The 137,761-nt window shown below is 43.7% G+C and overlaps 2 protein-coding genes and 2 pseudogenes across 5 annotated transcripts; 3 read left to right on the top strand and 1 right to left on the bottom strand.

Moving 5' to 3' along the window:
- The first annotated feature begins 17,256 nt into the window (after nucleotides 1-17,256).
- On the top strand, nucleotides 17,257-34,901 carry MDM2 (MDM2 proto-oncogene). Of its 4 annotated transcripts, XM_028156475.2 has the most exons (12): nucleotides 17,259-17,321; nucleotides 17,911-17,990; nucleotides 18,094-18,178; nucleotides 20,191-20,265; nucleotides 20,590-20,723; nucleotides 22,578-22,627; nucleotides 26,076-26,143; nucleotides 26,267-26,363; nucleotides 27,311-27,471; nucleotides 29,314-29,469; nucleotides 30,303-30,380; nucleotides 34,299-34,901. In XM_028156475.2, the coding sequence occupies exons 3-12, from the start codon at nucleotides 18,098-18,100 to the stop codon at nucleotides 34,869-34,871; spliced, it is 1,473 nt and encodes a 490-aa protein (XP_028012276.1). In that variant the 5' UTR covers nucleotides 17,259-17,321; nucleotides 17,911-17,990; nucleotides 18,094-18,097; the 3' UTR covers nucleotides 34,872-34,901. The 4 variants fall into 4 exon arrangements, with proteins under 4 accessions (XP_008147000.1, XP_008147001.1, XP_028012280.1 ...); XM_008148778.3 differs by lacking the exon at nucleotides 17,911-17,990 and having other exon boundaries at nucleotides 17,257-17,321; XM_008148779.3 differs by lacking the exons at nucleotides 17,911-17,990; nucleotides 20,191-20,265 and having other exon boundaries at nucleotides 17,257-17,321.
- Nucleotides 24,604-24,720, top strand: LOC114234192 (U2 spliceosomal RNA; annotated as a pseudogene).
- An 11,428-nt stretch (nucleotides 34,902-46,329) lies between the features above and the next one.
- CPM (carboxypeptidase M) lies at nucleotides 46,330-130,136 on the bottom strand. Its single transcript, XM_008148783.3, has 9 exons — nucleotides 130,120-130,136; nucleotides 129,635-129,797; nucleotides 78,678-78,775; nucleotides 67,171-67,343; nucleotides 65,209-65,393; nucleotides 63,974-64,144; nucleotides 60,662-60,814; nucleotides 52,445-52,593; nucleotides 46,330-50,315 (listed from the first exon to the last, which is right to left on the bottom strand). The coding sequence occupies exons 2-9, from the start codon at nucleotides 129,792-129,794 to the stop codon at nucleotides 50,073-50,075; spliced, it is 1,332 nt and encodes a 443-aa protein (XP_008147005.2). The 5' UTR covers nucleotides 129,795-129,797; nucleotides 130,120-130,136; the 3' UTR covers nucleotides 46,330-50,072.
- A 5,853-nt stretch (nucleotides 130,137-135,989) lies between these two features.
- LOC129149914 (U1 spliceosomal RNA) lies at nucleotides 135,990-136,178 on the top strand (annotated as a pseudogene).
- Nucleotides 136,179-137,761: the final 1,583 nt, after the last annotated feature.

Below are 137,761 nucleotides of genomic sequence, written 5' to 3'. Positions count from 1 at the left end.
TATGTGAATTGCCCACGCATACTAGATTTTCTCCTGTTAATGTGTCTCTGTTAATTTTGTATTAGCCCAGCCAGAAGAACTAGAAGGTGGGAGGAAAAGTATTCATATTTTATAGCCCCCACACATTATAGCTAAGGACAAATCCCCTTCAAGCCCCACCTCGTTCCCCCAGAGGAAATCTGGGGTATCAATTAGGTTAGCAGTGCTTCTTTCAACATTTACATATATTTACATGTGTCCCTTCCAAAATATGTAATTTCACTCTGTAGTGTCCTTTATTTTCTTTTTACATGGAAAGTAATATAACTATAACTTGCTTTTTCACCCAGCTGGATGCTTTGAAGAGCTATCCAGTTTTGACACAGGCCTACCACATTCTTTTAACTCCTCATACCACTGCATACATAGTTTGAATGCACCCTTTCTTAGTCATTCGTCTATTCGTGGTTCAGTTTTTCCAGTTTCTCCTTATGAGGAACTCTGCAATGGACATGCTTGTACATGTTTCCTTGTGCAAAAGGTCAGTGTTTTTCAAAAGTAGACACTGATATCTGGAATTGCTGGATCGTAACCTACTTGTACTTTTATTTTACTCAATATTGCTAAATTGCCCTTTAACATGGCTATATCAATTTTATATTCCCATTAGCAGTGTGTGCATGCTTTCCCACACCCATGTCAATATTTTATTAATGTGTTTCATTTTTGCCAAAGTAATGGTTGAAAATTACCTCAGTGTTCTAAATATAATCACTTTTTCCCTGGCGGGGTAGCTCAGTTGGTTAGAGTATTGTCTCCCCACTCTATGGTTTTGGGTTTGATCCCCAGTCAGGGCACATACAAGAATCAAGAATCAATCAATGAATGCATAAGTAAGTGGAACAACACATCAATGTTTCTCTCTCCCCACCTTTCTCTCTCTCAAAATCAATAAATAAGCATTTAAAAAATATATAATCAATCAATTTTCTTGATAATTGGTGAGGATCAGCTATCATATGTTCATTGTTCATTTGCCAATTGTATTTATTTTCCTATAAATAACATCCTATTATTTTTCCATATTTCCATTGGTTTGAGTTTTTTTTATTTTTATTTTGTAAGAGTGCTTTATAGATCTAAATACTAGACCTTTCTGTATTATACATGTGGCAAATATTATCTCCTAATCTGTCACTTGTCTTTTAACTTTGCTTAAACATGTTGTTCGTGTTGTTGAAATTTATCAATCTAGTAACTTTGCTTATGATGCCTTTTGTAGTAGAGAAGTGTTACATGCTGTTCAAATATATCAGTCTTAATGGAGTCAAACTTATCTCATTCCTTTATGTCTTTTGCATTTAGGGTCTGATTTATAATGACTTCGAGTTTCTCAAAGCCATAAACATAGTCTCCTATATTTTTTTCTGATATATTTAGGATTTTGTACTTTATGTTTGGGTCTTTAATCTTTCCAGCATTTATTTTTGAAACAGTGTTAGGTAGAGAATCTAACTTTATTTTTACCGAACAAATGATCAATTGTTCCAATGCCATTTACTGAATTGTGAGTATTTCCCTAACTTGGGTGAACTAGCCATCTTCAGGAATCACCCACTAAGAAAGGGCACACACATAGAGTGCTGAAATTAGACAAATACCCCAGACTTATCTAAGTGAGCAGGATGTGTCTTTAAAATGAAAATTGTAACTGTTATTTTAGAGCTTGTATAGAATAATATATAGTAAAGGCGGGTTATGTTTATATATAGGAAGTATGTAAAAAGGGAAATTAAACAGTAAGAATTTGATCATGATTGTCTGGCATGGGAATAATCAATTCATAAGAGAAATACATAAAAATTCCCAGGCTTTTCTGTGGCTTGAAAGAAATAGCTTTTTATATTAGTAGTGGGGGTTAAAATTGCAAGTATTTGGAAGTTCTAAGCAGGAGGTCTAAAAGGAAGGGAAAACCAAGCTATTTGTACTCAGAAATAAGAGAAGACCAGCAGTCGTTAACTGGCGAGGTGCATTGCCTTCAGGGTTTCGCCTATCCGAGTGAGCTTCAGGTGTTAAGTACAAAGTAAAAACCCCAGGCCTTTCCAGAAAACTGGGGAATCACAAAGATTACCGGACCAAGAACTATCGGACATTTAGGTGATTTCCAATTTTTTGCTGTTATCAATAGTTCTGGGATAAACTTCCCTGGACAAAAACCCTTGTGTACATCTTACCTTCCCTACAACCAGTTCCTTCCTACCAGTGGATTCTCTGGATCAAAGAAAGGGTATGCCAATTTACGGTACAATCAGCTACAATTGATGTAAGGGGTTACTTGTTTTACCATAACCTTGGGTATACTAAATTGGAAAGATATGGGTTTATAGGTCTTCATGAAAAATAAAATGTTTAACAATTTTATAGGTTAAACATTCCCATTTCAGGGCTGTTTTAGACAGAAAAACTTGTGGGTTGTGTTTCCACAGAAAGGAATGAGCTTTGCATTATATTGTAGTTACCACTGGGGTCCAAGTAGAGAGTGTTCGCCAGTGCTTTAACTGGCGAGCTTAAGGAAGAGGTGTGACAGAGGGAAAAAGAGTGGCAGAAAAGGTTAAGAAAAAAAAGGTAATATGATAAGAAATGATGGCAAAAGGACAGGAGGAAGGAAAATGGAGGAACAAGAGGGCGCAGACTCCTGCCCTTGTCTCTGCCCCGGCTTGTCCCTTTTCTTGTGTAATTGTCCTGTTTGATGTTTTTCAACTCAAACGTTTAGCAACTGCAGCTTCCTTTATCATCAGAGGAGGAAATTAAAGGGCAAGCACAATTATAGGCTGAGAAGTAATTACTGGGGTCAAAATGAGAAATCAGTACAGAATGTTTCTTTGTGTTGTGTTGTGTGTTTTTTTTTAGGGAAAAATCCATGTGTTGCAATTTGCTAATTCACCACGATCTTAAGGCTCTGACCCTGAGAGGTTAGTCATCCTTCCTTGTGAAAGGTTCTCTCCCTCGTTTGCTAACGGGTGGGACGTCCTGTTAGTGAACACAGCAGGCCCTTTAAACCTATCTGAAAAAATCTAAAACTAAATTCAAATTCTAATAGGCAGCGTTCCTGTATTTTATAATGTTAGTCAATCGACTACTTTTTTTTTACTTCTTTCTACATCTTAGGGTCGTTGCCATTTAAGGGAAGTCACTGAGCTAAAATCTAATTGAAATACTTTCAAGAGGCTTTGGTTTTAAGAAAACACAGAGAATTTTCTCTATAAATAAGTTTTTAAGATTTAGGAAGCCAGTGGTAGCAATGGCTCCCTCTAAAGACCAGAATATGGCGCAATCTAACTGTGGTTTTGTTTTCAAGCTTGGAGGCTGTGTTCTGTTTTTAAATATCTCAGTAAAGAATAGATGTTTTCTCTACCTTACCTTCAAGTGTTCTCATCATATGTAAGGTATTTAAAGACATAAACCCACAAATACACCACATTAAAATAGGAACAAAAATTAATGGGGTTGGTTTTTTAAATTAAATGATTGTGGGGGTTTTAAAGTAGGACTGGGGCCATTGGAGAGTTGGTCAAAGGGTAAGAACTTGCAGTTAGAAGATGCATAAGTTCTGGAGCTCGAAGGCACAGCACAGTGATTGCAATCAACAGTGCTGTATTACGTACTTCAAAGTTGCTAAGAGACTTGATATTCTATGTTCACATCACAAAAGAAAAAAGATAATTATGTGAGGCGATGGCTAGCCAACACTATGGTGGTCATCATATTGCAATATATAAATGTGTTAAACCCACACGCTGTATACCTTAAACTTACACAATGTTATATGTCATTTATATCTCAATAAAAAGAAAAGTAAAAAAAAAAAAAACACCCAATGATATTTATTTAATATATAATTTTATAATTTGCTTAATTTGTGATATGTGTTCTAAGTCAGTGGATCTTTAAAATTTTTTTTCTAAAATTTTAGTAAAGCCAATACCACTTAAATGTGGAAATAAATCATTTAAATTTTAAATACCAATTTTGAAAAGCAAACTAGAGTCTTTATCACAATTATAAACAAACAAACAAACAAGATGTCTTTGCCCAGCATACGTGAAAACAGTCATTTAGCTCAATGTAGAAGGATAAATCCTGTGCGACCCGTCACATGGGGAGTTTCTTGCAATACCACTGCAGTCTTCTCAGACAGGTATCAGGGTATCTAAAGCCGGACGATGGCTGTGATTCTTTCCCTCCCCCACCACCTCCCCCCACCCCAGATGCAGGAGCTGCCCTGTTTCTGACTCTCTTGGGGAGGTGAGATGCGTATCCCCAGAGGGGGACGGGCAGGTGCGGGAGGAGAACGGAACAAGATATTCTGAGAAGGTACATCTTTCTGAGCAGGCCAATTTAAGTGACTTTACAACTATAAAGGATATTAAACATACAAGTTTCGATCTGGACCCAAATTACTATGGTGTTCTTGGTGTGAATGTTTCTCCATTACTTCAACATTTTCAGAAATTTCACATCTGACTGTGTCAGAAAATTCAAGAATTCCAAGAAAGGCCTTTGCCGCCTGGAAGGAGCCCCTCCCTCCACTGCTCAGGTCAGGAGGCCCGGGAGGCAGAGGGGCTTCCCGAATGGGGCAGACCTGGTGACTGCGCCCCCGCCTCCCACCCAGAGCTTCCTTCCTCTCTGCCTGGCCACCCCAGGCTCGGAGCTCCCTGGGCTGGTGGCCCTTCTCCACAGGACACATGGCCTTCCATGGCTCCCCATTGCTCAGGGCAGATCCCAGGCTTGTCTACTCCTGGGCAGGTCCGGCTTGGAAAGGGGCGGAGATAGTGCGAGGGTGGCTCTCTCCTGCCTCTCCTGCTCCAGCCTGACTCTGAGCTCAGGCCGATTGGCTGGGGAAGGGGGTACCTCTGGGAACCAGGCAGGCCCTGGGTGAGGGAGCACGGAGTGACCAGGGCACAGCTGTGGGGGTGGGGACAAAGGGGTCTTCAGGGACACCTGAGCTGAGGTCACCCAGAGACCTGGGGCACCTGGGCTGCCGTGGCAGCGGTCACTCCCACAGGAAGTGCACAGACCAGATGGTCTGTTCTTTGGCTGCAGCCCACACAGGGGGTTCAGCTGCCAGCATGGCCAGGAGCCAGAAGAGGTGACAGCAGACAGCGGTGGCTGCCAGCACGGTGATGATCCTCGGTGGTTGGATACCTTGGTGCTGGTGAGGCCCCAGAAAGGGAAGATGATGATGGCTGCCTTGATGCTGATGAGGCCCAGGAAGTGGTGAAGATGATGACCCGAGAGCGAAGGAGTGCGCCCGCCGTCCTGGCGGGGCGCGGGGCTCCCAGAACGGTGCCGGGCCAGCTGCAGATCTGGCTGTGATCCTTAATTCATATCTTTAACAAATATTTATTGGCACAGTGCAAGGCAATTGAAAGACAGACTGATCAAAAAAAAAAAAAAAGTCTTCCTGTTTTTGGAGCTTGTAGTTTAGTAAAGTAGACTAGAAACAAACAAAAAAATTGTAATTGCAAATTGTATTTTTCCGAAGGAAATACAATTTGTGTTTTGTTGTGTTTTTTTTTTTTTTCAGAAGGAAAAGAACTGGGTTCTTGAAAGACAGACTAACAGGGGCATGTAGACACAGATATAGACACAGACTCTGAGAGCTCAGCACGAGAGGCGTTATCGTGGCAGAGGGTGGGGTGAGCTTGGGGAGCAGACGGAAACTCTGACAGACACATTATGAGTAATGATCACTGAATTACTCAGAGAGCTTCAGTGTTTTGGTTCAGCTGTTGATATATTAATATTTTCTTGTTCATTGAATGTGTCATTGCATGACAGTTTAGTATTTTGCACCCAGCTGTGTTCTCTGGACTTGAGACTGAGGGCTCTGTGATGAAAGGAAATGTGTTCCATTTCTTTCCACTTCTCTGGGGTTAGTACAGTTATATGCAGAGGACTCGAGTCATTCTACCAACTGAATAAAGAACTATTTCTTTGACTTTACCTAGTTGGGAAAGACCCCTTGGTTAGATTATTTCACCCAGGGGTTTTGTACTCCTAGCATCTAACTGAGTATCTGTCATAATAAGTGCTCAGTAAATATTTGTGGAAGAGTGAATAAAAAACCAAGTGAATAAATAATTTTTTACTACACATATGTCTGTTTTCATGTGTCCAGTTAAGCACTCATTTAAGCATTCAGTCATTCAACAGATAATCATTGAAAACATGCTGCATGCCAGGCACTGTGTCTGTCCTGGCGGTACAAAGGTGAGCAGAAGCAGACAAGACCTAGCCCTTGTGGAGCTTATAGTCTCTATCAAGTATAACAAAAGTCAGAGGTAGAAAATTGATCAAGCATGTCTGTACTATATCTTCTTTATTGTCAGGACAGAAGGGGAATGGGGCGGGGGTGGGGAGGTGAGAGGGAGGGAAAACAGGGATCCGAATGAAGCTGAAATTATGCCTCAACTCAGAACATCCCACCAACAAACATTCCAATGCCATGATCAAATAGAACTCCTGCTGCCGCCAAGATTCTATTACCAAAGCCATGGCCCTCTTTGGGACTACCAGCAAAATTCCTTCAACCCTTGCCATTTTCTGCAGGAAACTCTAGCAACCTCTCTCTACCGAAGGAGGGTGGAGGCTACCCAACCTCACTTGTCTTTTCTGCCAGTTAATTAGCTCAGCAACTTTCATACAAGATATGATTGTTACAGAACAGAAAGAGTTCATTCATCTTGCGCTAGCAAAGCCAAACAGTAAACACTAAGAATTGCAGTGGAGAAATAATTGCAGTGGGACCCCTCATGCACAGGTGGGGTCCCTCAGCCTGGCCAGCAATCGAGGCCGATTGGGGGTGCTGGCCTGCCGGGGGAAGGGATTGTGTGAGGTTGGCCCCAGCAGCAAGCTAACCAACAGCCAATTCCACAAGGAATTGGGCTCCCTCCTCCCTCCTGTCTGGGTCTGGGGTGTGGGTGAACCAGATTTGGGGCTGTCAGGGCCCCAGCAGCAAGGTCTGGGTCAGTGTGTGTCATAGCTACCAGCCGGTCATGTGCTCGTTCCGGTCGTTTCAGTCATTTGGTCATAATGGTTGCTTAGGCTTTTATATATATAGATGGCACCACCCAGGAGAAAAGGAAGCTGATGCTCGAAGTCCAAACTCTCTGGTCCAGGGTTTGGGCAGGAATTTAAAGTGTTTCAGTGGAACACTATGATATGTGGAAGCATTGGTGAGGCAAGTTTTATCAGAGGACTTTGGAGCTTGGCCATTTACGGTAAGGAGCACCAACACAGGATCTTCCTGGACAACCAGACCCTCTGCTTCCAAAAGCGTTCTGGTGTTCAAGGTCTGGTTATACCCTGGTCCTTTGGTTCCATGTGTGGGGGTATAGGGGGTGAAGTGGAGGGTGGTGAAGCAAGACTTTGGTTCCCGGCTGCTGGAGATCAAAGATCTCTCCCCTGCAGATGCTTTAGCTGCATGGCTTGAAGTTTTGGTCTGTTGTCCCCAAAAAGCAACTCAGTGTTTCATTAATCAGTGTTTCATTTGGTCTGTTGTCCCCAAAAAGCAACTCAGTGTTTCATTAACATTTGAGCTGGTTCTGAGGTTACATGATTACAAGTGTCAGACTTGGTTGGGGGATGTGGAGGCTATAAACTCCTTATTCCTCCAAAAGGTGACCTATATTGCTCCTGGTCCTCCCTTAAGACTTTCCGTGGTAAAAGTTATCAAACTGGTTGAGTTTATAGTACCCTTGTGGGAACCAGAGTGTCAGATCAAGAATTTGGCTTTATTTTGAACTTAATTTTGAAGAATAGAGTAACTGTTTTCAACAGGACAATATCCCCAAAGAAATCCCTGAAATATTTGGTAACCTCTAAGGATAGGATATGATATCAATTATGCTCCATATCATTCTATTACCTTATTAGAGGCCCGGTGCACGAAATTCGTGCACGGAGGGGGGATTGTCCCTCAGCCCAGCCTGTACCCTCTCCAATCTGGGACCCCTCAAGGGGTGTCCGTTTAGGCCCGATCCCGGTGGGCAGTCGGATCCTTAAAAGGGCAGTCGGACATCCTTCTCACAATCCAGGACTGCTGGCTCCCAACTGCTTGCCTGCCTGCCTTCCTGATTGCCCCTAACCGCTTCTGCCTACCAGCCTGATCACCCCCTAACCACTCTGCTGCCAGCCTGTTTGCCCCCAACTTCCCTCCTCTGCCAGTCTGGTCACCCCTAACTGCCCTCTCCTGCAGGGTTGATCACCTCCAACTGCCCTCCCTTGAAGGCTTGCTCCCTCTCAACTGCCCTCCCTTGCAGGCCAGGTGCCTCCCAACTACCCTCTCCTGCTGGCCATCTTGTGGTGGCCATCTTGTGTCCATATGGGGGCAGGATCTTTGACCACATGGGGGCAGCTATATTGTGTGTTGCAGTGATGATCAATCTGCATATTTCTCTTTTATTAGATAGGATAGAGGCCTGGTACAGGGGTGGGGGCCAGCTGGTTTGCCCTGAAGGGCGTCCCGGATCAGGTGGGGTTTCCCTTGGGGTGTGGGGCGGCCTAAGCGAGGGGCCTGTGGTGGTTTGCAGGCCGGCCATGCCCCCTGGCAACGCAAGAGGAGGCCCTGGTATCTGGAATTTATTTTCCTTCTACAATTGAAACTTTGTAGCCTGGAGCGGAGCCAAGCCTGGGGCTCCCTCCGAGGCCAGCAGCCATTTGTGTTGGGGTTATAATTGAAACTTTGTTGCCTTAAGTGGGTGGGCCCGGCCAGGGTGTGCGGAAAGCTTTGCTTACCCTGTTGCCGGCAGCAACCCTGGCCTGCTCTCTCAAGCTCCATCCTGCCGCCATTTGTTTGAATTTGTTTACCTTCTATAATTGAAACTTTGTAGCTTGAGTGGAGGCTTAGGCCTGGCAAGGGCAGGCAGAAAGCTTGGCTTCCTCTGTTACCTAGGAAACCTTGCTCTCTCTGGCTGTAGCCATCTTGGTTTGGGTTAATTTGCATGCTTGCTCTGATTGGATGGTGGGTGTGGCTTGTGGGCGTGTCGGAGGTATGGTCAATTTGCATATTTGTCTATTATTAGATAGGATTCTGTTAAAAATTTGATTCATCAGTATCTTAAAAAACAACAACCACTCATTATAACTAAGTAGAGTTTATTACAGTAAATACAGGATGGTTCAATATTATAAAACCTGTCACTATAATCTTAGGATATTAACAGATTAAGGAGAAAAGCCACATGATCATCTCCACATGCATAAAAAAGCATTAGATAAAACTGAACACTTACTCATATATATTTTTTTATATTTGATTGATTTATTACAGAGAGGAAGGGAGAGGGATAAAGAGTTAGAAACATCGATGAGAGAGAAACAACGATCAGCTGCCTCCTGCACACCCGCTACTGGGGCTGTGCCTGCAACCAAAGTACATGCCCTTGACTGGAATCGAACCTGGGAGCCTTCAGTCTGCAGGCCGACGCTCTATCCACTGAGCCAAACCAGTCAGGGCCTTACTCATATTTTTAAAATTTCAAAGAAATAGGAATAGAAGGGAACTTATATCCTATCTAATAAAGAGGGAATATGCTAATTGACCATCATGCCCTCATAAAGATGGAGGCACCCACAGCCAATAAGTAAAGAATATGCTAATTGAATGCCACGCCCTCAAAGATGGTGATGCCAACAGCCACAAATGGTGGTGCCCAGTCCCCTCAGCCCGCCTGGGTGGCAGGCGCACAGCACACCGGGCCCGCCCCCAGGCGGGTCAGGCCGCTCCATGCACCTGCCTCCGGAGTCCCCCCAGTCCATTCAGCCCCCCAGCCACTCAAGGCTGGCCTGAGGCACAGACAAGCCTCGGATGTTGGCTGCCCAACCACCCAGGGCCACCCAAGGCTCAGGTAACCAGGGCCAGCCGAGGCTTGCACTGCTGGCAGTGGCAGCCGCAGAGGTGTGATGGGGCGTTGCCTTCCCATGATCACTGGGTTGCCTTCTGCCCCTGAAAGCTCCCAGACTGTGAGAGAGGGCAGGCCGGGATGAGGGACCCACCCCTCCAGTGCATGAATTTTCATGCACAGGCCTCTAGTAATGTAATAAAAGGCATCTACCAAAAACCTACAGCAAATATGAAACTTTAAAAGCATTTTTATTAAAGATGCCCAGTATCTTTTACAACAAAGATGCCCACTATCATTGCTACTATTCCACAAAATAATCATTGTACTAATGGTTATAAGACAAGAAAATGAAATAAGATATAAGAAAGGGAAAGACAAATTGATTTTTTAAGTCCTCACCCAAAGCTATGTTTTATTGATTTTGGAGAGAGAGGAAGGTAGAGAGAAAGTGAAGGTATGTGAGGTCAAGTTCCTCCTTGAACCCTGCTTGCTAGTCTAAGTGTTGGAAGCACTCACTGCTCCATCCTACCTACTAATCCCAAGTGTGGGAGCACAGGTCCTGATCCTGCCCTACTATGCCAACTGTCGAGTCTGAGCCCTTCTGCCAGGGACTGGACCTTCTTGGACGCTGGGTGGTAGATGGAGAAGCCATGAGAAGTCATAAGTGTATAGGAAAGTCTTTATTGTAGAAGCTAGTGGCCATGTAGCCATTGCTAACAATGAGCCATTAAATAAAACAGTTCTCCAAACTAAAGTCCCATACAGTAGGTAGCTGTACACTGGCTAGGTAACAATACATCTTTCCCACACAACAGCAGCCTCTGTCACCACAGCCATTATCTGAGCAGCCATGTACTGCCTCTGGACCCATAGCCTGTCATACTAGCCACGTCTGAGCTCACCCTCTCAGGCTCTCCAGCACCCCGGCTGGTCATAACATGTATTATACTACTTAGACAAAAGAGGCTTCTTGCAAATAGTGACATCAATATTTTGGGTTATAGAAGGGCATGCCTGCACAGTGTGCCGTGAAATCGTTGCGCCCTTGCACCTGCATATAGTTCCTGATTAAGTTTCCCATGCTCAGAGTGGCCTTGGACATCCAGAGTACTTTGAACAAGGCCTTCATACTCTAATTGGCCTTGGCCATTGGGCGTACTCTGGCATGGTTCCCACAGGGGAGCATGAACATCAGATGTGAGAGAGAAACACCCATCGGCCACCTCCTGCACGCCCCCTTCTAGGAATCAACCCCAAACCAGGGTGTGTGTCCTGACCAAGAATTGAACTGGCAACCTCCTGGTGCATGGGTCAACACTCAACCAACTGAGCCACACCAGCTGGGCAGTCTGACTTGTTTCAATTAACATAATGCCCTCAAGATTCATCCATGTCACAAATGGCAAGATTTCATTCTTTTTTATGGCTGAATTATCTCATGAATATATATATGTAAAGTCCAAAGTAAAGTATATATACATGAATATCTCACATTTTCTTTACCATTCATCCATTGATGGATACTCAGGTTTTTTAGGTTTTTCCCATAACTTGGCTATTATAAATAACTAGTGGCCCGGTGCATGAAATTTGTGCACATTAAAAGGGAATTAATTAGCCCTGACCAGTTTGGCTCGGTGGATAGAGCGTCGGCCTACAGACTGAAGGGTCCCAGGTTCAATTCCGGTCAAGGGCACGTACCTTGGTTGTGGGCACATCCCCAGTATGTGCAGGAGGCAGCTGATCGATGTTTCTCTCTCATCGATGTTTCTAGCTCTCTATCCCTCTCCCTTCCTCTCTGTAAAAAATCAATGAAATGTAATTAAAAATAAATAAATAAATAAAAGGGAATTAATTAGAAGAAATATTTTAATATTGCTATTTGCCCTTTCTCTATAATAGAAGTGTCAGAGATGAAAGAAAATTAGTAAAATGTATATAAAATCTCCCTCTTGTCAGAGTCTGGGGCGTGCCACGGGACCAAAAGTCAAGTCCCTGCCACCACTCGCACACACTTTGAAAACGCAGGAGACCCAGACCTGGCCGGCCCCACCCCAGTCAAGCCCCTCCAGGCGGGGGGCACAGCCTCAGGTCCCCCAGCCTGGCGCTGGGTGGGGGGCACAGCCTCAGGTCCCCCAGCCCGGCGCTGGGGGGGGGTGGGCACAGCCTCAGGTTCCCTGGCCTGGTGCTGGGGCAGGGGGGTGCAGCCTGAGGTCCCCCTTCAAGCCCTGCTGGGTGGGGGGTGCAGCCTGAGGTCCCCCGTCAAGCCCAGGCCCACCCCCCCCCCAGCCTTCCCTTCACAGCGTCACGTCAGTGCTGAACGGGGATGCCCACAGGCAGTGTCACATCCCTAGCCGGGGATGCAGGCAGGCAGCTTCACCTCAGCTCCAGCCGGAGCTTCAGTACCACATTTTCTAGCTCTGAACTCTTCCTTCTGCAGTGCACCCTCCAAAACTCCAACATCAACCAACTTTTCAACTTCTCCAGACTTTCTGTCAGCAGTATTATCATTCTGTTTGGGTGGAATATGAACAGTCATCCTGCTAGGTTCTATGATAGCATAGAGTATGGACATCTTGTTCACCGCTTGGGGCCTCAGGTGGTGCTTGATACACAGGGTAAATTTTCTTTCTTTTTAAAAAAATATATTTTTATAGATTTCAGAGAGGAAGGGAGAGGGAGAGAGATAGAAACATTAATGATGAGAGAGAATCATTGATTGGCTGTCTCCTGCACACCCCACGCCAGGAATCAAGCCCACAACCCGGGCATGTGCCCTGACGAGGAATTGAACCATGACCTCCTGATTCACAGGTTGATGCTCAACCACTGAGCCACGCCGGCCAGGCTCTTTCTTTTTTAATTGAAGTTGTTGGGGTGCTATTGGTTAATACAATTTTCAATATTGTTAAAAAATATTTTAACTTACACGGCTGAAAGTGGTTTTGTTTTGTTATTTTGTTTTTTAAAGAAAAGGTTTATTAGGCCATTGCTAGCAAAAAAGAAGACCCGTCTTGGCGCGTGGAGTCGAAACCACCAGCAGCCTGGCCAGGTAGGAAAGACAACCTGTCTGATTCCGGAGGACTTGGCCAGTGTTTTTTATACACTAAGTAGCAGGGAGAAAGCCTCGCTGAAAGGATTTACATTATCTGTAAACAAAGAGGCAGGAGAGGGTGAATCGGATCTAGTTCTGGGACTGGGGCAGCAGAGTCTGTAAAACTCCTGTGTAAACAAGAAGCAGAGGCTCCTTGGGTTCCATGGTGCCCGGCTAGCCTTGCCTTTCAGATAATTTCAGAACCAGCCACCTGCAGGTTAATTTAACAATTCACACATACATTAAGGAGTGTTGGCAGTCTTCTGTTGCTTTTGCACTGCAGTTGTTAGTGACTAACCAACCCCTTTTTGTCTCTTCCTTCCACCCTCTGTCCTGCTATAATTTAATTTAGGACATCTCAGAATTTTCTCCTTGTCAACACCAATTCCTCCAAAGAGAGAATCCTTGCCTCATCCATGTCTCTTTCCCCAACGCTCTGAATACGATCACTTCTTCCTTCATTTTTGGTTCCACCACTAGAAAAGCACTAGTCCTATCCGTTCTGCCCTTTGTTTCTGCTTCTACAAAACTTTTTGAACAGAATTTTTTCAAAACACAGTGCTAATGAGAAGGGGGGAAGTTGGTCCAGAGAGGGCTGGCTAGATTATTCAGAGCTTGAATTTGTTTATGGTGGTCTTTTAAGAAACACAATTGGTGGGGGAGATAAGAGATCAATCAAAGGACTTGTATGCATGCATATAAGCATAACCAAAGGATGCAAAACTCTGGGGGGTGAGGGCATATATGGGAGTGGGGTGTGGGGTGGCAATGGTAAGATATGTACACATATAATACCTTAATAAAAAAAAAAAAAAGAAACACAATTGGAAGCAATTCCCCTGTTTACATTCCCCCAACCTGTCTATTACCTTCCCTGTCCAAAGCCCGCATTCCCTTGCTTTGAATTTAAAGGAGCCTCCGGGTTCTTAAAACTTTTTTTTCTTGACTTTTGTGTAAGTCAAGTTCATTTATTGTTTCACCAACAGCTCTTTACACTTTCGTTTCTGGACTTGTTAAATAATATTTTTCTTGTGCCTATAATATTCTCCTCTGTTTTAAGTCTTACGATCCTTCAAAGCACAAAATACTCTGATCCTTTCTGAGGCCTTTGTGACTACCCGGATATTCACTGATCAATCCTGACTTTGAACTCTTCATCACACACCTGTTTCTTCATTTAACAAATGCCAACTTGTGTAATTTATATTTTTATGCTTATTTTTCTTCATCTCTTGTGATTTTCTCTTATCTTGTGTCAAGCACATGCTCTCACAATCAGAAACTTCATTATATTTGTTGTGATAAAGGTCAGAGTTTGTAAAATTTTTTAAAATTTCTTTTTTTATTGTTTAAAGTATTACATATGTCTTCTCCCCCCCCCCCCCCTCCGCCACCATCGACCCCTCCCTGGCCAGTCCCACCCTCCAGGACAAGCCCCCACCACCCCAGAGTCCGTGTCCACTAGTTATGCTAATATGCATGCATACAAGTCCTTCGGTTGATCTCTTACATCACTCTCCCCATCCTTCCCACTGAGATTTGACAGTCCGTTCAGTGCTGCTTCTCTGTCTCTGGATCCATTCTTGTTCATCAGTCTATGTTGTTCATCATATTCCACAAATGAGTGAGATCATGTGATATTTATCTTTCTCCGACTGGCTTATTTTCCTTAGCATAATGCTCTCCAGGTCCATCCATGCTGTTGCAAATGGTAAAAGTTCCTTCTTTTTTATAGCAGCATAGTATTCCATTGTGTAGATGTACCACAGTTTTTTAATCCATTCATCTGCTGATGGGCACTTAGGCTGTTTCCAAATCTTAGCTATGGTGAATTGTGCTGCTATGAACATAGGGGTGCATATATCCTTTCTGATTGGTGTTTCTAGTTTCTTGGGATATATTCCTAGAAGTGGGATTACTGGGTCAAATGGGAGTTCCATTTTCAGTTTTTTGAGGAAACTCCATACTGTTCTCCACAGTGGCTGCACCAGTCTGCATTCCCACCAGCAGTGCACGAGGGTTCCTTTTTCTCCGCATCCTCGCCAGCACTTGTCGTTTGTTGATTTGTTGATGATAGCTATTCTGACAGGTGTGAGATGCTATCTCATTGTTGTTTTGATTTGCATCTCTCGGATAATTAGTGACTTTGAGCATGTTTTCATGTGTCTCTTGGCTTTCTGTATGTCCTCTTTCGAAAAGTGTCTATTTAGGTCCTTTGCCCATTTTTTGATTGGATTGTTTATCTTCCTTTTGTTAAATTGTGTGAGTTCCCTGGTTGGTACTTTGTTGGTAAATGTTGGAGATTAAACCCTTATCGGAAATAACATTGACAAATATGTTCTCCCATGCAGTGGGCTTTCTTGTTGTTTTGTTGATGGTTTCTTTTGCTGTGTAGAGGCCTTTGATTTTGATATAGTCCCATTTGTTTATTTTCTCAAGTTTGTAATTTTTTTAATAAAAAAGTTTTTAAAAAATAACTTTTATTTTTCAATTACAGCTGACATACAATATTACCTTAGTTTCAGGTGTACCATACAGTGATTAAGACTTACGAAGCGATCAGCCCGGGAAGTCTAATACACATCTGACACCATACAAAGTTATTACAACATTATTGACTATATTCCATATGCTGTAGTGTACATCCCTGTGACTATTTTAATAACTGGTAATTTGTACTTCGTAATCTCTTTCACCTTTTTCACACACACTCCCCAATCCGGGGACTACCCATTTGTTCCTTGTATGAGTTTTGTTTGTTTATTCGTTCATTGTTTATTTTTATTTTATCCTCATCTGAGAATATGTTTTTATTGATGAAAGAGAGAGGGAGAGACAGACAGACAGAGACAGAGAGGTTGGCTGCCTCCAGGACATGCCCGGACCAAGGATGGAACCGACACCCTAGGTATGTGCCCTGACCTGGAGTCCAGCCACAACCTTGCAACCTTTCTGGTGTCTGGGACATGCTCCAACCAACTAAGCAACCGGCTGGGTCTTTGTTTATTTTTATTCTAGTTTTTTTTTTTTTTTTTAAACCAAACCCAATCATCCTTGAATAATGCTGATTAAATCAACTGAGTGGCCACTACGTGTAAGGAAGATTCTTTTCTAGAAGAAGGGAAAGATATAAAAGGTCCTTGTTCACAAGCAACTAGTCGCTGCTGGCCAAAGAAGAAGCTGGTCTTTGCCAATGATGGTGCTTTCCAGGCTGAACCCACTCAGTTCTTATGTCCTTGTTCATTTTTGAGATGGCCACGTCTGTGTGCCCCAAAGGGGCAGGTCGGTGAGTCAGTATCGAGTGCTTAACACATTTATATATATATATTTTTTTTAAATATATTTTAAAATATATTTTATTGATTTTTTTACAGAGAGGAAGAGAGAGGGATAGAGAGTGAGGAACATCGATGAGAGAGAATCATCCATCAGCTGCCTCCTGCACACTCCCCTACTGGGGATGTGCCTGCAACCAAGGCACAAGCCCTTGACCGGAATCGAACCCTGGGACCCTTGAGTCCGCAGGCCGACGCTCTATCACTGAGCCAAACCGGTTTCGGCCACATTTATATTTTTAATGGGTACGAACGCATATATTATATACACAAAGCCAAATATTCTAGAAGCATAAAATGAGCAGTCCCCGCTCTTCCTCCTCCCGCCAGTCTCTTATTTCTGTAACCAGGACGTTTGTATGTCTCCGTGGTTCAAGCCCACATCGTGCTAATTTTAGTCGTACTTTTGAAAAAACCCAAGTCTCGAAATAACTCCTCTGTGCACGGCTCCGGCGGCTGGCGGTGAAGGCTTAATATAGCGCACAGCTGTTCCTTTTGGTTTCCTTTTTGGTAACGGCACTAAGCTGCGCACTTGCCCGTAGTTTCCACCCCGGTCGGGAGGGGTAAACACGAGAAATACAAAAAAATAGCAAAACAAACACGTCCCAAGAGCCTCGCGCCAAACCGGGCGGCGGCGGACACAGAGCGTCCGGGGGTGCCGTTCGCGGGCGCCCAGCGCCCCTTCCCCACCTGCCGGGGGCGCGCAGAGGCCGCCGCCCGCCCTCGCGGAGGCCCCGCCCCGGCCCGGCCCCCATTGGCGGAGGCGGCGGGTCCGGGACGCGCGCAGAAAGGCCCGGATGGGCCGCGGTTTCCGGCGCGGTGCCCTCGGGCGGTAGGGGTCGCGATTTCGGTGCCCCTTGTCCCGCTTCGCTCCGCCTGGGGCATGTGCGGGCTTGCGTTTCCAGAAGGAAAATGGAGCCAGAAGCCGAGCCCGAGGGGCAGGCCTAAGCCCTCTGACCGAGGCCCTGCCGCTTCCTACGTCAGGGGCCTCCTCCTCCGGACATAGTAAGTTCAGCGGCCGCGGCCCGCGAGTGGAAGCCCTGGGGGGAGGGCTGCCACGCGCCCGGGAAGGGCCCCGGGTCCCCTTGGGGAAGCGCCCACCCCGCTCCAGGCGCGGAAAACCCGGCTTGGTGGGGAGCAGGTATCGGCTGGGAAGCGCGCGGGCAGTGGTGGGCTTGCGCCGTGGCTTGGGGCTCGCTGCGGTCGTGGCCGGCCTTCTCCCGTGCACGCGGGCTTTGTGCACTTTGTGGCGGGGGGTGCAGAGCACGCGGGCCCGTGGAGGTCTTGTGGGAAGGAGGCGGGCTGGGTGCCACCTGGGTTTCAGGCCGCGCGCGCTCCCGGCGGGCGGGCGGGCGGAGGGCTGTGCGGACGGCGGGGCGGCGGTCACGTGGGCGGGGGGCGCTGCGGCGCCGGGGCCCGGGGTGGGAATGGTGACAGGTGCCGGTGCCGCGGCCCGCCGGCAGCAGCGGCGCGGAGTCTGGGCGAGAGTGGGCGGGGTCTCGGGCAGGTTGACTCAGCTGTTGGCTGGGGCTGGTCAAGTTCGGACACGTTCCGAGTCCGCGGCCCCGGGAGCTAAGCCCCGACTTGTCTGCAGCTGGGGATTTAAACCGTGACCTCTGCCAGCTGTGCTCACTTGGGCATCAGGCTCGCAGCGCTCGTTCTCTGGCGATCCAGGTAAGGACCCGCTTGCAGGTGCCTTTAGTTTCTGTAAACGCATTGCTGTTGAGAGGTATTGTTTTAAGAATTGATGGCGTTTTATCTTCTTCCCTCCTCTTAGGCAGATGTGCAACACCAGTATGTCTGTGTCTACTGAGGGTGCTGTGAGCACCTCACAGATTCCAGCTTCTGAACAAGAGACCCTGGTTGGTATTTTGTCTCAGGGTGTAACTTTTAAGAATATTTTACTTTATGATGTGATCAGCTAAATTATGTTGACCCCACCCAATCATAGCATGGCTCTTTAAGAGTGAAATTCTGTGTACATAGCTTAAGTTCTGCTACCTGGGCATCACTGTGTGGAGTCAGAGTTACTGTAAGAAACAGTCTTTTCTTTGCCCTTTACCACCCTGGATGTAAAGGTGAGTTCCATGGCATGCTTGGGCATGGGTGCTGACGTTTATTATGTGACAGAGGTTTTTTCTGTTTTGACTCGTTAGTATTTAACTTTTTAAGTGGTTCCCAGAAGTCACAAAAGTAATTCATGCATTGGCAGAAATGAAGAAAGTCACAACTGAAAATTTTAGTCTTTTGACTATGTCTTTTAGATGTTTTTAAGTGTATATAACCACATATATATGTGCACACGTGAATTTTGATGGTACTGTTCTGTTCTAGTAAGATGAGATCAAGCTAGAGGTACATCCATGTCAAATACAGAGTTGTTTTTAACGGCTGTATAGTATTTCATAACAGTATGCCATTTAAAAAATTTATGCCTTTACTGTGTTTTAATTGCCTTTTAGTTTTTGAGTGTTACACATAGTGCTGCTTTGTGTTAGGATACATTTAATGAACAGGTTATGATTTATTTTTGAATATTTCTGTAAAAACATTTTGTAGGAGAACTCATGGGCCTGGAATTATATACCTATTTGATTGTGAGGCTAAAAAATATTAATACGTTTCTTCCCACCTTCTAAGTTCTTGTGGCTGGGCTAATTAACAGACAGATTAACAGGAGAAAATCAAAGTTTTAATACATGGGCATGGGTATGAAAGTTCCAAAGGCAACTTGGGGTGTATAAGACATTTTTGGACGAAGGAGAAAATGGGAGATGGAGTATTGGATTTCAGAAGTGAGAACGGGCCATTTATAAGTAGTTGAGGAAGAGTGGAACATACTTATTTCCCTTACTTTGACGGAAAATTCTTGCTAGGCAACGCAGAAACAGTGGGGCACAGCGGGCAGCTAGCTAACCGGCCCCTGCCTAAAGCCCCTTATTACCGTACTCGGTTCAACTGAGGCTAAGGCGACTTCCTGTGATCTTCCTGAAGCAGGTTTTTCTTTCTGGATCTCTTGGGAAGGGAAGGGGGAGGGTCAGAAAGTCTCCCTGAATCTTTTGTTTCTTAATAAACAGCTTAAAATCAGTAACCCCAAAAGCAGCTTCAGGGTAGCAAAACTTTGGTTCCCTTCAGTGTAGTTGACTGGTCCCTGGAATACAGGTCATATGTTTTCCTTTTTTTTTTTTTTTTTTTAGCCATTACCTGTCACTGTTTGGTGCATGGTAGAAACTCAGTAAATATTTATCAAGTAGATAATTGAAATGGAGACCAACTAAGAGGCAGCATGATATAGTCGGAAGAAAATGGTGGCTTGTAATTGAGGGGCATAAGTGGCAGTCTCAGATCTGCTCTTAATTACCTTGTCACCTTGGTTTGGTTATTTAAATTCTCCATTCTTCAGGAACCTAATCTGTAGAAGGAAAAGATTGGAAAAAGGCCCCACACTAAAGGTTTATTTATTTTTTTCTTGGATTTTGTAATTTAGTTTACAGTAAGCTCATAGGGGTATTCCATTTATGGCTGAGTTTGTAAGATAATAAGCAGATGACAGAAATAGCTGGAGGGAAAAAACATAATTTTCACTGCATTGACATGGATACCTGTTTTGATGACAACTGGTAATAGTTGAGAAGTCTGACTGCGTAATAATTCGGTCCCAGCATTTTTTTTCAAACTCCTGAGACAGTTTGGTATTCAGTTTAAATAGTCTATTACATTTAGTGAAAACATTATGGCTTGTTTTTTGAAGTATAACCTTGTAAGATTGTTAAATGTAGTGTCTGCTACCTTTATTGAAACTATGGTCATGTTTGCAGTGGAGCTTATAGTTCTGTAATAAATTTGGAAGTATAATAGCAACTCTTTTTCATAGGTTAGACCAAAGCCATTGCTTTTGAAGTTGTTAAAATCTGTTGGTGCACAAAAAGACACTTATACTATGAAAGAGGTAAGCTGAACTAAGAGTTAATGCGATAACTAATATCTTACAAGCATTTTGCTGCCTTTTCCTTTCCTGATGTGTAATACCTAGATATCTGGGCAGTTAAGGTCTGAAAAAATACATTTTAAAGTTTTATTTAACTAAATCAGAAGCAATGTCTCTGCATCCATCAAATTAAAAGGAAAATATTTAAAAGCAGCTTTTTATAGGGTTGTTATTTTCGATGGTTGTGAATGTGGTTGCTCATAAATGATGATAAATGATGATATTGAATGTATTTGAAACACATTTAATTTTCATTAATCCTCAGAAATCATATTTCTATTTCAGGTTATATTTTATCTTGGCCAGTATATTATGAAGAAGCGATTATATGATGAGAAGCAACAGCATATTGTATATTGTTCAAATGATCTTCTAGGGGATTTGTTTGGAGTGCCAAGTTTCTCTGTGAAAGAACACAGGTAAATTTTTCAGTTTAGTTTATTGTAAAAAAAAAAAAAAAAAGCTGGGTAAATGTTTCAGTTCCCTGCACCCTCATTTTTGTCAGAGAAAAATTACACTAATAAAAGAGAAAGATGCAAATTGACCATACCTTTGTGACGTCCACCAGCCAATCAGGAGCAAGTATGCAAATTAACCCAACAAAGATGGTGGGTTAATTTGCATACACAGGCACCAAGCAGCCATGGTGACAATGCAGGCATTCTGCACTGCCCCAGCCGCTCTGGGCCTCTGGGCAGCATGGGAAGGCGGAAAGGTGGCTCCAGGCCAGAGCAAAGGTGGTGTCAGCAGCCAGGGGAAGGAAGGCCCATTCTTGCACTAATCTTCATGCATCGGGCATCTAGTTATATATAAAAGATGCTAAATTTTAATTTCTTAGCAATCCTTACTAATAAGAGCCTAAGTAGTCGTCACGCTGTGATGCCCTCACGCTGTCACAAGATAGTTGCACACATAGCGAGCACATGCAGGTGGGCGGGGCTGGGCTTGATGCTGTGTGTGCTGCACGGAGCCTGCCTGGGAGTCCCGCCTCCGCGAGGCGAGGCCTGCCTGGGCATCTGGCGAGGCCTGCCTGGGGGTCCTGGCTCCATGCAGCAAGGCCTGCCTGGGGGTCCTGCCAGCTCTGTGCGGTATGGAGGCGGGACCCCTGGTTCCGGCCTACCTCTTTGGGGCAGTCCATCGAGGCTCCCCGGATGGGTGGACGGGGCCTACCTCTTTGGGGTGATCGATTGCGGGGCTCCTGCATTGTGACAGGGCACAGGCAAGGGTGGAGGACCGTCCCTCCCCCTGATTGCATGAATTTCGTGCACCGGGCCTTAGTTACAGCATATAGGGTGGGGCAAAAGTAGGTTTATAGTTGTGAGTACAAGAAACACAGTTTATTCTTGTATAATTATTTGGAGATGTAATTTCTGGTATTAAAGTTATCTCTGACTTGAATTCTGATATGTTGAGAGGTTACATACTGGGGAAATTGCTGACTTAGAAAAAGGATGTGAAAAGGAATGTTGACTTGTGAGTTTAAGGAGCTGTATCATCAGTCCGAAGGGTAAAAAGAAATAGTTGGATTTGGCACTTCTCTCTTAACCTTGAGAATTAGAAATGATGTCTTTTGACCAAAAACATTCTCTAAAACCTTTGGTTAGAAAAGCACACTATGACATCAGTGAAGACTGGAATAAGTGAATTGTCTTCCTATTAAGATGTAAGTTCAGTGAGAGCAGAGATTTGTGGTTTTTTTGTATTCTTTCCTCCTAGTTTCTAGAACAGTGATTGGTACATAGTAGGTTCTCAGTCTGTATTTATGAAATGAATGAATAATGTTTTATCTTCAACACATTTTAAGGTCAAGAAAAGCCATTAGATGACTGGTCAAGGGTTGATGAAAGTCAAAATTATAATCAAGTTCCTATAGTGGGCTTTTTATAACACACTACTTTTTTTAGGTAGTCTATTTCTAAACACAGAGCCAGAAAATTTCTCTTTCAAAATAAATACATATGTTAACCCGCTTTCTGCATTTATACCTTTACTCTGGGATTGTTTGGTAAAGTCCAAACAAGGCACATTTCAAGAAATGGAAACAAAATCTTTCAAACACAGAGACTTTAGTGATTGTAAAAGGTAGTTGTATGTAATCATTCTACAACTAATTATGTGCTTTTTAAGACCTAGAACATTGATATAATATGAATTCAGTGATTTAAAGTTTGGTCTTTGTGCACTTAAATATAATAATCTTTTAAAAGTCTGGTTAAGGCCAGTTTGATACACTTATTTTAAAATGTACATTTCTTATTTTTTCTCCCTACAAGGAAAATATACACAATGATCTACAGAAACTTGGTAATAGTCAATCAGCCGGGTAAGTTAAATTTTGGATACCATAAACATATACCATGAAAATATTTTCAGACATTTTGTGTATGTTTAGTCATTTTGTAATTGTGATTCTCTTTAAAAGTTGCTTTAGTGATATGTTTAATTGTAATAAAAGAATATGATAAATTTAATGGGAAGAACTACATTTGAATTAAAACAGCAGTCCCCAACCTTCGGACCTCACGTACCACCAGTGGTCTGCGGACCACCGGTTGTCGACTGCTGAACTAAACAACATAACACTAAGGCTCTAATGCAGATTTATGATATGTAAGTTTAAATGTCTTGTTACCTCTGTTTAGGCCTTGGGATATGAGGGTTAGTATTTGTTTTGAAAGGTAGATAATTTCAAAAGTTACTGCTTAGTAGAGATGTGATCAAACCTGAAATGTATTGAAAGGCTTTGGGAAGTAATATATATTCCTAGGTAGGACCATTTGAAAGGATGGGTATTTTTCTGTGTGTGTTTGTTGTTTTTTTTTACTTTTATAATAGACGAAGCTTTGTTTACCAATTGTACTTTCTTGCCTTTAGACGTGTTGTTCTTAACAGGTTATTTTTGGGTCACTTAGCCCTTAAATAATCTGACAAAAGCAACTGGATTCTCATTCTAGAAAAATATACATATATAGTGGTACGCTGGTAAGTGTTTAATAATCTACTCTCCAGGGGAAAAGGCCTGGTTTATAGTGGTTGCTGGTTTCCATGGTGTAAATACTCCCACCATGTCCATTTTTGGAATACAAACACAGAATTGGGAAGAGAGGTGCACAGTCTGGGTTTGAGTGATGGTAGGAGCTGGATTTCTTTTTTTTTTTTTTTAATATATTTTATTGATTTTTTTTTACAGAGAGGAAGGGAGAGGGATAGAAAGCTAGAAACATAGATGAGAGAGAAACATCGACCAGCTGCCTCCTGCATGCCCCCTACCAGGGATGTGCCCGCAACCAATGTACATGCCCTTGACCGGAATCGAACCTGGGACCTTTCAGTCCGCAGACCGATGCTCTATCCACAGAGCCAAACCGGTTTTGGCACACCACGGATTTCTTAGAGCCCATCCTAGAAAGTCAGTTAAGAACTCTTCTCAAAAAACAAAAAATTGGCCGAAGCCGGTTTGGCTCAGTGGATAGAGCGTCGGCCTGTGGACTGAAAGGTCCCGGGTTCGATTCCGGTCAAGGGCATGTATCTTGGTTGCGGGCACATCCCCAGTAGGGGGTGTGCAGGAGGCAGCTGATCGATGTTTCTCGCTCATCGATGTTTCTAACTCTCTATCTCTCTCCCTTTCTCTCTGTAAAAAATCAATAAAATATATATATAAAAAAAAACAAAAAATTGTTCTCGGAAGCTTATTTCCCAGGATGAACAGACCATTCCTTTGTGCTCCTACTATTCTGTACTTAAATTTTATTGATATGTTGCTTTTTATAATTGTTTATATTGCTTTCTTATGTCCTGTTCAGGTCTACATTCTGCAGCACACACACAATACAGTGTTTTATTAATATGGTGTTTAATAAATGTGTTGAATACTTATTCTTCCAAAGTTATGATTTAAGACCCAGAAAAGGGCATCACCATCCTATGTGGAATAGAGGTGATTAGTAGTCTGGTGACTTTATTGTTTTACAAAGCTCTTTATGAAATCAAATGAAGGCAAATAAACAACTATAGGTAGTGTTTTCAGTTTTCTGAAGTATTGTCTCTGATGTATTTATTCATGTAATTAATCTTGGTAGGCCCGGCCATTGTGGTTCAGTGGTTGAGCTTCCATCTGTGAACCAGGATGTCAGTCGATTCTTAATCCAGGCACATGCCTGGGTTGCAGGCTCAACCCCCAGTAGGGGGCGTGCAGGAGGCAGCTGACCAGTGGTTCTCTGTCATCATTAATGTTTCTATCTCTCCTCTCCCTCTCTGAAATCCATAAAAATATACATATTTTTAAAAATTAACCTTGGGATCGCTTCTCGGCTTTTTGGCTAAGATTAAGTGTAGTATCTGTTCTTATCAGTTTAATATCTGATACATCCTCTATCCAAGGACAATTAAAAAAAAATTAACCTTGGTAGAATTTTGAAAAGAATAAAAAGTAAATAAAACTTGGTGGATTACTAGCAAAATTATGTTAATGAGATGGTAATTTGTAAGTTTCTTACGTTATTTCCATTCTGAGTTTGTTTCAGGTTTCAGTTTAGTGGCATTAGCTTTAGAACTCAGTGTTCTAAACCTTGTCATACATAGTGCTTCCTTTTTTTTACATCTGCTTTGTAATGCCTGTTATACTAAAAATGTACATGTACAACTTAAGTATAATACCTTGCTCATAATATAAAGAAGAAATAAACTGTTAGGACATTGTATATAATTTCAAATTGTTAATGCTCAGGCCTGACTTCCCTACTAAGGTGAAAATGTCTCAGGGAGCAGTAAAGCGCATTTGATTATGATGTTTGGTAATTTCTATAACTGAAACTGACTTTTTGAGCTCCATGTCTACACATCCAATTAAAAACTAAACTTACCTACTTGAGTGAGTTTCATCCCCTTTAGTGCTCTGTCTTCCCATCCAAATCTATTCATGTGCAGTTTCTGTCTTGGTGAATGGCACCACCCATTTATCCACCCAGGGTAGAATCTTGGAATCCTTAACTCCTTTCTCGCTTTGCCTTGTGTGTCAGACACCCTGGTTTTCACCTTTTTAATTTCTCTGGAATTCTTCTTTTTTCCATGGCTTAGTTTAGATTTTAATACTTTTTTATATGTATTACTGCAGTTGCTGTCCAATACTGGTTTTCCTGCCTCTGCTGTCTTTTCCTTATATTTTGCCCAAGTGATTTGTCACTCCTGTGCATAAAAAGACCATTTAGGCCCAGCTGGCATTGCTCAGTGGTTGAGCTATAACCAGGAGGTCACAGTTTGATTCCCAGTGGGGTGGGAGGGACACATGCCTGGGTTTTGGGCTTGATCCTCAGTGTGGGGTGTGCAGGAGGCAGCCAATCAATGATTCTCTCTCATCATTGTTGTTTCTTTCTCTCTCTCCCTACCTTTTCCTTCCTTTCTGAAATTAATAAAAATTTAAAAATTTATAAAAAGACCATTTAGGGAAGGATTCCTTATTGCTTGCTGGATAAAATACTTGTTGTGCACTAGCAAGTCAGTTTTTAAAAAAATACTTTTTAGTTTTTAATATGTATATTTTTTATTGATCCTCACTGGGAGTCGAGCCCAAAACCTGGGCATGTGCCCTGACCGGGAATCGAACCATGACCAGGTTCATAGTTTGACTCTCAACCACTGAGCCATGCCAGCCAGGCTGGGAGACACGTGATTAATATTTGTTGAAAGGTTAAATTGTGTGAGCATTTTGTCCTGGACTATATATTGAGTAGCCCTTTCTTAGTTTATGTTTTTCTGTTTTTATTTCCCACCAGAACCATCAGATTCAGGCACATCTGTGAGTGAAAACAGATGTCACCTTGAAGGTGGGAGTGATCAAAAGGTAATTTTGAAATTAACTCATTCTAGTATAATTCTTGAAAATAGGAAAGTTTATTACAGTGGGGAATTAGCTTTCTGATGTTACAAGTTAAGTTTGTGTGTCTTTTCCCCCTTGAATTCTTAGGACTCTGTACAAGAGCTGCAGGAAGAGAAACCTTCATCTTCAGATTTGGTTTCTAGACCATCTACCTCATCTAGAAGGAGAACAATTAGTGAGACAGGTATATGTGAATATTCAATTGTCATTTTCAAACAGCTTTTTAGTGTTCATTTTCTTAGGAAATTAGTACATTTAGGCTTAATGAAATTGTGCTTTTTTGGTTTAGATGAAGTATTTTCTGAGTTTTAGTCTCAGTTTTATGTGATTTATTTGATTTAAAAAATTGCTTTCTGAGCAACATTTTTCTGGTTGACTGCAGTAGACACAGTTTACTTTACGCCCCCCCTGGATTTTATAGTTAGCCAGTTTTCTATTCCAGATAATAGAGGACAAAGATATAAACTCTGTTTTACTCATTATTCTTAGTCACCTTAGCAGTTAAAGTATTTTAATTGTTTTTAATAAATGATAAAATATCAGTGAGTTTAAAAATGGTAAATAGCGTCTTAGAAATAAAAACAAGATAAAGAAAATAGCTGAATAGTTTTGCAGCTAAAAGATAGTGGAGGAGGAGGCTGTTGCCTAATCAAAAGTCATTATAACCAAAAGTATATGAACCAGGTGAAAGAGGATCAATGAAATAGTTAAACCCAGATCAAAATCTTGTATGTGAGGGCAGTAAGGGCAGAGGAGTCATTAAGTATATGGGACTGGAACAAAAGGTTAGTTATTTTGGGGGGAGAGAATCAGTTTATATTTGTATTTATGCTGAAGTGAATTCCAGATGTACCTTCTAAGTATATTGACTTATGACAGAGAAATCCTAGATTGTTTAATACAAGCTAGGGATAGATTAAATTGTGATTTAATGGAGATAACATTCTGAAAGAAGCTTTAAAAGCTTTTAAAAATAGTATTCTGGACAGATCCAGTGAAAATGTTAACTGTTGAAACAGAGGTTTAATTTCAGTGGAACTAAATTTCAGTACAAACAGGTACTCATGACAGCTCAATTTCTAAATAAACTGTGTAGCAATTTAATTAATTTGTTTTCCCTTACATATCCAGAAGGAAACTCAGATGAATTATCTTGTGAACGTCAAAGAAAGCGCCACAGATCTGATAGTATTTCCTTTTCCTTTGATGAAAGCCTCGCTCTGTGTGTAATAAGGGAGATACGCTGTGAAAGAAGCAGTAGCAGTGAATCAACAGGGACTTCATCAAATCCGGTAACCTTCTTGCTTAAGTAAAAAATGACTTCATAAGACTTGTTTTTTAAATTTGATTTTGGCAGTTCTAATAAGCATTCAGGTAGGATGTACATGTATGATACACGATTACTACTATACAGTGGTAATTTATTTTTAAAAAATTTTTATGAGTTTGTTTAAGCCAAACTGGTGACATATGCCAGGGAGCAAGATCTCAAATGCTCCCGGTAAGTTTTTGTTGTTGTTGTTTTTTTCAAATAAACAAGTATAGATCTTCCCACCCCAACCCCAGGTTTAGGGAGAATGGTATAGGATAGCAGAGTAGCATTGAGGTGTGTTGGTAAAATTAGTACCAATATTAATAGTTATTAATGTCATCCTATATATTAGAGAATCTTGTAGGCCATTGCACCAATAGTAAGTTCAAATAAATTGGAATATAGGGTAGTCTGAGAATTTAGAATTTTTTTTTAATATGGGAACAATTTGGCTGGTGTGGCCCAGTGGTTGAGTATCAACCTATGAACCAGGAGGTCACAGTTCGATATCCAATCCGGGCACATACCCAGGTTGTGGGCTCGATCCCTAGTGTGGGGCATGCAGCAGGCAGCTGATCAATAATTCTCTCATCATTTAAAAAATATATATATTTTTATTAATTTCAGAGAGGAAGGGAGAGGGAAAGAGAGATAAAAACATCAATGTTAAGAGAGAATCATTGATTGGCTGCCTCCTGCACGCCCTCTACTGGGGATAGAGCCCGCAACCTGGACATGTGTCCTTGACTGGAATCAAACCCAGGACCCTTCAATCTGCAGGCTGACGCTCTATCCACTGAGCCAAACCAGCTAGGGCTCTTTCTCATCATTGATGTTTCTGTCTCTCTCCCTCTCCTGTCCTCTCTGAAATCAATAAAAAAAAATAAAAATTAAAGTAAGGGAACAAAAATGGAAATTTGATTCAGTTAGGTATTTTAGTATTCTAAGGCAAATTTGTGTTAAATATTTAGAATAATTTTTTTTTTTTTTACTATAGTTATCAGCAAGTAAATTGGCAGAGTCTGAACTCTGGGATATGTAGGTATAGACATTGAGAAGGTCTGATACAAATGCTATGAAATAGGTGTAATATTACATGGATGACAGATATCAGTACATTTTGATTGATAAAAATTCCAAAGTATTAGCCAGGAATAAAATTCTTAAGAGATGTCACTGAAAGAAGTTTTGTAAAGAAGTTTTTGCTAGCAAGAGTACTTGAAAAATGGAATATTTTCTTGTCATTTAACATGGTCTTTAAAATGTAATTAAAATTAGAACATTTATTTGTGATATGACAGTGCCTCCTGATCACTATTCTGGATCCAAATGATCATTTTTTAGTTCTCTAGAGTATATAAGGGACTGATCCAATTATGTTATTAACCCTGTTCTTGTTGCTTGTATTTGTTTTTCTCTTCCAAAGCAGTGATTTTATGGATACAGATGTGAACTTTACAGTTAGTATCTCAAAGAGCTGTTACTTATGTAGGCCACTAGATGGCATGAGTAGAACAAGTTTATTCAGTAGATATTTAAGTGTCTTCTATTCCAGGTTTTATTTGACACTAGAGATGCAGTAGTCAAGGTAGATATGATACCTGTCCTCATGCGGAGATAGACCATCTTGGTTCCTGGGTCGACACTCAATTGCTAAGCTCCACTGGCTGGGGGATCCAGAATCTTAATTTAGTGTCAGTGTGCAGAATAGAATTAAGGAAAAGTTAGGGGCATAGGGAAGATTTAGGAAGCTGTTATAGAGGCCAACAACCAACAAGTAATGTGCAATGTCACTCCCCCCCCCACCCCCTCCTGATTTTAGGATCTTGATGCTGGTGTAAGTGAACAATCAGGTGATTGGTTGGATCAAGATTCAGTTTCAGATCGATTCAGTGTAGAATTTGAAGTTGAGTCTTTCAATTCAGAAGATTATAACCTCAGTGAAGAAGGACAAGAACTCTCAGATGAAGATGATGAGGTAGTTTTATTTTCTCTAATTATATTCTAAAATTTTTTTCATTTGTTGACTGATGAGATTGAAAGAATGTATTCAGAATTCACTTGAAATACTTGAGCTTGATTTATTCAAACTGGAATATTGTTATGTGGAATTGAGGCTTTGTAGTTCCTTGTCTGATTTATATTTTTATAAATATGCCAAGAAGTATATAGGCCTTAATGAGCATTGTTATAATAGTCTGCTCACTAAAAATATTTAACTCAGTTCTCCTCTATTAATACTAATTTAATTTTTATAAAAGTGACACATGGCCCTGGCCGGTTGGGCTCAGTGGATAGAGCATCGGCCTGCGGACTGAAGGGTCCCAGGTTCGATTCCGGTCAAGGCACATGTACCTTGGTTGCGGGCACCTACCCAGTAGGGAGTGTGCAGGAGGCAGCTGGTTGATGTTTCTAATTCTCTATCCCTCTCCCTTCCTCTCTGTAAAAAATCAATAAAAAATATTAAAAAAAAAGTGACACATGCATGCAGTTATATAAGGTCACATAGTATCTCTAGATCTGTTGTCTACATTTTTAGCTGTTTCATTGTTATTTAATACCTCCATATTTATAAAATAAGATGCTTGTACTGCATATTTTGCTTCATTCATTTTATATATCTTATCTGAGTTTTTACCATATTGGCTCAGGATTTCACTGATCTCCATTTCTCCCCCTTTACACTCACTCATTCCATTTGACCTTTGTCTCAGAATTTCTAATATATAGTAGCACATGCTATTCATTTAGGACTTACCATTAAGAAACCTTTCTGGTTGAAAAAAAAAAATAATGGATTTATTTTATTAGGTATATCAAGTTACTGTGTATCACGCAGGGGAAAGTGATACCGACTCATTTGAAGATGATCCTGAAATTTCCTTAGCTGTAAGTATACATCTATTTTTAAGGTGTCAAAAAATAACATTGAATCAAGATTAGAATATACCTAGTCTATTTCCTGACGAAGCAATTTTTATAAAGTTAAAATCTTTAAAATTTTAGTTATTTAAAATGTTTTGTTCTTTTATTTGTTGGGTTGGGATATGTTGCTACATTTTTTAGCTTTTTGAGTTGAAACTTTTAAAGAATATTATTATGAAAGGTGATCCAAGATGGTGGTGGAATAGGTGGAAGGTACACCCACCTCCTCCCAGGACCAAACAATTAAAATATAGAGCAATCAACCTGAATAACCAACTGAAGACCAGCTGAAGAGAAGTCTTATAACCAAGGATTTACAGAAGAGTCCACGTTAAGACTCGAGACTTGTAGGAAGTGCGGAGAGCAAAAGGACTGACCCTGCTCCCACAGGCGGCAGTTGAGGTTCCAGGGGAGTATCTCAGCTGCAGGGGGATTCCCTGATAACTATGGGGTCTTAAGCCCAAGCCAGGCTCCCCAGCCCAGAGCACCAGAGCCTGGAAGAGCTGCCCATATAACATCTGGCTATGAAAAGCAGCGGGATTACTGTCTGCCAGGGAGAGGCAGGATTCCACTAGAAACAGGCAAATTTTGTTGCGTGGCTCTCGGACAGGGGAAATTTTTTCCTCACGTCCAACTGGTGGAGAGCCTTCCTTCCACAGGGCCAAATCTTGTCTTGTTTAGGCCTGATAAACTCTGCTGGCCTCACCCTGACGACTCCCTGAGACCCTGCCCACCATGAAGGTGTGCGAGCACCCAGCAGGTGCAGCTAGACTTGGTGTACCCTGGGACATTTGCTGAGTGTTCTTAGACCCAGCTCTGGCACCATGATTGGACGCAGATAGATATGGAGAACACCTCTCACCTTGTCACTAAGAACCTGTTGCATGCAACTCGAGTATTGCTAGAGGCCCTTTCAGTGACTGAGCCTAAGGTGGAGGCAGACCTCGAGGTTCCTAGGGACTTTCGCTGACTGGCCCCTAGGTACAGTGTTGGTATAAGTAAGCCTTGGTGCACAGTTTAATCCTTCCCGAGCACGCCAAGTCCAGCAGAGACAGCCACAAATTGTGAATCACTTTGCAGCTTTAAACAGGTTGCCCTGGGCCAGTCATTGGCAGCGTCTGACATTGACCTGTACCAGAGTCTGTCCCAAGAGGCCCCGGATCCAGTACACCCAGTGGTCAGTGTCAGACATCAGAGCAGGATCCAGTTAGCTTCACAAGCAGCATATCCAAGGAAGATCTCAGCAGGTACCAGATTCTACTGAGGCAAATTCCACTCAGCACCTACACAGCAGCTCATGCTCTGTGGTCAGGATCGATCCTCACAGCCAGCCTAAGGGTTGACCCCACACATGAATGGGCCAATAGCAATCAAGAGACAGTTACAACAGGAGGGCCCACATAATACATACAAGGGACATTTCTGGAGCACCCAGCTCAGGTGATCAAGTACTCTGTGCCACAGGATCCCACAGGACACCTAGTAGAGAAGGCCACCCTACCAAGACAGAGTCATAGCAGGTCTACCTAATATGTAGATGCAAACACAAAGTGGCAGCTATAATGGGGAGACAAAGAAACATGCCCAAAATGAAAGAACAGGAGAAATCCCCAGAAAAAAAGCTAAATGAAATGGAGGCAAGCAATTTATCAGATACAGAGTTCAAAATGGCTATAAGAATGCACAAGGGACTTAGGAGAAGAATGGATGAAATCAATTAGGACGTAACCTAAAAGATAGTAAACATAAAAAGGCACACAGAAACCATAAAAAAGAACCAGTTAGAAATGAAGAATACACTAGAAGAAATAAACAGTAGGTTGGATGATGAAGAGGATCAAAGCAATTTGGAAGACAACGTAGAAGAAAACACCCAATCAGCAGCAAAAGAACACTATTATAGAAAATTTTAAGTATGTACAGCATATAAAAATATCTCAAGTGTGCTTACCACCAACTTCTAATAGTTACCAACATTTTGCCAATCTTGTTGAATATAAACATTTTGGTATTAGAATGTAGTAGGATATGCATTAAAGAAATCAGGACTTGCCTGGCCAGCATGTCTCAGTGGTTGAGTGTCAATCTTTGAACCAGGAGGTTTGATTCCTGGTCAGGGCACATGCCCAAGTTACAGGCTCGATCCCCAGTGGGGGTGTGTGTGGGAGGCAGCTGATCAGTGATTCTCATCATTGATGTTTCTATCCCTCTCCCTTCCTCTCTGAAATCAATAAAAATATATTTTCTGAAAAGAAAAAATCAGGACTTAAATATTGCATGCTTTACTGGGTTCCTGAGGTATTTTTAACTGAATATTTGCTTTAATTTCTGTTAATGTTGCCTTTTCTGTTTGAAAAGGATATCTCATTTTTCTTTTCTGGGTTGAAATAATTACCCAGATGCAAAAGTAAAGTTTTTTTGTTATATTCTATATAATAAAAGCCTACTATGCTAAGTGTCCAGTCGACTGGTCAGCTGTTCAACCAATCAAAGTGTAAAATGCTAACGATATGCTAAGGCTGCTCAACCGCTTGCTATGATGCACACTGACCACCAGGGGGCAGACAGTTGACCAGTCGATATGACATGCACTGACCACCAGGGGGCAGATGCTCCGACCCTTAGGTTAGCTTGCTGCTGGGTTCTGGCAGATCGGGACTGAGCGAGATGGGCCGGACATGCCCTGGAACCCTCCCACAGTCCCTCCCCGACTGGCCAACCTCCTGCATTCCTCCCTGGCCTGATCATGCACCTGTGGGGTCCCTCGGCCTGGCCTGCACCCTCTTGCAATCTGGGACCCCTGGGGGGATGTCAGAGAACCAGTTTCGGCCCGATCCCGCAGGCCAGGCTGCAGGACCTCACTGGTGCATGAATTCGTGCACGGATCTCTAGTTAGAAAATAATTCAAGTAACTAAACTCATTTGATATCAAGTTGAGTGAAATAGACATAGATCTTGCAAATTTTTGGACTTTCTGAAGCACTCCAGCCCCTGATATTACAAAACCTTTGTCATTGGTTTTATCCGTTATAAGAATCCTACTTTAACAACTTGAAAGAACCAATGTGGGAGAATGAACATTCTCCACCCTTCTTGCTAATGTATTATGTCATTTGTTAGGCAATTTAGAAATGGTACATTATTCATGGCAAGATAGGCAGAACCTTTTGTGGCAGGTGTTACATATACAGGGTCCTCAGGGAAAACCGTGCTTCAGTTAAGATAGGGAGATAAGGATATGTTCAGTGAAGAGGCTGAAGATGGTGGAAAGTTTTGGGAAATAAGTTGGGATAAAGAAAAAGCAATAAGCAATTACAGAGTGAGAACACAGGAAAGGATAAACAAGTAAAGGGCATACATTTTGGATAGTGACAATGATGACAGATTTTAGCTAACAGTGATTATTGAAGAATGTTTCTGCATTGCTTTTGTGGGTGAAGTTGGGGAACACTCAGCTGAGCCCTGAGTTTTAGAGCACTGCTGAGGGAGTCCATGGCAGATTGAGAGATAGTTTCATCTAGATTATGGATGGACTCTGGCACAGTATCCAGGATTGAGCCTTTAAGGGAGTGGAGTGGTTACAGGTCTCATTACAGATGGTAGTTGATGCCGTGGCACTTGTTTCAACTCAGAACCAACTGTGTATCTGTGTCCTCCAACAGATAATTTGAGGTGCATGGTTAAGAGGTTAGCTGGAAAAAAAAAAAAAGTACTTAAAATCTCATACTTGAGGAAAGACTTTAAATTTTGAATGTTTTCTATAAAACATGAAATGCTGAAAATTAGGCCTTGTGATACATTTTACCTAGACATATTAAAGTTAGTGTTAAAGTGACTAGTCATTAGAGGGTAACAGAGACTAACTGTCTTATTTCATTGAAGGACTATTGGAAGTGTACTTCATGCAATGAAATGAATCCTCCCCTGCCATCACATTGCAACAGATGTTGGGCCCTTCGTGAGAATTGGCTTCCTGATGACAAAGGAAAAGAAAAAGGAAGCATGCCTGAGGAAACCAAACTAGAAAACTCAACACAAGTAGAGGAGGGCTTTGATGTCCCTGATTGTAAAAAAAGTACAGTGAATGATTCCCAAGAATCATGTATTGAGGAAAATGATGAAAAGATCACACAAGCCTCCCATTCCCAAGAAAGTGAAGACTATTCTCAGCCATCGACTTCTGGTAGCATCATTTATAGCAGCCAAGAAGATGTCAAAGAGTATGAGAGGGAAGAAACACAAGACAAAGAAAGTGTGGAATCTAATTTTCCCAATAATGCCATCGAACCTTGTGTGATTTGCCAAGGCCGACCTAAAAATGGTTGCATCGTCCATGGCAAAACAGGACATCTTATGGCATGCTTTACATGTGCAAAAAAGCTAAAAAAAAGAAATAAGCCCTGTCCAGTGTGTAGACAACCAATTCAAATGATTGTACTAACTTATTTTTCCTAGTTGACCTACCTATAAAAGAATTATGCTATATAATAAAGAGGTAATATGCAAATGGTCATTACGCCGTGACGCGGGGCGGCGAGCTACGAGCATGGAGAACTACAGGAGGGCGGGACAGCGAGCTACGTTCGGCAGAGAGCTACGAGTGGCGGTGGGCCGGGCGGCCAGCTGAGGCAAGCGGCAGCAAGCTACTCGCGCATGGATTCGTGCGTAGGGCCACTAGTATATTTCTAACTATATAACTAAAAATTTAGAAATGAAATATTTTCTTACATGTATGAAAACAAGAAATTATCATAGTACATGTAGATTTGTTTTGTGTAATTTCTCTACATTGCGAGTGGGAAAATTTCACTTAATGTAATTTTAATTGGATATATAACTCATTCTTTACCCTTGGCCTTCATTTTAGTAATAATTTCCACTTTCTCTTAAATGAGAAGTTTCTGAATTAGAAATGGTGAATTGTCCTGGAAGGGATGCCCTGGGCAGAGAGGGGAGTTAAGGCTAGCTAGCCACTGTGCCATTGGCGGCATGAAAAGTCCCTATTGTAATTTCTTTGCGTCATTTACAAAACTACATTCCTGAGGCCAAGAACCTCTTAACTGGGATACACTTATAGGTGCTCAATAAGAATTTATTTATTTATTAATTAATCTTTATTGTTCAGATTATTACAGATGTTCCTCTTAACCCCCCCACAAAGATCCCCTCCACTTGGTCCCCCCCCCCCAGGCCCTTGCCCCCCCCCACTGTCCTTGTCCATAGGTGTAAGATCTTTGTCCATTCTCTTCCTGCACCCCCACACCCCCTTCCCCCCAAGAGTTGTCAGTCTGCTCCCTTTCCATGCCCCTGATTATATTACATTCACCAGTTTATTCTGTTCATCAGATTTTTTATTCATTTGATTTTTAGATTCACTTGTTGATATATATTTTTTGTCACTTTGTTGTTCATAATTTTTTATCTTTACCTTTTTCTTCCTCTTCTTAAGGAATATCCTTCAGCATTTCATATAATACTGGTTTGGTGCTAGTGAACTCCTTTAGCTTTTTCTTGTCTGTGAAGCTCTTTATCTGACCTTCAATTCTAAATGATAGCCTTGCTGGGTAGGGTAATCTTGGTTGTAGGTTCTTGCTATTCATCACTTTGAATATTTCTTGCCACTCCCTTCTGGCCTGCATAGTTTCTGTTGAGAAATCAGCTGACAGTTGTGTGGGTACTCTCTTGTAGGTAACTTTCTCTTGCTGCTTTTAAGATTCTCTCTTTGTCTTTTGCTCTTGGCATTTTAATTATGATGTGTCTTGGTGTGGTCCTCTTTGGATTCCTCTTGTTTGGGGTTCTCTGTGCTTCCTGGACTTGTAAGTCTATTTCTTTCAGCAGGTAGGGGAAGTTTTCTGTTATTATTTCTTCAAATAGGTTTTCAAGATTTTGTTCTCTCTCTTTTCTTCTGGCACCCCCATAATTCGGATGTTGGTATGTTTGAAGTCGTCCCAGAGGCTCCTTACACTATCTTCATATTTTTGGATTTCTTTTTTCTTTTTGCTCTTCCAGTTGGGTGTTTTTTGCTTCCTCGTATTTCAAATGTATGACTTGATTCTTGGGATCCTCTAGTCTACTGTTGAATCTCTGTATATTATTCTTTATTTCAGCACAGCTTGGGTGGGGTTGTAAATTGGGTGGGGCAGGGTCTCAGGGAATCACCAAGGCGGAGCAAACAGCAATGATTGCATCAGCCAGTGCAGGAACAATGACTGCCGTGAGCACCTCCATCTGAAAGAAAGCCGTCCTCGTGTTCATGCCCCAGTGCCAGACAGTCCAGTTTCTCCCCATGTGTGTCTGGGTCCCCCAGAGTCTCACCCGGAACTGGAGTTCAGAGCAAGCAGGATCTTGTATCTCCCTCCCAATTAAAAAAGCAGCACACCTGGGTGCCAGCCAGTTCCACGCCTCCGCACCTCCTACCAGGCTCAATGTGCTTTCTTCTTTACCCCTCTGGTTGTAGTACTTCCACTCAGCCAGCTTTCCCACAGTTCTGGATGATAGTTGTTCTGTCTTTTAGTTGTAATTTTGATGTGGTTGTGAGAGGCAGCAAGTACAGGTGTTTACCTATGCTGCCATCTTGGTTCTCTCCCCAAGATTGTATTGAATGAATCAAAGCACTAGGACTTGAGTCCTGAAGCTGGCATTACAGCAGACACCTGTGGGCCCCAAAGCCAGAGCAGGGTTAGCTGTTGGCATCATTTAGTTTATTTTAATTATTTTAAAAAAATGTTTTTATTGATTTTAGAGAGGGAGAGAGAGAGAAACAACAATGAGAGAGAATCATCAGCTGCCTCCTGCATGCCCCACACGGGATGGAGCCCTGACCCAGAATCAAACCGTGGTGTGGTTCATAGGGTGACAGCCACTGAGCTACGTCAGCCAGGCTGGCATCATTTGGTTTAGATTTTTATTTTTAATAAGGGTTCCAAAGTCACTGATTAGTGTGTAGGTTCATGACGATAACTGCAAGATATGTGGTATATTGTGAGAAGTTTGTAGTCATACTTTCTGGTTGGTTGGATTCTGAATTGAGTTTTGACTTAATTGCAAAAACTTTGGCTTAAAAAATACCAATTATTTAGGTTGTGTCTATATTGTCTAGGATATTGCCAACTTTCAATTATATAACAGGGAATTTTTTTTTTTATATTTACAAGTGTTGCTTTAAAAGGATAAATATCCAAAAGCATTAGTACTCAGAAGTATTGAATATGTTAAATTGTAAAATGGAGTATAAACAGGATCTAATAAAAACCAACAGAAATTAGAACAAGAGCAGTGTGAAGTGACGAGCAGGTAGAAAACCCCATGTAGGTAATGTACTTGGAATGATATCTTTAAAAATATTGTTAGAATAGTGCTATTTGGGATAAGAGAACCATAATAATTGTTCAATTTTTTCATTACAGTCATGTTAGATGAATTTCATTCATTTCTTGGCTCAATTTTAGTACTCTTGTGTGTTTTTGATTCACACCCGAACCCAGGCCACCCTCAAATTAGGACTTTCTTCAAGAATACAGTAATATCTGCCTAAATTGACTTCACTTCCTTTGGTCTCCCCCATTTTTTGATTCATTTATGGAAAAAGAAACTTTAAGCCGAAACCGGTTTGGCTCAGTGGATAGAATGTCGGTCTGTGGACTGTGAAAGGTCCCAGGTTCGATTCCAGTCAAGGGCATGTACCTTGGTTGTGGGCACATCCCCAGTGGGGAGTGTGCGGGGGGCAGCTGATCGATGTTTCTCTGTCATCGATGTTTCTAACTATCCTCCTCCCTTCCTCTCTGTAAAAAATCAATAAAATATATTTTTAAAAAAACTTTAATTTCATTGCTTGTTGGGTATTATCTCAAATGTTCTGCCTGATCATTTTAGACTTTTAGAGTTCTATGAAACAGGTGCTTTCTTTTCACCATAATCACCGTTTTTAGTGCAACAAGGTTCGTTTGCATCCTGACTCTCCTAAGAGTTTTAATTTTCATTCTGTAGAGTCGGAAGAGCCAAGTTCTAATAGCAGTTCTGCTACTTGCTCAGTGCCCTCAGAATTAGAGACAATAAGTGTACAATAAATCCTAGGATGGGGTCTGGCAGGTAGTAAGGACTTCGAATAAATCACAGTTGTTTAATTGCATCGCATCCATTCATGACCACTACTTCCAAAACTCAGCTGAGTTAACCCTATCTTTTTTCCTGCATTATTTCAACTCGGTGTTCGTCACATTCGCTGACATGTTGCTTTGTACTCTCCCTCAGCAGATGAATGTAACATCCTTTCATGTCACTTTCCTCCAGGTGCCTGGTCTATGCATTGTGTGATAGTAGGCACTCATTAAAGAATACTGATTGGCAAGGAAAGCCACTAAGCAGTTTTTCCTAGTTTACACTAGGAAAAAAAGGCAGTTTACAAAAATTCCTGAAAATAAACAGTGATCTTTATTTTTTAAATATATTTTTATTGATTTCAGAGAGGAAGAGATAGAAACATCAATGATGAGAGAGAATTATTGATCGGCCGCCTCCTGCACAACCCCTACTGGGGTCGAGCCTGCAACCCAGGCATGTGCCCTGCTGGGGAATCGAACTGTGACCTCCTGGTACATGGGTCAAAGCTCAGCCACGGAGCCACACCGGCCAGAAATAATAATCTTTAAAAGTCAGTATGGTGTCAGATTTGTAACAATTGAGAAAGCTTTTCTTTTTTCTTTTCAATTTTAAATCTTTATTGTTGATAGTATTACAGATGTCTCTTTTTTACCCCCAATGCCCCCCTTCACTTGGTTCCCACCCCACCCCAGGCCTTCACCACCCTACTGTCTGTGTCCATAGATAAGATCTTTGGTTAATCTCTTCCCACACACACACCCCTGACCAACTGCAGCCCCCTCTCCTCTGAGATTCGTCAGTCTGTTCTATGCTTTCATGCCTCTGATTCTATTTTATTCACCAGTTTATTTTGTTCATTAAATTTCTTATTCATTTGATTTTAGATTAAATTGTTGATAGATATGTATTTGTTGCCATTTTATTGCTCACATTTTTTATCTTCTTCATCTTCCTCTTCTTAAAGAATACCCTTCAACATTTTATGTTTGGTGGTGATGAACTCCTTTAACTTTTCCTTGTTTGTGAAGCTCTTTATCTGATCCTCAATTCTAAATGAGAGCTTAGCTGGGTAGAGTAATATTGGTTGTAAGTACTTACTACTCATCAATTTGAATATTTCTTACCACTCCCTTCTGGCCTGCAAAGTTTGTTGAAAAATCAGCTGACAGTTGTATGGGCGCTCAGTTGTAGGTAACTAACTCCTTTTCTCTTGCTGCTTTTAAGATTCTCTCTTTGTCTTTAGCCCTTGGCATTTTAATTATGATGTGCCTTGGTGTGGTCCTCTTTGGGTTCCTCTTGTCTGGGGCTTTCTGTGCTTCCTGGACTTGTCTCTTTTACCAGGTAGGGGAAGTTTTCTGTCATTATTTCTTCAAATAGGTTTTCAATAACTTGCTCTCTCTCTTTTCCTTCTGGCATCCCCATAATGTGAATGTTGGTATGTTGGAAGTTGTCCCAGAGGATCCTTACACTTACCCTCATATTTTTGGATTCTTTTTTCTTTTTGCTCTTCTGATTGGGTGTTTTTTGCTTCCTCATATTCCAAATTGTTGATTTGATTCTTGGACTCCTCTACTCTACTGTTGAATCCCTGTAAATTATTCTTTATTTCAGTTAGTGTATGCTTAATTTCTGACTGGTCCTTTTTCATGTCTTTGACATTCTCACTAAGATCCTTGAAAGCCTCATGCAGATCCTTGAGTAACCTTATAACCATGGTTTTGAACTCTGTGTCTAGTAGTTTGCTTGCTTACATTTCTTTCATTTGTGACATGTTTCTTTGTTTTTTTTTTTTTTTTTTGCATTTTGGCTGCTTCCTTGTGTGTGTTTCTATGTATTAGGTAGAGCTGCTATGTCTCCTGGATTTGGTAGAGTGGCCTTATGTAGTAGGTATCCTGTAGGGTCCAGTGGCTTATTCCCCCAGTCACCTGAGCTGTGCACTCTAGGTGTGCCCCTGTGTGGGTTGTGTGCAAAGTCTTTTTGTAGTTGATCTTTGATTGCTGTTTGCATCACTAGGAGGCATCAACCTCCAGGTCAATTGTCTGTGAGGGCCAGCTGCGACCACAGTGGGAGAGCTGCTGTGCAGGAAACACCCCTATGGAGCAGGACTTGCTTCAATGGTGCTTTGGTGCTCTCTGAGTCTGCCTCTTGAGTGTATCACTTATGGCTATGTAGAGTTGTAATTTGCTATGGGCTGAAGCTGTCCATTGGGTGCACTGGCTTTAGGGCCTCCAGGGAGGTGCAAAGTCAGCCACTGCCTGAGGCCACCCAGTAGGAGCTACAGAGGGATCTGCAGATGGCTGCTATTTGTATTGGGCTTGTAGCTGCCCAGGTGAGGCCCAGCTATGAAGCAAGGTAGTCTGGTGCTAGTGCCAGGTCTTGGGCCTTTTATTTATTTATTTATTTATTTATTTATTTATTTATTTATTTTAATTTAAAAAATATAAACCCTTCCCATTTTTTTAAATGTTACTAATTTTTGTTAAGCCTCACCTGAGGATATTTTTGCATTGATTTTTAGAGAGAGTGGAAGGGAAAGGGACAGAGAGAAACATCGATGTGAGAGAGACACATGAATTGGTTGCCTCCTGTACACACTTGCAACAGAGGTACATGCCCTTGTCCAGAATCAAACCCAGGACCCTTCAGTCCATGGACCAACGCTCTATCCACTGAGCCAAACCTGCTGGGGCTTGGGCCTTTTATTGATAGGCTTGGGGCACGCTGTCCCCAGCTACAGCTTATTTGAGAGATTTTAGCAAAGTCTGAGCCTGAGCCAGGACAGGCCATCCATATGGAAAAGCTGCTGTAAGCAGCTTGCGTGGGGCTTCAAATTGGATGGGGTGGGGTCTCAGGGAATCCCCAGGCAGACAAACAGTGTGAGCCAAGCTGATGGAAACTCAGATATGGCTGCCAGTCAGCCCTGTGATAGGGGAAGTCCCAGCACAGAAGCAATGACCCCAGAGAGCACTCCAGTCTGGGAGAAAGCCGCCCCCTCGTTTCTCCCCTTATGCCAGACAATTCAGTTTCTCCCTGTATGTGTCGGTCCCTTAGAAGAAGCGGGACCATGTAAGTTCATACACTGGCTCTTTGAAAGGAACAGCTGAGTCTCCAGCAGCCTCCGTCTCTCTCAGCCACAATCCCCACTGGTTTTCATAGCCTGTAGTTGTGGGGACTTCTCTTCCCAGCTCTGGAGCCCTGTGCTGGGGATCTGGTATACGGCTGGGACCCCCTGCTTCTCACAGGTGGCCTCCGCAGAGACAGTCTCCCTCCTGATTAAAAATATAGCACACCTGGATGTTAGGCCAGTCCATTCTGCACCTCCACTCCTACCACCAGTCTAATGTGCTTTCTTTTTTACTTCTCTAGTTGTAGGACTTCCATTCAGCCAGCTTTCAGGTGGTTCTGAATTTTAGTTGTAATTTTGATGTAGTTGTGGGAGGCGGCGAGTCCAGGCATTTACCTATGCCACCATCTTGGTTCTTGTCCTGTTTTGATTCGGGAAAGCTTTTCTTTTTTTTTAAAAAAAAATGTATTTTATTGATTTTTTTACAGAGAGGAAGAGAGAGGGATAGAGAGCCTGAAACATCGATGAGAGAGAAACATCGATCAGCTGCCTCCTGCACACCCCCCTACTGGGGACGTGCCCGCAACCAAGGTACATGCCTTGACCGGAATCGAACCCGGGACCCCTGAGTCCGCAGGCCGACGCTCTATCCACTGAGCCAAACCGGTTTCGGCGGGAAAGCTTTTCTTAAAAAACAAAACATCCCTCTGAAATTAAAAACTTTTCATCTTCTATCACAATCATTTTTCAGTGGCACAAGAAGACCAAGTCTTTTTAGTTACGCATGTTTTCAACCACAGGGTGGAAGCCCCACATTGGGTTCTCTAAAGGCATTCAGAGGCAGACCTAACTATGGGCAGACTACTCCAGGAGAGAGACTGCTGAGCTAGAGAGAGAAGAAATGATGAGCCCCAGCCGGTTTGGCTCAGCGGATAGAGTGTCAGCCTGTGGACTGAAGGGATCCAGGTTCGATTCCAGTCAAGGACATATGCCCAGATTGCAGGCTCGATCCCCAGTAGGGGGCATGCAAGAGGCAGCTGGTCAATGATTCTCTCTCATCATTGATGTTTCTATCTCCCTCTCAATCTCCCTTCCTCTCTGAAATCAATAAACATATATTTAAGAATAAATAAACTTAAAAAAAAAAGAAAAGAAATGATGAGAATTCTGTTCCCAGGTAAAGCAAGCTTCACATTTCAGTCCTGAAACCTTTCACTGTTTATCCTTCAGAGTTTCATGAGACACTTACTGTGCATAAAAATACTATGCTTTAGCATTGACAGATCTTTGATCAATTAGAAAATTTACTAACTTTGACCTAAGTTAATCTCTAGTATAAATCTTTAGTGAATATGTAAGAAGGTGTAGTGATTGTGTAAACTGGTGCTTCTAAAATTTGGGGTTCCATTCTTTAAATCAGTTGCTTTTCATTATAAAACTAGTAAACAGAAGTTTTTAAAAAATGGACTAATCACTTGTTTATACTTAATTTTCTTTTACCTTTTCCACTATGTTTAATATTTTAAAATTTAGTTGATTGAAAAATTGTACCTTGTTTTTACATGCAAAAAATTGAAACTAGACCAACAACGAACACCATACACAAGAATAAACTCAAAATGCATGAAAGACAAATGTAATCATGCAACCATAAAAATCCTAGAAGAAACTAAGCAGCAAAATATCAGACATCTCTTGTAGCAATATGTTTGCTGAAATATCTCCTAGGGCAGTGGTCGGCAAACTCATTAGTCAACAGAGCCAAATATCAACAGTACAACGATTGAAATTTCTTTTGAGAGCCAAATTTTTTTAACTTAAACTTTTTCTAACACCACTTCTTCAAAATAGACTCACCCAGGCCGTGGTATTTTGTGGAAGAGCCACACTCAAGGGGCCAAAGAGCCACATGTGGCTCACGAGCCTCAGTTTGCCAACCACTGTCCTAGGGCAAGGGAAACTAAGGAGAAAATAAACCAATGGGACTACATCAAAATAAAAAGCTTCTGCACAGCAAAAGAAACTATCAACAAAATGAAAAGGGAGCCCACTGCATGGGAGAACAAATTTGCCAATGATACATCTGATAAGGGGTTAATATCCAAAGTTTATAAGGAACTCATACAATTTAACAAAAGGAAGACAATTCAATTAAAAAATGGGCAAAGGACCTAACAAATACTTCTCCAATGTGAACATACAGATGGCCAAGAGACATGAAAAAATGTTCAAAGTCAGCAATCATCAGAGAGATGCAAATTAAAACGAGGTATCACGTCACACCTGTCAGAATGGCTACCATCAACAAATCAAAAACAAGTGCTGGCGAGAATGTGGAGAAAAGAGAACCCTAGTTCACTGCTGGTGGTAATGCAGACTGCTGTAGCCACTATAGAAAACACTAGTTTCCTCAAAAAATTAAAAATGGAACTCCCATTTGACCCAGCGATCCTGCTTCTAGACATATATCCTAAGAAACCCGAAACACCAATCAGAAAGAATATATGGTGTGAGAGTGTGTGTGTGTGTGTGTGTGTGTGTGAAACGGGGGGCTAAAGACACATATGTAATACCTTAATAAAGAAAAAAAAAAACTTCTTGTAGAAAGTTGAGATGATGTACTATGATGATTTTCCACGGCCAACCTAAAGTTCTAGAGGTATGTTTTTTCTATAAGTGCAAAACTCATTTTTCAAAATTTAAATAGCTGTTTATATGTACATAAAAGAGTTTTAAAAACAAAAAAGAAAAAAAAATATATGCACCCCTATGTTCATAGTAGGGCAATTTGCAATACCTAGGATCTGGAAATAGCCCAAGTCCCCATCAGAAGATGAGTGGATGAAAAAGCTGTGGTACATTTACACCATGGAATACTATACAGCAGTAAAAAAGAGGGATTTCTTACCCTTTGAGATAGCATGGAGGGACCTGGAGATTATTATGCTAAGCGAAATAAGCCAAGAGAAAGACAAGTATCACATGATCTCACTCTGATGTGGAATCTAATGAACAAAATAAAGTGATGAACAAAGTAGATCCAGAGACATGAAAGCATGGAACAGATTGATGAGTCTGAGGCAGTGGTCGGCAAACTCATTAGTCAACAGAGCCAAATATCGACAGTACAACGGTTGAAATTTCTTTTGAGAGCCAAATTTTTTAAACTTAAACTTCTTCTAACGCCACTTCTTCAAAGTAGACTCTCCCAGGCCATGGTATTTTGTGGAAGAGCCACACTCAAGGGGCCAAAGAGCCACATGTGGCTCGCGAGCCGAAGTTTGCTGGCCACAGGTCTGAGGGAAGGTGGGGGTGGGGGAGGGAGAGATTAGCCAAAGAATTTATATGCTTATATGCATAGCCCATGAACACAGACAATAGTGCAGTGAAAGCCTGGAGTTGGGGGTGGGGTGGAGGGGAAATAGGGAGGACATCTGTAACACTTTCAACAATAAATTAAAAATAAATAAAAGCATGATCTTGAAACATTTTGAAAAAGATTGTGCCTTGTTTTTTTGGGGTGGAGTCGGGATAGGAAGTAATGGATGCTCTGAGTTGCAAATTTAAATATCGAAGTCTATCTAAAATATACCAGGAAATTTCTGCCAATGAATTCTCTTTTGGAAATAGGAAAACTGTTCCCAATTTATTTTCTAAATTGAAAGAGTTCACTTTTAGAAATTGGTACCTGTAAATTAGCTGTTTCCTACTGGACTTTTCTCATTTAAACTTAACTTTTTTTAGTATGTTTCCGAGGGCAGACATACTCAAGCTCACTTTCTCTGTGACTAGAAATTTGTACCGGGTTACATGGACATAGGGTAAGGGCTATTTTCCAATTCCTGTATCAGGCAAGTTATAAGTATGCTCTGTGTTTCAAAAGTACTTTATTATTTAGGACATTTATTTACTTACATAGCAATTAGGACTAAAGACTTCTCTCTATATCAACATTTCCCAAAGTGTGTTTGGAAATCTAGGAAGGTAAGTTCTGGGCTAAATTATTTATGAATGGTTCCATGGTACGTTTGGGAAATCCTATTTCTTTGTTGCATGATTTCTCAGACCCTTTAACTACATTAATGTGTATTGTGAATTTTCCAGGTTTTTTTTGTTTGTTTTGACCAGAAAGCACACTTTTCATTATCTACCCCATGGTACAAATTAATTTGGAATATAACATTAGGATGAGTATCCTATATATTAAAAGCCTAATATGCAAATTGACCAAATGGCAGAACGACCAGTCACATGATGCGCACTGACCACCAGGGGGCAGACACTCAATGCAGGAGCTGCCCCCAGCCCACAGGCCCCAGGCCAGCCAAGGCAGGTGCCAGCGGGGCCCCCACTCTCTACCTCCCCTCCCCCCCCGCAGAGGGAGGCAACCGGCGGGCGGGGGTGGACGGGGCTGGTGAGTGGGTGACGACAGGCTGGCCAAAGCGGGTGCCAGTGGGGACCCCCTGATCGCCCCGCTGGTCACCCCCACAGATCAGCCCTGATCGCCAGCCAGACCTAGGGACCCTACCTGTGCACAAATTTCATGCACTGGGCCTCTAGTATATCATAGTTATGAAAGAACTACCTGGGCTTTGAAGAGTTATTGTAGTATTGCCTCATAAAGGGTCATTAAGTCTGGCCTTTACCAGGCTTTATTCAGTGGTAATTGGTTCTCTAGTATGTGGACTTTATTACACTTGTGTAAGTATTTGTTTTCAAGGTAATGCAATGGAAAGAAACAGCATCGTATCATTTACATGAATATTAATTTATTGAGAATAAGATACATTTTAGATTTATTGAGTTCAGAGGTAGTCATGGCCAATACCCAATAAAAGTTTACATTCTTAATTTGTACACTTAAAGTTCTTAATTAGAAAGTCACTGAGAAAACTGCAAAAATCGAGAAACATCTATAAAAGGCCGTGGAATAGTTAATATGCTAAAGCATGATACAAGTTTGTAAGTAAGACAGTACAATATCTGCTTGTTGGTGATATAAAGTGTATAATGATGTTAGACTTTCCCCAAACTTCTGTTTTAGGTGTTAACTTTTTTGTTCCTCTTTAACCAGTTTCTCCTTCTCTCCCAATCTAAAGTCATGAGGAAGATATAAGGGATTTGTCATAAAATAGACATTAACTGTATTTTCACTGTGTACAGTAAGAATCAAACTTCTCAGTGAGCAACTTAATCCTGTTGCCATGAGACAATATGCTAGGCTCATTTTTCTGGATTTCCAAGGAAAAGATATTTCCAATCAAGTGCCAGATATTTTTACTTTCTGCAGGTAGAACACGCAAATTTGCTTCTGGAACAAAACATCAAGTACATCCAACAAGTCTCAATGTGGTAAATGAGGCACCAAAATTAACACTTACACCTGCAGGGATTTAGCAACATTTCTTTAAAGATTTGCTCATGTTTACATAATTCGAGTACGTACATCAGAAAAACTGTTACTTCATGCAAGTTTCCTTAAGTGTAATTAAATGATCATTCTAGCTAACCAACGTTTCATTTGTTTTCAGATCAATTCTGTTTATATCTGAGGCAAAAGATTTGGTCCTGGATAAGTTACACGGCCTTTAAAATATTGACCACTTGCGTGTTAATTATCCTTCCTTCACCTGGGCAAGCACCAAAAACAGCACCATTGTGGCTCACACTGCCCTTCTGACAGTCACAGAATCAGGCAAGCAGAGCCTTCATTTTACAGGTAAGGAAACTGAATGCGGGGTGGGCTTGAACCCAGGGCTCCTACCTAAGTATCATTTTACTGCCACATGCTATCTTTTCTTCTATCTTGAAAACCTTTACCATATTGGTTTCTCTATGAAAGGAGTTATAGCTGAACTTAGAACCTGAGGAATGTAGGAGGGTGGGAGCAGTAGGGAAGCTGTTCTGCAGGGAGATGTGGGGATCTGGTCGGAATTCCATCGTGTTTCTCCTCTTGGACACTTCACTGGATTAGTGGAGGGTGTAGCTCTACTTACTAACTCTTGCTACAAACTGTAGGGCATTGCTGAAAATATGTACCCCAAACCTGCTCAGAATTAAGTTCGGGTTTGGCGTGGATTTGGTTTGGAGATTTTTTTAAATTGTTTTGCTCATCTCTAAATAATTTTGATTCTGATAAAATTTCTGATTTTAAAAACAGTTCCTTAACATTATGGCTCATGAACCCAATTCAGATTTTGGTTCATGTTTCTTCAAAAATTGCTACCATAATTTTATTAATCAATGTCACCCTAATAAACGTAATTGAAAAATTAACAGTAAAAGAGTAACAAATAAGATTAAAAAGGAAAAAAATTTGCTGTCTTGGGAAAGGAAAAGTTAGAACTCAGAATGCCTGATTGAAAAATTCTTTAGGGCTTAATGGCAAATCAAGCCAGATTTCATATACTTTTATATGTAATATACCAAATCATTTTCTATAATATATTAACATACACTTTCACCTATAATAAGTTATGGTTTATTTGAATGAAAATGATCAAGATATTTAGCTTATTGCCAGATTTTAAAGAAGTGATTAAAAGATTATAAATGTTGTTTATATTAAACATGTATGATTTTGTATAGATAGAATCAGCTTGGCACAAGAATAGGTCCTAAATGCCCATGTATCTCCCATTCATGTATGGTTCTCAAGCATTCAACATGTACCAAGCCAACTACAGTTTCATTTTCGGTTTGATACTTCCCCTTATATAATGTTTTAAGTTAGATTAACTGTCATTATAGTGGAGAATAATTGCTTCATATTGAGTACTAATGATAAAAATTTTGTTTTCCAATAAAATAAAGGTAGTCTTAGAGTTAATAGGTAACATAATACCTTTACTATGAAGCTTAGGATAAATGCAAAGTCCAGTAAAGGCACCGTATTTGAATTTATTTCTTGATACATATATGAAAACACTGTTCTGTCAGCATTACTGGGAACCAGAAATTGCTAAAGCATGGGATCTAGTTTAACTCAAAGCCCTATACAATTTCTGGGAGACATTGGGAGTAGCAGATTGCTGGAATCCTTTGTTCATTCATTCAATTTCTAATATGTTCTCTGAGGATATAAAAATGCACGTTTCAAACAAATTAGCCCCTCAGTCCCAAAGAGCTCACTCTACTAGAGAAAACTCATACCTGGAAGTAGATTATAATACAGTGTTGTAAATCCAATAGTAGAAGTAACCTGTTTTACTTGGGGAGCAAAGAGGAAGGTCCCCAGATTGACTGGGAGGAGGCGAAATGGAAAGGAATGGAATGATGGTCGGCAAAGGCTTCCTGGAGGAGTCGATGCCTGAACTGAGTTGTCAAGAGGGAGGAGAAAGAAAATGTGGGTCAGAAGGGCATTCCAGACACAGGGACACAACAGGACATTGGGTGTCAGTAGGTTGTTGATTTTTGTTTTAAAGAGACCCCCTTCCGCAGTGCTGCGTGGAGGATGGATCTGAAGAGGAGGAAGCTGGGAGCAGGGGACGGATGGTACAGCAGTGGTGCAGGTGAGCTGTGACAGCCGGAACTTGGCAGTGTTAGTAGTCCCGGAGGGAGGGTAGAATCAATATTTATAGTCTTTGGTGATTGATGGGATATATGGGATGACAGAGGAGGAAGAAGTATCAAGGACGACTCCCAGGTTTGGTGGTACCAGGAACTGAGACAGGATACAGGAGGAAGAGCAGCTCTAGGGAGAAAAGTATGTTCCATTTTCGCATGAGTCTGAGGTACCTCTGGGTCACATCCAGGTGGATATGTATCCAGTGGGCGGTTGGATGTGAGTCTGAAGCTCAGGCAACAGGCTAGAATCACACATGTGGGGTTATCAGCATGACAGAGGACTGTTGGCATCCAGGTGCAGAACGGCAGGGACTCTTAAAGGACCCATTTGGGGACTCTGTAGGCACCACCTTGTCATACTGTTAGGACCATATCTTCTTGGGCCACTGAGACATGGTTGCCTATTTTCTCTCGTATTTCCTTAGAACATTTGCAAAGCTAAATATTCCCAGTCTTGTGATCATTTTTCCCTGCCCTGAGAACTAATGATATATGGCACTATCTCTTGATATATAGCACTCATAGCAAGGTCTTGTATATGATAGGTGATCAATAAATGTTCATGTTCATTGCTTATATTCATCTGTCTCTCCGTACGCAGATTTAGCTTTTTTTTTTTTTTCTTCTTGCAGGAACTTCATTTTTGCTCCTCAAGTTTAACTTCTTACAAATTTCTAAGATGCGTTTAAAATTAAGTGTAAGTGGGCAGTACTTGATAGGTGGGTGTCTTCTTTTCATCACCAAAGCTAAATAATTCCTTTCGTTATCACCACACATTTCTCGTTACAGGATTTAACCATTTGTCTTCTTAGGGAAGGATGGTGGAGTTTGCCCAGTTGTCTCACAGAGGGAGTTATATTTGCAGTCACCTGGCATGAGTAATCCCTGATTCCAGGTGGTGATGGGGTTGAGTTTCACATTTTGCTTCACTTGAACAATATGTGAAAAAGAGTCACTAAAAATAAGAACAGACTAGGCTTTGTTGCAGCTGAGTGGCTTGGCAAAATACTGTATAGAGGAATCATAGGACATGAAGGATTTGATACTAGGATAGAATCCAATTGCCCTCTGAGTGGAAATACTATATCCTTTTTAAGAGCACTGAAGTCCTGGGATTTTTTGGGGATAATCACCTTTGTGAGGTATGGCTCTTGTCCAGGGACTGTAACCTGAGAAGAAACAAGAAACAATTATCTGGATGATTTCAGATGTTTTGTGGTGCAAACACTAATATCTACCACTCAAGTGCAGCCTTTATGAAACACATGGAACAACCTGCCAGGCCTCCCCGGCTAGTAACCACTTCAGTTCTGCTCATTGAGAGAGTTACCCAATGTCTGTTGATATGGACAATAGTTGTTAATGCTGTTGCCAAGAATTACAAAGAGAAATAAATGCCGGTCCTTTATCTAGAGGTGTAAGTCAGGAGGAGGAAGCAGTAGACTGATCCTGCCCATCATTTCCATGGAGATTAAAGGTAAAGAGCTGTTTCTCTTGTCCCAAGTCTGTACTTAATATCCTGATTGGGTATCAAGATCCTTTATAAGTGGGATTATTTTCTTAATTTTATTCCATTTCCTTGCATCTGATCCAAGTGTACAAGTTTACTGCTTCCTTATAAAGCTTTGAGTTTACTTGGTTTTGTTCATATGAGTCTGAATCTTCAGCTAGACTTTTTTGTTGTTGTTGAGGGAAATGATCAGGAAGAATAAAACAAATGCTAAACTAATTATAGATCATGTCCATTGAGAGATGCTCTTATTGTATATGGTGAAGAGAGAAAAGAATGGAACATTTACATAACCATTAATTGGTATGTATTTTAGCCATTCATTTACATTTCCAAAGTCTAGCCTTGCACTCTTGTCCTAGAACTAGTAGGTAAAGCCAACAAGTACTGAATTGGTCTAATTGGAAATGAACTATTCATAACTATTCTATAAAGGTGTGGCTTATTTATGGGATTACATAAAAGTAATTTAGATTCACTACAAGGAAACCCCCTCACCCCCCATAGAATGGAAATGTAACAGCATGTAACAGGAAAATAAAGGGCCTTTTAAATACAAAGAGTCACAGTGAGTTGAGGTTTTCCAGCTCTATCCTCTCAGTAGGAGAGATTCTTAAGAGGATTAGCAATTGATGAGCTCCGCTGCTGGGCACTGTAGTAATAACCTATGGAGCAGGGGCTCTGAATTCTATAGTTTTACAAACTGAAAACTATGCCTTTAGTATGTCCTGAAGATGAAATAATGAAATGCAAAGCCAGTTTTTCCTACAGAACAGACTACCTTCTCCTAGGAGTAGCTCTGCTCAGAACAGCTGCTATGCTTGACATTAGACCCACTAAGCAAAGTGGAGAATCTTGAATTTCTTAGAGAAAAGTCATATCATCAAAGAATAAGAGACACAATCTGGACAACTAAATCAGATACCTATTCATTTAGTTCATTTACATATGCTTACCTGGGCTCAAACCAGTCCATGCTTCCTACTAGGAAGAAATGACTCAGAAACATGCATCTTAAATTAAAATTAAAACCTGAAATTTTACTTGCATTGGTTGATAAACCTATCATTTGCTTTTGAAAGGACTGCAAAATATGTCTATCGCTTAATATAGTGCTCAATTTTGTGCATCAAATTTTATTTAATTTTAAAAATAAAATTGTGTCCAAATTTATTTTTTTTATAGTATATTTTCATTGATTTCAGAGAGGAAGGGAGAGGGAGAGAGAGAGAGGGAGAGAAAAATCAATGATGACATTATTGATTGGCTGCTTCCTGCAAACTCCCCTGCTGGGGATGAAGCCCACAGCCCAGGCATGTGCCCTGACGGGGAATCAACCAACCTCCTGGTTCATAGGTCGACGCTCAACCACTGAGCAACACTGGCCGGGCCAAATCTATTTTTTAATAGCAGAAATTATGTTTCATGAAATGGGCATTAAAATGGTATTTCATAAAGCTTTACAAGTACTCTAGCTACATTGTTTAATTATTATTAATAAGGTTTTCTTTCTTTTTTTTTTAATCATAAAAAGTATAACAAGAAATAGGGTTTAGCCTTTATTAAAAATATTAACTGCCAGTTGGGAAAAAACCAAGGTTTTTTTGGTTTGTTCCGATCATGCTCACCTCTCTCAGTCCCTGCCACAGGCAAGTCTGACATTGTCTTTTCCTTTGTCCTCATGTACTACTTTTGGACATGTCAGACATATTTTATATTCCTCTTAGGTGAGTAAGTATTGTGAATTTTGTACTATTTTAATACCAATAACTAGAACTGTGTACTTACATTTAACGTATATGACCCAGGCAAGAGAAGGAGGTAATACTCTCCAAATTTGTTGGTTTTATAGGGGCAGACATGTTTTCTGTCTTGGACTTCTACAATTACATTGGGTAATGGATTTCCCTTTTGATCAAAAACTTGACCCTTTATACCTGTAAGACAAAACAAGGATTAAATGTTAATACCATGTATTATGGCATATGAAAAAATTTCTTGTAATTACTTAAAAATATATGCCACATTTTCTTTATTCACCCATTGATGAACACTTAGGTTGCTTCTGTGTCTTGGCTATTGTAAGTAATGCTGCAGTGAACATGGGGGTGGAGCGATCTCTTCAAGTTAGGGTTTCCCCGCTGAAGTAGAATTACCGGATCATATAGTCGTTCTATTTTAACTTTTCCTTTTTATTGTTTAAGGTATTACAAATAGTAGTAGATATGTCTTTTTCTTTTCCCCACTGACTTCCCCCTGGCCTCCCCTACACCCCGGCACTTGCCCTTGTCCCCCTGCTCCCCTCCTAGTGTCTTGGGTCTGTTGGTTGTGCTTATATGCATGCATACAAGTCCTTCGGTTGATCTCTTACCCTCCCAAACCTCCTCTACTTTCCCGTTGTAGTTTGATGCCTGTTTGATGCTTCTTTGCCTCTATTTTTGTTCAACTGTTTGTAATGTTCTTTATTATCCATAAATGAGATCATGTGGTATTTATCTTTCACTGACTGGCTTATTTCACTTAGCATAATGCTGTCCAGATCCATCCATGCTGTTGCAAATGGTAAGAATTCCTCCTTTTTTATAGCAGCACAGTATTCCATTGTGTAGATGTACCACAGTTTTCTAATCCACTCATCTGCTGATGGGCACTTAGGCTGTTTCCAAATCTTAGCTATTGTAAATTGCGCTACTATGAACATAGGGGTGCATATATCCTTTCTGATTGGTGTTTCTAGTTTCTTGGGATATATTCCTGGAAGTGGTATTACTGGGTCAAATGGCAGTTTCATTTTAATTTTTTGAGGAAACATCATACTGTTTTCCACAGTGGCTGCACCAGTCTGCATTCCCACCAGCAGTGATGAAGGGTTCCTTTTTCTCTGCATCCTCGCCAACACTTGTCGTTTGTTGATTTGTTGACGATAGCTGTTCTGACAGGTGTGAGGTGGTACCTCTTTGTTGTTTTGATTTGCATCTCTCAGATGATTAGTGACTTTGAGCATGTTTTCATATGTCTCTTGGCTTTCTGAATGTCCTCTTTCGAAAAGTGTCTATTTAGGTCCTTTGCCCATTTTTTGATTGGATTGTTTACCTTCCTTTTGTTAAGTTGTATGAGTTCCTTGTAAATGTTGGAGATCAAACCCTTATCGGAGATAACATCGGCAAATATGTTCTCCCATGCTATACTACAAAGCCACTGTTCTCAAAACTGCCTGGTACTGGCACAAGAACAGACATACAGACCAGTGGAACCGAACAGAGAACCCAGAGATCGACACAAGCCATTATGCTCAATTAATATTTGACAAAGGAGGCAAGAGCATACAATGGAGACAAGACAGTCTCTTCAATAAATGGTGCTGGGAAAACTGGTCAGATACATGCAAAAAAATGAAACTAGATCACCGACTTACACCATACACAAAAATAAACTCAAAATGGATATAGGACTTAAACGTAAGATGGGAAACCATAAAAGTCTTAGAAGAAGCCATAGGCAACAAAATAGCAGACATTTGTCGTAGCAATATCTTTACCGATACAGCTCCTAGGGCAACGGACACTAAAGAGAAAATAAACAAATGGGACTACATCAAAATAAAGAGCTTCTGCACAGCAAAAGAAATCATCAACAAAACTATTTTAACTTTTTGAGGAACCCCCATGCTGTTTTTACACAGAGACTGTACCAGTTTACATTCCCACAAATGGTGTAAAAGGGTTCCTTTTTCTCCACATCCTCGCCAACACTTGCTATTTCTTATCTTTTTGGTAATAGCCATTCTAACAGGTGTGAGGCAATAAACTTCATTGTGGTTTTGATTTGCTTTTCTCTGATGATTATTGGTGTTGTGCACCTTTTCATGTAATCTGTTAGCTATTATTCTTCTTTGGAAAAATCTCTATTCAGATCCTCTGCCAATTTTTTAGTCACATTTTTTGGGGGGAGTCAAGGGGTGTGTGGCAACAAGGAGGGAGGTGGGATGATGGTACCTGCCGGTCTCCATCTATGGAGAATATTTCAGTAGGTACCTAGATGTGGGTTAAATTAGAGGCCTGCCCCTCGGGTGGAAGCTTTAAGACAAGCAAACAGGCTTCTTTCAAAGAAAGACGGGGCATTTCTCAGTTGACTGTCTCTGCGGGGGGGTAGCCAGGTGAGTCTTGCGAGCCCTCTCAGAACTGTTTCATGGATGCAAGACCCACACCTTTCAAAGTTAGATGTTTTGGGGGCTCATCTCTCTAGTGCAGTTCTTAAAAGATGGGGTGCTAGATGTAGGGTTCAAACCCTCCACACCTCAGGGAACAGAGTTGTGAGTTCCTTCCTGATTGTGGGTGCTGTACTTGGAATAAGATCTATGGTGAGATCGTGTCTCAGCCCCTCCAATAGTTTCAATGTCGGTTGTTGTTTTTTTCCCCTCATTCATTCAATATGTAGGAGTCTGTCAGGTAGTTTTTGAGTTTCTTTCAGAGGAATCTGTTTCATATGTAGCTGTAGATTTGGTGTCTGTGGGAGGAGGCGAGTTCAGGATCCTCCTACATCACCATCTTGATCCAGAACTTGGTAAACTTACGTTTAATGTAATTAAAATACAATGAGGCTACCAATCTGATTTATAGGGTAAGTATCTAATCTAATAATAGACAAATATGTAAATTGACCATACCTCCGACACACCCATAAGCCACACCCACCATCCAATCAGAGCGAGTATGCAAATTAACCCAAACCAAGATGGCTATAGCCACAGAGAGCAAGGTTTCCTAGGTAACAGAGGAAGCCAAGCTTTCTGCCAGCCGTTGCAGGCCTAAGCCTCCACTCAAGCTACAAAGTTTCAATTATAGAAGGTAAACAAATTCAAACAAATGGCGGCAGAATGGAGCTTGAGAGAGCAGGCCAGGGTTGCCGCCGGCAACAGGGGAAGCAAAGCTTTCCACACACCCTGGCCAGGCTCACCCACTTAAGGCAACAAAGTTTCAATTATAACCCCAACACAAATGGCTTCGGGCCTCGGAGGGAGCCCCAGGCTTGGCTCTGCTCCAGGCTACAAAGTTTCAATTGTAGAAGGAAAATAAATTCCAGATACCAGGGCCTCTGCTTGCATTGCCAGGGGGCGTGACCGGCCTGTAAACCACCACAGGCCCCTCGCTCAGGCCGCCCCACGCCCCCAGGGTACCCCACCCTGATCAGGGACACCCTTCAGGGAAAACCAGCTGGCCCCCACCCCTGTATCAGGCCTCTATCCTATCTAAATAAAAGAGTACTATGCAGATTGATCATCACTGCAACACACAATATAGCTGCCCCCATGTGGTCAAAGATCCTGCCCCCATGTGGACACAAGATGGTTACCACAAGATGGCCAGCAGGAGAGGGCAGTTGGGAGGCACCCGGCCTGCAAGGGAGGGCAGTTGAGAGGGACCAAGCCTGCAAGGGAGGGCAGTTGGAGGTGATCAACCCTGCAGGAGAGGGCAGTTAGGGGTGACCAGGCCGGCAGAGGAGGAAAGTTGGGGGCAAACAGGCTGGCATGGGAGTGGTTAGGGGGTGATCAGGCTGGCAGGCAGAAGCGGTTAGGGGCCATCAGGAAGGAAGGCAGGCAAGCAGTTGGGAGCCAGCAGTCCTGGATTGTGAGAGGGATGTCCGACTGCCCGTTTAGGCCCGATCCCCGATCGGGCCTAAACGGGCAGACGGGCAGTCGGACATCCCTTGAGGGGTCCCAGATTGGAGAGGGTACAGGCTGGGCTGAGGGACAACCCCCCTCCGTGCATGAATTTCGTGCACCGGGCCTCTAGTATTATATAAAAATTAGAAAGCATAAAATCCTAAATCCATTCCTGTCATTTTCAAGTTGTTTTCTCAGTCACCAAACTGCACTGTGACTTTGCCACAGGTAGACTCCATAAAATCCTAAACAAAATTCAGTAATACCAATATATTACTTTACAACAGCGTAATTATCTATTCAAGGGATTCAATAGTGTTGTCTCGCAGTCAGGCAAACTACATGGGTAACAAAATTATAGTCACAGGGTTGCTTGGGAGCATGGAATCAATTGATGGAGTCTTATCATTACTAATAACTGAATATTTATTGATCAGTTAGTATATTTCAGGTTCTGTGCTAAGTGTTTAATGTGCTTTTTTCATTGAATCCTCACATCAACTGTATGAGGTAGGCAATGTTATTACCACAGCTTTACACGGTGAGGAAACTGGTATTGGATTATTCAATAACCTTCTCCAACTCATATAACCAACTACGCGGCATAGCCTAGCTGTGAGTCCATGCTAGTCTCCAGAGCCCACACGGAACCAACACCATACCCCTTACCTCAGAATTTCAGAACTATGGTTAGTTAATAAAAGGCCATTTACATTTTAAACTCTTCTCATTTTAAATCCTATATTTCACATTCCAAACCTAGAGACAGTTCTTCAAGCTAGGGAAGGCTGGGGAATTTAAATGTCACTGTTGCTGAACAAACACAGACCATGCTTAAATATGGAGTTTCTATTGGAGGGAAACCCCATACATCAGCCAAATAAAAGCTGTCTTCATACCTTACATGTCTGTACAATATTCTGTCCAGGCACCACCAAACCTTTCATTTAGAGGGGAGTAATTGTTTTACCAGAAGACACAATTTATTTTTATATGTTGAAACTGAAATATTGGAAAAAGACTAGTAGCTCCAAAGAGATGCAGAGAGAGCCAGTACTATTACATCAGGGGAACAAAAAAGTAAAAATTTGAAAAAAAAAAGCTCAGATAATAAACAAAGGAGAACAAACTCTGAGACTTAAATTTTGTGGGCCCACCTGAAAACGAGGTAGAGAAATGTAAAGCTCTCGTTCCCTTGGAAATGTATCAGCTCCGTGAATGGAAAGCCTGTGTCTGGCAAGAACTGGAATTCTGCGTCTGGAATGCAGAGTCCACGCTGGGTGGTACTCGGAGACTGCGTGTCCACTCCCTGTTCCCACCGAATGACCACAGTTGCCACCTATTCTGCATCGGACGACAGATTGACAGATATCTATCGGTGACCCACCGGCTTCTGGAACTCGGCACGTACCCGATTCTCTTAGGACAGATTGCTTAGGTTTCTGGGTGCAGTGGGCCACCCCCCAGACCTCAGGGTTCAGGTCTGCTTTGAGGAGAGAGGACAGCAGCAACAGGCAACATTGTGTCCCGCTCATCTTTGCTTCTCCCCAGAGAGGGGGACCAGCATTCCAGGCCCCTAGAATCAGACTCGCCCTCTTTCGCTACCTTGGCCTTGAGGTCTGCAATCCCTATTAAAATTCTAATGGCCATTCTTCTCAACTAGGACTGATCCTGAAATGCATATGGGACCACGGAAGACCCTGAATAGACAAAGAAGCCCTGAGGGAAAAAGTGGGAGGAGTCACGCTTCCTGATTTCAAACTGTACCAAGAAGGTATCATAATCAAACCAACATGGCATAACAGATACATAGGTCAGTGGAGTAGGTAGAGAGCCCAGCAGGTGACTGAAACTGCCGTTTGGACAAGTGGCTTGCTCAAGGTTTTACATGGGCAGATGACAAAACAGCGTGGGCCTTCCTGTCCTCTTGGCCAGGCCCCTCCATTACAGCAAGACAGGCCAGAGACTTCCGGCGGGTCAAAATCCGAGGCATCTTACTTAGCAAGTGGCGAAACTGTACCAGCAAATGTGACTTTGACAAATATCAACCATTTCCTCAAACCAGAACAATGCCAAGGAGGAGGTGTTTGCTCCCATCACCCACAAACAAAGGTATTCTTCGGCTGCCTATTGGGCACCAGGATGAAGAGAACCTTTCTTCCTGTCTTTCAAGTGACAATAACTACACTGTATCCGTGTTTTGAAATAGGGTTTCATGTTAAGCTAGAAAACAAACAAACACCTCTGTATTAAACCACAAGGGGGCAGGGTTGCCGTGCTGATGAATATATGTTTAAGTGCGCTGTGCATATCTGATTATAGAGCCAGCCAGCCAGACACAGCTTCTTTATAAGACCTAAGTGTAAATGGACTTGTTCGCCTTCCAAATTAATAATGGCAATAGCTATGCTATAGTTTGTATGCTATTGAACAGCTTACAACGCTCCTTCACTGGCAATATTATATCAGCACGATAAGCTACTTCGGGGCGTGCCTTAATTTAGTGCTTGGTAAGTAACCTTGACAAGTAGGTTGAAATTCCAAAAATAGTGGTGCCGTTCCATGGGGCGCATTGCATGTTCCGTTACCCTCCACCGCTGATGCTGATGAGGAGGAATTTTAGAAAAGAATAGGCAGAGTACACACTAAAGGATCGATATAGTCATAAACACAATAGAAAGGTTAAACTAGTATGTGTCTCATGAGGAAATCTAGTGGATAAATACTAGAATATTAAGCTAGAGAGGACCCCAAACAAACTTTGATGACAATTAGAAAGGAGAAACACACAATAATAAGCTTAATAAATGTTGCTCTGCCCTGGCCAGTGTGGCTCAGTGGTAGAGCGTGGCCTGTGTACCCGAGGGTCTCAGGTTTGATTCCTGGTCAAGGCACATACCCGGGTTGCAGGTTCGTTCCCCGGTCCCGGCTGGGGGCATATACGGGAGGCAACCAATCTATGTGTCTCGCTCACATCAATGCTTCTCTCTCTCTCTCTCTCTCTCTCTCTCTCTCTCTCTCTCTCTCTCTCTCTCTCTCTCCCTCTCCCTAGCTCCCTTCCAGTCTCTAAAAATCAAATGGAAGAAATATCCTTGTGTGAGGATTAACAATAAATACATAAATAAATGGTATTAATATGCTAGTGAAAAGGAAAGATGAAATTTTGTAGCATCTGCCACAGGGAATCAACCTACCCCATATATGTCTCAGCCAGTTAGACACAGTCCTGGGAATTCACCAGTAATCCCTGCATACTCATGTTGGGGCAGGGAGCATGGGAATGGGAAAATAGGTATGAAAGGTGGAGGGCCATCCATGTTTTGGATAAGTGGTCAAGGAGAGCTCTTAATTCTCCTTGTCGTCAGGCCTGTACCTCTGTGCTGCTTACTTTTCCCTCCTTGGTAGCAGGTGGGAAGCATCTACAAAGTCACAGGAATGATGCAGTCATGCAGCAGGCACACCAGACAAACCTCTTCCACACAAACATACACCCCCATGTGGCTTGATGTGGTAGCGTAACTTTTGTGTCAGTTCTTGATGTTTCTTCCCCCAAGCCATTCTGAATGGAGAAAAATAACTTTAACTCTGGCAATGAAGAGCCTTCCACACCCCGCCCAGAGAGACACAGACTATCAAATGAGCGTGAACTGTGTGTGACTCCATCACCACCGCCAGCAGCATCGGCATTCCCCGGGGAGATGCTAACCACTCGGGACCCACTGAAACCACCCTGGGATGGGACCTGGCAACCTGTGTTTTAACAGACCCCCTCCCCACCCCACCCCGCTACACCCCCCCGAGGTGAGTCGACTGCTCACGTTTGAGAACTACCACTCTCCCCACATTTGGTCTGTCCATCTGTGATAAAGGCAGAGAGCTGTCAAAACACGGGCTGGGAGGATTCCCAGTGCCAGGCCATTTGGCAGAGTGAAGGGTGGGAGGGAGGGGTGCTCCGTCGGCATGCCCCATTTCTCTGAGTCTGGGACATGGCCTGGCGGGTGACGAGCAAACTTGGCTCTTTTCTAACTGGGTGATGATGGAACAACCCGTTTTCCTGATCTTTTGCCAGCTCTCCAGGTCACTCAACATGTGCAGTTAGAAGTACTTGATATCACATGCCCACATTAAAGCAGCACACACCGTGCTTTCTCGTAGATGAACCTGCGGGCACGGCATTTCTCACACGCCGCAGATGCTCACGCAGAGAAATTCTCAACCGTTAGTTCTGTACGAAAGTGGGGCTGGACTGAGAAAACACAAATAGGGACTTGCATTTTCTCAGCCCAGAGGTTCTGCTAGATGTTATATTTTGTAACAGGAATTAATCAGGAAATCTTACAAACCTAGGTGCACCTGTTTTATGTATTCAATCAGCGAGGCTTTGTTGGAATCCCAGAAGAATGGAAGCTTCTCCTCGCGAGGATATTTACAGCATGACAGCTCCAACGTAATTTCAAAGCACTGGGCCCAGATGTAGTTATAATCCTGCATTCCACCTAAGCACAAACAGAGTCAATATTTTTAAGGTCTACAATTGGAGTGGAGCCAAGCGTCCCAGCCCTCGAAGACCAATGAATCAGACAGTTGCACGGAAAGTACATGTAAACAGGAAAAGGTGAAGTTGGCATATTAGCATATAAAATCAGGGCTTGACAACTCATTACCCAGGCATGACCGGGCAACCCTAAATCTTCCCATATAGGTAACTAGATGATAGCTGATTGAAGTTCAACTGTGCCTAAAATTAAGTGAGGGGCAGGGGAAGGTCCTAGTTTGTAATCATACATTACAAAAAGAATGTTTCAAATTATCTTTCTTTCCTAAATTACATTTTAAACAGATGTACTCTACAGTGACACTTCTTTAAAAACGTTCCTACAGCCCTAGCTGGTTTGGCTCAGTGGATAGAGCATTAGACAGTGGACTGAAGGGTCCCTGGTTCGAGTCTGGTCAAGAGCACACTGCTCAGGTTTTGGGCCAAAAGGGGGTACAGCGGGCAGCTGATCAATGATTCTCTCTCATCATTGATGTTATTACCTCTCTCTCCCTCTCCCTTCCTCTCTGAAATCAATAAAAATATTAAAAAAATATATTTTTAAAGCTAAGTAGTACACTAATTTGGAGGAATAATCATGGCCAACATTTAATGAGTGTTCACTATTGCTAGGTACTGTCTAAAGAGCTTTGTACCGACTCATTTAAGCCTCACAGCAATTATTACCCATACCAGAGGCCCGATGCACGAAATTCGTGCAAGAGTAGGCCTTCCTTCCCCTGGCTGCCAGGCACTGGCTTCCCTCTGGCACCCGGGACCCGGCCTTCCCTCGCAGCCCCAGCTTCGTCCAGAAGGATGTCCGGTCTAATTAGCATATCATGCTTTTATTATTATAGATTTTACAGTTGAGAAAACTTAATCAGAGATGGTAACATGCCCAGGGATTCTAGCCAGAGGGTGACAGACCAGGGCACAGGCTCCTGCCCGAGCCGCCGTGCTCTCAGCCATGACATCACGCTGTTTCTGGAAAGGGAAGGGGTGCTGTGCTGGCTCTCCAGTCAAGAAGCCCCGGCACTCCTGCTCTGGGGTTGCTGGAATCCACACTTTCCAGTTCTCTCTGGAGAGCCTGTTTTCAACGCGTTATAATCATATTTCATCTTTTCTAAGATGCAAAACTTTTCATATTTTAAGATCTCTGAATTAGGATGTGTCTAAAATTTGATGGCTAAAAAAACGTCATTGTGTCATTAGTTTGGCTGGAAGCATTTTTTTCTTTCTTTCTCGGTAGTATATCGTATTTTACAATCAATGGCATTTTTGACTTGATGAAATGAAATATAGTAAGTCTGAAGGAAGTAGTTTCTGCCAGATTTTAATTTGTTATACTTGATATCTGCCCAATAAAATACATATTCTCAACTCCATCAGGGTATTTGGGAAGTACTAAAGTAGAAAAAAATTTCATGCTAAAAAAATGGTCAGAATAAATCAAAATATTATTTCAATATTAAATAGTATCTATGTAGGTCCAGATTCCAGCCAGGAAGAATTTCTCTGTCCTTTCTGTTTTTTTTTAAATAGTTTTATATTTCTCTGACCTCATTTTCACCATGAAATAGAAGAGGGGAAAAGTGGAGAGAGAATCAAAACAAAAGCGCTTGGCGGATGGCTATGTGTCAGGTAGATAGACCTTTAATGGTAAAACAGGTGTGCAAAGCCTGCGGGACTGAGAATGCCAAGTGTGGAGAGTGTGTGCACCTCTGGACAAGGCCCGTCAGGCCTGGCTGACAAACACCAGGCCGAGCCAGCATGCTTTGTTTCCAGCTCCTTCACGTAGCTGGCTCTGCCTGCCTTTTCCTCCCGAAGGATACACAGCTTACACACAGGCACACTTGGGAACAATTCCTGGCGGCAGGATTGGGTTCCTCGCTAATTTCCCACACACCTGGATCTGCCTGGAAATGTGCACAGTGTGTCTGAGGCACCGCCCTGCCACTGGGCAGGAAGGGCCCTTTCCTCCCTGTGACGAGCAGGGACGAAGCGGGAGCCCCGAGCTGGAGCGGGGGAGGCTGTAGGACAGGGCAGAGAAGTCTGGGACGTCGTGGTGTCTAGCGGGCCCTGCTGCCTAGCACTCGTGGTCTATGCTTATTTATATTTCCTGGAAAGCTGGAGCAAGCCACCCAGACACCGCAGTGCCAGCGTACGCAGGACTTCCTGATAGCCTCTGCTCCCAGAGGGACACCTGGGGAGTGGCCTGTGTGCAGAAGTGTAGCCTGAAGCTTGCAGCCGGAGGGTCAGGCCAGCCAGCCTCGAAGGGGCACTTTCCCCTGATGCCGTGGAAACCCGCTCCAGCACACTGTTCCCTCTCACCCTTCCATCCTCAGTCCCTTCTATTCTCTCTCAGTTCCCCGACTAAGACGAGTTCTCTGACATCCCTTATATTAGGGCTTCTGCTTACATTATTCCTTCTGATAAGAGCATCCCCCCTTCCATGTTCCCTACCTGGCAGTCTCCTGACCTTCCCTCCCTCACTGGCCATCCTGTTCCAAGGTTGGAAAACTGGAGGCCCCCCCCTCCCACTGTATCCAGTCTGAAGAGTATTTTGTTTAGCTTGCAAAGTGGCTTTAAAACCATGAGCCCGCATGTACGAATCCAGCTTGTTCTATCAACTGGAAGATCTGGCAGCACTGGGACTCGCTGTGGCCTGACAACAGTTACCTGGATCTCAGCAGCAGCTGTCCCATCAGATGAGACGTAAGCATTACGTTTCTCCGAGGTCTTTACCACTTCCTATGGTGTTTTGGCTTTACACCCCAGTACACTGTGCCTTTTCTCAATTCCATTTTTATTTTAATTATACTGCCATTGCAATGCTTTAATTGCATGTCACTCTTCCCTATCAAACTGGGGGTGAAGAGCTGTGACCTGTCCATCTTTCTTGGCACCATTCCTGACTCATCGTAGAAAAAGCGGAACAAGCATCTGAGTGAATGAGGGCGGCCTTGGCAGGGAGGAACGTGTCTGAGCATCTCTCAAACGACCATCACCCCCCACTGCTCTAGTGATGGGAAGGAACGCACGGTGCCTAACACACTTACGACAGCCAGCTGGTAGCCCTGGTGCAGGCAGCAGGAGCTGGTAGAAATGGGGAGACACTCACCTTTGAGTGGATACCACGCGTATCCATTTGTAATCCCATTCGGAAAGTTCATTTTATTTTTACACTGATCTCCTTTCTTCATGTTGACATTTTTGGAGGCGTAGGAACTTGCAAGATATTGAAAGACATCGTCATCAGGGGTTAAGCTCCGGGAGTGTAATTTCCCCGCTGCTGTACGTGAAAGACAAACCAAGACCACTGTGTGGACATCAGAGTAAGAGGCAGCACACAGCAGCCATAGGAGCAGGAACGCCAGCACATCACACTCAAAGGCTCTCAGTGCTGAGAGAGAAATCCTCTACCCACTTCCGTGAATGCTCCCTCCCCTTCCTTCCTAGTGTGTAATGAGCACACACAAGGTGACATCACACAAAATAAGCCATCTATAAATCCAAATCCCTCCTCAATCAGCTTAACAGTTAAACGTTCTCTTAGTCGTCACTCTTGCTGATTTCTGGAGGTCAGTCAAGTTTCCTTGGGTGCTGTAGGGGTTAAATGAAACCACTGTCATGTTTTAGGTCCTGGGTATACCTCATCCTGCAGAGTTTTAAGAGGAGTCAGCAATTATTACTCATACTAGAGGCCCAGTGCACGGATTCATGCACCAGTGGGGTCCCTCGGCCTGGCGTGCAGGGATCGGGCCAAAACCAGCTCTCTGACATCCCCTGAGGGGTCCCAGATTGCAAGAGGGTGCAGACCAGGCCAAGGGACCCCACCGGTGCATGATCAGGGCCAGGGAGGGACTGCGGGAGGGCTCCAGGGCGTGTCCAGCCCATCTCGCCCAGTCCCGATCGGTCAGACCCAATCAGCAAGCTAACCTACTGGTCGGAGTGTCTGCCCCCCTGGTGGTCAGTGCGCATCATAGCGACTGGTCAAACGAATGGTTGGACACTTAGCACATTGGGCTTTTATTATATAGGATGATTAGCAAAGAAAGGTAAGTTGTTCTAGTTTTATTTTCCCTTAGCTATGCTGCCTCTTGTGAGGTCATCGAAATCCCAATTTTACTGTTTCACTGGCGAATGTCAAGCAGTCCTGTTGTTGCTTGTCAGTTCAGCCAGACTGTCCATCTACTGTTTATAAGTTGTAGGAAGGATGGCTCAGGGTTGAGAAAATGAGGCTCTTTCTCCCCCTGCCAGAGCAGTTACGTGGGGAGAGAGCTTCTCCCCGTTCAGAGGCAGAGTTTACAGTTTCACTCTGGGCTCAGGCAGCCAGGGCCAGCCGAGTGTGCTCACCTGAAACACCGTTATCGAATGGGTAACTGGCCACCAGGGCACCGCCGTGGAGGTTTGCCGAGAGGACAAACGTCTCTGTTTTCAGCCACTCCATGACGGCCACAGTTTCAGGCTGCCTTGATTCATTGTTAAATTCAAAAGCATCGGGGAAATTTCTATTCAGGTCGTAGAAGTTATTATTTTCCCTGTAAAAGAAAGAATTCTTTAGGGTTTACTGATGGCATGTGCGGGAGAGGATTCGTGCAGCGTGTAAACGTTTTATTTGGGCTCCGGGGGATTTTCCCAGTGAGTGCAGGGGCGGCGGACGGTTGCCTTGGCCGCCTCCAGTGAGCCACACCCGGCACTCACACACTGTGCAGCCCCCTCTCCTGGGACTTGCTCTCACCAGCGGGACAGTAGCTACTGGGATGTCAGCAGAGGTTTGAGTGTTCCCATTTGAGGGCTGTTGCTCTTTCCACCCCCTCTTGGAACCCCGAGATCCCAACGTTAGCCACGTGGAGAGTCCACACAGAGACATGAGGAACCCAGGGGACAATCGGAAGTGAGACTCCAGACATGTGGTCCCCCGTGAGTTGTCTCAGCCAGACCCCAGCGGAGGCCCAGACACCACAGCACGGAGCTCAGCCACCCCTAACCTCTGCTGTGCTGCCCAAATCCCTAACGCACAGAATTGAGAGTCAATAAAAGAGAGGCTGCTTTAAGTCCCAACATTTTGGTTTGTTACAAAATATTTGATAACGGAAACCACTGGAAAGTGCTACTTGGAAAGGGGACTGGCCATGTTTAAATATGCTAGAAAACCTTGAAGGTGGGGGGGGGTCACATGGTGAGATTCTATTTATTTTGGGTAGAAGCAACCAAACTTTTAGTTGCACGAATATAAATGTACATTAGACATTTGAGAAATTCCAAACTGCCCGAGTTGAAACCAAATAAGCTGTTGAAGTCAGAAACACTACTTTCCACCCTGACAGTGCTCTCGCAAACATGGTGAATGTTCCTAAAACCCACCGGACTTCCTGTAAGTGTGGCCGGCACCAGCCCCACAGTGACACAGGGCGAGAAGGCCAGGGCTCTCCGGGTTTGCAGGGAGGGACAGTGGCGTTGGGACAGGAAGCAGAGCGGCTAAGGTGGGCAGACGAAGCCGATTTTCCACAAAAAGGCTAAAAGTACAAAGGAGATTGTGCTGAGGCTTAAATGCGATGACGCCAGCTGCGGATCTGAAAGAACGCTGGCTATTAAGCGATGCAAGCATTGTGAACTGGGAGAAGATAAGAAGAGAAAGGGCCAAGTGATCCGGTTCTAAGCTTCCTATTCTGTTTTATGATGAAGAAAAAATCTTGAGGATCTGTTCACTTAAAAACAAAAATACTGTAAGACTCACTCTTTTTTTTATTAGTTCTTGTACTGGCTTAATAAATCCAGTGGTCATTATTGAGGGCCTCGGTACTGTGCTGGGGCCTGGGGATTTAACAATGACAAACACGATGGACAGGATTCCTGACCTCAGGGAGCTCACAGTTTAGACCTAAACAGGAAACCGGACGTTGAAGATGGCGCTCTGGGAGTGAAGTGCCAGGTGACATGGGCATCAGTAGGGACCTAAAACACGCCAGGCCAGGGCAGGAGGCTTTGAGCACGTGCTGTTGGAGGAGTGGGAAGGCAGAGCGCCTGCGGTGAGAGAGCCGCTGTCGGAGCTGCTGAAGCAGGGGAGGGAGGAGGAGCGGCGAATGAAGCAGTAAGGAGGGCACAGGGGTACAGCAGCCATAATCGATTTCCCTTTTCATCCTGAAAGCATCGGGCAGGCAGCCCTGGAGGGTTTCAGCACGGCAGCGAGGTGGCACCGGCTCTGAGGTGGTTCCCTAACTCCTCGCACAGGGCCGAGGGACTCTCTTAGGGGGTTGGGGTGGGGAGCTTTTTGTTATTTTGTTTTATCTTAAAGATCGACTAGCCCATCCTTACCTTCCATTAGTGTAAAAACAGTCAGGCTTTTTGACAGCTTCGAATCCATCTGGGTTCATTGAAGGCATGATGTGTATCCGGGTACTATTGATTAAACGGGTGATTTCAAGGTCTTTTCCGTCATTGGTTACGAGATAGTCAATTAAATGGAGCAGCAGTTCCCGCCCTACAGTCTGCATGTGGGAAAGGGGAGATCATTAGGTCAGAGAACAGTTCAAATTCCCCAGCAAGGGACTCTACACGTGGTAAATGTTACCAGAACCAGTTGTGAGCGAGACCCCCTGTTTCTCAAGCACACTGACTCTGGCGAGTGGCAGTCAATCACGGGTGTGCAGGAAATTATTCATTAGTAGAAGTTCCTTTAAAAGTTCATTAAAAAATACCCATCTGTAAATAATTTCCTTTTAAAAAAGGAATTAGAGTGAACCCAAAACACTAATTTGAAAGAATATATGCACCCACTGTTCACTGCAGCATTATTTACAATTGCCAAGCTATGGAAGTGACCCAACTGGATAGACCAGTGGATAAAGAAGCTGTAATATATATATTACTTTGCCATGAAAAAGAAGGAAATACTACCATTTGCGACAGCATGGATGGACCTAGAGGGTATTATGCTAAGTGAAATAAGTCAGAGAAAAAAAATACATTGCCAGAGGTCGGGGGGTGGTGGGGGTGGATGGGGCCCTAATATATGCTGAGAGGAGAAGATTTGGATGGTGGGCACATGGCACAATATACAGATCTTGTAACATAGCAACCCACACCTGAAACCTATATGTTCATGTTGACCAATGTCACCCCAGTAACTTTAATAAATATTTTAAAAAAGGAAAAAACAAATACCATATTATTTCACTTATATGCATGTGGAATCTAAAGAGCAAAATAAATGAACAAACAAAATAGAAACAGACTAATAGATACAGAGAACAGACTGAGGTTGCCAGAGGGGTGGGGGCCTGGGGATCTGGGTGAAAAAGTACAAGTGACAGTTACAAATAGTCATGAGGATATACAGTACAGCATAGGGAATATAGCTAATAATATTATAATAACTATATATGGTGCCAGGTGGGTACTGGAAATATTGCTGTACACCTGAAACTAATACAAAATACTGAATGTCAAAATAAATTAAAATAACGAAAGACTGTGTGTCACTACCATTTTGCTAGATATGTTTCTAACGTACATTTCAATAAAAGCACTAGCCAGTTTGGGCTCAGTGGCTAGAGCATCAGCCTATGGACTGATGGGTCCCGGTGTTTAGATGAATCAAGGGCACATACCTCGGTTGCAGGCTTGGTCCCCGGCCCTGGTCAGGGAGCCAGGGAGCATGCAGGAGGCAACCAATCGATGTGTCTCTCTCACATCGATGTTTCTCTCTGTGTCTCTTTCTCCCCCTTCCACTCTCTCTAAAAATCAATGGAAAAACATCCTCGGGTGAGGATCAACTAAAGTTAAAAATCAAATAAAAGCATGACTCTGAAAATAAAATGGTCATCACATCCGCCTAAAATTATCTTATGCACCAATGATTGGTGAAGAGATCTTGCTTTACAATTCCCAAGGAAGAGATTTACTATTTTCCTTTTTTTTTTTTTTTAAAGTAATTCACATTTTAGCCTTATTATGGAAAGATTTTATTATTGATTTCTCCCTGTAACCCTGGCTTCAAGGAGCCTGTTTCTGAGTAAGGAATGTCTGCCTCTTACATAAGATCAGGTGCCGCTGAGGGTTCGGAGATGGGGAGCCGGGCAGCAGGCGATTAAATAGAGACAGTGCTGTGGAGGCATTAATGTAGGCAGGGCAGGGAAAGACCGTTACAACCCCACTGTGGGGATTCATTGCTGGGACCAAGGATGAGCAATTCCTTTATGCTCCTCACTGGCAAGCAAGCAAAGAGACCACTTTCTATGAATTTTTTTATCCGAATTAATAAACACAAAAGAATTGGGACTAAGAAAATTTGCCATATGCAAATTATTTATTCACAGGTAGCCATGAAATTCAGAGTGGAAATACTTAATTCTGACTTTGATTTCTTCCTACTAGTTTCTATCTTTTCCCCCTACTGTGATTTAAAAAATATATATTTTATTGATTTTTTTACAGAGAGGAAGGGAGAGGGAGAGAGAGTTAGAAACATCGATGAGAGAGAAACATCAATCAGCTGCCTCCTGCACACCCTCTACTGGGGATGTGCCCGCAACCAAGGTACATGCTCTTGACCGGAATCGAACCTGGGACCCTTGAGTCCACAGGCCAATGCTCTATCCACCGAGGCAAACCGGTTAGGGCCCCCCTTACTGTGATTTTTGTTTTTACAATAAAAATTGTCACATGAAAAAGTCCTTACAAACTAATAACCAGAAAAGTCAAGCGAGTCATACCCTGGGTTTCCAATTCTGTGTTTTGGAAACTCAAGCACTTTTGGAAGCAACCTCCACGGGCCGTCTACGGGCTACCCTAAAACCAGCGAGAGGGGGCTGGGGACTTCCATTTTCTTTTTAAAAAAAATACAGTTTTTATTGATTTCAGAGAGGAAGGGAGAGAGAGAGAGAAACATCAATGATGAGAGAGAATCTTTGATTGGCTGCCTTCTGCATGCCCTCTACTCAGGATCGGGCCAGAAACCTGGACCTGTGCTCTGACTGGGAATCGAACCATGACCTCCTGGTTCATAGGTCGACATTCCAACCACTGAGCAACACTGGCCAGGCCTCTAGTGTCACTTTTAAATGAAAGAAAACCTATGTTACTGGGGAAAAAAAAAAATCATGATTTTTCTGTTTGTCTCCGTATGCCAAAACAAACCACAAGTTCTCCACTGCAGAGGGTAAATAAAAATCTTGGAAACACAATAAAACACTAACAAAGAGTCAGATGATTTAAAAAATGCTGAGGTAAACAGATGAAATTTCAGAGTGAGTTACACAAAGTCCTCTTTTTTTTGGTTGGGCCATATTTTTGCTGCCTCTGTAACAGCAGATTTATGCCAAATAATATTCAAATTAATTCTTCCCAACTTTAATATAAATGTCTCAAACTCATGTTTTATGTATAAACTTCCCTTCACTTAAAATTAAGTCTTTGAATATGAAACCTTAGAGAGTACAAATATTAAGAAAGAATGTGGTCAAAACAGTGTGGAGTAGCTTAAGCGGCCTTTCATTCCGCCGCTCACTTCCTTCGGGGGAGGGTGGACTTACGGAGGGAATCCCTAATTAAGAAAGAGAAAGGCTGAACACACCAGCTCCGGAGCCTTTCCCTCATCACTCATCCGGCCATAACCCAGAAAACAGAAAATAACGCCCCATCCGTTTTCATTCAATTCGGTCATGCTGGAATTTGCTAGACAGATAAAACTGAGTGTTTGAGCTCTTTCAAGAATGTTTATAAACAATGTAATCATTTTTGTAGGAGCAACTCATGACAGAGGCGGTGCTGTGTGAGAGGGCGTGTGAGTAGCACAGGAACCAACATCAGCCCTCCCGTGCTGGAGTCTGTTTCGGAAATGCTACCCTGTGAGCTCTGAGGTGCCACAGTGGTGGTACAGATTTAGTTTACGGTTGATTAACTAAATCCTCGTCAAACAGCCTAATGATGACTGTGTCTGGCACACTTTTACCCGGCCTCCCAGCCTATGTGGTCCCACAGCTCTGCACCTGTGTGCCATCCCAGCACTGCTCACACAGGTACAATGGCCTGACCGACCCTGACTGGCCACCCTGCCCCACTCCACCATCTCGGCCTGGGAGCAGGGATCCAGCTTGCTGTCCTGGTGGCCCTGGGATCTTACCCAGCTCCTGGTATATCATGGACCCAAAAACTACTGTTGACAAGTCTGTTCCAAGGTCAAAACTGTGCCAAAGAGGAATTTTCTGGAAAGATGAGGACTTCCGTCCCTTAGCGAGGGGAGACATACAAATGCTCAAGTTATTTCCTTTGAAGGATTATCAATATTGATCAAATTTCACAGGGGTGGGGCTAACAGTTCTGCTCATGCTGAAGGCTCAGGATTTCTGGTCACCCAGTCCAGCCTCACCAAAAGGGAGATAAAGAAAAAAAAAAGGTAGTTAAATATATGCCTAAAAGGGATGAGATACTTCATCTGGAGTAAAGATTAGTTCTGTCTAAATCCAAAAAGAAGATTTAGCCCTGGCTGGTTTGGCTCAGTGGATAGAGTGTTGGCCCTCGGACTGAAGGGTCCTGGGTTCGATTCCAGGCAAAGGCACGTACCTTGGTTGCAGTCTCGATCCCTGGCCCCGGTCGGGGCACGTGCTGGAGGCAACCAACGGATGTGTCTCTTTCACATCCATGTTTGTATCTCTCCCCTTCCTTCCACTCTCTCAAAAAATCAATGGAAAAATACCCTCAGGTGAGGATTAACAACAATAAAAAACAAGCAAACAAAACACAAAAAGCAGAATTAATTATCCAAAGCCACACGGCAAAACTGAGGCCCTTCTCCTGCCATCGGGGATAGGGGTGGAGGAAAAATGTGGGAAGTGGCATTTGGAAGGACAAGCGCTTTGCACTCGCTTGCTTTTTTCTCGATTCCTTTACTCTAATGCTAACCGTGTCGAGTCACACTCGACATCCAAGTGCAAAAGGTTAATCTTTTGTTTTGTTTTACTAAGTTTGGAACCTCTACTGCAAGCTGGCTACACAGCCCAGACTGTCCGGGGCAGGCACGGCTTCAGATAGTATGTCCTGTTGTTCAGGGAAACATGAGCATATCCTCCAAATACAAACATTTAAGACACACCAACTGCATCTCATAAGCTGTCTCACAGCTAGAGAGCGTGTGAAAATCTTGTCTTTAAAGTTGAAAAATAGGGTCACTATTATGCAGGGAATGTTTTCCCCTTCAACTTATATATCTGGAATACAATTAATTATATAAATTAATGCCACCAAATGTGAAATTCTAAGTGTGATGTGGATATTTCAAAAGTCTATACCCGAATAAACCATCACAGTAAAAAAAAATGCATTGATGTTCAAGAAACAGAAGTTTTAACTCCCACCCCCCCCCAAAAGAAAAATCAGAATTGGTAATGCAGTTAAGCTTAACAAACGCATATTGAACACCGACCCCAATACTACTTATGACCACGGGCCCTGAGGTCAAGGGCACCTTGTGAACCCAGCCTCTGACCTGTGCTTTGCCTATTACTGGATTCGTTTCAGTCTACTGGCACCCAACTTTTTAAGTGCATAGTCAGGCTTCACTTCAATATCTGTATTCGAGAGGAATTAGACATGTTTTAGCAGTCTGGAGATTACCTAAGTATAACATCTTTTTCTACAAAGGTTTTAATAAAATGGGATAGAAGATAGGCACAAAACAGAGGCGGGGGGGGGGGGGGGGGGGCTTGAGGAAGGAGGCAGCAGCAATTTCCCGGCTTCTCTCCTGCACCCCATTTAGGCTGTGGGTATTAGTTGTCCCAGTGTCAGCGCATGGTCCCAGTTCTCAGCAGAGCTCTGATTGTAGATACTGGCTTACAGTTTACTACAAAGCCAGCCGGTAGCAGAATGAGGTGGAGGGACAGGGCAAGGAGGCAAAGGCCCCACTCCCAAACCCTGGGAATATCTGGAGTGAGAGAGTGGCCCAGAGCCCCGCTCAGTGTGCGCTGGCATCATCCCTCACGATTAAAAACAATCTTTAGACTTCAGGTGTGGCAGCACTGCCACTTAGGCACTTGCATAAAGTAAACTAGAACTGGGGCTTCTACCATGCACCACCCCAAGGGATGTGCAAGGAGGGTCTGGGTGGTCTGGAGAAACACCCGCTAGTCTCATTATAATGAGAAAGGTAGAAACTCAGAAGTATTTCTCCCATGTTCTGAAACGGCATGAACATCAGCTGACAACGGCTTATCAAATGTCAGTTAGCTACCCAGTGTGACTTCGCTGCAGTCAGGGTGGGGGGTGCGGAGTAGGGGGTGCGGAGTAGGCCGGCGTGGCTCAGTGGTTGTGTTGACCAGGAGGCCACGGTTGGATTCCTGGTCAGGGCACACGTCTGGGTTGCAGGCTCAATCCCCAGTGTGGGGTGTGCAGGAGGCAGCTGATCAATGATTCTCTCTCATCATTGATGTTTCTATCTTTCTTTCACTCTCCTTTCCTCTCTGAAATCAATCAATCAATAAAAGAAAGGGACAGAGAGAGGTGACTGGGAGATGTTGATCCCAGTGATCTCTGAGCTTGCTAGCCCAAATCTTGTCAAATGGCACTGAAACAACTAGGTATCCATGCAAACAAAATTAATTTGACCTATATGGAAAAGTAAATCCTAGACCTGTATGTGAAAATAAAGACAATAGAAACAGAACATTCTGAAAGCAGCAGAGAGAGTAAAGGAGGCAGAGCTCAGGGCTCCGGCTCTGGGTTCAGACAGCTTATGACCAGACACAAACCTGAACTTGGTTCCTGGTAAATGTGCTAACAAGCACGCCTCCTGCAGAGGTGAGCAAAACAAGCGACGCCCATAAAGCCTGCGCTCCATACACGTAGGCAGCTTTTATTACTGTCCTGTAAAGACTGTACAGAAGCTGACTTGCCAGGCGGCTCAATGTGGCAGAGCGAGCCAGTGCCATCAAAAGGATATGAGCCGCCCTGGCGGGTTTGGCTCAGTGGATAGAGCCTTGGTCTGCGGACTGAAGGGTCCCAGGTTCGATTCCAGTCAAGGGCACATGCCCAGGTTGCAGGATCGATCCCCAGTGGAGGGTGTGCAGGAGGCAGCCAATCAATGATTCTCTCTCATCATTGATGTTTCTATCTCTCTCTGAAATCAATAAAAACATATTTTTAAAAAAAAGGATGAGCCAACGGCAAGGTGACTGAGGCAAGTATCATACAAGAGTAGATTTAACTTTACTGCTTCTGTTACAATACTTGCTTGCAGATGGGCCACTTTGAGTTGATTTTGCTACTCACAATTTGCTTTCTGCATTTCTGAGTGTAGCCAGGCTAATTAGCCCAAATCCTCAGCATTAGCCAAATAAACCCATCTTCACAATTCCTAAGATCTTACCTAATAATAGACAAACATGTAAATTGACCATACCTTTGCTACGCCCATAGCCAATCAGAGTGACTATGCAAATTAACCCCCCAAAAAAAGATGGCAGTTAATTGGCATACATAGGTGCCCAGCACCTGTGTCCCAGGAACATCCTGGCACCCTGGTCACTGTGAGGTAGGGCCTGGTGCAGGAACGGACCCCCTGCGATCAATGGCAGGGATCTGGGGCTCCGCTCCTGCCCTAGAGGCTTTTGGCCTGGGCAGGCCTGGGCAGGGGCGGAGCCCATGATCAGAGGGACCTGGAGGCCCCTGCCCAGGCCTAAAGCTTCGGCCAGAGGCTTTAGGCTTGGGCAGGGCCCAGCCCTCCATTGGTGTGAACTATAGAGGAAACACCTTTTCTGACTACACATTGGCTAAGCTTCCTGTATGCCACTGGTAATATTCTTAGTAACTTGGGTAATAAGAATCCAAAAAGGTGATCTAGGGTTTTTCCACCACACTTCTGGAGAAAAAAATGAAGGTCTGCTGCTGGAGGGCTAAGAAATGTCATATCCTGCCCTAGCCGGTTTGACTCGGTGGATAATGCCTCGGCCTGCAGACAGCAGGATCTGGGTTTGATTCTGATCAAGGGCATGTACTTAGGTTGCAGGCTCCTCCCTGGCCAGGGCCCAGATCAGGGCTCATGCAGGAGGCAACCAATCAAATTGTTCCTCTCACTTTGATGTTTCTCTCTGTCTTTCCCTTTCTCTTCCACATTCTCTAAAAGTCAATGGAAACATACCCTCAGGTGAGGATAAAAAAAAAAAAAAAGAAAGAAAGAAATGCATATCCTATGAAAGACACATCTTGAAAATGCCTAAAGAAAGTTGTCATTTTTTCTTGGTGAAGGGACTGGAGTCCGTGTTGATGGAAACGCCTTGGTGGCTGTGGTGACTGGCAGTGGCTGCAGCAGTGGGGTGATGGGGCTGGTGCCTTCCCCTGATCAGTCCGGTTGCCTCCCACAAAGGGAGTAGGACATGTCCTAAGCCATCAGTAGGACATCCCCTGAGGGCTCCCAGTATGTGAGAGGGGGCAGGATGGGCTGAGGGATCCCCCACCCCAGTGCACAAATTTCATGCACTGGGCCCCTAGTATATATATATTTGCCAAGTATATTTCACCTAAATTCAAGAAACCTTTAGATCTAACTTCTCATTAGAAGCAAACAGAGGAACCAGATGTACTAGTGCAATACTACAATAAGGAAGGAAACAAAATATTCAGAATGTGGGACATTCTGCAGGGCCGACAACTGATTGGCTCTTTATTAAATCTAATGTCATGAAAAGATGCTTTAAATCCTAGGTTAAAAGAGATTCAAGGGATACATCAACCAAATGTGATACATGGTCTCAGACTGGATCCTCATTTGGGCAATTTGGGAGATGTTCTGAGGAAAATGGGAGGAACTACAAAGTGGAGTATAAGATAAAGATAAGATAAAGATTTAGAGACATGAAGTGAGAGTTAGTGTTAACTTAAAGTATTATAAATAGCAAATTAGTGTAGCTCATTTGGTAAAAGTACAGGCACATAAATGCGTAGGCAAATATTTGGAACCATAAATAGTAATGAATTAACAGTCCTAATTTTTGGGAGGTCAGTATACACGGTGTGTTTGCATATCTGTATTTTTTCTAAGGTGCACATATGTTGGTTTTGTAATAACAGCTTATTTTTAATTTAAAAATGATCAGACTCTAAAACAAGGCAAAATGAGGTAAGGTAAAAATTCATGGCAGGTCTGATCAACAGAATTGTGTCTTCCTGATGCTGCTGATGCCGCCATCATGTAGCCATGGCATTAGTGTGGAAACACACACACATATTCATATTCATACACACACACACACACACACACACACACACACACACACGGGAAGAGGGTGGTCCAGGGAAAAGAGCAAACGTTTTATTTATTTATTTATTTTTTTCTTTTAAAAGATATTTTTATTGATTTCAGAGAGGAAGGGAGAGAGATAGAAACATCAACAATGAGAATCACTGATTGGCTGCCTCCTGCATGCCCCAGACTGGGGATCGAGCCCACAACCTGGGCATGTGCCCTGATTGGGAATTGATTGACCTCCTGGTTCATAGGTTGGCACTCAACTACTGAGCCACACCAGCCAGGCAAGAGGACACATTTTATAACAGTGTCGTTAGTTTTGTCCACCACACTACTCCGTGCACATGTGTTCCTGCTGGGGTTCTCCACACGGGCCCACAACTCCCGCAGCAGCACAGACCCTGAGGTCAGCATTCAAAGTCTGTGCCAGAAGAGTAAGGACTCCATCCAAAGAAGGTTAGGAATCACTGCCCTAAGATGTGAACTATGGTGCTTTAATAGTGGGTTTTGAAATGTTCTTTCAATTACAAAAGATCTGGGAGAAGAAGAAGGATGAGTCAAGTGATAGACCTCAACCTCAAGTGACTCCTCTGCTCCTGGGTTAAGCCACCACGTCCCCCAGCTCCTAGTGGCACCAGGAGGGCAGAACAGGCAATGTCAGAATAACAAGGTTCTCAATGGCCCCTAGCGCCCACAAACACTGTTCCCAGTGGGGACACACAGGAGGTAACAGGACTTCAGGTCCTCACCCCAAAACACCCTGGGACTTTGCCCTGCCTGATCTCTGTCCTCAGATCAAAGTGAACTGGAGAGCCTGATCTGATGGGGTACGCTGACTACCTGGGAAGCAAGATGCCAGAAATTTGGGAAAGTGCATGGAAGGAATAAGCACAGTCAGAGATGAGCGAGGGAAAGGACTCTTGCTTACCTTTGGAAGTTTGGGTTCAGAGAATTAATTTTGGAGCAACAGGCTGCAACCTCTGAAATGTCAGGAATTCAGTAATAACCAACAACTGAAGCCAATGAGTGTCATGTGTCTCTTATAAAAATGGATTGCACGGGACCTTGATCAATAGGCCAGATAGCAAAAGGCAAAGGAACTCTGGGCGGCTGTCTATAATGAATGGTTGTTTTATTAAAAACAACTTTGGTCAGACTCCCAGCAATACTAAGTCTTTTAAAGCACAGCCCATTATGCTCAAAAAGTCACAGAGGGATTGACCTTCCACCCAACTACAAGGCAGGTTCAAAGATCAGCCCCTTTCTTGGAGGCAAGTGTTTGCATCGTAGCTGCAGATTCAAGAAGAACCGCCTGTGGCAGGACAGGTTGGGCAGCATGCCTGCGAGCGTGCGTGTGTCCTGTCCCTGTAGAGCCCGGGTTCGGGGAGGGGTGAGCCACAACAGGAAGCTCAGCATTCGATCAGAGCATACCACCCACACGATTGCAACTTCAGAAGTGTTTTAACAAGCCTGCCGGTTGTACTTACTGGATATGCATTTACTTTGACATTCCTTAAAGCTAAGTGTGTTTTACAGGGTATTACACATTATTCCTACGTAAAGTTGCTTGAATGCGATGACTAGAAACTGTCTTTGCCTTCCATCTGATTGCCTAGTTGTATGAAGTCCTGGCGAACAAAAAATACTACAGCAGCCAGATTACTTTTTAAAATATATATTAATTAATTAGTTTTATATTGATTTCAGAAAGGGAGGGAAGAGATAGAAACATCAATGATGAGAATCATTGCTCGGCTGCCTCCTGTGCGTCCCATATGGGGATTGAGCCTGTAACCTGGGCATGTGCCCTTGACTGGAATCGAACCTGGGACTTTTCAGTCTGAGCCAGACCAGGTAGGGCCAGCTGTCACATTCTTAAAATACTCTGAGATGTAGGGCAAGAAATAGCAGTGAGCATTTTCAAATGCCTAGCAAGAATGGCAGGGCAGGTAGGAGTAGTAAAAGGGTATTCTGCAAAATATAAAATAAATAACAAAGAACCAAAATAAAAATAGAGTTTATCCCTGCTAAGTTGGAAAAGAGACAAAGCATTATGGAATTTTAGAGTGTTTGTAGAATGGTGGCTATGAGAGGACCCTAACTTGGATTGTCTAAACTTGAGCATGGAAAACACTGAGTATTAGATGAAGAGCAAGTGACAAACGCATTAAAAACCCAGATATTATGAGTTTGAATAGCGATTTGGGGTCTTCTGATAGCTTGGAGTTGAAACAGAATGTAGCTCCTTTGCTGGGTCACCTTGTTGCTGATGGGGTTGGGGGGGGCGGGTCAACCCAGGAAGGTGCTCAGGGACTTGGCTGGCAGTTGAGTCCGGGCACAGTTGGTCTTCCAGACCCCAACGCAATAGAAGCTCAAGTTACCCTCGCAGGACACCGGGTAAACAACCAAATGCCTGCGATGGTTGTTGGGCCCTGGCTGCTTAATTCTCTCAGAAGGCCCAACAGGAAGACCTTTCCAGATTCTTTGCTGGAATTTATGCTGCCTCTTGGCACTTAGGCAGAGCTCAGAAGACCTGAGCGGAGTTTCTGTGGTGACATTTCACCTATTCAGGCCCCATACATACCTCATCTCCGTGCATATTTGCCACGTACTTGAACTCTGGAATCCCGATTCTGTGTTCCTTTGGTGAGCGTCCCACGACAAGAACCCACAGGTTTCTGCCTTTATAGGGAAGAAAAAGACCGAAAATAAGTTGTCTTTAAAAATGACAAATGGGGAGGAACCAAGATGGTGGCAAAGTTAAACAACTGAACTGCTGCCTCGCACAACAATTTCAAAAATACAACTAAAAGACAAAACGTCTACCACCCAGAACCACGGGAAAGCTGGCTGAGTGGCAGATTTACAACTAAGGAGAGAAAGGAGCACAAACACTAAAAAGCTGAGGTACAGAGGCGCGAGAAGCGGGTTGTTGGTGGGCGACTGGGCGTGTGGCTTTTCTTCAACCCACAGGGAGACAAGCTCCTGATCACTCTGAAATCCAGTTTCTGGGGACACGCGGGGGACCCAGATGCCTAGGGGGAGAAGCTGGACTCTCGGCCATCGGGGCAGAAAGTGAGAGTGACTTTTTTGCAGAGGTGCGCCCAGCAATCAGTGTTTACTGCACTGGAGCGCCGGACGCAGGGACTTGGAAATGCAGAAAGGCAGAGAGGGCTCACGGCAGCCATCGCCGTTTGCCACGCCCTAGCCTAGTGATGCCCTGAGACCCCACCCCGCCCTGAGACCCCACCCCGCACATTCTACAAACCCACCCAGGCTCCACACAGTGGCTTTTGCATATAAATGGCCTGTTCTGTGGCAGCTTAACCAAATTAACTGCAGCTCCAGTCAGACTGCTCCAAAACCGCCCAAGCAAAGGAGGAGAAAACTAGTTCTTGCTGTAGCTCCGGCTGGGGGACACACAGTACACAAGGGTACACCAAGAGTGTCCACCTCAAGTAACTGGGAGGCTGACCCGTTGAACCAATAGGACATCTAGTACACAAAGCTACCCTACCAACTCAGGGAAGCAGCGAAAATGAGGAGGCAAGGAAACAGATCACAAACGAAAGAAATGGAGGAGAACAAATGAATGGACATAGAGTTCAAAACTTAAGGTTTTTCAAGAATTTCATGGAAAAGGCCGATAAATTTAATGAGACCCTCGAGGATATAAAAAAGGACCAACTAGAAATTAAACATACACTGACTGAAATAAAAAATATTATACAGAGACCCAACAGCAGACTAGAGGATCGCAAGAATCAACTCAAAGATTTGGAATACAAAGAGGCAAAGGACACTCCTCCAGAGAAGCAAGAAGAGAAGAGAATTCAGAAAGTTGAAGATAGTGTAAGAAGCCTCTGGGACAACTTCAAGCGTACCAACATCAAAATTATGGGGGTGCCAGAAGAAGAGAGAGAGCAAGACACTGAAAACCTATTTGAAGAAATAATGACCAAAAACTTCCCCCACCTGGTGAAAGAAATAGACTTACAAGTCCAGGAAACACATAGAACCCCAAACAAAAGGAATCCAAAGAGGACCACACCAAGACATATCATAATTAAAATGCCAAGGGCAAAAGACAAAGAGAGAATCTTACAAGCAGCAAGAGAAAAACAGTTAGTTACCTATAAGGGAGCACCCATACGATTGTCAGCTGATTTCTCAACAGAAACTATGCAGGCCAGACAGGAGTGGCAAGAAATATTCAAAGTGATGAATAGCAAGAACCTACAACCAATATTACTCTACCCAGCAAAGTTATCACTCAGAATTGAAGGGCAGATAAAGAGCTTCACAGATAAGAAAAAGCTAAAGAAGTTCATCACCACCAAACCAGTATTATATGAAATGCTGAAAGGTATTCTTTAAGAGGAGGAAGAAGAAGAAGAAAGATAAAAATTTATGAACAACAAATACATATCTATCAACAAGTGAATCTAAAAGTCAAGTGAATTAAAAATCTGAGGAACAGAATAAACTGGTGAACATAATAGAATCAGAGGCATAGAATGGGAGTGGATTGATAATTCTCAGGGGGAAAGGGGTGTCTGTGTGGGGGGTACGGGAAGAGATTGGACAAAAATCATACACCTATGGATGAGGACAGCGGGGGGGGGGGCAGGTAAGGGCAGAGGGGGGTGGGAACCGGGTGGTGGGGAGATATGGGGGGGGGGGAGGAGAAACAATTGTAATCTGAACAATAAAGATTTATTAAATAATTAAAAAAATAAGATAAAATAAAATAAAACAACAACAAAAAAATGACAAATGGACGCTGGGAAAATGACCAAGGGAAACAACCGCTGCTTTTCCCCCCAATTAAAGCTTCGTGATTCCCCAGTTCACAACTAGCACTGCTGTGCTTAAAGGGCTCCCAGTGTCCTGCCAGCCCAGACCCTTCACTTCAGCACAAATATTTAACTTACTATTTTACAATGTGATATTTAAAAACTGAAGACTAGCCCTAGCTGGTTTGGTTCAGTGGATAGAATGTCGGCCTGCAGACTGAAAGGTTTCAGGTTTGATTTCGGTCAGGGCACATGCCCAGTGGGCGGGCTCGATCCCCAGTGCGGGGTGTGCAGGAGGCAACTGATCAATGATTCTCTCATCATTGATGTTTCTATCTCTCTCTCCCTCTCCTTTCCTCTCCGAAATCAATAAAAATATATTTAAAAAAACAACAACCAAAAAACAAAACAACTGAAGATTTGTTAGGTGACATAGATCTCATTTTTCCAAAATGCTTATTATATGCTTTGCACTGAGTTTCTAGTGCTTTATAGGAAACTAGAGGCCAGGTGCACAGATTCGTACACCGGTGGGGTCCCTCGGCCTGGCCTGCAGGGATCGGGCTGAAACTGGCTCTCTGACATCCCCGTAGGGTCCTGGATTGCGAGGGGGTGATTCTCAGGTGACGCACCCCAGAATCGGGCCCCCTCCTCTCTGGTTCCAGGTGTGTCACCTGAGAACTGCAGTTACTAAGTCACCACAGCTCAGCAGCTTCTGTGTTGAGTGTCTGCCCCCTGGTGGTGAGTGCACATCATAGCAACCGGTTGGAGCGTCTACCCTGTGGTGGTCAGTGCACATCATAGCTACCTGTCAGATGGTTGCATAGGCTTTTATATATATACTAGGGGCCTGGTGCATGAAATTCGTGCACGGGGCGGGGGGATCCTCTCAACCCAGCCTACACCCTCTCCAATCCAGGACCCCTCAGGGGATGTCTGATTGCCGGTTTAGGCCCGATCCCGGGGATCGGGCTTAAACCGGCAGTCGGACATCCCTCTCACCATCTTGGACCAGTGGCTCCCAATAGCTCACCTGCCTGCCTGCCTGGTCGCCCCTAACTGCCCCCCGCTGCCGGCCAGGTTGCCCCCAACTGGCCCCCCACCCCGCCGGCCTGGTTGCCCCCAACTGCCTCCCCTGCCAGCCTAGTCGCCCCTCACTGCCCCCCCCCCCCGCCAGCCTAATTGCCCCAACTGTCCCCCCCCGCCGCCGGCCTGGTCGGCCCTCACAGTGCCCCTACCAGCCTGGTTGACCCTCACAGTGCCCCCACCGGCCTGGTCACCCCACGCAGCCTGCTTGTTCAGTCATTTGGTCGTCCCTCACTAATCCTGTTGCCAGCCTGGTGGTAGCCAGCCATCTTGTGAGGACATGAAGGTTAATTTGCATATTACCTCTTTATTATATAGGATATACTAGAGGCCTGGTGCACGAAATTCATGCACAGGGGTTGGAGGGATGTCCCTCAGCCCAGCCTGTGCCCTCCCTCTTGCAATCTGGAACCCATCAAGTAGGGTACCTAGGCCTGTCTGGCAATCAGGGCCTATCAGGGCTTTCCTTCCCCTGGCGCCGGCAGCTGGCCCCACCCCTGCCGCTGCCATTGCTTGCCATCTGTGCAGTGCTGTCCCCCCTCCCCTGCCACTGGTCACCTCCCTCTGCAGGCAACAGGCGTGGGGTGCAATTGCTTGGCTGGCCTGGGCCTCCCTCTGTGGGGTGATCACTGGCCAGCCCCGCACACCCGCCACAGCATCGCTGGCCCGTGGCCTGGGCCTCCCTCTATGGGGTGATCAATCGTGGAGCCCCCAGATCGATCACCCTGTAGAGGGAGGCCCCACCTACCCTCCACAGCACCACCAGCCAGGTAGCCTAGGCCCCAAAGAGGGAGGCCCCACTTACCCGGCTGGGGCTCCGTGATGGATCGCTGCGCAGAGGGTGGCCTGGGCCTCCCTCTTTGGGGCAATCGCGAAGCCCCCCCCCCCGCCCAATCAATCACCTCCCCCCCATTGATTGCCCTGCAGAGGGTGGCCTGGGCCTCCCTCTGTGGGACGATTGTGGGGTAATGGTGGGGCCCCCCAACCAATCGCATCGCACCCGCTTTGGCTGGCCTGGTGCCAGTGTGTGTCATAGTGTGGTCGTCCAGAAGGTCGTCTGGACAGTCTTTCTGCTGTTTGGTCGTTTGGCCTATTTGCATATTACACTTTTATTACACACACACACACAAACATATTTATTTATATATTATATATATATATACACACACACACACACATATATGTTGATGATCTTGCTAATTCACACAATTACACAAACTTCAATTGTAGTTGATGGTTGACTGGGAGGTGCCATAATTCTCAGGGCAAGGAAAGGGAAAAAAGAAAAAGAAAAAAAATCAACAACCACTAAACATGTAACTCAGAAGGGAGCTTGTTCTTAAGGTGAGAAACTGACTCTTGTATTCAAACGCTGGTGGGACACAGCTCCTTTGCTGCGAGTGTCAGAGTATCTGTGAAGTGCATCCCTTATGTGCAGGAGTCTTGTAAACTGGGAACCACAACATACCCTAATACTGCCTCCAGGAGAACCTCTAGGTCCTAACTGTCACAGAGGGTGTGACATGGGCAGGAAGGACAGAGACTACGATCTCTGGGGATTCGCTCTGTGCAGGCATCACAGTCTATACCCCGGCCCACAGTATCTCAGGTCATCCCCTGTCATAACTCACTGAGGTGGGTCTTTAACCAAACTTTACAAATGAGAACACTGATCTTCAAAAAATATTAAGTGAACTGCTTATGGTCACACAGCCAGCCAGGAGGAGACTATGATTTGAGCCCCAGAGCCAAGACCAGAATCCTGCCTATTTGATTTCAATTCTGTTGCTCCTTCCACTAACGAAAACTGCCTCTCTCAAAAGGCTTGGCTTCCTAATCAGGAAAAGGAAGAGGTCCTTTTCAATTCTATAGTCACCTGGCTCTTTTAATGCAAACATTTTAGAATTAGAGATTGGGGAGTGTGTGTTTGATGTCTATCACATATATACATGGTTCAAATATCTGTGATAGCTAAGGCTTTTGTACAATTTAAGAGCCCAGGAAAGGAATTTAACAGCAGCTAATGGGCTAATGTAGAGCAGGTTTCCTCAGAATTTCAGCTCTATTCCTTAAATCAGGGGTCTTACAGGCTGAAAACACACAGTTGCCATGAGGAATCCAGGAAGAAGACGCTGGACTTATCTTTTGCACAATTTATTCTTTTTGTTGTTATTGTTGTTAATTCTCACCCGAAGATACTCTTCCATTGACTTTTAGAGAAAGTAGAAGGGGGGGGGGGGGGAGAGAGGGAGAGAGAGAGAGAGAGAGAGAGAGAGAGAGAAACATCGATGTGAGAGAGAGACATCAATTGGTTGCCTCCTGCACATGCCCTGACCAGGGCCAAGGCTGGAGCCTACAATCGAGATACATGCCCTTGACCGGAATCGAACCTGGGACCCTTAAGTCCGCAGTCTGACACTCCATCCACTGAGCCAAATGGGCTAGGGCTTCACCATTTATTCTTTATTTTTTAAAATTTCTTTATTAAGGTATTATATGTGTACATATCTTACCACTGCATTTATTCTTACTATAACAATATTTTAGAGAAATTTGTCAGGACAAGGTGATAGCTTTAAATTTGGTAACTGCAGGAATCCTCAGAAAACAACCCCAAAATGCAGTTTATCTGATTGATGCCACTTGTTCATTGCAGATTATTCATTCATACATGCACTTATTTAGTACTGCCCTACCCAGGCATTTATCCAGGTGATTAGATTGTACAGATAAGTAGGTCACACTCTATGCCCAGTGAGTTTCTGACCTGGTGGACAAGAGCAACATGCAAACATATAATTACACAAGACTGTGATAGATGATCATAGAACTGTGTGAAAGGTATTGATTGTGGTAGATGTAGAATAAAAGAAATGGTTAACTTTTTCCAAGGAAAGGGAGAATGTAAAACTTGGTTTTAGATCTGATGTCTGAACAGAGTTCTGAAGAACGATTCTGAGTTTGCCATATGGACAAGTACAATCCGCCAGAATCATTTCATTGACCAGCACCTTCTATTTGCCCATAACACCAGTTTGCAGGTCGTCTGGAGTTAACTGTACAAAATTAACATTTGCACGTGAAGCAAGGAAGAACTTTTTCTGAGAAGCGAGCTATCAAAACTGGCTCTTTAGGCTTCCTTCTGGTAGCGATTCATGCTTTTAAAGCTAGGATTATCACAGGTTTGTACAAAATATGGTCTAGTCCCCTCATAGGTAAGGGAAAATGTCAATATCACCTCAACAAAATATTTACCAACTGTTATACTTATCACCCTACATCTGTGACAGCTGGCCTGCTACACAGAACCCTGACCTGATACGGATAGCCAATATTATTTGGTTTAAGGAAGGAGAGAAACCAAACCAAAAAAACCTAAGAAATACTTTAATGGGAAACTCACTTCAACGTTAGCACCGATGGCCCCTAAGTGAACTGCAAGATGAGACACTCACCTTGAATACACCTCCATGGCACAAAGTCTAAGAAAGAAACCAAGCAATAAATCCGGAAGATATTCACACAAAGCTTTCGGAACGACAAGCCTGGTGAAGGGTTTTGACCACCCTCTCCAATGAACACCGGCTGTCTGGCTTAGGCCAGAATTAATGCACAAAAGGACAAACTATTTACTTGTCACAGCCTGATTGCCAAGGTAAAGGTAATTTAAACAAGATTTTTTTTCCCCTCTCTATATCAAGGTTGGAAAGGTTATTATTGCTAGTACCAGGTGTGCTGAAGAGTTCTGAAATGCTGGGACTCTTTCTCCTCGTTACAAAGTAAACACAATTGGATTCCAAATATTTCAGTATCTGTATTCAGGAACTCACGTGGGGCTTGACACAAATCCCAGTGCTCTGACAGGGGAGCCGGACTGGGCCGGCTTGGAGGCCTGGGAGAAGTCTTACCATTCAGAAGGCTTCATCAAGACCCACACGGCACAGGAAAGCAGGCAAGAAGTGCCTCAAAGTTCTCTGGGCGTTGAGAAGGAAGTAGGAGAAGCTCGGGAAATTAAGTTTAGCTCCGACAGGTAGAAATGGGAGGAGTGTCATCCCCACATCAGAATCACCTGGATCCTTGTAAAATGCCAGCCCCTGAGCCCCGTCTCCTAAAGCAAACTCGAGGCAGGAGGCCTGAATCCTGCATTTATTAGGCTTCCTTGGTGATTCTGAGGCCCGTTCAAGTTTGAAAGCTGCTGAGACTGGGGCGGTAAACGACCAGATAGATCTGGGAGGCAGTCGATCTTTTGGTAAAATCATCTCATTTTACATATAATCAAGAATATGTCTCTATGTTAACAAATACACTTCTGCTATATCTTTTTTAAATGGCTGCTTAATGTCTTATACATAAAGGGACTACCATTTACTCAACCAATGCTCTATTGGTAGGTGTCCAACAATAAATGATTTTATATAAATGTCAGCAAGTCCACTGAGATTATGCACAGAATTTATAACATACAAACATTTCATCATGCGAAAGAAATCAGAAAGCAAAATGATATAATGACAGCCACCTGAAACAGACTGTTCGTTTTAAAAATACCAGGGAAGGAAATAGCGCCATAGCATATAAAGCCTTACATTAAATAATGGACGAGTCCCTTATAAGAATTTTTAAATGATTTTTTAAATAAACTGTATAAATTATGCTACAAAAAGAAAGAAAGAATTGAAAATAACACATTACTTAAATCAGGTTATAAACTCAGCTTCTCAAGCTCACACCTGCTAAGTGGCTCATTACAAAAACAAACAAACAAAAAACCCCACAAAAAAAACAACAAAAACATGACACACAAAACACAGACAAAAAGCATGGGCAAAAGTTTCCAGTATGGCTCCGCTTGCAGAGCAGTATTCACAGCTCAAGGCATTTTACCTACATCCACTTCACAATGACCGCCACGAGCAGGAGGCACTGTATGACCTTTCACACAGGTGGGCACGGTCTTAAGTGACCTAAGGCAGTGGTTCTCCAAGTGGGGTCCATCAGCACCACCTGGCACCCCGTCAGAAATGTACATTCTTGAGCTGCACCCCTCAGGCACTGAATCAGAAACTGGGGGTTAGGACCAGCAGTCTGCGTTTTCATCAGAATCCAGGGGACTCTCATTTGCACTAGTGTAAGAACCTCTGTAACCAGGAATGAAGCGGGGTAACCTACCCACAGAATCTGCTCAGTTCTTAGCCCCTCAGCTGCATGCTCTAGTCCCCTCAGGGATGGGAAATATCAAAGACAAAATCAAGGAAACCTGACCCAGACCTGACCTGTACCACTTCTGGTGCTGAGATATTTTTCCTCCTCCCCACAGAAGGACCGGGGGGAGGAGGCTGAGAAGACCCTTGGGGAGTCTTTGAGAAGTTAAAGCTATCGTTTGCTCCCGTTGGTGTGCAAACCCGAAAGTGGTTTGCCGGCCGGTACATCAGTGTGCCCCGGAATTGCTCTCCATGTAAGAACAGCAAGCCCCAAAGCTGTGGAGTCTGGAGTGCCTGTGCTTCATGGGATCTGGCCACCAGGTGTTTTCCCCGCAATACATTTGGCCACTGGTCAACAAAGAGGCTAAAACGTAGGGTGGATGAAGCAGCCACAGAAGGAAAGACATAGACAAAACCCATATGCTGCCTACATATCCTGTCTCTGCAACCCAAAATTCATGCACATGTCTTTGCTGCGTGGCAAACCGCCCAGGGCTCACTGTGGCTTCTGCACGGAATGGAAGGGCTCTGGCCAGCCCATGTGAACTCCCAGCCCGTTTCCATACTTGCAGAGCCGAGAACCCACTTACACAGATGCAATGCCCTCCCCCCACCCACACCCCCCACGTCAGCCATGTAGCCCCATGAAGCTTAACTGTCGTTTCCTGTGCACTGGGCCTGGGATTCCCGACCTTGTTCATGAACACAGGAACTTGTCAGGAAGGGGTTTGGAAGGGAACCGGGGGTCCCGGGAGTCCTGCTGCTACTGTTACAAAAGCCAGTGCTCTGCTCTGCCTGGGAGCCGCATGGGGCTGGGCTGGTTTTTTGCCCAAGGCGACTCTCTTCCCAATGATCACCTGCTCAACACGTTGTCCAGTTCTGTTCTTACAGCACTGTGAGGGGTCATGCACATCCACTGTACTTGTCCACTGATCGTGGACAGTCAATAAATTACCATTAAAGGTACGGAAAACACTGTATTAAGAAAGAATGCCACAGTAAGGCATCACTGGCCAAGCCTATCTCCGGGAATTTTTTCCCTGGGTAATCTCATTATAACTACACGCACCATCAAATAGTATTTGTATGTGGACAGATACGATTCCAGAGCTGACGGAATGCTTTGAATTCTAGGAGTGCAAAGTTGGGCCTGAAAAGAAAAGAAAAAAGAAAAAAAAAGATACCAAAAGCACCTAAATACTTGCCCCATGGTTAAGGAAAGGGGGGCGATCTCGAGCGAGGCGGCTAGGGAGGCCCTTTAAGGATGCGCTGAGACACGGTGGCAGGCAAGGGTAGTCCAGGAACGTGCTGGAACACAGCGCCTGACTTCAGGAGTCGGGGACCGGACAGCAAAGACGGGCTGACCACAGGGCCAAGATGCAGCTGCGCGTGGCACCTGCCCCGTCACCCGCACCGAAGCCTGGAGGGGTTGAACGGAGCTTCCCCAGGCGACCAGACTCAGTGGTAAATCTGGGTATGAATTTTCAAAAGAAATCAGATACATCTCCATTGTGTAAGCGACCGTCCTACACAAAGACTTAACTCTTCGTTTCTCACACACTCATTCATCAGTAGGTACTGACTGCCTATCCCAAGCCGGTTCTCGTCAGCTGAGACAAATGTAAATCCCTCACCCATTATGTTGCCAATAAAAACACCACTTTTGTAGTTCTGACATCACTTTCATCATTTGAAAAATATAAAGTCCAAAAGCAGCGCCATGTTTGGTAAAGGCTCCATTATTGGGGGTTAATCCGACGTGAACGGTCCCTTGGCTCCCTCCCGCCCGAGCCTCCCACCTTCCCACACACCAGGCTCTAGCCCCTCGCTCTCTCTTATTTATTTATTTTTTAATATATATATTTTATTGATTTTTTTACAGAGAGGAAGGGAGAGGGATAGAGAGTTAGAAACATCGATCCGCTGCCTCCTGCACGCCCCCCACTGGGGATGTGCCCGCAACCAAGGTACACGCCCTTGACCGGAATCGAACCTGGGACCCCTCAGTCCACAGGCCGACGCTCTATCCACTGAGCCAAACCGGTTAGGGCTTGCTCTCTCTTATTTTTAATGCTCAACAGGATCTTCCATTTATTGAGAAGTGACTAGTGGTCAAAATAAAGGCAATGTCTTTTCCTCATTGGCTGAACAAGAAATTGAAGAAGCATTCACTGCGCTTTACAAGATTTTTCTCTTCCAAATGCATTTCTGTAAACAAGCTACCACTGTTCTTAGCTGCAAAATGAAACTAATCCTGACTGAAGCAGTGTACTGTACGGAACAGACCTTTCCTGGGACTCCCAGTACTTTACCGTGAGTAACCAAAGTGTCAGAGAAATGAACCACCCTTAGGGACACAACCTTGGGGAACACTGTTAACGTCTCCGAGACAAAAATTCTTCATAAACGTGTTTTTCCAGTTCGGAAGGGAAAAACAGAATTTCCACTTTCTGGAGTGTTCTCCAAGTGCAAATGTCAAAATGGGGGAGGAAAGGGTTTAAAAATTAGAGAAAACTGTATGTACTTACAGATTTTAAAATCGGAAAAATAATAGTAAAAAACAAACAAAAACCCAAAGCATTATGCTCTGAAATCATAACCAACGGCAAAATAAAAGGGACATTTTTTTTCGCCTAAGCTACCTAGAGGGAATTTTTTTCTTCTTTTTTTCCCATTTTCCCGTTAAGTCCCATGTCTTTTGTGAAATTCCAATACTTACACTGCAATTCTGCAATTATCTCTGAAGTCAATGAAATTAAGAAAAAAGTCCTAATTCTCTTGAAGGTCATCCCCCCCCTCCCCCTTTGGATTTGCAGATGCAGACGTAGTGACTGGAGAAGTGCAAATCTGGCATGGCAGTATATGCATTATTGGGGTGTTGCCTGTGGACTCAAGCAAGGTTCAAAATCATCACCATTTCATCCATCTTTTTGGGGTACAGATCCATTTTGTCTTTTGTTTCCTTGACCTTTGGGTCTCTGCTCCAAGAGGCTGCTGGCCAATAGGGTTCTGGGGTCCTCATGGGTGGCGGCGACTGCTGTGGCTTTTGTCCCTCTGGGGGAGAGGGGACTCGGCCTGTCATTCTTAATTATGTGTATTTCCAGAAGGAGCCAACCATCTGCCTTATCTTTAATGCATTCTCTTTCTTCTGCATGAATAGTCCTTTGTCCACCCAATCAAAGGGGCCAACGTCCACTTGCCTTTTCAAGGCTCAACCGAAAGCCCCCTCCATCCAACACCTTTCTGACCCTCCTCCTCCTCCCTGGGACCATCCCTTACCAGCCTAGTTACTCTCCCTTCTGAACTCTGACGGCACTTCTGCAACCCTGCCCCTAACACTGCCGGAAGCCATAGGCTTTCCTGCTGGCCAGGGAGTGTGATGTCTGTGCCGGCAGCACTGAGCGTAGCCTGCCACATACAGGGTTGATTGACCAATATTGCTAAATGAATGAATGACGGGATGAAATAATAAACAACTGAGGAAGTCCAGTTGGATTCGGGGTCCCCTCTGATCCAGAGATTAGATTATTTTCCAGTTGAAAAGTAATCTAATTGATGAAAAAGTCGGCAGCCGCACTGAGGTGGTCTCTGAAAAGAACACAGATCAATTCCCGAGCAATGCACCTTCTTGGAGCGTTTCCGTATGAGAGAGTGCCGAGATCTAAACCAAGGATATGGCTTTGGGTTAGACTCTTCCGACATCAGGGGGAGATGAGATTTCATTTGCTTACACATTTGCCCCGTGGCACTAATGTTTTTCAATACCTGAGAAATGTAGATGTCAGGTTCTGTTTTATTTCTTCCTGAACAAGTGAGTGGAGAGGCTTAGGGAATCTCTACTTCTAAATCAGGGATTCTTTTTCAATTGAAAAAAAGAAAGGAAAAATCTGAAGATGCACTGAGCTGGAATACATTTTCTTTTTTGATTTCAAGACAGTCAAGACTCCCAGAGAAGCGGCTTGTCTCATTAGTCACCAACCATCAACCAAAACAGGACTCTAGAAAATTCCTCTGCCTTCCTCCTCTGCCAGCTCCACCCTCTCTCTTCCTCCCACTCTATTCCCAGGTCAGAGGCTGATGAATCTGTTCCCCTCCCTCTAAAAATTTTAATTTTGAAGCTCTAAATTAGGACATTATAAGAAATTTTTAAAAATTGAGTTCTGAAAACCAGCCACAATTCTCATGTCCCAACCATCATGATTTCCCTATGTTCCCTTCTCATCTTTTTTTTTTTTTTTTTCATAGAGACAGGAAACTTGTTCTTAAGTCACCGAAGTGAAACCCCCTAGAGGCCTCCTACTATAAAAAGCTGAGAACTTCTGTTTTTGGTCTCTGGGGAGAGAAGGCAAACATAATCACATCATCTTATCTAAAAGTACAACAAGTACTTAAAGAGATTTTTTTAATGTTATTTTATTTTTTTTAATACATTTTATTGATTTTACAGAGAGGAAGGGAGAGGGAGAGAGAGATAGAAACATCAATGATGAGAGAGAATCATTGATTGGCTGCCTCCTGCACGCCCCCTACTGGGGATCGAGCCCACAACCCAGGCATGTGCCCTTGGCCGGAATTGAACCTGGGACCCTTCAGTCTGCAGGCTGATGCTCTATCCATTGAGCCAAACCAGCTAGGGCAATGTTATTATAAAAGATTCGACAATTACAGCTAACCCTATACATGGATTGTCCACTTCAAGGTTCTCTTATGGGTGGTCAGGGCCATTCTGCGCTTTACAAGAATGAAAACACAGTTGGTGTTTTACAAACCACAGTTTTGTTTTGTGGAGAATGAAAACACCACAGCTGGTGTTTCGGTTCTTTCTCCCCACTTGGTGTTTTTATCTCTTATGAGTTCCTGCAGGTGTCACATGGCTATAATTTATGATGAGGTCAATTCATATCTATTTGACCCAAAGAAAAGCAGTTTGTTGGAGTGCTTATCTTTATTGCCTATATTTTGCTACCATCAGGCTCATTTTTTAGTGGCAAAAAACAAGGATAATTTCTAGCGTCCTCACAGACTGCTTTGGAGATCTCCAGCCTCTGCTTCAGGGGATCCTCCGATGGAGCCCAGGCCACGGGTCATACAAATAGCATGGAGATTTGATCATTGTAAACAATTAAGTCTTTTCTTAGGAGAAGATTTTCTTCTGCTATAATATCTTGCCCTTAAAAATTAGTTTTCATTTTTATAAAAAATCGATTTGAAAACAGAAAGCCTATATCTCAGCTATCCATGTCTTTCTAATGGGTTTTGTAAAATGCTTTACTTTGCCGATGGATAGTCTCTTATTTATTCCAGTAAGCTAAATGCTTGTAATAAAGAGGACAACTCCGCAAAAACAAACAAACGAACAACAACAAAAAACAAAACGTTTCCTTTCCATCATCCTACTCCCTGCGTCTGTGCCCTAAAAGGCTTTCCTTTGAAAGTGAAGCAAGCCAGAGTCCAGACCAGGATGCTGAGCTCCTGACAGCAGGAGAAGCCCTGGCATTGCCAAAATGAGGTTCCTTCAAGAGCTAAACTTAACAATGGTGGACTTCTCACTAGCACCATTGCTCTGAGGTTTAAATCCACCAATGGCTCAATAGTTTAGTAATGACATCAAAACCAGTATTTCAGCAGCACACTATCTCAAAACAGCATCTAAAATTTCTTAAAAGATATACAGTATCCCTTTAGTGGCACCTCATAAAAAGATGAAGTATGCAGATTCTAGAATCAAGTTTACTTATTTGTTTATTTTTAAAAATATATTTTATTGATTTTTTACAGAGAGGAAGAGAGAGGGATAGAGAGTTAGAAACATCAATGAGAGAGAAACATCGATCAGCTGCCTCTTGCACACCCCCTACTGGGGATGTGCCCGCAACCAAGGTACATGCCCTTGACCGGAATCGAACCTGGGACCTTTCAGTCTGCAGACCAACGCTCTATCCACTGAGCCAAACCGGTTTCGGCTAGAATCAAGTTTAAAGCCCTAGCCCAGTGGTCAGCAAACCGCGGCTCGCGAGCCACATGAGGCTCTTTGGCCCCTTGAGTGTTCTAACGTCACTTCTTCAAAATAGACTCGCCCAGGCCAAACACTGACTTCTGCGCATGGGCCACGAAGTTTCAATCGCACTGTACGTGCGCGCCCGCACGTGGTATTCTGTGGAAGAGCCACACTCAAGGGGCCAAAGAGCCGCATGTGGCTCGCGAGCCGCGGCTTGCCGACCACTGCCCTAGCCATTTGGTAGTGGGCAAGTTGCTAATTCTCTCTGAGTGGATCAGTTTTCTCATTGTGTTATGGGATTAATTTTACTTGTACATTATGGGGTTGCGATCTCATTCAATCCTCACACTCTTTACAAAAGAGTGCCAGAAACATGGTAAGCTCACATTTGTTTGGGGGCTTGAGAGCACCGAATTGGCTGTTGACAAACTCTAGGCCCTAACAGATGACACAGTATTAGAGCAATTAAAGAAAAAATTCAAATATAAACTGCGTCCATAAAATATAGAGGTCACATGTCAACAGTCAGCAGAAATGCATGTTCCAGAGGGTCTGCAGATCAGCTCAGACAGACCAGACACGTGGAAGATTTTTAAAAAGTGAAGTGTGGATTCAGAAAGCAGAAGGGGCTACCTTGAGAGCATGTCCTTCAAAACCTAGTAGCACAAAAACAGCCAGGTGGATTTACTTTTTAAGTCCAAGGACTGGATCTCACTGAGAATTCCCAGGACAAAATGCCCGAGGACAGTGCTGGGCCCGGGAGCAGGTCACCTTGGCAAATTGCGCTGAAACGTTAACCATAAACACGTCTTTCACAACATTTCCCTACAGGGTCTGTTGCCAAAGTGATTGAAGCTATTGCATAGATTTTAACTATCTCCAGGCTCACCCATGTAAGATTTCCAGTCTGGCCCTGCCGTGGAGAGATTTCACCTCGTTACTGTGAGAGGGCAGCCTGGGAACTTGGCAATGAGGAATCGGTTCATTAGGAATCAGTCAATGACATAAAACTGGCTCAATACGAGCGGGTCAATGGCAACAAAAGGCAGGGCAACTGTCCCAGGTTATAAGACTAAAGAGATATGACACTCTGCGCAATGTGTTTCCAATCCTTGATTGGATTCTAAGAGGGGAAAAAAGTTATAAAAGGCATTCTTGGAACCACTGGAGAACTTTAAAATGGTTTATTGAATGATCATTATTTTTCTTAATTTAATAATGGTGTGTTGTGGTTAGGTAGAGAGAAGTCATTTTTAGATGGTGCATGCTGAAGGATTTAGTAAATAAGCATGCCATTTACCAGTCCTAATAGTTTAGCAAAATCTGTAGATGGAGCTTATGAGAGAGAGAAAGCAAATGTGGCAAAATAGTGAGACCTGGAGGATCTACAGGAAGACTATTTATTTTACTATTTTTACAAATTTTCTATAGGTTTGAAAAATTTTAAAATAAACAGCTGACAGGGGAAGAGGGAAGTTTAAAGATGGTTAAGGTAGAAACATTATGGTTTGATCTGGCTTCTGGCTTCCGTAGCTCGTAAAGGTGAGATGCGGGATGAAGAGAAGTCAGAGCTGATCACCTGAAACGAGAAGTCATTCGGGAGGGAATGAAGCCCCAGGTGAGAAATTCACAGGCTGCCTCTTCCCTTTGAACACACAGAACTGGACTAGAGAAGGGGTAAAAGTTACTATGTAAACTACCCCAAACGAAGGCACCTTAGCTGATCAATCTCCCTATATATTCAGAAGGAAAAATCATCTTGATGCAAATGTGAATGTCGACTAAAGAACAGACATTTTTATTTTTATACAATCAGAAAAAAAAAGCTATAAAAATATTTTTAGATTATATGATGTATGTGATCATTGAGCCTTCTGGTCACCAAGTCATTAATCTAACCAAGTCCAAGTGATTAACATAGGATATGAATAAGGAATCAGTAAAGCTGGAGTTTGGGCAATTTAATCATGACTTTCATCTCTTCCTTAAGATTGGTCTTTGGGTCACGGAAAGAGAAATGTAGATGCTTGAAATTGTTCTCTCTGCCTCAATTCTATCACCACTCCCCTTTGGGCTTTGATTAGAACAGATCAGCAAGACTATTACAGGAGACGGAGGGAGGCGAGGCAGCATCAGTGGCTACTGAGGAGAAGAGTATGAGAGAGGAGGGCCTGAATATCACCCAGCTGTGTGCACAGACGCAGGAGAAGCCCTACTTTATCCAGTGGACATCAATGAAGGGCCATAAATTTGTGACTTTCAAGGATTCTTTCAATTTATCCCTTAACAAAGTCATAGCCTATATTTACTGTCAACAAACTTAAGAAGCTATATGATAATTACTCAACCTCCTTCAAATGAGTGTTAAGAATGAGATTTACTTCATTTATGTTGTTCATTTAAAAAAATATATTTTTATTGATTTCAGAGAGGAAGGGAGAGGGAGAAGGAGATAGAAACATCCATGATGAGAGAGAATCATTGATCAACTGCCTCCTTCACACCCTACACTGGGGATCATGCTGGCAACCTGAGGATGTGCCCTGGCCAGGAATCAAACCATGACCTGCTGGTCCATGGGTCGATGTTCAACCACTGAGCCAGGCTGGCTGGGCCTGTTGTTCATATTTAATGAAGCCAAGAATATGAGCATACTTTAACACTATAGTCCTGGATCATTTAAACCAACTAACAAATTTCTATAACAAAGTAGCTTGTTAAATTTGCTGTACCTACCATTGCCAAGTCAATACAAATATATTGACTTTTTACAAAAAGGCTCAGCCAGTGTGGCCCAGTGGTTGAGTGTCAACCTATGAACCAGGAGGTCATGGGTTCCATTCCCAGTCAGGGCACATGACCGGGTTGCCAGCTCGATTCCAGTGTGGGCGTGGAGGCGATGGATCAATGATTCTCTCTCATCATTGATGTTTCTATCTCTCTCTCCCTCTCCCTTCCTCTCTGAAAATCAATAAATTTTTTTTTGAAAAAAAGAACCAGTGCCTACACATTCATTTCATCACAACACCCTACCTTTTCAAAATTATCAACAGATTTCTCAAGCTTACAAAACAATTGATGCTTTCAGCAGACCCATTGACAATGATCACTCACTGAGGAGCATTATAAGATAAGCTGCTTTAGTAGGAATTTTCATGATTTAGGACTTTGCCAGCATTTCACTGAGAATTTTACTATTAGCATTACGAAGGGGGTAGCATATTTATTTATTTTATTTTATTTTTTTAAATTACTTTATTGATTAAGGTATCACATATTTGTCATCAACCCCCTCCCCCTGTTCCCTTCCCAAACACCCCCCTCAAGCATGCCCCCCTTCCCCTGTTGTCCGTGATCACTGGTTAGGCTCATATGGGGGTAGCATATTTAAATGATGCCATAATCATGGAATCTGAGGAAAATCTCAAAGATTTCAGGAAATCATATCTGCCTAAAATGCTGATATTTAACATAATTTCCAAAGTATTTTCATCTACTTCATCTTATTTAATCTTCAAGAGAAACCCTCTGAGATAGGTAAAGCAGATGTCATTATCCTCACTTTACAGGTGAGAACATTGAATTCAAACCAGTAGCTTTGAACTGGTTTTCTCTTTATTTAACTCTAAGATTAATGTTTGTTCCACATTGCTCCAATGTTAAACATAACTTCCTCTGTAATCACCTTAGGTGCAATAGATATTTGTCTTTCTGAGAACAAAAACTTGAGGCATCTAATTCCCAAATTCACGAGGTATCTCTGACCCCCAAAACGAAGCAAGAGCTTAGTCTCCCAGGCCCATCTCCCCACCAGACAAAAACAACCATTACTAAGTCACTTCTCCAATAGTGGCATCAGATTCATCAATGAGAAGATGCTTTCTGGAATGCCATGGGCTTACTTTCTTTTGTGTCTATAAGAGCTCTGAGACACTAACTGGTTATCACTCAAAGCCAATGTTATCTGCCAAGTAGGCCTGTGCACACATAGACAAAGGAACCAGCATTTATTTTGGAAGATACTAAGTTTCCCAACAGTTTCCTCTGGCTGTGTATTTACAATTGATCGATCATAAGTCTTTCCTGCGCTGAAGATCTTAGCTTCAACCATGCACCCACAACTCGCCTTTTGCTCAATCTGTCTCAAGGAGCAACACTGAATGTTTAGGCCCTGAACTGCCTGCCAGAGCAGACCCAAGGTTACATGGGCCACCGCCAATGAACATCGTAAGGTCAAAACATCTCCCAAGCCCAACTCTTTAGCTTCATCCAATACTATAATTAGCTTCACCTCATATCAGCTCCTCGCTGAAAATATGGGCTGAGCTATGCCCATTTCGGAAGAAGCATAAGGAAATGCGGTTGTTAATAAGCCACCTGAGCTTACTCACCCATTAAAGCACATCTTATCTCGATCTTTGCTAGTTTGTATATATTTAATGAATGATTCATGCCCTGCCAATTTCACAAAGGATATGAGGCAGCGTGGTCACATAGCACATTGCTCACTGGCAAACTATTCCCAAGAAAGAGTGGGCCAGATGCCTAGAATTGATTTCATGCACAGAAATGTATGATGCAAGTCAGGCCTCTTAAAAGGCACCTACGTTTCCAAGGGCTGTGACACAGGAACCTTACTGAAAAGTCCAAATAAACATTAGGAGCCACTCCAGCTGTGCTTTTCGACTCTGTTAGGCACTTTCTCACAATGGGTGGAGGTAGCCTTGGCTCCTCTCACAGTCACAGCTCCGCACCCATCATTTGCAGCACGCGCAGGCCAGCCACTATCCTTTCTGACAGTGTCCTCTGTTTACCTCAACTGAGTTTAAGAAATTGGTAGACAGGGACCTTATTCACCTCCACTCAATCAGATGGTTGGACTGAAAGGATGAGGCAGATTCTTAAGAGAAGATGGGCAACAAGATTTTCCAGGGTTTTCTCATTGCTCAACACGTCGGCAATAACTCAGCCCAAGGATTACTAATAGGGCAATACCTTGAGACATGCCCAACCATCACTCAGAATTAGATGTGCTCTCACAGGCCAGTAATAAGGTCTGGTTCAAGCCACACAGGTAAGCTGGCATAAAATGGTATGACAAAGGCCCAGCGGAAAAGCTGGGAGAATCAGTTTAGCCGTGGCTTTTGCATTTGGGTGGAAGGGGAAGAAGGAACCATGGAGGGTGTGGATGGTGATCTAGTCACACAAGGATGGCTTCTACCTCATGGAGATAAACTTGGGTAGGCTAGAGCCGCACGATTAAAGTGCAGGAAGATTTTTAAACAGCTCTCATATAAGCATCAGAGGGGTTCAGAGAAATCTCATTGCAGGCATTTTATGTAGTGTTCCTGCATTTTTGTGGATTTTCTAGGTAAGCGGTATCTTACAGTGTGGATTCAGTCATTCTCAAAAAATCTTTTGCTCAGCTTATGCAGTCCTGCTGCCGCCAGAGTTAAGCTGACCAACAGCAGACGAGGTCAGTAGCATCACCGTGTTTCTTACGAGCATATCTCTGCAGAGCATATCTCTGCACGGCCTGCCGCAGAACCTCCTGAGGCGTTTATCACCACTGCAGACTCCTGGGCTCCACCCAGAATGGGACTCTCTGGATGTGAGTTCAGGAGTTTGAGTGTTTTACCACACCTCAGCTAACTACAGAATATACTATTTAAAAAAAACACCTCTTTAGTAAAATAATATAAAAGCATGTACATTATACAGCTCACTGTGGATTTTATAAAGTGGACATACAGTTGTGCAGCCAGCACCCTAGAAGTACCTTTATCCTCCTTCCAGGCACTACTCCCTGTTGTCGATTCATTCATACTGTTGTGTAAATGCAAATCACTCATTCTCAGGGCTGCATAGTATTCCATTGTGTGATGCAAAGCAAATTGAGAACCACTGCCTTCCAGAATGAAGTGTAAAGGAGCCGCCCCTGCATGGATGTGCCACCAGCCGTGGCAGAAGGCACTCCCCTCCACTTTTGCCACAAGGTCAAGCTCCGCCAGGAACTGTGGAACTCGCACTGTGACCGAAGGCAGATGGGCCGTGGCAGCAGCTGTTTTCCACCTTCGCACAGGCTCCCCGAGGTGGTCTGATAACCACAGAGGCATACACATACCTTTTCCTGACGCAGACTTTTCAGCTCTGCCTCAGGAGGGCTCATCAGAGTAGAATTCTGTTCTGCTCACTGCATCTGCCAAACCAGCCCGTTTGGAGGCATTAACATAGTGGTTATGCTTACTGGGAGCCAGACTATCTAGTTCCAAACTGTAAATCTGCTGCATCTTATGTGGCCCTGGGCACCCTGCTGACCTCTTTGGAGCCTCAGTTTCCACATAAGTAAAATAAGGCTATGATTTATATCTCAATAAACTTTGAAAAAATGCACCCCCCCAAAAAACAAAACAAAACAATAAGACTACGTTTGTACCTCTTGGGCTTGTTATAGGAAGTAAATGAGCTAACATTCGAAAAACACTTAGAACAGGGTCTGGCACGAAGCAAGCATGGCTGATAGATGAACTGGCATTTCTAAACTCACTGGTGTGACACAGACACTAAAGGGTCGGATGGGTTTCGTGCCAAAGGAAGAAAGGCACTGAGATGATTGAGTGGATTAGCCCAGACCAGTTCCCCTTTAAAGAATTACATCTTCTGAAGGTTTGTTCATTTGTCGCCCATATTTCTATCACACAACAATCTCTTTCTTAAACCTAAAAGGTGTTAATTAACATGCCTACACACTTTAGGAATGTACTTTTATTAACCTCTGGTAGCCAGAACTAATGGGAATCAAGTAAATCATTAATCCCGGGTTCGGTTATTTTTAAACAGGCTGTTATGCCAAACTCGATTTTGTCCCAGATGATGGATTCACAATTCTGTTACAACTGGAAATACTGCGGCATCCAATCTCTGGTTCATTTTATCTTGTTTTCTGAAGCTATGACATTTTGTACATTTGAGATGTCTCATTACTTCCTGAGCTGCTGTGACAGCCGGGACACAAGGCCAGGCACGGGCTCATCTTTTTGCCCCCGTCCCTATCTAGATCCCTTATGACCCAAATCTATTCCACAGGCCCACAGCCTACTTTCCCCATCACTTCGCCTTTGCTTCCCTGGACAGTCACTCTCTAAGTGACTTTCCAAAATCTTCACAGCTCTTTCTGCTTACAGAAATCATACATGCTTTTTTAAAAATCTGAACATTCAAACAATATATACTGTAGGATATGAAGTCTATCCATACACCACTCAACTCACAAAAATAGATTCCAGATGGATTCAGGTGCTAAATATAAAAACGAAAACTATAAAAATATTGAAAAAAAGTACAGGCTATATTTATGATCTTGGGGTAAAAAAAAGGCCTTTTAAAATGAGACATAAAACATAAAAGCATAAATAAAAAGATTGATGGTATGACCTCATAAAAGTTTAAAAGTTCAGTAATGCAAAAGACATTGAAAATAAAGTTTAAAAGACAAGCCACAGAATGGGTGAAAATATTTGCCACATATATAATAAAGAATGTCTAAGAAAGCCTACAAATTAGAAAAATGGGCTAAGGGCACAAGGAAGCATAAATGGCCAACAGGCTTTGCAAGTAGGTTCCACAAGGGCAGGGCTCTGTGTCTGCTCACAGCATCACAACCTCAATATTTATAGAATGTGAAATGGAGTAAAAACATGCCCATTCTGATTCTTAATCATGAAAATACAATTTCAAATGGAGATTTTTATTTTTACCCTTGAATTGGAAATTAGAATGTGGGGCTGGGAGTGAAATAACATCTCATCGAAGAGCAATTTGTCGGTATCTACCAAGTACAAAAATGCACGTACCTTCTGACTTAGCAATGCCTACCTTGGGAAATTAGAGCTCATGTGCTTATTCAAGGGTATGAATCACAGCATTGCTGGAAATACTTGAAAGTTGTAAATGCCCGGAGAACCCAAGATGGCGGTGTAGGTAAACACCTAAACTGCTGCCTTGCACAACAATTTCAAAACTACAACTAAAAGACAAAACATCTATCACCCAGAACCACGGGAAAGCTGGCTGAGTGGAAGTTCTACAACTAGAAGGAAAGAGAAAAGAACATTCAGTGCTAAAAAGCTGAGGTACGGAGCTGCGTGCGATTTGGACTGGCGGCAGGCGTTCCTTTCTTCAACCCGAAGGGAGACAAGCTCCTGATTTCTCTGAAATCCAGTTTCTGGGGAGACGCACAGACCCAAACTCCTATGGTGAGAAGCTGGACTGTCTGCCATCGGGTCGGAAAGTGAGAGTGGCTTGCTTGCAGAGCTGTGCACAGGAATAATCGCTTGCTGCGCTGGAGCGCAAGACGCGGGGACGTAGTTGGAGGCGCGGGGACAGCTGGCTGGTAGCCATCGCTGTTTGCCACGCCCTAGCCTAGTGATGCCCTGAGACCCCGCCCCACACAACCTACAAACCCACCCAAGCTCCAAGCAGCGGCTTTTGCATATGAATGGCCTTCCCTATTGCTGCTTAACCTAGCAAACTTGCAACCCAGTTCAGACAGCTCCAAAACCTCCAAACCCCAAGCAAAGAAGGGAAAACTGTAGTTCTCGCTGTAGCTCCTGCAGGGTGACCTCAGACAGTAGCTGACCTGCACCCCATTGAAGATCCAGAAGCCAGTGTACCTAGTGGTCAGTGTGAGACACCAGATTTCAACTCCTCACATCCATAAGTGACACATTCAAGAGGCAGACTCAGTGAGCACCAAAGCCCCACTGAAACAAGTTCTGCACCATAAGCGTGTCTCCAGCGCAGCAGTTCTTCCATTATAAACACAGTGGGTCCCCACAGCCAATTGGCCTGGAGGTCAATTCCTCCCAGTGTACCAACAGCAATCAAGGCTTAACTACACCATGACTTTGCACTCAGCCCACTTAGGGGTGTACCAAGAGCGTCCACCTCAGGTGATTGGGGAGGCTGAGCTACTGGCCCCTATAGGTCACCTACCACACAAAGCCACTCCATCAATACAGGGAAGCAGCCAAAATGCGGAGACACAGAAACATGTCACGAATGAAAGAAATGGAGGAAAGCAAACTACTGGACGGCATAGAGTTCAAAACCACATTTATAAGGTTACTCAAGAATCTTGCAAAAACTGCTGATAAACTTGATGAAACCTTCAAGGACCTTAATGAGAATGCCAAAAAAATGGGAAAGGACCAGTCAGAAATTAAGCATACACTGTCTGAAATAAAGAATATACAGAAACTCAACTGTAGATCAACGTACCCAAGAATCAAACCAAAGAGCTGAAATATGAGGAAACAAAAAACACCCAACCAGAAAAACAAAAAGAAAAAAGGATCCAAAAATATGAAGATAGTGTAAGGAGCCTCTGGGACAACTTTAAGCATACCAACATCCAAATTTTTGGGGTGCCAGAAGAAGAGAGAGAGCAAAATATTGAAAACCTATTGGAAGAAATAATGACAGAAAACTTTCCCTACCTGGTGAAAGAAATAGACCTACAAGTTCAGGAAGCACACAGAACCCCAAACAAGAGGAATCCGAAGAGGACCACACCAAGACACATCATAATTAAAATGCCAAGGGCAAAAGACAAAGAGAGAATCTTGAAAGCAGCAAGAGAAAAACAGTTAGTTACCTAAAAGGGAGTACCCATATCAAAGTGATGAACGGCAAGAACCTACAACCAAGATTACTCTACCCAGCAAAGCTATCATTTAGAATTGAAGGTCAGATAAAGAGCTTCACAGATAAGAAAAAACTAAAGGAGTTTATCACCGCCAAACCAGTATTATATGAAATGCTGAAGGGTATTCTTTAAGAAGAGGAAGAAGAAGAAAAGGTAAAGATAAAAATTATGAACAACAAAAAGACAACAAATACATACCTACCAACAAGTGAATCTAAAAATCAAATGAATAAAAAATCTGAAGAACAGAATGGACTGGTGAATATAATAGAATCAGGGACATAGAAAGGGAGTGGACTGACAATTCTCAGGGGGAAGGGGGTCTGAGGGGTGTGGGAAGAGATTGGACAAAAATCTTACACCTATGGATGAAGACAGTGGCGGGGGGTAAGGGCATGGGATGGGGTGGGGTGGGGAATCAGGTGGAGGGGAGCTATGGGGGGGAAAAAAGAGGAACACCTGTAATAATCTGAACACTAAAGATTTATTTTTTTAAAAAAAGAATGTTGTAAATGCTCTAAATAGTCACCAATATGGAAGTGATTAAATAAGCTATGATAAAATCAGACTGGGAATAGTATGAGGTAGTTAAAAATAGTGAGGTATGCCACGCGCCCCCGGGTCCGGGTGAGGCCATGTGTCCCCTGGATCCGGGTGAGGCCACGTGCCCCTGGGTCTGGGAGAGGCCACGCGCCCCCGGGTCCGGGTGAGGCCATGTGTCCCTGGTTCCGGGTGAGGCCTCGCGCACCTAGGCCCGGGTGAGGCCACGGGCCCCTGGTTCTGGGAGAGGCCATTCGCCCCTGGGTCCGGGTGAAGCCGGATCCTGGGTCCGGGTGAGGCCGTGTGCCCCTGGATCCATCCGGGTGAGGCTGGGTCCTGGGCCCGGGTGAGGCCACGCGCCCCTTGGGTCTGTGTGAGGCCACGTGCCCCTTAGTCCGGGTGAAGCCATGCCCCTGGGTCCGGCCGAGACCAAACTAGAGGGAGTCGGACCTCCGTTACCACCATTTGTCCACCATCCAGAGCTGAGGGGTCAGTACTGACATGTACACATAAGGAACTGGTGGACATTGAAATTGGGTCTCAAAAGAACTGTTGGTCCAGAAAGAAACTCACTACAGACTGACTCATTTGCCTGTCAGCATAACTATTATTGCTCCTCTCACATTCAGTTCTTATAAGTATATATCTAGTGACATATGATCTCGCTCATCTAGGGGAAATGATGAACAACATAGACTGAGGAACAAGAACAGAACCAGAAACAAGGAGGCATCGATCGGACTATCGGGCCTCAGAGGGAGGATAGGGGAGGTTGGGAGGAGGGGGGAGAGATCAACCAAAGGACTTGTGTGCATGCATGTGGGCCTATCCAACAAACGGTTAAGTTCAACAGGGGGTGGGGGCATCCATGGGGAGGGGTGTGGGATGGGAATGGGGGGATGAGGACAAATATGTGACACTTTAATCAATAAAGAAATTAAATAAATAAATAAATAAATAAATATTTTACCCTTAAAAAAAAAAATAGTGAGGTATGCCTACATGTACCAACCCCCAACATACAGAGAGAAAAAAAGGTAAGTTGAGTGACACGGATAAAATGAAACTATATTCATGTGCATCTAGGTAAATGCATAGAAAAAAGTTTGCATATGAACTTTCTTCCCTTAACAGTATATTCTGGATATTACCCATGTCATAACATGAAAATATACCTTATTCTTTTAAAAATATTTTTTCATTGATTTAAGAAAGGAAGGTTAGAAGGAGAGAGAGATAGAAACATTAATGATGAGAGAGAATCATTGATTGGCTGCAACCTGGGCATGTGCCCTTGGCCAGAATCGAGCCTGGGGTCCGGTCAGTTTGCAGACTGATGCTCCATCCGCTGAGCCAAATCGGTTGGGGCTTCCTCATTCTTTTTTAGAAAGTTTGTATAAAGCTGCATTGGCTGGGTATAGCATAAACTAATCAAATCTCTATTGATGACTCTTTTTAACAGCTTTTATTGAGATAGAATTCACACACCATACAATTCATCCATTTTAAGTGTACAAGTTAATGGTTTTGGTATGTTACGTTAGTTTTTAAAAATTGTGTAAAACATACAACATAAAATTTGTCATTTTAACCATTTAAAGTATACAATTCAATAGCATTCATTAGGTAACTATCACTTTCATTTTGTACTATTATAAATAATGCTCTAAATCTACCCCTCATACATGTTTTGTAGAAATGTGTTTCTCTATAGGATAGAAAACTCATCTGCTGAGGGCCAGTGATAAGAAGAAACTTGGGCTGGTCGTCTTTTCCTGATTACTACATTATTGTTAAACATGATTTTGAACCTCATAAAAACATAGGGGATTTTCCAAAGCAAATGCACAAGTGGAAAAACTTTAAAAACACTCTTATTTTTCTATGTTCATTCACATTGTCACGTGTAGAAATACAAGCCAATAAAAGCAAAAGATGATTTGTTACCCAGTATCTGAGTGTACATATGCTAGACCCCAATGGAATCAGTTATCTGGTATCTGGCAGCTTATCCAGAGTCTTTTTGGCCAACCGTACCACAAGCCACTGGCTCCCCAGAGAGAGACACCGCCTTAATGTTAGATCTGGTTTCCTACTGTGGACTTCAGTCTTGTTAGAGGGTGACACTCGGCAATTCACTTAAAATCCAGTGGTCTCAGGTTCCTCTTCTGAAAAATGGAGGCTCTAGCCTGGATGCTGTAGCTGGTATGGCCGTAGGTGTGCTGACAGGAATGAGGTCAGCCTAAACCTGCAGGTGTGGTGGGAGTAGGAGCCAAGCTCTGCAGGCTGGGAGTTCAGGTCTGAATCTGCCAGCTACTTGCTTTAGGGCCCTGGGCAAGTCACCAGCAAGTCAGTCTCTGAAGCCGTCAGTTGGTACTTATCTCACAGGACGCTGTGAAACTCAATGAGATAAAGCACGCATTTTGCCTCTCTATGCCTCTCTCGTGCCTGACACCAAAGATGCCCTCAGTAAACAGCAGCTTCAAGTATTTTAGACATCGAAGCACGTGGCGGTGCCACTCTTCCAGGCTGCCACGTATCCTGTTCCTGTAATAGCAATGCCAGTAGCACAGACGTCTGTAGCATTTACTATGTGCCAATCACATTATGAGCATTTAACATCTATTAACTTAGTCAACGATCTTATCAACCTATGATGTCAACACTATTATTTCCATTTTACAAAAGAGGAAATAGGCACACAGAAGGCAAGAAACTGGTCCAGAAAAACAGTTACTAAATAGCCAAACCAGGATTTCAACCCAGGCTGTCTGGACTCTTCAGAGTCTGTGTCCTTAACCACTATTAACCTGGCATATCATTGTTTCACAGATATCTGTGCAGCTATGGGTGTGGGTATAAATATGGCATTTCCCCCTATTCTGAAAGACCCCAATTTCAATACCTGCTACCCAGATCTTTTTCTTACCACGATTTTTAAAATTAAGATTATTTTGCTAAACACTCAATTTATGTTTAAAATGACTGCCAGATGATAACTTGTTTAAAGGTGGCGATAGTAAAGGAACGAATTTTAAGAAAAGGCATTATTGCCCTGATTGGTTTGGCTCAGTGGATAGAGCGTCGGCCTGCAGACTGAAGGGTCCCAGGTTCGATTCTGGTCAAGGGCATGTACCTTGGTTGCGGGCACATCCCCAGTAGGGGGTGTGCAGGAGGCAGCTGATCGATGTTTCTCTCTCATCGATGCTTCTAACTCTCTATCCCTCTCCCTTCCTCTCTGTAAAAAATCAATAAAATATGTTTTGAAAAAAAAAAGAAAAGGCATTATTACACTTCCATTGGTCACTTAGGACCTTAAGATCACACCAGGATTCCTAGGAGCCTAAGATGTTTTGGAACTCAAATGCTTGGAGAGTTACCATCTCTCATAATGGACCGGTCCATTAGCTGACTATTTCCCTAGAGTTTCCACCTCAGAAGGGAATGGCTTCTCACTAGACCACATGCACTATTATACCAGCTCATGATATGTCCCTTAGAGGAAATGCAGTCTGGTCTGCTGCTGCATGGAGCATGTCCCAGTGTCGGGCAGCCTGGGGTTCTGTTCATTCACCCCATGTAAAAGGTTATTTTGTTTTCCTTAATTCATTCCTAGCTCCATCCCTAGCATGCAGGGAGAAGCTTTCCCCTGCTAGCAAGTGGGACCCCCGTGGCGAGGAATGACAGTTACGTGTTAACCCGGCCATCTCACTCACAGGATGCACAGGAGTAAGGCTGGTCAGCATACCTCAAATGCCCCTATCCTGAACCAGATGTTAAGGATGCTGAGTGGAATCTGTCCTATCAATTGGGTGGCTTGATGTCTTCCCTTACGGGTTCTGCAGCCTTAGCATCTGAGGCCTCTCAGACTGTGCTCACTGGAAAACCCAAGTTCCTGATGGCCAGGTTCGGCTCCCTACTCTCCAGTTCCACCTTGTCAATCAACAGAGTCTGTGTAAGTCTGAGTCTCAGTTGTGCGGAGGGAGCTCCTCAGCCCAACAAAACCAGGAAAGCTGGTGCAGTGTTTCTGAGCATTTTGAGATATTTAGAGAGACTGTATCTGCTCCGAGCAAAGCAAGGAAGTGGGTGAGGGGAAGGTCAAGAGGCCTGTTGCCCAGCTCAACATACAGATGACCAGCCAAGACACTCTGCTACTTACACAAGCTCCTAGCATTCGGCTTGACATGTAGAATACATTCAATATTTCCTAATAGATACAATCTGGTTTTGACCCGTTTCAGAGGGCACTGAACCTCTGTAAAGCATCACTTATACACGTCCCACTAGAATACTACGTTCCAAAAGGTGGGAACTGATACCCCTGGCACACGCCAGAGCGCCTGGCACATCGCCTAGCCTATGGCACCTCCTCAGTCTGTTCTTGCAAAGGTACCAGGGGCAATGGTAGTTTTCATGCTACCCGCTCCTGTTCATGGAACCTTTATGTAATCAGGTCCATGTGAAAATCCAATGTAGAAAGTTAAAGTTGGGCTGCTCTGGTTTAAGGAAGGGAACCCCACACTGCCAGTCTCCTCACCCGCTGAAGTGCCCCATGTCTCCTCAACAGAAGCCTGTAGGCTCCAGAGAGCATTCGAAAACTGAAAGAACTGGGGCCTTGAATCCTGACAAGACCTCGGTGTGAGTTTCCAGCTCTGCCACTTTCTAGCGCAGTTGTCCTGGGCAAGTCACCTTTCCCTAAGCTTCAGTTTCCCATCTGTAAAACCGGGATAACACTACCTAATTAATTCCCTGATGCCAGGGTTCCAAACAACATGTGAAAGTCGCTAGGACATAGTAAGCATCCAATAAAGTGTCCAACTTCATTACCAACCCTCAGACACCCCTTTTTATTCCTTTTAAAACATTTTCCCAAGGATAGAGAACAGAATGTCCTATGTAAACAGTTCTCTTGGGGCTACAAATACTGCATTTCTAGTGAAGAGTTACGTGAGTCAAAATATTTTCTCTATTTATCACTGTTCTTTGAACAGTCCGTTTTAAAAAAGAAAACCACCATGATGACGAACATCCTCCTAAAACTTTGTGTTTTCCAGTGAGCACAAACTCAGATCCCTCCCTGCTAAGACCCATTAGAAACTGCCGTCCAATCTTCATCCTCGTCCATATGTACAAGGGCCGTTCCCTCTCCTCAGCACACAGGGCTCCGGCCGCTTCCTGCTGCTCCAGCCCACCGTGCCCCTAGGCTCCAGTCTCTCTCCCTTTCGCTTTACCTGGAATCCCTATCCCCTCACCAATCTGCCTGGTAACATTCAAAGCTCTGCTCAAGCATCAGCTTCCCTGAAAAGCCTTTCTCAACTGGACCAAGCACCTGGAGGCCCGGCCTGTTTCCCAGCACAGTGGTGGTGCACAAGGCTGCCAGCCTTGGCTCCTAAGGAGGCGGTCCGTGTTCTCCTCTGTGTCCTTCCACACAGATTCTGATAGGCAGCAGGAGCTCAATAAATATGTGTTGAACAAATATGTAAATGAATTCAAAAAGACAACTTTGGGTTAATGACTCAAGCCTATCAGTTACCAAGATATCATTTTGGATCCTTCGTTAACTTCATCTATAAAATCGATCTGTTCTTGGCTCTAACATGGGAATGTAAATGACATGTCACAGAGTTTTTGTGTAGCTGAAAGGAGAAAAGTCTGTCAAGGGCCTAGCCCAGTGCCTGGCATATAACAGGTACTCAATGGACAGGAGTTGCTTTTCTTTCATTTTCCCACCCTCATTGCTCGCGTTGAGTAGCTTACCTAGAGCATGAGACCAAGATTAATTGCCCTCTCAGTGCTGAAAATACAAGTGGTTGTATTTCATAATAATAATGTTCCAAAATTATTCTTAAGTAGAAAGTATCTGTTCCTATCTTGAGCACTGATGGTGGGAATGTAAATGGAGAACAGTATGGAGGTGTCTCAAAAAAAAAAAAAATTAAAACTAGAATTACTAATTCTAGTATTACAAATATTTAAATGACCCAGCAATACCATTTCTGTGGGTATATCCAAAGGAAATAAATTCACTATCTCCAAGAGATATCTACACCCCTATGTTCATTGCACACACACACACAAAATCCTCCCCCACACCTGCACACACACACATACATCTTTCAGCTATAAGAAAGGAAATCCTGCCATTTGCTACCACATGGATGAAACTTAGCATTATGCTAAATGAAATAAGTCTGAGAAAGACAAATACTGCATGACTTTACTTACGTGTGGAATCTAAAAAAGCTGACCTCAGAGAATAGATCGGTGGTTACCAGGGGATGGGGGGTGGGGCCAATGGAAAGGCATTGGTCAAAGGGAACAAACTTCCAGTTACAAGATGAGTAAGTTCTGAGGAGCTCATGTACAGCACGGTGACGATAGTTAACAAAACTGCATTACGTGCTTAAATGTTCTCACCATCACAACAACAAAGTAGCAATTATGTGAGGGAAGGATGTCTTAACGAGCCTTATGATCATCTTATAGTACACGCGTGTGTCAAATCACCACATCCTACACTTTATTTATTTATTTTTGCATATTACTCTTTTATTAGATAGTATGTATCACATTTATTGATTTGAGGATATTGTAACAGCCTGCATTCCTGGAATAAATTCCACTTGGTTGTGGTGTATGATCTTTCTTTATTTTTTTAATTTCTTTATTGATTAAGGTGTCACATATTTGTCCTCATCCCTTCATTCCCATCCCACACCCCTCCCCACGGATGCCCCCACCCCACTGTTGTCCTTAACCATTGGTTAGGCTCGTATGCATGCACACAAGTCCTTTGGTTGATCTCTCCCCCCTACCCCCACCTTCCCCTACCCTCCCTCTGAGGCCCGACAGTCCGATTGATGCCTCCTTGTTTCTGGGTCTGTTCTTGTTCATCAGTCTATGTTGTTCATCATTTCCCCTAGATGAGTGAGATCAACCTCATCCTACACTTTAAACTTACACTATTCTATCTCCATACAGCTGGGAAAAAGTATCTGTTCCTAAGACTCTGGCTTTCTCTTTGAATTACAGACTTAGTTCATATTCATCAGTTGCTGCATGGTTGGCATACACAGAATTTATCTCCAAAATCACTGATTAAAGAACACTTGTGTGTGTGTGTGTATGTGTGTGTGTGTGTGATCTGTGTTCTGTGAGGACAAAAAGAAAAGACACGATGTATAACACAGTATTGGTTTAAGCGAACAACTAGATCTAAGTATGGTATTTAAACCAGAACTCTCCACACTGCCTGTTCTTAGGAGCTGTTACTAGTTTTACAGATTTAATATTGCATTTTGTTGGTGCTCCGCTTTTCTCACCCTGGTGTGTTGTATTTTCTCACTTTTTTAAATCCCAGAAAAGGCTGCTTTGCCTTATTTTTTTTAAAAAGGGAATCTTTATTGTAATGCAAGATGAATTATAAAGATTATTAGAAAGTTTTCTACCAGGAAAATTCCCATTTTCTGATCACGCATGAGTCCCGAGGATGATGATGGCTCCCCTGGATGAAGCAGAGTCTTTGACCATGGTACAAGGTCTTCCATGATCTGCCCACCTGGCCTGCGCTCTCCCCTCCCCGCCCCCTCCCCCTCTCCAGCCACACTGAATTTCTTTTGTTCCTCAAGGTCAATATGCTCCCTCCCGACCAGGTCTTAGGTCTTTGAACACACTATTTACTGCCTTGCTTTCTGCTTTCTCCCTCTCACCTGGCTGCTTCCATTTATCTTTTTGTTGTCAGTCAGGGTAAGCCCTCCCCCTCTACAGAACCCCTCCCCTCTGCAGGGCCAATCACATCTGTATTTATTGAATGACTCTTCCACCCACCCACCCCTCAGACTGTCAATTCCATCAGGGCAATCTTTTACCTCCATATTCCTAGGCCAGCACATGCCACAAACCATACTAGGCATTCAACAAACGTGCGCTGAGGAAATTAAATCAACCCTGTCTAGACAAACACAGAATGTAACGAACTATCCTTTGAGACATGTCACAACTTTATGGCTCTCAGTTTTCACTTACTGCAGCATTCAACACGGTTAAGCATGCCCTCGGCAAGGAAAGAGTTAGCACGGCCAGTCTGTTCTATTCACTCCTGGCTTATCTCTGGGAACACCTGCCCTCACAGTAAGGACCCTTAACCAAACTGAGCACTAAAGTCCTGAAATGTTCACTAGTTAATGATGTCACTTTGTACCCCCAAGTCCTGAAATGTTCACTAGTTAATGATGTCACTTTGTACCCCCATGCACCAGGCCGAAAGCACCAAGGTAAACATGAAGATTCATGATGTGCACCCGGGACCTTTGGGGGCCGGCACCCTGGCTGGTCGCACAGCCTTGGAGAACTCTGCACTGCCAACACTAGAGTTGGCTTCCCCGGGGGGAGGCACAGCTGGAGAGAAACGTGCATCTGAGGGATCCTCACCGAGGGAGAAGCCTATGCTGACTTTTCTCATCTTTGCCTACATATAAGGTGCCCCCCCCAAAAAAAAATGTATACACACTTTAACAGCTGATAACTCATCTAATGTTCACTCCTTTTCAGGTTTAACTGATTTGAAATAATGGGTGAAGCCAGACTAAGCTTCAAACAAAGAAAATTTACCCTAACGTGCCACTAGACATTTTTTTATGGGGATATATAAAGAGAGAAAGTTTATGGCACAAAACTGGCAACAGTCGACGAATTGAGGGTGCACAAATACCAAACAAAATGATTCTTGATGTTTGTGATTCCGCTGCTTTGAGTTATCAGCAGTGCCTGGACCAGAACGGTGATCAGTTTGAAAACAGGCATTGACACACACACAAAATTATTCATTTCTGTAGAATCTTTTAAACTTTGAAAATGAACTGTATATCACGGAAGCATGGAACAGACTGTAGAATCTCAGAGGGAAGGCGGGGGGGAGGGTGGGGAGGGTGGGTAGGAATTAATCAACCAAAGACCTTGTATGCATATATGCATAATCCATGGACACTGACTATATAGGGTGGTGAAGGTCTGGGACGGGGGGCAGGGCGGGCTGGAGGGGATCAATGGGGAAAAAGGGGACATATGTAATACTTTCAACAATAAAAAATTATTTAAAAAAAAGAATTTAAAAAAAGAAAAAAACCCAGATAATGAGCTGTATGTCAATAAACAACGACTTTATAATCATTCATTCAAAGTGCATATACATTTTTGGGAACACCCTGTATATGTCATTATCCTGCTGTTCCTGCACGGCATCCTTTGCTTAGTAACTCTCAGCTGGGAGTGTGACTTTATGCTGAGTCATTAGTCCCTCTGGCAGCTCCCTCGGGGGTGGTGATGGGACCCTGAAACAGCCTCCTTCTTGAACTGTGGCCCTTCCTTGATGACTGTGATACCACTGTTCCCTCCTGCCTCCTTGCTGACTTCCTTTCAACCCCCTTGGCTGGCTTCTGGCTCTACCAGCCTCTAAATGACATAAGGTCCTGCAGCTCTAATTCTGGCCTTTCCTCTCCACGCTCTAGACTATTTTATTAGTCCCATGGCTTTCAATATCATCTATATGTTGGTGATTCTCAATTTTACTTCTACAGCCCAACCTCTCCCCCAAACTCCACACACATACCCACTGTCCATTGTTTGAGATAAGGATTTCAAACTTATAAAAAACTGTCTAAATCAGAGCTCTTGATTTGACTCCAAGCGCGTTCTCTCCTAGTTTTTCCCATCTGGGTAAGTAAAACCTCATACTCTCAGTTGCCCACGCATGAATCCTAAAGGTCATCCTGGCTTTTCAATTTTTTCCTGCCCACCCACCTTCCAATCTGTTCCCTCCCCCCAGCACCTCTCCCCTGCTCAGTGGGCTTCCCCTCCCCCCTCCCTCCAGCACCTCTCCCCTGCTCAGTGGGCTTCCCCTCTCCCCCTCCACCTGGCACCTCTCCCCTGCTCAGTGGGCTTCGGCCCCTCTGCTCTCCTTTCCACAGAGCCCAGCACACCTTTTACCTTCGGGCCTCTGTGCTCACCGCCCGCCTCTCCACTTTGAACCAGTGGATGCTGTAGAGCCTGACAACACATTTCGTACACTTAGAAGCACATGTTCTTAAAACTCAAAAATGACCAAACCCGATGAAATGTTTGTTAAGGCTAGAATGAGGTGTTTTCCCAACTTATCTTTCTGTTTCTTCACAAACAGAAAGGAACTTACCAGTAACAAATGATAGACCAACTAGGCTTATCTCTAGTACAGTAAGATTATCCCTCTGAGTTCCCAAGGGTAACAGAAAAAAAAAAGTGTTCCCTAGTGGAGCAACCTTTATCTGAAATTTAACCCCATGTGCACCTGGTATTATTATTAAGGTATAAATTAATTTCTCTAAATAAAACAAATGGCAAAGCTCCTGTGGAATTACCACATGTTAAAATGACCTGTGCTCCCATGTCCCCAGGTCTCTACACTTTCACAAGAGTGAATACCCCACATACACATTAAAAGAATTTTAAAAATATATATATTTTATTGATTTTTTTTTTTACAGAGAGGAAGGGAGAGAGAGGGATAGAGAGTTAGAAACGTTGATGAGAGAGAAACATCGATCAGCTGCCTCCTGCACACCTCCTACTGAGGATGTGCCCGCAACCAAGGTACATGCCCTTGACCGGAATCAAACCTGTGACCTTTCAGTACTCAGGCTGACGCTCTATCCACTGAGCCAAACCAGTTAGGGCCACATTAAAAGAATTTTATTGGTTGGGCTCAACCAAGTTACCAACAATGGCAAGAGAGTGAATACTTAATAGGGCCTAGAAGTTAAGATACCTTCAACAGTTTATCTACATGTGTCTTTTCAAACCTGTCTTTCTGAACCACTCACAGCAAGAATCCTATATAATAAAGAGGTAATATGCAAATTGACCATCATACCCTCACAAAGATGGCTGCCTACGACTAGGCTTGCAGAGGGGTTAGTGAGGGACGATCAAACGACTGAACAGCAGGCTGCGTGGGGTGTCCAGGCCTGTGGGGGGTGGGGGGAGTTGGGGGCAACCAGGCCAGCAAGGGGGGGGGGCAGTTGGGTGTGATTAGGCCGGCAGGGGGGCAGTGAGGGGCGACTAGGCTGGTGGGGGGGCAGTTGGGGGCAACCAGGCCGGCAGGGGGGCAGTTAGGAGCAACCAGGCTGGCAGGGAGGGGGCAGCTGGGGGTGACCTGGCCGGCAGCAGGGGGCAGTAAGTGGTGACCAGGCCGGCAGGGGGGACAGTTAGGGGTGACCTGGCCAGTGAGGGCAGGGTGCAGTTGGCGGGTGACCAGGTCGGCAGGAGGGACAGTTGGGGGCGATTAGGCTGGCAGGGGGGCAGTGAGGGGCAATTAGGTCAGCGGGGGGAGGGGGGGCCGTTGGGGGTGACCAGGCCAGTGGGTGGGGGCAGTTCGGGGCAACCAGGTTGGCAGAGAGGGGCAGTTGGGGGCAACCAAGCCAGCATGCAGAGACAGTGAGGGGAGATCAGGCCAGCATTGGGGGGCGGGGGGCAGTTGGGGGTGACCAGGCAGGCAGGCAGGTGAGCGATTAGGAGCCAGTGGTCCAGGATTGTGAGAGGGATGTCCGACTGCCGATTTAGGCCCGATCCCCGGAATCGGGCCTAAACCGGCAGTCGGACATCTCCCAAGGGGTTCCAGATTGGAGAGGGTGCAGGCTGTGCTGAGGGATTCCCCCCCCTCCCTGTGCACGAATTTTGTGCACTGGGCCTCTAGTTATTAAATAAGCCGACTGCCTTCATCTTAAACCTGTACAACATTCCTGAGTATGTAGAGGGGAAAAAAAAAAACACCTTAAAATTGAGGGGTTTCAGATCTCTGTTTAACTTTTTTTGGGGGAAAGTCTTCATCGCATGAAGAAAGAGAAAGGCTTCTCTCTTTTAACATTCTCCAAATAAAATTATTTGGAGAATTATTCTTGTGCTGTTCAAATGGAACCAGGGATATTTACTTAAACTCTGCTTAATGGAGGTGTGTGTATATTCTGTATTTACTCTCTCTTCCTTAGCTACATGTTTGGTTAGGTTTGGAGGGCTGAGGGGAGGGAGGAAAGAACCACTTCAGACCTGTCAGTGAATAGCTGGATGAGGCCCTTTCCTGCCTGAGACGCACCAACTTCCCTGCCACCTCCTCCTCCATCCCAGGAACATACCTGAAGCTGTGGCATAATGAGTTCTCCATGTCGACCACTCCAAAGTTATCATATTACTGACCATAAAATAGTTGTAGCCAAAAAAGTTTACATTGCCAAAAAACAGGTTCATTTTCTTGAGAGACTGAAGTACTTACTATATACGATATGTGTCACTATGTGAAGTTATATAAAGTTACATATAGCATATGTAACTACACGGAGTGGCCAGATTATTATGATCTCTGAACGCATATTAATCTGGCCACTCAGTGTATTTGTATCTCAAATGGGTACCAAAAGTCTTCTAGACTTTTGCTGGAGATCAACCACCTATTTGCCCGGAGCTTTCTATCAGCCAGTGAAAAGGGGAAAACTGATCAGGTGCACGATTTATAGTATCTTTGATATCAAATAAATGAGGTACTCAAGGGAAGTACACTGAGTGGCCAGATGATTATGTATTCAGAGATCGTAATAATCTGGCCACTCAGTGTATGTAGAAGTATATATATAAATATACATCCTATACAGTATACTTATACAATATAACATATTATATACTACTAGAGGCTTGGTGCATGGATTCGCGCACTGGTGGAGTCCCTCAGCCTGGCCTGTGCCGTCTCGCAATCCGGGACCCCTTGGGGGATGTCAGACTGCCGGTTTCGGACAGATCCCGCAGGTCAGGCTGCACCGCCGCAGCTGCACTTGCCGGCCGTGAGCCCGGTGTCTGGTGCCCATTGGTCAGCTGAGCGGTGCTCCCGCTGTGGGAGTGCACTGACCACCAGGGGGCAGCTCCTGCATTGAGCATATGCCCCCTGGTGGTCAGTGCACATCATAGCGACTGGTCGACCAGTCATTTGGTCGCTTAGGCTTTTATATATATAGATACTGTATAAAAGTATATTTACATTCATGTTTCACTTGCCACATACAGAAAGCCTCTTCAGCTTTGACCCGTAGAGTGTGTGTCACATATAAGCACATATTGGCCTTGGACACAAAGATGGGCAAAGCCTGGTCCGGGCTCTCCAGGTGCAATGTATAGATGGAAGATGCTCGTATAGATGGAAGATGCTCGGGAAGAGGAGCGCGGGATTCTAACTCTGCCCAGAGGACTAGGACAAGGCTTTCAGGAGGAGGTACCATCCTATATAATAAAAGGCTAATATGCAAATCGACTGAATGGCAGAACAACCGGTTGCTATGATGCTCACAGACCACGAGGGGGCAAACCTCAATGCAGGAGCTGCCCCGTGGTGGTCTGTGTGCTCCCACAGGGCGAGCGCAGCGGCAGTGGCGGGGGCCTCTCCCGCCTCCATGGCAGTGCTAAGGATGTTCGACTGCCGGCTTAGGCCCATTCCCCATGGGGAGAGGGCCTAAGCCGTCAGTCGGATATCCCCCGAGGGCTCCTGTACTGCAAGAGGGCCCAGGCCGGGCTGAGGCTCCCCCTCCCCCGCAGTGCATAATTTTTGTGCACCAGGCCTCTAGTTTACAAATAAGCCTTCACATCCACACCTGCTCTAAAAATGTGACATCATGCTAAGTTTCACCTGCTGTATTCGTAATACACCTGTGCACTTTGTCAGAAAGGAGTCTTAGGTATGCATTTGGGTAACTGTCCGTTCCTGTGACTTAGCTATGCTTCATAATGGGGGTCTAGTTTCCTCAGAGAGATTCCTGACAGAGAAAAGTAAAAAACTGGGAAAGCAACTAATTGAAAGCTCGTTGTTTAAACAAATAGAAGAGTTACTTAGATGGTTTCATCTGGTGAACTCTGTGATAGGGTAAACCCTCCAAATATGTGAGTGCTGTTGTTAATGCCTCCATACCCACCAAAAAGGCCGTTATCTTTAGCTCTGGGTAAATTCATGATAAGTGTGTGGGGCCAGTTTGAAGGCAACGTGTTTGAAGTCAGCCGCACTTTTCCTGACGCAGTGAAGACTAAGCCCTCCGGTGTGAAGTTATGCATGGTCACAGACTAGAAATTTTGTACTTTAATTTAAACACCTGACATGCAGAGATAAGAAACATTTTGAATGTGCAATGCATGTCTGTTTTATTTTAACACATACTCAAATGAGGACTTACAAACCTCTCAGTAAACTGCTATACTGTATGCCATCGAACTGCTAAGAAGTTAGGAAGCATATCAATTGTTTCAAATCACTGGATAGGAAGATTTCATTTAATCCCCTCCCCCTCACCCAAAAGCATGTTGGTATTTAATATAATATTTAAAAAAAATTTTACTTTAAAATTCTTTTTATACTTTCTTGCTTTGTACTCTTAGAGAAAGGGAAATTCTAACTATGCAAACGAAAAGAAGGAAACAGAGCTAATGGCGGTTATCATCTCTCAACTCCAGACCCTGCCGTCACCACTGTTACCTCCAGACACACATATTCGCTGATTAAGAACAGAAACCAAACACCTTTGGATGCTGCTACATAAATGTGCAGTGAGTCCCGACCAGCTCTCTCTCTGTGATTGTGGACTAGCAGTTCCTAACCTATCAGTCTATGTCCAATATTTTACAACTCTCCCTTCACCATGCTGGCATTAAGTGCATAGAAAATATAACATATTTATGTACATAATTTTGAAAAAAAATCAATTTAGTGTTCAAACTGTATATAAAGGAGAAATAAAAGGAAGGCAACTTATAATAAAATATGATATCAGTATGCAAAAATTTGGGCATGGTCCAGTAGACACGATGAAAAAATCAGATGCTCTGCATATAAACATAACCAATGGATACAGACACTAGGGGGGTGAGGGCATGTGCTGGGGGGTGGGGGAAAGATTGGGGGTGGGGGAAGCCGGGGGGAGGTCAATGGGGGGAAAAGGAGACATATGTACTACTATTTGTAATACTTTAAACAATAAAGAAAGAGAAAGGGGCACTAGATTAAAAGTAAAAAAAAAAAAAAAAATCAGATGCTCATATCTATACAATTCTCCCTCAGTATCATGGGTGACTGGTTCCAGGACCCCCGAGGATAACAAAATCCGAGGATTCTCAAGCCCCTTATATAACATGGCTTAATATTTGCATATAACCTACACATTCTCCTAAATACCGTATTTTCCGGCGTATAAGACGACTGGGCGTATAAGATTTTCCTGGGTTAAAAAGTCGTCTTATACGCCGGAAAATACGGTAAGCTTTCTTACCACTTTTCTGCATAATTATTAGTTTGAGATTTAGCACATCTCAAGATTACTTATAATACTTAATACAATATGGATGCTATGTAAATAGTTGTTATGGGATATTGTTTAAGGAATAATGACAAGAAAACAAAAGTCTGTATATGTTCAGTACAGATGCAGACATGGGAGGCCTAACTGTATGGTACACATCAGCAACAATGTAACTCCCACCCCCACCCCCACCCCCGGATATTTTTGCTCTGCAGTTGGTTGAATCCAGGAATGCAGAACCCGCGGATAAGGAGGGCTGACTATACCCGAGAATCACGGTGAATGCATCTACTCCAAATGCAGACTAATTCAGCGGTGTGGTCACTGGTGTCAGCATTTCATGAATGTGAAATACCTCTCAGTCAAGTTCAGAGAAAAACAAAACCCAAAATTTTCCTTTTTATCTAGTTACATTCCTGAAAAGTTTAGTATGTATTAAGATTGTGGGGGTGGGAGGGAAAGTATTTTGTGTTTGTACATAAAACAGAGTATGGTGTTTTTTGTTTTTAAATATATTTTATTGATTTTTTACAGAGAGGAAGGGAGAGGGATAGAGAGTTAGAAACATGGATGGGAGAGAAACATCCATCAGCTGCCTCCTGCACACCCCCCATTGGGGATGTGCCTACAATCAAGGTACATGCTCTTGACCAGAATCGAACCTGGGTCCTTTCAGTCCGCAGGCCGACGCTCTATCCACTGAGCCAAACCAGTTAGGGCCAGAGTATGGCTTTAAGCTCAGATCATTGTAAGCTGGTCTTTCCTCTATGGAGGGCATTCGAAAATGTTGGGGGCAATTTTTCACTATGCATGACTATTCTGTGCTTTGCTAGCAAGATCAGGAGGCTACATCAAGGAATGAAGCCCCTACTCATGTGGCCTAAACCTCCTCAATTCCCAAAAGTCCCTCTAGGGGGGGCTACTGCTCTTAATGAGAACCACTGTTTTCAGAAGAAGGCAGTTTGGTGGATGGGTGTTCTGTCTGTCCTGTAGGTGTGTAAACCAGAATCTCTGCCTTCTGTCTCACAATCCAAGAGTTTTGCATTTAGGAAAAAATTAGGTTTATACAAAAAAAAAAAAAAAGGAATTCAAACTGCTTTGGATGAAACCATGAATACCAAAAAGGGTTCGAGAAAGTCCACAGATCACTCACAAAAAACAAAAACAAGCCCTAGCTGGTTTCGCTCAGAGTGTTGGCCTGTGGACTGAAGGGTCCCAGGTTCGATTCTGTCCAAGGGCACATGCCTGGGTTGCGGGCTCAATCCCCAGTAGGCAGCATGCAGAAGGCAGCCGATCAATAATTCTCTCTCATCATTGATGTTTCTGTCTCTCCCTCTCACTTCCTTTCTGAAACCAATAAAAATATATTTAAAAACAAAGCACAAATATTTAATATAGGCTTTTGCTTGGATGATAGAGGATACTTATCAACTTTTTTCAGAATCACAGGGGTTAGGGGCAAGATGTGTAGAAGAGGGTAGGCAACAAGAACAGAAAAAGATAACTGGAGAAACTTTTCTCTCCAGCAAAGAGATTTAAGGGTTTATTCACTATTCACACAAGACAAGCTAGTTCCAATCACCCCCTCTGTCATTTACAAACTATGAACAATTCATTTTACCTCAATTCTTCACATGTAAATATGGGGGTAATGATGGTATTCCATACTATTGTGAACATGATTAAGTGAAACATATATGTAAAGTGCCAGGCAAATAATAAAATCACTTGATGTTGGCTGTCATTATATTTTTTGAAGTTTCAAATGCCGACTATTTCTGTTCAGATATATTTGAGATTTGAAATAAAAATGGCCCTAACCAGTTTGGCTCAGTGGATAGAACGCTGGCCTGTGGACTGAAGGATCAAGGGCAGGCTCCTTCCCGGTCCGGGTCCCGGTCAGGGCGCGTGCAGGAAGCAATCAATATGTTTCTCTCACATCAATATTTCTCTCTGTCTTTCCCTCTCTCTTCCTCTCTCTCTAAAAATCAATGGAAAAAATATCCTTGGGTGAGGATTTAAAAAAAATGCTTACTAGGTATAAGCACAGAAGATATTCTGTCTCAATTTTCTCTTTTAAATTATACTACAAATAGGGTAAATCTAAATAATTTCCTTATAAGAAAACAAAAAGAACAGTGTCTTTAAAAAAACACACCTGAATACAGGTAATTATAAAACAAGGCCAATATTCAAAAAGATGTTTCAGGGGGAAAAACTTGCATTTCAAGTTAAAGAAGGGGAAAGACTTGCTAAATCAGTGTAACTTTAAGTCACAAACATGTGTATTACAGCTGCAATTCCTAGATTTTAGTGGTTTTCTTGATATTCATTCCTCAATAGGTCCCCATCTTTTACATCACAAAGAGCATTTTATACAGGATCTCAAGCAAACTGGCTTTATGACCACACTTGAGAAATGAGGATCACAGAAAATTTAAGTGTTGTGGCAAAATTTAACATACAATGTTTTGTATTCTGTGCCCCACCTCCCAGAACAAATTGCCAGCCAAAATCTACACAGCTGAGGGCAGTAGACAATGAGAGATAAGTGTATGTGAACACAGTACGTGCCTCTTAGGGGCAGGAATCTAAGCCAAATCTCGGGAGACTTTTGAGCATCTGAAATTGTATTAAGATTCCTGGCAGAGGAATTAAATAAATATCTGTTAAATGAATATATGAAGGTGAGAGCACTTGGGGAGGAAAGCATGAGAAATAAATTCTTCCTTATATATTAAACACAATGAAAAATTGATAGTACAGTAATCTATCATGGTCATCATCATCATCATCATTGCCTCAGCACAAGATCTATCCTCTTAGCAAAATTGTTAAGTATACACTATGTTGTACAGTAGACCTCTAAGATGTATTCATCTTGTATAACCAAAACTTTGTACCCTTTGACAAATACTACAGTAATCTTTCAAACCATTAAGGCCAGTATTGATTTATGAATGGTATAAGATTTAGAGTTGTTTTTTTCTTAGCATACATTTCTCGTGAGATTATAAATCAATACAATCCTTTTGGAAGGCAATTTGGTTACATGTATCAAATACATAAAACTGCTTAAGACCCAGTAATTTCCTTTTTGGAAATGTATCCCTAATAGCAGCTAATGTATCCCTAACAGTAGCTCTTATGTAGTGCTTATTATGTGCCAGGAGTTATTCTAACAACCCAGGGTCACATTGCCTACAAAGAATCTAGAATTTGCTCTCTTAGCTACAAAGATGTTCACTATGGCATCGCTTATAACAGGAAAAGTTTAGAAGCAAACTAAATGTCCATCAGTGGGGTATGAGTTAAATAAACAATAGTACATCTATCAATAGGACACAAAGCAGGTATTAAAAATCAAGTTTTCGCCCGGTGTGGCTCCATGGTTGAGCATCGACCTGTGAACCAGGAGGTCACAGTTCAATTCCCATTCAGGGCACATGCACAGGTTGCGGGCTCAGTCCCCAGTAGGGGGCATGCAGGAGGCAGCCAATCAATGATTCTCTCTCATCACTGATGTTTCTATCTCTCTCCCTCTCTGAAATCAATAAAAACATATTTAAAAAAAAGGTGTTTCCATCTCTTTCTCCCTCTCTCTTCTTCTCCCTCTCCCTCCCTCTCTGAAATCAATAAAAAATAAATATATTTTTTAAAATGAAGTTTTCTACATAACGTTTTCATGGACAAACAAGATTTGTGGCTCAGTGGAAGAGGGGAAGGCTCGCGTTATCTTTGGATGATGAGATTTTAATTTTCTTTTTGGTGCTTTGTTGTATCTTCCAAATTTTCTAAGTGAACTTGAATTTTTGTACCCAGAAAAATATTACTAAGAAATTTCTCTCGCCCTAGCTGGTTTGGCTCAGCGGATAGAGTGTCAGCCTGTGCACTGAAGGGTCCTGGGTTCAATTCTGGTCAAGGGCAAATGCCCGGGTTGCGAGCTCGATCCCCAGTAGGGAGTGTGCAGGAGGCAGCTGATCAAGATTCTCTCTCATCACTGATGTTTCTATCTCTCTCTCCCTCTCCCTTCCTCTCTGAAATCAATAAAAATATATTTTAAAAGAAATTTCTGTCTAGATCAGCACAGCCCATCAAAATACAGTTACATATGTAATTTAAAATGCTCTAGTAACCATAACCACATTAACACAGGTGAAAAGAAACCAATGAAATTAATTTTAAGTGTTTCTTATTTAAACCACAGATTAAAATATTATCATTTCAATATTTAATCTATATAACCTATTAGTGGAGTAATTTGCTTTTTTTTTTAATTTCTTTATTGATTAAGGTGTCACATATTTGTGTAATTTGCTTTTTTGTATTAAGTCTTCAAGGTGACTTTAGAGCAGTGGTTGGCAAACTGCGGCTCTCGAGCCACATGTGGCTCTTTGGCCCCTTGAGATTTTAGCAAAGGCCAGCTTAGGAGAACCCTAATTAAGTTAATAACAATGTACCTACCTATATAGTTTAAGTTTAAAAAATTTGGCTCTCAAAAGAAATTTCAATCGTTGTACTGTTGATATTTGGCTCTGTTGACTAATGAGTTTGCCGACCACTGAGTGAACCTGAGTCTGAACCCTCCTCTAACACTTGTCAGCTGTGTAATTTTCAGCACGTTAACTTCTCTGTGTCTCATTTGACTTGTTCTATAAATGAGGATAAGGCCTACTTTGAGTTGTTGAGACTGAAATAATGTATTAAAATAAAATACCTAATACATAGAAAACACTTGATAACAGATTTTTATTATTACCCCTTGGCCTTTGCAACCTTCCTTAATCAAGTAAAAGCTCCTAGAACTAATTTGGGGGAAGAACCAAGCAGTGGGAACCCACAATAAATACATTTGCATTTTAAAGCAAGCTACCTGATGGCAAGGAACAAATGGCTCACATCTTTGCTTGCTTCGCACAGTATCTGCCCACAAATATTTATACAGTATCTGCCCAGCAAATATTCATTACATAAACATAGGTTACAGAATATGTACCAGGTATCCTGCTACACAAGGGGCGTTAGGAATTCTTAAAAAGGAATGGAGGAGAAGTTTCCTTAACTGAATGGAGGGATGAACCAATGACCATTGTAATTTTACTGATTTTTTTCAACTCAGTCGTTAGGTTGTTTTGCTTGTTTGTTTTGAGTTGCTTCTCTTGTTTCATGTAAATTTTTTTTTACTATGGCATTAGGTAGTGGGGTTTCTCCAAAAGATTCAACTGAAATATGGTCAGTCTACTATGTCTGAATCTAGGTGAAGGGTATACGTGCATTCAACTTTTGAGTGGTTTTCAAACACTTCAAAATTAACCCTTTGCACTCGCTTGCTTTTTTCTCGATTCCTTTATTCTACTCGGGATTTAATTTTTTAAATACCCCAGATTTTACAAAGTGCGGCAGTAGAATAAAAAACTGGAGTTTCTTTTCATACAAACTTATTTATTTGGATTTTCTTATATTTCAAATTATTGATACATTCAAAGAGTATAAAAAGAGCTGCTACCGATGCTAACCGTGTCGAGTCACACTCGACATCTGAGTGCAAAAGGTTAAAAACTGAAAAAAATAATCAAATATAACAGAAGTAAATTATCATGACATGCATCAATGGTTTTATAACATCACTGTTTATAAAAAAAGATCAGGAACTATACTGATGCCCCAAAGAAGTGAATGACTAAGAAAATCCAGATAATCCTATCTAATAAAAGAGTAATATGCAAATTGACCATCACTCCAACACACAAGATGGCTGCCCCCATGTGGTCAAAGATGGCTGCCTTCATGTGGACACAAGATGGCCACCACAAGATGGCCGGCAGGGGAAGGCAGTTGTGGGTGATCAGGCCAGCAAGGGAGGGCAGTTGGGGGGACCAGGCCTGCAGGGGAGGGCAGATGGGGGGGACCCAGGCCTGCAGGGGCGGGCAGTTGGGGGCCACCAGGCCTGCAGTGGAGGGAAGTTGGGGGTGACCAGGCCTGCAGGGGAGGGCAGTTGTGGGTGACCAGGCCTGCAGAAGAGGGCAGTTGGGGGGAACAAGGCCTGCAGAAGAGGGCAGTTGTGGGGGACCAGGCCTGCAGGGGAGGGCAGTTTGGGGGTGACCAGGCCTGCAGGGGAGGGCAGTTAGGGGTGACCAGACCTGCAGGGGAGGGCAGTTGAGGGCATCTAGGCTGGCAGGAGAGGGCAGTTTGTGGTGACCAGGCTGGCAAGGGAGGGTAGTTAGGGGTGACCGGGCCAGCAGGGGAGGGTAGTTGGGGTTGACCAGGCCTGCAGGGGAGGACAGTTAGGGGTGACCAGGCCGGCAGGGGAGGGCAGTTAGGGGCTATTGGGCCAGCAGGGGAGCAGTTAGGTGTTGATCAGGCTGTCAGGGGAGTGGTTAAGAAGTGATTAGGCTGGCAGGCAGAAGTGGTTAGGAGCAATCAGGCAGGCAAGCGGTTGGGAGCCAGCAGTCCTGGATTGTGAGAGGGATGTCCGACTGACTGTTTAGGCCCGATCCCATTGGGCAGTCGGACATCCCTTGAGGGGTCCCAGATTGGAGAGGGTACAGGCTGGGCTGAGGGACACCCCCCCACACACACTTCTGTGCACGAATTTCGTGCACCAGGCCTCTAGTCAAATGTATAAAATACTATATAGCAACCAATTCACATCTGCAGATTTTGTCAGTTCATAAAAATATGCCATGAGCCCTCACTGGTTTGGCTCAATGGATAGAGCATCGGTCTGCGGACTGAAAGGTCCCAGGTTCGATTCTGGTCAAGGGCATGTACCTTGGTTGCAGGCACATCCCTAGTGGGGGGTGTGCAGGAGGCAGCTGATCGATGTTTCTCTCTCATGGATGTTTCTAACTCTCTATCCCTCTCCCTTCCTCTCTGTAAAAAAATCAATAAAATATATATTTTTAAAAATGCAATGAAATAATGAGAATGGGGGGGGGCAGAGTAGAATCCATGATTACAATTAAAATATATAAAATATGCATTTACAAAAATAAAAAAAATGTATTCGGTGAGGTAGGAATATTACTTCCCCTTCTGGGTAGGTTGCACGTGTTCATAATAGAAAAAGAAAAATAAACATCACGTATAATAAATCCTGTTTGCTAAGCAAACTTATCTTGCACTAGAGGGCAGGTTGGCCAGGAGAAATTGCCTATCTAGTGAAGCGTGCCAACAAAGGGGCACTGTCTTTAATGCCCCTACTAACATGCAGAGAGACTGCGGCCACAGACTCCCAGCTACCAGTGTGTAGGTTCACCTGCCACTTGGAATCTAAGAGCAGATTTGGGATTTTTCTCAATCTGAGTGGATTATTCAGAACATACTCAGTACAAACATTTGACCACTAGTGTCAGATTTTCTTTTCACAGGATACCTCCTCAGTCCTTTAACCACAGGGACGCGTGTAACAAACCACCACCACAACAAAAAGCCTGCTGGTCCTGTTTCTGGAGAGACAAGAAGATCTCGGTTCTTCTTGAGGAAAAGATTTCAATCAAGAGACAAAGTGTACAAAAGCAAGCAAGAATTTATTGACCGAAGCAAAAATATACTTAGGAGAGTGAAACAAGGAAGGGCATAGAGGAAGCAACAGGAGAGCCCAGGCTGGGTTGCCTTGGCTCACTGGGAAGTCACAGAACAGGGGGCCTTGGAGACAGGTTCAAGGGGGTTAGCCCTGGATTAGCTGCCGCTCCCCATTGCTCCCCTGGTTGCAAGTAACATAGGGTCCCTTAGAGGATATGTGGGGGGAAGAGGGGGAGGGAATGGCACGGGCATGCTTCTTGGAGGGAGAGTGCCCTGGGACCTTCACTTTTAGGGGTTTTAAAGGCTGAGTGTTGCCTGGGTTTCGGGCTCAATCCCCAGTGGGGGGAGTGCAGGAGGCAGCCAATCAATGATTCTCTCTCACCATTGATGTTTCTATCTCTCCCTCACCCGTCCTCTCTGAAATCAATAAAAATATATATTTTTAAAAATATATTTTATTGATTTTTTACAGAGAGGAAGAGAGAGGGATAAAGAGTTAGAAACATCGATGAGAGAGAAACATCGATTCAGCTGCCTCCTGCACACCCCCCACTGGAGATGTGCCCGCAACCAAGGTACATGCCCCTGACTGGAATCGAACACGGGACCCTTGAGACCGCAGGCCGACGCTCTATCCACTGAGCCAAACCGGTTTCGGCAATAAAAATATTTTTAAAAAATAAATAAATAAAGGCTGAGTGTTTAGGTGAGGTCTTAGGGGCAGATCAATAGAATATTCATCAGCTTTATGCTGATGTACCAAAATGAGATTTATTCCCTTAATTTGTCTGTCCTTGAGTGTGGTTGGAAAATGGCACTAATTGGATTTCTGTTATCTGTCTCCCTGAGTAGGGCTTCCATTGTACTTAAGCTATTTACCCTCTGGTTGGGGAGGAGAAGTGAAAACCATTTACTCTTAAGTGTCCTTGGTTTAAGGAAGATAAGATTTATTAGGTGGCTGCAAACTGCTGTTTAACTAACCTAAGTTTCCCTGTTCTGCTTGTCCTGGAATTTTCCTAGCTTCTTACCATTCTATAATAGTCTATGGTCTGGTATCACGCAGGACAGATCAAAATAGCTGGCTTGCATGAAGAGACTCCCCAGCTTTCAAGAACACTTCGTGCTTGAAAAAATAAGAACTTATAAAATCTAGTACTTAAGCCGGTATTAAAATTAAACAACATCCTTCTCACCTTGTGGTTTAAATGATGACTGAACAATAACTCAAGCCAGTTGTGGTCTATATTTTCTTTATTAATATAATTAGTATTCTTAGATCTTTTAAAATTGTTCCCCTCTAACCTTAAGGGGAAATGATTCCAAAAGGTTGAATACATATGCTGATTCAAGATACAGCTTTCCCATGCATCTAACCTCTATAATTTTGGATTACAGGGCAATATAGAGTAATTCTAGCACCAACTCTTGGCAATGTTGTTTTAAAACAAAGGTACCATTATACACATAAGCCTTGGATTTTTATTTATATTTTGCATTGCACTAGAGTAAATGTATGTAATACTTCTTTAATATAAACCTGGGGGTGGGGGGGAATAAGAATAGGCTCATTAATAGACTCCCAAGGGCTGAAAAGCTCTGAGCTAAAACCCCTTAGGGTTTGAAGATAAAGAATTGAGATCCAAACTGTTGTAGGCAATTAGACAGACATGAGTAGAGCCAGAACAATGAGCTGGGTACAGAAGGTCCCCAGGATGGAAAGCCTCAGGTGCCTAGGGGACAATCACTTGTAGGGTGGGACCTTGCCCCCAGGGTAACTTTTCCTCAGATAGCGAAGATCAGGAGCGTGGACCCTCTGACGTCTTGTCCTTAGAGATACCATCTATGCTTCAGTTGTCAGGTTCAGATAAGCAACAAAAACAGCCAAGTCAGGACCACCTGCATTGAGTCATGACCCCCTGCCCTGGTGCTGGCCAATCAGTGTGGAGACCACAACCTTAAAAGGACACACCTGGAAAACTGCTGAAAATTCTATTAAGATCTTCCCCCTGGGACTTCCCCGAAAATGTCCACCCTTAAAACCTTAGGATGGAGGACCCAGGGCGCTCCCCCTCGGGAGCACACACCTGCCTTTCTGTTCCCTTCCCTTCCCTCTTTAGCTCCTTCACTCCCAAGCTCCCGGGGCCCTTCCTTCAGCTCTATAACTTGATTCCTCAGCCCATTTCTTCTAGGAATTACTGTTTCTACCTCTGTACTTTACCCAATAAATGTTCTCTTACAGTTTGGGTCTTGCTCTGAATTCTTTCCTAGCCAGAACCCAAGTACCGAGGTTGCTGAACCCGGGCTTGGTCTCACCCACCAGTCAGACACCTCACTTTGTAGGTACCAGCACAATAAAAGAGGATTAAGAAGCAATATCCACCGTGGACACAGACGATGGGGTGGGGCGGCGGGGAGGCATGGGAGTGGGCTGGAAGAGGTTAATGAGGGGAAAAGGAGGACCTATGTAATGCTTTCAGCAATGAGGATTAAAAAAGAAGAAGTAATAGCTAATATAACATTATTTGCCTTGCCCCCAAATGTCCAAGCCCTGAAGTACTGATCTCAGAGCCGACCCTGGTTGTAAAACTTACCATCTGGGTGACCTTGGGCAAAATCCTTAATATCTTTATGATTCAACATCCCTGTCTATAGAAATGACAACTACTTAATATAAAGTTATGTATTGATACTTAATGCATAGTTTCTAAATTAAATCAACAAAGCAATTAAACAATAGACGTGAAATCACTGTTAACGTATTTCTTATCCCGCAATTGTCTTATTCAAATGGATAATTATAAAAACAGCCTTTAACAGTACCAGAGCCACTTTTTTTTTTTTTGCATAACTTTAAGCATTTGGACTAATTATGCAAGACATGGAAATCTCACCAACAGAACCGCACTGTTTGAGTTTAAGACAGACCTTTAGACTTGGTACTAACAGTCCGAGTCATATTTAAAGAAGTCAACTAAAGGGGAAACCTGAGATGGACAAACGGGCTTCCTTGGCAGCTTATCTACAAAAGGAACCCAGAGACACCTCCCAGCCAACCGATGCCCGCAAGATCCGAAATGGCACAACACCATCAACTCCTAGGACTGAATGACTTCGAAGGACGGCGGGGACGCTCGGCAAAAACCCAGGTCGTCCTATTGCCACGCCTCGAACAAGATAAAATGACCCAACACACAAAAGCATAAAGCCGCCAACAAGCGAGGCATCGGGGTACCCGCGTGGAGCCCCTCGGAGCAGCTTCGCAGAGAGGGGTCGCGAAGCTCAGGTCTGTGTGACACCGGAAAGCCAGGGTTGGGACGGCGCAGGAGACGGACCCTACCTTTCACAGACTTCCCAATACTGTGTAAGTGAGTGACAGAACTGTAGTTTTGGGCAACATTCTTCAAGAACGTTTCCATCGCTTCCTGGTGGTGGTAGCTGAAATCCAGCGCGGCTACCAAAGGCAGCAGCAGCCCTAGCCAGAGGCGGGCGAAGTCCATGCTCTGGAGACGAACAGAAAGGGTAATCAGGCGGAGACCCGGCTGGGAAGGGGATGGGGCGGGCGGGCGGGGCGCTGGTAGGGACGTTCCCAGCCCGGGCGCTGACGGTCCAGCGTCAGACCTCCCGACACGACCGTTCCCTGCTTCCTAAGGAGGCAAAAGTTGGAAGCAACACCTTCGGGAGTGCGTGCAACCGCAACGCGGGCAGCCTGGGGTGCCTTCCATCCCGCCACCCGCTCCTCCCTCTCCTCCCCGCGTCTCCAGCTGCGGGTCGGCGCCCGGCAGCTGCGGCAGCTGCACCAGCCGCGCGCGCCCTCAGCCTCACCCCGGCACCGCGCACACCTCCACCCGCCCGCGGCCCGGCACGGGGCCGGCGCTTATAGCCCGGCCAGGGGGCGGGCGCACTCGGGACCCGCCCCGGTCTCCTGACTGACGTCCCGCCGGCCCATTCCGGCGCCGCGGGTCCCTCTGAGGCGGGGCCGAGACGCGCCTCCCGGGCTCCTCCGCCTTCTTCGCACCTGGGCGAGCCGGCGCGGGGGCCGGGCTGCGCGGGGGCCGGCTGTGCGGGGAGGCGGCGGTCTCAGGCTTCGCTCTGCTCCAGCTCCCGCCGCTGCTGGGCTCCCGGGCGCTCCGGCGTTCGGTGTCTCCAGCTGCTGCAAGTGTGGAGATGTGACAAGAGCTCGGCCGGCCTCCCGCGCTGGGTTTTGGGGACCGGCGCGCCCCCAGCTCCTCTGGAGCCGCGGGAGGCGCCCCGCGAGCTCGGGGTGCCCGAGCGCCGCACCGGCTCCTGAGCGTCTCTGCGGCCGGAGGGGCTGGGACCGCGCCCCCAGCCGCGCCGGGCTCCTCAGCCGCGTTCTGCAGTCGCGTGGGATTTAAAAAAGGAAAGCATGTGTGTGAAAGTTTTAAATGTCAAGTGTGGAGTCCGGGAAAATTTCCGGCAAGTTACAGTATATGGTGGTTGAGAGTTGACTAAATCTGAGGTCAATTTAAAGCTGAAAATCACAGAGAACAAAGCAGAGCCACTATTTGCAAATCCAGAGCTCCCTGCACTGATACTTCCTAGGTCAATATCCGTTCTCTCTCCCTAAAAGGCTTCCTTCTGGAAGGACTGGGTGGTCTGTGTTTACACTGGGGAGAATGAGGACTCCCCAAAACCTGAGGCAGTTTGGGGGGGGGAGGGGGAGGGAGACCGCGTACACCTGTCACGCATTACCTGTGACCGTAAGGTAATGAGGGACTCGGTGCCAAGGGTCCTATGAATATAAAAAGTTTGAAAACCACTGATTGGCAATAACATTCCTCTTCCACACGTTAAAACTGGTGGTGCCACGGCCTTACCCCATACGAATTGAACAGGATTTCTCTCTATGAGGCCGAAGGAGAGATTTTTTTTAAGTGCCTTGGGTGAAGGAAGACATAGTATTAAAGTAAGTAAAAAGGTCATCAAAATATAAAATGTGCTGGGGAGTGAAAGTATAAAGTCTGGGCTGTGTTCACATTTAAGTTGCTATCAACTTAAAATAGACTGCTGTTACGTACATAGGATGTTATATGTGAAACCCACCGTAACCACAAAGGAAAAACTTGTAGTAAATGCACAAAAGAAAAGGACAAAGTTATAAAAAAATTTTAAAAGTGCCTTTGGTGGACCAAATGTGCCTTCGAGAGTTTGCCTGCCCTTTTTTGGTTGCAGATACTGTTGTAAAACCGGCCTGTGGTTCCCAGGCAGCAGAACAGAAAGGTTTAAGAGCGAAGACTATAGTGTCACACACCTGGATCACTCTGTAAGCTGTTTATTAAGGAAATAATCTAATACCTCTATCCGAATAATTTTCTAAGAGTTGGAAATTTTTAATATATTGTTGAACTTTTTAGTGGATTTTTTTTTTTTTTTATGCAGCAGTTAACTATGCTAGTGGTGACTTCTAAAAGGCCTGAAAAGGTTCTCCTTTCATTGTTCACTGAGTCCTGAAAGGAGGGGCGTGGGGATAGAGGAGAGCAGTTAAATTTAGGCCAAGTTACCATAAGGCCTGGGAAAGGGAACTGACCAGGAACAAAGTGAAGGGTCGCTGATTGGACTTTAGAAATCACGCAGTTGATACAGAAACAGTGGCAGTTCCACGGCTGCCGTTCATGGTTCTGTGACGGGAGACGGGAGATTTTATCAGGACAGGGTGGAGATGGCCGGGGTGGAGATGGCTGGGGTGGTTGTTCCAGAAAGACAGGGGCAAGGTAAAGCTGAAATGACTGCCCTTGGAGTTCACAGTAAGGAGGAAGGGAAGCAAATTCAGGAGCAGTCTATCAGAGAATGGAGGTGGGGAGTACCGAGGATTGAGGGCTGAAGATCTAGACCCTAGCAACTCAGATTGGGGTCCAGGGACAGCACCGGCATCACCTTGGAGCTTGCTGGAAATGCAGACTCTGTCTTTCTTCTGGAAAATGGAGATATTCCTCGTGTCCATGACTTGGTGTTTATGGGTGTAGGGATCTTATAGGGTTGCATACGCTATTTCTTCCTTTCTTATTAAGTTGAGCACGGCCACCTTTTCACTTGAATGATGCGCTAATCACAGCTTCCCTTACGCATATCTGAATTGCCAGCATCGCTGCTCTTGTGCATGGGGCCATTAGTAAGTGAAATAAGGGTTATTTGAACACAAGCACTGAGATACCACAACAGTGGATCTGATAACCAGAAGGCTACCGAATGACTAAAGGATGCATAATGGACAAAGGGATTATTCATGTCCAGGCAGGACAGTTCGAGACTACTCAGAATGGCATGCAATTTAAAACTTATGAATTGTTTATTCCTGGAATTTCCCATATAACATTTTCAGACCATGGTTGACTGCAGGTAACTGACACTGCAGAAAGTGAAACTGTAGTGAGAGGGGAAATGCTGTAGTTGATACTTGTAAGTTCATGGAATCGTTTTCTTTTCAATGATCCTTTTGAAAACAGCCTAAATGATGTCCATTCAACGATACCTCACAAAATGAAATTATAAATATACTCAGACCGCAACCAAAACAAATTCTTTTGTCTCCTCTTGATTGATTCATTTAGCCAGTTTGTCGATAATTATTAAACATCCAATAATATTGTAAGCACTGTAAATACCATGATGGAAAAGCAGAAACAGCCTTTACCTTAATAGAATTCATATGCTCTTGGGGAAGACTCACAGATAAACAACCACTCAATTAACATTTTGTTGTGTATTACAAAATGTAAATCCGGTTGGGGTGGGCATGGGTGGAGGTCAGAGAAGGCTTCTCAAAGATGTGTCTGTTTGGGGTAAAACCTGGGGAGGATGGAGACATGGAGGTTCAGGCAGAGAGAAGGGTATGTTTTATTTTACATTCTCATGTAGTTTTTATTACATTACTTTACACACATTAGAGACAATATTGAGATAATGAGTAGTTTCATTTTTTAATAGATGTACACTGTCATATGCTCTACCCATTTCTAGCATCCCTACATTCCAAACAATTCTAATAGCTGTTCCCCATCTAAAGAGGTTCTGAACACCCAATTTCTATGGGGGCGGGAGGGGGAGGGTTTTCCACCGCCACCAAGCAATTCTCTCGGTACCAGTCTGTCCTGGAGGGTCCAGATGGGCCCCACGGGTTCCAGTTTGTCCTTGCTGTCTTCCACTTCACATCCACCTTTCCTTCCTGACCACCTACCCTGCAGATTGCAGGCCCCAGCACCAGATGCAGAATCAATAGCCCTATGAAGACCACTTAAGGAGCTCCAAAAATTGCTGCTGAAAGTTCCGATTCTTAAACCCCTCATCTGTATCACTCCTAGTGGTTCTGCTTCTCTGATTGAACTCCAACTGGCGCAGGGAATTAAACATAAAGACTTTAAAGTCTGACAACCTCATGACACCACTTCCAATTGTGTGACCTTGGACAACTTAACCTCTCTGAACCTTACTTTCCCCATCTCTTAAATGGGAATACTAGTCCTTTCCTTCTAAGATTGTGATGAGATAATACATAAAATTCACTTGGTGTCTAGCCTTCAACAGCATTCAACAATTTTTAAATTTTTATTTTTGGTGGGGATAGCTGCCAGGCTTTAGGACTAGAGTGGAGAACAAGGGAAGCAAGTCCCTATTCTGATCACATTGGGGTTGAGGGGGCATGCAGGCAAGTTAGCAAGAATGTGGTAAGTGAATTGTGGTAAGAATTTCTATATGGGGAAGAAAGAGTAGGATGGGAGGACTGGCTTAGTCTTGGTGGGGAGTTGGGGTGGGGGTATATCAGGAAAGGATTCCCAGAGGAAGTGGTATCTAAACTGAGAATTGAGGACAGGTAGGACTCCTTAAGCATTCTAAGAGGGTACTGTGTGTGCAAACCTGAGAAGTAAGAGAGAATCTGATTGTCATTATTGTTAGAGTTACCATTGCATATGCTTTATTGGCCCTGACAGCCCCTCAAACCCTCCCCCACCCCCACCACCAACAATAAACCTTGTGTCCCAAGCAGGGAAGAGGGATGGAGACTGGGAGGTAGTGTAGAGCCCAGGAGAGCAGAGGCCGAATCAGAAGCCAATTAGCCTGACTTTGAGGGCACATCTAGACCGAGAGAGAAAATGTAAAGCAATTTTAGAGCAAGCAAGTGTGACTTCCTTTACGGGAAGAGGAAAAGGAAGAAGAGCAGAAAAAAAGGAACCAGACGCCATGAGTTACATAATGTGCCAGTGAAGGGCCATGTGAGGCCAGAGAGGAAGCTGGAGTCCGTGAGTGGGTATTTGCTGAATTGGCCCTGTGTGCCCCCCACTGATACAGCATGGCGGGTATTTGACAAGTCAGAAGACCTTCATGCCTAAGTGATAGACAGGGTGTATCTTCTTAAAGTGTCAGTCTTACTTATGAGTTTTTTGGGGGAAGGGAAAGTCTTTCTTATTTTTAAAATGTACCCAACAGATATATTATGGAACAGCATGCAAATGGCACTTTTTTTTCCTTTAGGATAAAATATAAGCCTTCAAAGAAATGTCACAATTGAGAGCTGTTTCCTGCTTTCCCTCCGACCCAGGTTAGTGAGTCCAGGATCCCTTTATTCTGACATACTTGGGAAAAGGAAGTATTTGACCAGAAACTGGTCAAGAAGCACCAGTTTCAGGCCCAGTGAGAGTCAGGCATGAGCTTGCTTTTCCCTAAAGGCTAGTTCTTGCCAGCTCCCAACTCCAGGACTTAACTACACAATTTGTAGGCCCAGGACAAAATGAAGATGTGAGGTTCAGAAATTATTGAGCCCTAGTCGGTTTGGCTCAGTGGATAGAGCGTTGGCCTTTGGACTGAAGGGTCCCAGGTTCAATTCCAGTCAAGGGCACATGCCTGGGTTGCAGGCTTGATCCCCAGTGTGGGGCATGCAGGAGGCAGCTGATCAATGATTCTCTCTCATCATTGATGTTTCTATCTCTCTCTCCCTCTCCCTTCCTCTCTGAAATCAATAAAAATATAAAAAAAATATTGAGAATTTCAAAACATTGAAACTATGGCATTAAACCAAGGGCCCCGAGAGACTGTGCAGGTCCCCACATCCGTGAAGCTGTCTCTGCCCACTTCTCTTCCCTCTTTCAAATGCACATCTGGGGTATTTCTGAGGCAGAGCACCAGCTGAAGAGGGGAGAGAGGCCTTCCTTGAGTTTGTCCTATTTATAATCTTTTCACACTTCCCAGAGTGTTCGCCTTCTCCAAATTGTGGGAAAGAGGACAGACAGGGCAAGAGTCCATGGAGGTCCCATCTGGTCAATCAGTCCTGCAAGTGTTCTTGATGCCTGCCTGTTTCCGAGGAAAGTGGGTAGGGAGGAAACCATTTGCTTCTCTAATGTTTACACCTCCTCTGTGTGGGTCAGAAGAACACGAGGCTTGAGCTCTGCTACCTATGTTATACCCTGGTCTATTTGCATGATTCTGGCTGAGGTTGGATGGCTGATTAGCTTCATCCACAATTTACAGGCGACCTAACCAAAACTGCTGTTTCTCCAGAAGATAAGGTCAGGCAGGGAAGGTAGGTATTAGTTATAGAAAACAGGTTTCTCGGCAAGTTACCACTGTGGAACCCAGCCCAGGGCATTGATACACTTTGCCCCTACAGAATATTTGGCTCAATATTAGGTAACAAACTCAAAGCAGTACCCTTCACGTGATTGGGTAATGAAGAGCCTCCTTTTATACTTACCTGGCAGGGGAGATACCATGATCACGAAGGTGGTTTTCCCAGGGCGAGGCTTATCCATTGCACTCCGGATGTGCTGACCCCTGCGATTTCCCCAAATGTGGGAAACTCGACTGCATAATTTGTGGTAGTGGGTAAAAAAAAAAAAAAAAAAAAAGAGCCTCCTTTAGTGTGGATATACTCTCTCTCTCTCTTTCATCTTTTTTTGTGTTTGAAATTCTTTTTTTTAAAATATTTTTATTGATTTTAGAGAAGAAGGGAGAGGGATAGAGAGATAGAAACATCAATGATGAGAGAGAAACATTGATGGGATGCCTCCTGTACGCCCCCTACTGGGAATCGAGCCCACAACCCAGGCATGTGCCCTTGGCCAGAATCGAACCTGGGACCCTTCAGTCCGCAGGCTGACACTCTAGCCACTGAGCCAAACCGGCTAAGGCATGTTTGGAAATTCTTAAAGAAACATTTCTTCTTATTTCCATGCTTGGAATATCTTTCCTTCTAACTCTGTTAGAATTCTATCTAGCCTTCAAGACCTATTTCAGAAGGTACAATCTTTTCAAGAATCTTTTCTGACAATCCTTTATGTTTTCCCACTTATTTTGTAATGTATCCTAAGATGTCTGTTCAATAAATATTTATCGAACACCTACTATGTGCCAGGTATACCAATCCTTCTCTATTTTGAATTCATCCATTTATTTAGATATACTGATTTGGGTGCTGTTGTGGTCTGAATGTTTGTGTCGCGCACCAAAAATCATGTGTTGAAAACCTAATGCCAAAGGTTAAGTTTGAAGAGGTGGGGCCTTTGCGAGGTACTTGGGTCATGAGGATGGAGCCCTCAAGAATGGGATTAATGCTCTTATAAAGGAGACCCCAGAGAGCGCCCTGGCCCAGGTGAAAACACAACAGGAAGACGGCTGTCTGTTAACCAGGAAGCCCTTACCAAACACCAAATCCACTGGCAGCACGTTCCTGGACTTCCCAGCCTCCAGAACTGTGAGAAACAAATTTCTATTGTTCATAAGCCACCCGGTATATGGCAGCCTGAAAGGACTAAGGCAAGTGCCTTCCTTCTACACCTAGGCTTTGGGTTACAGTGGTCACCCGGACAGGCTCAGCCCCTGCCCCTGCTGTGGTGGCCGCCTGGTGGAGATACTCTGTCAGCTTTTTGAAGGCAGGGACTGCTTATGACTCATCTTTGTGTCCCCTTCGGCAGCAAGCACAACCCCTTTTCTTTACTATCTGCTCAATAAAAACAATTGTTGAATTAAATGGTACATGAGAGCATTTCAGTAGCACCCTGCGACAAGTGAAACAAAAGTCTGTCACAACTGCAGACAGGGTTTCGTTAGTTGTGGGATTTGATCTAATATGAATGCCTTAACCACAGAAGTCAATACTCTGTGTTTACAGTAGCTTCGTTAGCATTACAATGCAGAAATTCATCAGGCATGAGTTATCCCAGTCAGGTTTTCTATTTTTGTTAGACTTTTTACAGATGTTTTTATTAGTTTTTTCTTCATGGTGTCTTGGAGAGCTACCCCATAAAATCATTAATGCTGGTTATTTAGGAGCTCTTTCAGGGCATCTCAAGATTTATGAGCTATGTAGGTGGCAATGAAAACTTCACAGCATTTTTGTTGTGTATTTTCTGTGTGTTACATAGCTTAGAAAAAAATTTAAAAGCCTTTTAGAACATCATGTGTTCCTAGACCAGCATGGCTTTGGGCTTCTTAAAGAGTATGGCATCTCTCTCTTTCT

This window comes from Eptesicus fuscus, chromosome 7, assembly GCF_027574615.1.
Source record: "Eptesicus fuscus isolate TK198812 chromosome 7, DD_ASM_mEF_20220401, whole genome shotgun sequence".
Taxonomy (NCBI): domain Eukaryota; kingdom Metazoa; phylum Chordata; class Mammalia; order Chiroptera; family Vespertilionidae; genus Eptesicus; species Eptesicus fuscus.
Note: the sequence above shows the minus strand (reverse complement) of the source record. Positions and strands in the feature narration are given on the sequence as shown.

Excerpts from the sequence above, each read along its gene's own strand:
- CPM (XM_008148783.3), bottom strand. The coding sequence starts at position 129,794 with ATGGACTTCGCCCGCCTCTGGCTAGGGCTGCTGCTGCCTTTGGTAGCC. Across the intron at positions 78,776-129,634 it reads TATTGGGAAGTCTGTGAAAG|GCAGAAACCTGTGGGTTCTT; the intron begins GTAGGGTCCGTC and ends TTCCCTATAAAG. Across the intron at positions 50,316-52,444 it reads CTGGGTCATATACGTTAAAT|GTTACAGTCCCTGGACAAGA; the intron begins GTAAGTACACAG and ends GTTTCTTCTCAG.
- MDM2 (XM_008148778.3), top strand. The coding sequence starts at position 18,098 with ATGTGCAACACCAGTATGTCTGTGTCTACTGAGGGTGCTGTGAGCACC. Across the intron at positions 20,266-20,589 it reads ACACTTATACTATGAAAGAG|GTTATATTTTATCTTGGCCA; the intron begins GTAAGCTGAACT and ends TTTCTATTTCAG. Across the intron at positions 26,144-26,266 it reads AAGGTGGGAGTGATCAAAAG|GACTCTGTACAAGAGCTGCA; the intron begins GTAATTTTGAAA and ends TTGAATTCTTAG.